Consider the following 114,432-nt stretch of genomic DNA (forward strand, 5'->3'; position numbering starts at 1 on the left):
TAGGATTCATCTGAAACCATAGAGAAATGAGAGAGATACAGCGTTCGAGTGTTTGAGTCCGTAGCACCAAACCAGTTGCTTGATCTCCTTCCATTGGGCTCTTCTACAATGTTGTGCAATGTCCTCACGAATCTATAAGTTCAAGAATCATCAAAGTTCATCAACTCTTGAGGCCAAAACCGACCGAAGGAAGACTCGGACAAGACCCACGAAAGCTTACCTCAACTCGAATTCGGTTCTCCTTCTCAACATTCGAGCACGAGGTCAAGCAAATAAAAACTCCACATTTGGAAGGTCAATCCGAACAATCAAGAGTCGGGCTGGGTTCATTATTTAGTAACGTTTATCTGAAGAACAAAATTTACAATCTGAACAATTGAAGTTCATCTACCAAATTTTCTAGAATACGACCGATAATATATGATATGAGCTATGATTATAATTGGGCCACCAAGGAGAAAGGGATAGCATGATTTGCGTGCATTTTTACGACCACTTTTCGCGAATTAAAATAATAATAATAATAATGATAAAAAAGTCAAATCAACCGGCTATTGATTGAAAGCCACACATTCCCATTTTTTGAACAATCATTTTTCCCCCTTTTGTTTTTATGCGTTATAATCAAACTATATATTATAAATTATTGATCAATCGAGTTATACTTAAATGGACGAACTATACCGCTCAGTGCTTATATTTAAGTCTTCTTTATTTAAAAGAATAAGCATAAAGAGCGGTAAAATCAAGGGTTGAACAAGGCTAAAATACGCAGGACGTCAAGCCACCAATCAAAAGAACGAAGAGAAGTTGGGGTCAAAACCCAAGATCCCTGATCGGTCTAGGCTTGCCCGAGGGTCGACTTCATATGACATCCACGCCCCCAACACCGCTCTGTCTGTATGATCGTGATTCAACCCAAAATTAAGTCCCTTGACCCTTAAATATTTCAATTAATTTGTTTAAAAGAAAATGTGTGGAACCAAATTAATTAATATCGAATTATTTTATTATTCTAAATTATCAATTTACTATTGAAAAAATAATAATAATTAAATAAAAGAATACTAATCATGTTTAGTCTATATAAACCTACTTAGGGATCATAATTAATTAAATGTTATTTCCAACCCCACCAAACATAGGAAAATTTTAATTAATGTTGTTAATTTCTCTTATAAAGTCTTAATCTATACTCACCGATCACGAATATTTACTTTATATTAAAATATTAATAATTAAATGTCGTTAAAAATATTCATAATAATCATATTAATTAAATCAATATTTATTATATAGTTAATTTGATTGACAAAATTTATACGAAAATAACTTTAAAATGATATTTTAGTTTATTAGATTTATTGCCTAATCTATTTAATAAAAAATTGAGTGTAATAAATTTTTTTTTGGTCCGAGCATAAATTGTTAAATTATTAAATAATGTGTAACTTACATTAAAAGGAAATTGAATATATGATTTTTATTTTTTATTTTTACCAATTTTACAATAAAATTGAAAAAAAAAAAAAAAAAAGAGTCGGCCAATTCATTATTTACACGTGGAATTGAAAGGAAATATTAAAAAAAGAAAAAGAAAAAGAAGTGATCACATGCAGCATGAAAGAGAGCACGTGATTGGAAGGGTGTATGACGTCACTTTCAGTTGACGGTCGGGCACGGAAGTGGAAAAAACAGGAAGGTGATAGGGCACTTCTCTGAGCAGATGATCACGGACAGATACTTTTTACTTTGACTATTTTTAAACTCCAGTCAACTAACTTATTCCACGTGGCACCTCCATATTCATTCACCGCATCCCCTCTTTACTCCACTCTTATTATTTATCCTCTTATTATTATTATTATTTACTAAATTAATGAAATTTTAAACGAATCTCATAGATTATATATAAATATTTAAATGTTACTATAAAAAATATTTTTAAAATGTGGTACTACCAGTAAAAATATTTTTAAATTTTTTATTTTATATTATTTTTTGGGATAATTGATGATTAAAATGAAAGAATATAATATTAAAATGAAATAAAATAATGAAGAGTTGATGGAAGTCTCATATAATCATTAGGGATTTGCAATCCTAATGATTAGGGAGGGAAATCCAATCTTTTTTTTTTTACAAAATCCAAATTATTAATAAAATAAGAAAAGAAAATTGAAAAATCAAAATAATATAATTTACATAATGTAATAAATAGGCAAAAAGATTAGAAAAATAAAACAAAAAATTAAAAAAAAAACTAATTATTTAAAAAGGAAATGGGAATTTAAGTTATCGAGGCATTTTTTAAAAACTTTGAAATTAGGAATTTAATTTCGGCGCGTGATAGGTGTCATTTTTAATATCTTTATGGAAATGTGCATAATTCCAAATTATAATAAAATAATAAAATAATAAAATAATAAAATAATAATGCCAAAAAGAATAAATATGTCCATAAAATTCTCTCCAATCTTCTTTGGTCCACTGCGATTATGCCCAGAATCTTTGACTAATCAATAATTTATTTTCATTTTTATTTTTTATTTTTATTTTTTAAGTTATGAGGTGGAAATTTTTATTTACATGTAAAAAGCAAAAATTTAATTTAATTTAAGTATTTTTTAATAAATTATCGAAAATACTTTTTTTTAACTTTTATTAAGAATTTAAATTTATTATAATTTTTTTAAAAAAATTCGTACTATTTTTTAATTTTAATTTTAGAGTTTTATTATTATTATTATTATTATTATTATTTTTATATTTGAGATAAAATATAAATATTTTTATTAATTTAAAATTATAAAGACTTCCTTTTGACCTGTTAACCCACTTTCTCTTTTCTCCCCCTCTTCTTCACCAAAATATTCCTCCAAAACAGTAAAAAGTAAAAGGGTTAAGCTTAAAGAGCAAAAATCAATCGAACCCGGTCGATATCTCCGCTTTAAAATATAAAATTTAAAAGAATCGATCCGTTGAGGATTTGATTAAGATAAAGATCAATTTGGCTACGATAATTCTGATTCAGAAACACGATTTTGATGTCAATGGTTTTAAAAGAAAGTGAAGGAACAAAAAAAGTGACCATCACAAAAAGTCGAACGATCTCTAGAATTGGAATAAGCATTTACGAAAGTTTTAGGGTTGTGAATAAACGAGCGTTCTAAGGATAGTTTAGCTCCGACAACAACGTTGCGACGAGATAACGAGTTTTACAGTAAGGTGAACACAAACCTAGTTTTACAGTAAGACTTCCCCTTTTGCAGCTCTTGATTACCTCAAACTCTACACATCACGACACTCCCACCACTCAACACAGTGCTGGCATGGCCCATACTCCACCTAAAACCATACAAAGCTGCCTTTTTTGGGGTTGAAGTACTTGGGGTCGTCCAAAGTTTCATACCGTTTCATCCCGTTAGGTTCATGTCAGCCTAATTATAACTCAAATGGTTAAGACATATCATCGACTAAGAACATCATATATTCGAATCTTCACCCCAACACTACCAAAGATCTGATCACGCATCATTATAAAATGTTTAGTCTATCAGTATAACAACTTAAGCCCACCGCTAGTAGAATGCGTCTACTAGGGAGGAGAGAGATTTCCACGCCCTTATAAGAAATGTTTTGTTCCCCTCTCCGACCGATGTGGGATCGATCAGATACACGGTAAAAGCAACAAGAAACTAAAGTTCCAATACGAATGACTACAGAGAACAAGACTAAGAGTTTAGAGACAAAACGTATAATTGGACGTACTTTTTTTTTTTTTTTTTTTTTTTGTTGTTTATTCAATCCATCCACTGTTCTCCATGTGGAAAGCCAACCCCTTTCCTTCTTTTTGATAGTGAAACCCTAAACAAAAAGCCCCAACAGCCGTTAGGAATTATACACAGAAGAAGACATACCAGTTTCTGGGTCTGACATGGCGCCTTCCCACAAGAATCTTTTGTCCTTCTGTTCCTTTACACTCATTTCACAGTCGTAAAGTTCAGATAAGTTCTGGCAGAGAATTTCCCAAGTTTCTAACAAAAAGACATGCTCACTGACTGACTGATTATAGCAATTGTGGGGTCAGTGTTCATCAATTGGAAGCTGTCCCACTTGGAATTCAAGCACATTCAACAGGATGATACAAAACTCTACCACGTTATGGACCATGGACCCTTCTTAGTAACTTCAAAGATGAATAATATTTACAACTTCAGTAGAGATCTCATTGTCTAATCATAAAAGGTAAAATCTTTTCATCTTTCTTTACTCCACCATAGAAACAGAGAGATGTTCACCAAAAGTAAATGAAAGCAAAGTGTCTACTTCTTATTGCATAAGATTCCATTCCATATAGCTCATAGTCAGCCATCTGTTAGAGAATGAACAAGCAGTATTCTCACACCAGTTTGCTCTTTATCAGTCCTTTGAAGAAATCTAAGCTGTAGAACAACAGGAAAATGAGATGATCATCAGATTTGAGATCAGATCTTAGCAGTCATTCAAATGCTCAAATTTGTTAAATGCTTGGTGTTGTGAGCTGATGGATGCGATGCAGAAACAGGGCGTGTAGTTCAAAAGGACTTTTAAGGAGTAAATATATCAGAATTTAAAAATTTCATCCAACAAGGCAGTCACTTCCTTTGCAATCATTATGATTGATTCTAAAGCAGCTTGAAGATGTTTAACTTTATTGACCACTGTTGTTTCTTGGTCATGTATGAATTTGGAATCAATTTCACAGTTAATTTAGTAAATAATAATGATTTAGTCTAGTTATGATAGACCTTTTCCTTTTGGAAGCATCTAAGATATACACAGGAAGGGGGAGAAAATTTAGAATGTTGTGACCAGATTTTTGGTGAAAGGTTGGGACAAACTGCATACAATGAACTCTCTCGATCTTGAGAGTTAGTTTCACAAAGCAATCGATATGACATAGATGTTGTACTCTTGATGTTAACGTATCACATTGTATCTCCAACAGCCCAAGCCCACTGCTAGCAGATATTGTTTTATTTGGGTTTTTCCTTTTGAGCTTTCTCTCAAGGTTTTTAAAGCGTGTCTAGCTAGGGAGAGGTTTCCACACCCTTATAAAGAATGTTTTGTTCTCCTCTCCAATTGATATGGGATCTTATAATCCGAATCCCCTTCAGGGCCCAGCGTCCTTGCGGGCACTCGTTCCTCTCTTAAATCGATGTGGGATCTCACAATCCACCCCTTGGGGGCCCAACGTCCTCGCTGGCACACCGTCCGGTGTCTGGTTCTGATACCATTTGTAACAGCCCAAACCTACCACCAGAAGATATTCTCTGCTTTGACCGTTACATATAGTCAATTAAAGCACAACATAGTCCATTAACTAAATCAATATTAGGAATTCATTCAAATACTTAACCTATTTCCATCGGGATGGAGCTCGCACATTTGGTTGTCATCTCCAATAGCTAGCAAATATCCTGTAGGTGTCAACCCCTGTATAAAGAAACAAGCAAACTTGTGATCATGAAAGCAGTTCCTGTTTCTAAAACCATGAAAATCATAGAACATAGTGCATTTAGCACTCTCCAGTACAAAGTTGAACAAGAAATTGATATTGAATATTTGAACAAGACCACCCTTCAGGGATAGGATTATCTAACAGTAATAACTACATGATAATTTTTCTGCAGGAGACAAGGTCATTTCTTTAGAACCGGAAAGATATAAACAACCACAGTGAAGAGCCGAAAAGAGTAGTGGGATTAAGTCTGCAGCATTTGTGTAGAAATTAGATGTGAGATCCCACGTCGGTTGGAGAGGAGAACGAAACATTCCTTATAAGAGTGTGGAAACCTCTCCCTAACAAGACGCGTTTTAAAAACCATGAGACTGATAACAATACCCAACGGGTCAAAGTGGACAATATCTGCTAGCGGTGGGTTTGAGCTAGTGAATATGCTGGCCCCCAAGGGAGGTAGACGGTGAGATCCCACATTGAATGGAGAGGGGAATGAAACATTACTTATAAGGGTGTGGAAACCTCTCCCTAGCAGACGCGTTTTAAACCGTGAGACTGACGACAATATGTAACGGGTCAAAGTGAACAATATCTGCTAGCGGTGGGTTTAGGTTGTTACACTAGAGAAGACAAAGAATTAGCTATCATTCAGATATAACGTACCTGAATAGTGACTACATTTTCCACTACTTGATCTTCTTTCTTTTCCTGTACAATAACTCTTTGCCCACTACATACAAAGATGTAACAAAAAATTGTAAGAACTACTCGGTATAACTCGCACAGCATTAAATGCCATAAATATATATGTACACAACAAAATGTTTGAAACAAGTGACGTATGACTTGCGTAAAGATCAAACAACATAGTCCATTTCCAGGATGTTTTTGGTTCCCATGACAACAAATGTATAGACAATGCAAACTAAGTATAATCGTGAGAATGTTGGAACAGAGCACATGTTGATAATATATATATAAAGAAAAAGATCAATCATCATGAGTTACCTGTGCAACCATGTCTGACAGTAGAGTTCCTCAAGAGCCTGAAACCCTAATGATTCAGAAATGATGAAAACAAAATGGCATTAAACAGATTTAGAGTGAATGAGGTCACCAGGGAAATTTAGAAACTGAAGCAGAACAAACTTGAGACTGATAAGCACGACGTGCTACAAAATTCTAGCTTTTTCACGAGAGAACACGATTAAAAATCTACATCCTAAACGAACAATATCTTATCTCTCGCTCTCTATCCCTCCAGTGGAAATATTACATACAGCTATGATCTTTACAGACTTGAAGGAAATGTAACTAGAAAATATGGGAAGATTTCCTTCACGGATACTCAGTCACCTGACGTCCACCTATCCTTTATGCCATAATTAGAAGCCAAATGCGTAGCATGCACAAAACCGTAAGGCATCGAACAGCATGAAGTGATAGAATGATGTTCACACCGACATGTTCAGCCATGGGGGAAAAAGAAGAGAAAGAGGGCTAATTTCAAATTCTTTTTGCAAATGGTATTAGCTGCTACTATAAAATTTCATGGCTTGCAATCAACTCCAGAGCATTGTTAAGGTTGGATTGAATCCGTGCATGTATGTGACAATGTCTTATCATGTGGAAGACATTAGATTGGCATATGAATACCTTGATTTATGAAGATATCATACAATCCTTCAAATTTGTTAAAGAAGAATGCTAAGATATCCTCTCTTCTGAACTTGTAAGGTGTACTGGATAAATTCGCAAGAGCTTCATTCAAGCATGTGGTTGGTTTATCATTGTCTACATTTAATCCTATACCTGGAAGAACATAAAGCAAATAAAATATATCACAGCGACGCTAGGCCTTTCAAATTGGTGTAAGGTATGGTATGGAGACTAAGTTTCAATTGGGAAAGGGAAAACGGCCTGGATGGAAGAAAACAAACACAATTACCAGCAGTAACGTTGAACTTCTTTGATCTATATGTTGATGTGCACAGAATGCCTCCAACTTTCAGGCCATTCACATAAAGATCATTTGGCCATTTTATTTTCAAATCAATGTAAGGTAAACCCTGCAATATGAGAGGTATTAATCTCAACAAGTGCAACCCCATTTACGAAATAATACTCGTAACATGACTTAAACCCCTATCTATTCCTTAAGTTCCTCCAGATTCTTTCCAACAAACTGTTTCCCCCTTCTAAAGTTCGGGTAATTTAGCATATCAGGGCACTGAGACATCCCTGCGCTATAAAATTAACATCACTAGTTTATCAAAATTTTCAACTAGGAGACTGATTATAATAGAGTAGCCATGGTTTAACAAAGATTTGAATAAGAGTTGCTAATATGAGCCAAAACACAACAAGGGTTACCTTTTTGTCGCAAATATCTTTTACAGCCTCAGTAATAGCTAGAGATACTACATACTGTAGTAGAGGAACTATACGGCCATCTTCCATTTGAATGGTAAAGGAAAACATTAGGCAACCAGGGGGAGATTCCCACAAATTCTTTGATCGACCTTCATTTAAATCCACATAATGATTTACATTAGAAAGATGAATTCTATATCTACCATACAATGTTACCAGTCTTGCTTATTAGCACTACGCACCTCTTCCCTTGAACTGAACATCAGCCACACAGACAGCTCCCAATGGGAGATCGCTGAAGTTCCTGTTGCAAACTAATAGTTAGCTTGCACGTCGATGAACGAAAAAGTAATGTGGCCAAAATAAAAAAGAAGTCTTCATACACTTACTGAGAAATGACATCCTGAGTTGAAGGAATCCGTGAACACCAAATGAGGAATCTACCAAAAGTATTAGTAGAAAGAGAATTCATATATGAACCAATCTGAAAACCATTTTCCTCCAAAGATTTATCCCTTTCTGAGTGCAAAGAAACCGAAATTTCGATATCGTCTGGGAGCTTCAAAGTGTCATTCCTCTTCAGCAATTTGGCAGTTTCATTCTCAGCCTCTGTTTTTCCACTCAAAACCAACGAACAAGTTGAACTAGTCTCCATTGCTAAACCAGATAATAGAGAGAACAATCTCCCTTTTTCACTCACTTTACTGGAAGTCCCTGTTTTCCAGAAGAAAACCAATTTCAATCCTCTAAACCCTCACCCTACATGGCTGTTCAACTTCTTTTCAGAAAAGAATCATAAATCTTTATGAAACAGTTCGACAAACCTCAGCAAAGTAAAATTCGTCTCAAATCAACATAATGAACCAAAAATATCAGGAAAACTACTTCTAAATATATCGAAACAAGCAAGAAACAAACCTGGGGTGGGCGCTGAAGCAGTTGTATTGATCGGAGACCTAAAAGAGGGAGAGTTTATGATGGAATGAAAGCAGCGGGGGCCTCGCCAGCTGAAACAGCGAAGTGGGTTAGTTAAGAACATGACATGAGCATCTTGTTTCTCATTCAAAAAGCATCCGTTGCGAGATTCTGGAGTTGGTGCGGATAAAACAATATATGGGTTTTATCGTCAAGAACGCGTTGATAAATTGGCGTCATACAGATGCATTGAGGTCGTAGATCGTGAAGACCGCTGGTTCTTGGATATTGAATGTAGTGTAAGCTCCGCCGTGGCCGTGACAATTGCGAGCTCTGCAGACGTATATCGTCCACTGACTCCAATCAGTGAAAGCGACTTGTAATTTTAAAATTCTTTCGGATTCGCCATACGAGACAAGCTCATCTCTTATAAAGTTGGATAACTACGCAAGTATGAATGAATGCCTTTTACGACTCCAACTGCTTCCATTTATTTCAAAGTAATCTATGAATATAAGAACAAATAACGAATTCTAAATCAAATTTATATACAAAAAATGCATCAAAATCAAATCTATAAATACAAAAATGACCATCAGACTGAAAACTCAATTTCTCCAAATTCAAATCCCAAATTCATCGGCAAATTACTTGGGTTTCCTAAAGTCATTGAGCAATTGAGTGAAAAAGAAAAATTACATCCAATTCATGGTGTATATACACATGTTTTAAGAGAGATTTCCAAAGTATAAGGACTAGTGTCACAATGAGAAAATGTTTTGAAAACGTGAGCAAAGATATACATTTGAAAACGATTTGAAGAATTGAAGAAAGCAACGCTATATGATTATAAGCAAATAAAGAAATATTACAGCTTAAATAGCATATAACTAAAAAAGTGACAACTAGTCATATCTCTCTATAGTACATTTTGGGGCATTTTACCTCAGATGAAAGTGTGTAAAAGGAGTTTGTAACGGATATACAACCTAGCATATAACTAAAAAAGTGATAACTAGTCATATCCCTCTATAGTACATTTTGGGGCATTTTACCTAAGATGAAAGTATGTAAAAGAAGTTTGTAACGGAAATACAACCTTGGACAACACGTCCAGGATAAGCAAGACAGGGACATTTGCCATGTAGCTATAAACAACATGCCTTGGACAAGCATGATTATATATCAAGCTTATATGCCATGCACGCTGATACCTATGCAAATATGTCAAATTTCGATAGATGTTCAAATGCATAGTTTCTGTGTTGAATCTCAGAAGAAACATTAAATGGCAAGCTCTCGAACAAAACTACAACCAATTTACATCGTCAAAGCCAAGAACACAGTTATAACAATATACATTCTACACTATTGGCAAACAATACAGAGGTGTTAAATTGATCATCCACTCTTCCGACAGGGAATTAGATGTTCTAATGCACCGAACCTGGAGAGACAAAACCAGTATCTACCAAGGAGCAATCTCACATTCTATCAATCATTAGCTACTCAAATCTAAAATGTGCACTCGAAACCATTCCTTGACCAAGGAACAAAATTAGGATTTTCACTCATCTTTGAGTAGCTAGATTTTTGTGTTGCAGAAAAAAGTTCTTTGACGTTTGGGAAAATAGCTCGCTTTGATCGTCTTTAGAAGTTATTAAGAGAGATGTCACCGGCTGCACGGAGTTAATGAGCAGTTGTTGAAGCTGAGAACATAGATACGAGGATTCCTGGTCATTTTCACATGTTTCTGCAATAAGTTGCAGAAGTTTGGAACTCTGGTGTTGAGATAAGGATAGGTGTGGGGCGACTGGGGGTACGAGAAAAGGATGTTGAAGTAACTGAGGAATTCTCCATCTCTCATTGCGGTCCCATGAAAGGCACTTCTTCATTAGATCAACAAGCCAATGGTTACCAATGGGTTCATATTTAATCTCATGATTTGGGTCTGTAATAACTTTGAACTTAGCCCAGAACGTCTTATACTCGGAGAAGGGGGTCCTCCCATAAACCATCTGATAAAGAATGCAGCCAAGGGACCAAATATCAGATGGTCGACCACACTTGATGGTGTTTCCATTTGCATCTTTCTCATTGCACATAAATGCCTCAGGTGACATGTAACTCAGTGTACCCACCTGTGATACGGAAAAGTTCAAAAACCAGAACAAGAATATAATTTTGCATCAACAGTATCTTATTTTACTGATTATTAATATGAATGCAAAACAAAAGCATGGAAGGGCGTCAAATCATATTCACCTGTGAATCCCTTTGGATGTTGGTTGTATCACTCATTATGGCTTTTGCAATACCAAAGTCAATTAGTTTTAAGAAGCCTTTGACAAGAAGAAAATTTGCTGGCTTCAAATCAGAATGAACTATGCGTTCCTCGTGTATTGTGTTTACAGCTTGTAGAATTTGCTGCCATGTATCAAACATTTTCAATGAAACTTATGCAGACTTGTTAATCGGCAAGAAAAAGAACATACGCAGCGGTACATAATTTCTCCAACAGAACAAGGTTCCAAATAGCTGAAGGAAAGGATCCAGTTCTACACGACCAATCAAAACAATGCATATGCAACAAATCTCATAATAAACAAAATTTTAAAGCTATAACAGAAGGTAAGCGCTTCATCACAATGAATCGAAATTAATAAGCTTTAGAACCTCAGATGCTTGATTTGGAATATTGTGGGTGTGTGTGGTAATCCTTTTTTTTACCATAAATATATAACTAATCAAATATGAAATTTCTGTAGTTTCAAGATTGATTTTTCTTTTTCCAATTCCCATAATAATATAGTAATACAATTGTGTCTAAACACGGGGTGTACTGTGGTGTTCTAATGGATGTGATGTATGAGAAAATGAAAATAAATGGCCAAATTAAAACCATTAGCTAGCGATAAGAATTGTTACTATTTGCTCAGGCCATATTTTGGAGATTAAGAACACTGAGGGGGAAAGATAGTAAAATGAACATTAATAAAAGTGCACTTATTATTATTGCTTAATTTGATTCTAAATTGGAAGGAGGGATCACCTGCCAATAGAATCGAAGCCAATTTTCATCTATTATCTGATCCGAGTCAATTTCCTTCCATTTCTGTGAGAGCATGTGAGCCAAATCAATTTCACCATACTCTAGCACCATGTATATATATCCGTCATCTTTGACCCTAGCATCTTTATTATTCGTGGAGCCATTCAACACTTCCTGAAGTAAAGTCCTATCCGTTACCTAAAAAGAGACAGATTCTTAGTTAATCCGACACAAATAAACATCAATGACTGATGGCTATTCCACGGTTTAGACACAAAAATTGATCAAACATAGATTCTACTGTAAAACATTTTAGTTTTAGTTTTCTAGTTTTTTTGAATTAAGTGTTTAATAATGATTTCTTTGTTCCTAATCTAGTTTTCAAAAATCTGTTCTTCTTTTCAAGTTTAACTTAGTTTTCAAAAGCGTTTCTGAAATGTGAAAAACTAAGCAAGTAAAGGTTTTAGTAAACACATCTAGTTTTTAAAATCATAAGGCCAAAAATGAAGATATTATCAAATGGGGCAAAATATGTTTACAATTAAAAGCTACAAGGAAAAAAAAAATCGTTTTACGGTTCTACTCATGGCTTGAAATCCAAGCAGCGGCTGGGAAAGTAAGATGATCAGCATTCACACATTGAAAATGAGAGAGATGTAAAATATGAAAGAAAAAGACGTGCATAAAAGGTATTAAAGTAAAGATACATACCTCATAATCTACAAGTTGTATAATGTTGTTCTTCCCTTTCAACTTATTTAAATACACAATTTCCTGACAGAACCCATAAGCAGTGGCATAATCACGACCTTTAAGTTTAATTTTCTTAAGTGCATATATCGTGCAATCTGATGAGATGACTTTGTGAACCTCACTGCTTCCTCCACTGCCTATCTTGCCAAGTCTTTGATAAAGCTTTCCATTAACCTTAAAAAACAAGTCTGGATCATAATTCCTCTTACGAATTGTTGAACTGCTCTTCCCACTTGCAACTTTTTCATGTTTCTCTGAACCAGAAGGATCCAGATTCACATCAGAAACTGACTTTTTAGGTACTTGGGCTTTTGATTTTGTATCCATGGCATCCCCTATGAAACCTTGGCCTTCATATGGTTTATCATTATGTTGCGAAGCATGTTTTGGAATATCACTTTCTCTAGCTAACTTTCCCCTTTGCTCATGAGAGATGTCATTTTGCCTAATAACTTTTTCAGTATCGACAGCACGGCTAAGAGCATGTATGTCATCATTGCCTTTCCCATTCTTGTCCTCACCACTAATGTCCTTTAGAGAAGACCCTGATGTTGGCATCACATTTCTTTTAGCTTCATGTTGAATATTTGCACTAAAGCCACTCAAAGGTTCGGTAGCAATATTACCAACACCTTCTTGATGTAAATGAGAGCAATAGGTCGTTGAATTGAGCATAGGCACTGAACTCGAGTGAACTGACGTGGTGGTTGCATAAGATGGTCCAAATGAAGGTTGACTAACTGGTTGAGCCAAAAAGTCTCCAAATCGCTTGAGGTTATCTTCCATAGCTGGTGTTCTCTGTGCCAGCATTGAAATCCCACCATTGTTCTTCATGTTCATTTCACACTCTGTGTTTGAAGAACTTCGGTGCTTAGATTCATCATGATTTATTACAGTAGAAGCTTCTCCTTGATTGCCGGCTATCCAATCCATCTCTGTCAATGCAAGTGAACCCATATGAGATGATAAGTTTTCCACTCCACAGGCCATTAGATCATGGGCCCCTACAAGTGAAAATAGAATGATATATGCATTGCAAAACTTGGCACAAAACCAGTAAAATTATACAAGTGCTTGTGGAAAACCATTGAAGTGAGGATAGGATATGTAACAGGAAAATACAAGACACTGGTATTTACCCTGAGATGTCTTGTTGCTGTTAACAGAAAACCGAACCATTTTTTGGCCATCAACATGCTGGGATCCTGCATTTAAAGCGGACGACACATTCCTTGATTGACAACCAGCACCATGCACAAGTTCATCTCTGTGGGCATCAGGTGCGAAACTTCCATCAAAGCTTTTGGTCATCAGGCCTGAAATAGAAGGCGGTGTTACTGATTCATCTGGAGTTTCTCCAATAATAGTCATTGTGCTCTTCGTCTGTTCAATCAAATCCTTCACTGCATGATTTTGACTCAATGAAACTTCATTTTCAGGCTCCTTAACATTCTCTGCAAGCCCAGCCTGCGAACGAGGGTTCCTTGACACCTCTCTTTGGGGAACTAACAAGCGTCTGGGTCTTATACTATTTGTTTGCGTCACACCTGAAATTTCTAATGATTGTCAGACAATTCTTAGGATCCAAGAACAACCATAAAATTAAAACCATTGCCTGAGATCTTAGCAGAATCATATTTCTTCCGGGGTATTTAATACATAACCTTGAGTCTAAAGGAAACAAGGTATTCCTGGTATAAGTCCTTCCGAAGGAAACTCCAGAGACCAAAAACTAGAACGAATTCTTTATCTAATATCTCTGAGAAACCATAGTTTCCTAAGAACTCATAGTCGCGAAAAAATTCCCGATTCTGGAATTTAAAATCCGTGTGATTGAAGCTAAAATGTGAACATAGAAAATTAAACACCACCCTTTTTCAAGTTTCCTACATTAGTTGGTGAACAGCTAATTTCCCTCCTAACTGAGGCGAAGATACATTAGTACAAGAATAAATTCTTCTAATACTAGCTCCAAATTAAAAAAGCGCATAAACACCAGCCCAAATCATCAAATATTCGAACAAATCGAGTAATTATTAAACACAGAAATGTTTACCAAGTGGTCGATGGCGCTTGAACGCAGCTTGAACATGTCGAAGGAAGTCCGGCGGTGAGGAGGAAGAAAATGAGGATGAAGACGACGACGTAGTTTCCGGGATGGTCTGACGGCTCACTTTCTTCGCAAGTTCGGACGGGACCGGAAGGTTAGCCTCCCTGTCCATGGTCGACTCCGAACAGCATTTCGGGATAGAGAATAGAGAAAATAGCAAGGGAAAAGAGGAGGAAGATGAAGGAAATGCTCTAATTCCAGACACTCTGGTTTGGAATCATCTCGATCCAGAGCCTTAGGTGAGTTACAGATGCGAGATCAGTGGAAGCCTCCATTGTTGCCGTACTGTGTGTGTGTGTGTGTGGGTGCGAGGGAAGGAGAATTTTGAAAAGGATCGCCTTGTTTCAACCCGTCCCCTGTCGGAGCGTTTTTGAAATTGCATTGAATTGTAGTGGGCTTTCTTATTGGGCCTATCGTTTTCTGGACTAATATGGTTGAGCCCATCAATGATTTGGAATAGACTTGGGCTTCTCTTAGTTCTAATGGGCTATTTTGAATTCGGCCCATCTCTAGCCTCGGCCTACCATGCCAACGAGCCCAATTTGGTCTCCTCAGCCTCTCGGTTTTAAAACGCATCTCAGTACAGATTTTCACACCCTTATAAGTAAAATGTTTCGATTCACCGCTAGCAGATATTGTCCTTTCTGGGCTTTCCCTTTCGGGCTTCCCTTCAAGGCTTTAAAACGCGTATGCTAGGAGAAGGTTTCCACACCCTTATAAATGGTGGTTTGTTCTCCTTTCCAACCAATGTGGGACATCACAATCCACCCCCTTGGGAGCGTAATGTCCTCACTTCGTTCCACTCTCCAACCAGTGTGGGATCTCACAGTCCACCCCCTTGGGAGTGCACATCCTCGTTGGCACATCATTCGGTGTCTAACTCTAATACTATTTGTAACAGCTCAAGCTTCTTCGTTGCCCTCTCCAACCAGTGTGGGATCTCACAATCCATTTCCCTTGAGGGCTCAGCGTCTTTGTTGGCACACTGTTCGTGTCTGGCTCTGATACCATTTATAACTGTCCAAGTCTCACGATTTTAAAACACGTCTACTAAAGAGAGATTTTCACATTCTTATAAGAAATGTTTCGTTTCGTTCTCCAATCGATGTGAGATCTCACATCATATGAATCAAAATTGTGCGTATGCTTTGCTTGTAAGTTAGGAATGAGTGATTCGTGTAGACGTTTAGGGTTGCAATATGATGATGAAAGTATAGACAAAATTAGTCCCAACTCTTTTTGGCTATGGAAGCTTCACCTTACTTTGTTTGTGGGGCTTTTACCACAAGGATTTTGAATTTATGTAGGGTAACACTTTTTTGAAAGTTTGTAAAGTTTACCTTTTTTTTTTTTTTTTTTAACTCATATCTCATTTTTTTTAAACCAATTTTGAATTTTAATAAATTTTAGCGTCAAATAGTCAATCACTCTGGAACATGATTCACTGTCAAGATGTCTTGGTGAAATGGTAGACACGCGAGACTCAAAATCTTGTGCTAAAAAGCGTGAAGGTTCGAACTTGCTGAAACTATAAGAGACGACTGCTCAATCAAGACTTCGTTTTGGTTCAGGAAAAGAAAACCCCAATGGGCTTTTCCTTCTGGGCTTCCCCTCAAAGCTTTAAAACAGTCTTTTAGAGTTACACAACGGAACCGGTATTCATCCAAATACTGTCTTCTTTGGGCTTTCCCTTCCAAACTTCTCCTCAAGGTTTTTGGGATTTCTCTTACGGGTTTCCCCGTTACGCGTTAGTTATAGAAAGGTTTCCACACCCTTACAAAGGGTGTTTCGTTCTCCTCCCCAACTAATGTGGAATATAACAGAAGCGTTTTCACCTCGATAACTACCTAATGAGAGAGAATTGATGTCAAAGTCGTCATTAAAGCGTAATTTCTCTTCTTCTTTTCGAACAATTTTACATTTATAAAATGACCGTCGGGACACAGTAAAAAAAAAAAAAATAATGTGTACAAGTAGGCCTAGGGTTGTTCCCTTTGATTTGAATCCAAAATTTATATATTATTGTCCGTACGCCAATTTCACAGTAGTTTCCCAAGAAGTACTTCACAGGTTGTGTTCAAAAGCGGTAACTAATTTTTTCTTTTTTTCCCTTTTTCAACTCTAAGATTTGAATTGCATTTACATCCTTCAAACAATAGGTTACCCAATTTCAAAGAAATAACAACCCAACGGTTGCTTATAACTATGTAAAGCTCATACTCAATTATAGTGTATATGTTTAAATGTTCGAGAATCGTCTTCTAATGGCTACAGATTAAGGTTAAATTATAAGCTTAGTTTCTAAATTTTTGATTTTGTATCTAAAACGTCTTAAATAAAGTTTGAAATCTCGATTAACTATGCTAAGAAATTGAATAGCATGAATAGGCGTGGGCTCTTTCTTGTTAACTTATTATGTGTACCGAAGTCTAGACGGAGAATTTTGTGTTTGTTATGTGTCTCTTATTAGATGCCAAATTAAAAATTTTACCCAAGCCCACTAGCAGATATTGTCTGCTTAAGCTTGTTATGTATTATCATCAATCTCACGATTTTAAAATGAGTCTCCTCGTGGTTTTAAAACACATTTACTAGGAAGAGGTTCTCACACCCTTATCAGAAATGTTTCGTTTCCCTCTACAATTGATGTGAGATCTCATAATCCACCTCCCTTGAGGGCCCAACATTCGCTAATACATCGCCCAATGTGAGATCCCACAATACCACATTAGTTGGGAGGAGAACAAAACACCCTTTATAAGGGTGTGGAAACTTTTTCCTAGCAAACGTGTTTTAAAGCCTTGAGGGGAAACCCGAAAGGAAAAGCCTAAAAAGAACAATATCTGCTAGAAGTAGACTTAGGCTATTACACCCAATGTCTGGCTCAAATATTATTTGTAACAATCCAAGCCCATCGCTAACCGATGTAGGAACTCACACCATCAGAAATAATAACTTATTAAACATAAAATTGAACGTTCGGGATTAAACTTGGAGTTCAACGAACAATCTAATTATACAAATAATATGTATATATATGGAAGAAACAAATAAATAAAGTATTTATGACTTTAAGAAACAAAAAGATGTTTGTTTGAGTGAGAAAGGGTAAGCAATGTATTCAAAATTCAAATAAGGATTAGGGTTAATGAAGTTTGAATGAGTGGAAAAGAAGGGAATGATTTTTATTGGAAAAAAAATGTAAAGAAGGAAGAGAAGAGACAGCTTTATTCCATAAGAAATGGTGCAGTGGTGATTTTGAGGCAAAGGGAATCAACACCACCACCATCAGCTTCAGCAGCTTTTAAGCAAAGCACCCTTCATTATGGACTAATTAGTGTGTGTACCTTAATTTTAGTGGCACTTTGGTTAACCCCCAAAAAAACACCCCTCACATGATTATTTGTTTGTCTTTACACTCTCATATATATATATATAAAAGAAACATCATCGATTCAACGTATATGAAAATGGTGATCCAATGTAACAACTTAAGTCTACCGCTAACAGATATTGTGAATCAATGGAACAATCCAAGCCCACTGTTAGCAAAAATTGTACTCTTTAGGCTTCCCTTTTGAAATTTCTCAAGAAAGATGTTTCTACACCCATATAATGATACCATTTGTAACAACATAAGCCCACCGCTATTATCCTCTTTGTGCTTGCTCTTTTGCAATTTCTCTCAACGGAGTAGATATTATTCTTTCTGAGCTTGTCTTTTTGAGACTCCCTTCAAGTTTTTAAAACGAGAGGTTTCCACACACTTATAATGAATGTTTCGTTTACCTCTCCAACCAATGTGTAATCTCACAATCCACCCCTTTTGGGGACCTAGCATCCACACTAGCACACCACTCGGTGTTTGGCTCTAATACCATTTGTAATGGCCCAAGTCCACCGCTAGTAGATATAATAACTTTGAGCTTGCCCTTTCGGGATATCCCTCAAGGGTTGCACGTCTACTAAAAAGAGGTTTACACACCCTTATAAAAAATGTTTCGCCCCTCTCCAACCAATATAGGATCTCACACCCATCACACCCAAAAATCCACCAGAACCCACCATGAATGTAGTCTGTATTTGAATAGGGAAATAAGGAAATTGGCTTTAAGTTGGGTTTAAGCATGTTGGGTATGCAGAGATGAATTGATGTTCCTAATCATGGCAGTGGGGTATTGCAGAAGTTTTGTCAATGAGCAAGGAAGATGATAAATCCCAAAACGAAAGGCAGAAAAAGAATTGGAATTTAGAGAGAAAAGGCATACATATCTTTTAGTAATTTACAGGCAAACTGAATGGAGTTTTCCACTAAAAAACTAAGCATGGGGGCCCTTGGGACAACAAAACCAGTGCCACATATTGAAAAAGATTCCTACAACAACAATAAAATACTGATATTGTCTTCAGAGCAATCAATTTACGAGTCAAAATTGATACCTTTATGGCGAATGAATAAAAATTCACATATCCAAAACTCCCACAACTCCCCATATCCATAGTCCCTAACCTCCTATTATCAAAGCTTCATTTTTCAACTTCTTGTGCTCAAGAAGTTCCATCTTTTGAGATAAAGCAAACCCCATTTCATTTGCCTTGAAATACTTCTCTACTTTTTCACATTTTCAGTGTAAGAAAATGGCATCTGCCATGGCTAAACCCAAAACACAGAGAAAGCTTACCAGACAGAGCCATGAAAACCAGAAACCAAAGGCGCAGAAGGCAGAGAAGCCGCCGTCTTGGGCAGTTGTTAGAGGCATATTCAGCTGTAAGTACCTGCAGCCTCAACAACAACAGCAACAGAATCAATTGCCGCGCAAAGAGAAACAAACGGAGCAAGCAACAGAAGAGAGTAGCAAGAACTGTAAGAAAATGAGGTGTTCGGGTTCACTGTGTAGCAACACTAAGGTAACATACAGGCTTGAAGTAGCAGCATCACCGGATGCTCACAAGAAAAGGGCATTGGCTTCTTCAATGGGTTCTAAAAACAATGAGTCCTTAAGTTCAAGTAGATCCACAAAAGCTCCTCCTTTGAACGAACAAAATGGTGTTCTATCAGCCACAACTTCATCGTTATCTGCATCATCTTCTTCCAATTCCTCCAATGGTGCCTCTTTCAGGGGAATGCCTTTCAGGAGATTCTATGGCTGTTATGAATGTAAAATGGTGATTGACCCTGTTCTTGGGATGACTAGAGATCCTTCTCTTAGAGCAACTATTTTCCCTTGTCCTGAATGTGGGGAGATTTTCATGAAAGCTCAAGCTTTAGAGCTTCACCAGAGTGTTAGACATGCAGGTACTTAAGATTTTGATTCCTCTTTTCTCTGCAACTTTAATGCATTCATTAATTTCAGTTCACAAGGTCTAAGCTTATTTTCTTATTGCACAACTTTTCAGTATCTGAACTTGGTCCTGAAGACACAAGCAAGAACATAGTGGAAATCATATTCCAGTCGAGCTGGCTAAAAAAGCAAGCCCCAATTTGCAAAATTGAAAGGATTCTCAAAGTCCAGAACACTGCAAAGACCATCTCGAAATTCGAGGAATACAGGGACTCCATTAAAGCCAAAGCCATAAAGCTTTCAAAGAAGCATCCACGATGCATAGCAGATGGCAACGAACTCTTAAGGTTCCATTGCACCACCTTGGCCTGCTCATTGGGCCTTAATGGCTCCTCCAACCTCTGCAGTTCAATACCTCAATGCAATGTCTGTAGCATAATCAAGAATGGGTTCAAGGTGGCGGCAGAGGCCACCGGAGGGGACGCTGGAAAGGGGATTCTAACAACAGCAACAAGTGGAAAGGCTCATGACAGTGCCGGAATATCATCGGACGGCAATGACAAAAGGGCAATGCTGGTTTGCCGAGTAATAGCTGGTAGGGTGAAGAAAAGTTCAGAAGGCACTATGGAGGATTATGACTCATTGGCCGGAGCAGCAGGCATGTATTCCAATTTGGATGAGTTATACGTGTTCAGTCCCAAGGCAATATTGCCCTGTTTTGTTGTCATTTATGGAGGGTTTTAACTTCTAGCAGCCATTAGTGGCTTCTGTTGGGCAAGAGTTTGTCTGATTGCCTTTGGAAAGATATTGAATTTAATGGCTTTGTATTGTGTTTCTTGTAAATTGGCATTTGGTGGTGTGTTGGGTGGGAATCGACGGTGTCTTGGAGATGGAGATATCTCCACACAACCCGATGGTGGCATTAATTGCACATTCAAATTGTACGTATAATATGGAGACATTTGCTGTACTTCTATGGTTAGAAGTGAAGAGAGAGGACAAGAGTGAAGATAATTATTCCCTATAAACTTGATGACTTCAGGCAATAATTTTAAACAATTATGCATTTACCTAGAAGTCCACTTTTCCAAGAACGCAGTAAATAAATGTTCAGAGATTTCCTCAAGATCAAATCTAAAAAATGATCTCGTAGGTACACATATTAATGACAAAAATTAGTTGACCTAAGAACTTCTATGTAGCCTCGTCCCTAGGTGCAACCTGCCCATCAATAATGCGCACATACGTCGGCAGTAGTTTAGGGAGGGGATGTGAATGTGAAATCTTTTAAGGAAATTGATCGAAAAATCTCTGTACTTTTTCTTTCTTTTTCAAGTTCACTTTAATCTGTCCTATATTGTCATCGGCCTCACGATTTTAAAACGCGTTTATTAGAGAGAGGTTTTCATATCCTTGTTAAGGAATGCTTTGCTCCCTCTCCAACCGATGTGGGATCTCACAATCCACCCCCTTCGGAGGCCAGTGTCCTTGCTGGCACACCGCCCGATCTCTAACTCTGATACTATTTGTAACAACTCAAGCCCACCACTAACAGATATTGTCTACTTTAGCTTGTTACGCATTACCGTTAGCCTCACGATTTTAAAACGCGTCTATTAGGAAGAGGTTTCCACACTCTTATTAAGGAATGTTTTGTTCTCCTTTCCGACCAATGTGAAATCTCACATTTTTAATCTACCATTGATGGTAATTTCATTCATCCATAACACTCTTTTCTTCTTGATAACAAAAAGAAAAAACCCAACTTTCAAGCTGGAAACCTTCAATTTCACCATGGCTCTTGACGGCCGCCATCTTGAAATGGGTGCATCTATATTACAGTAGTATGGTGGATGTCAAAGCTTTAGTGAACCCAAAATAGGCCATGTGCTTGGTATGGGATTAACCTCACATCCTAGATATGCTAATTAATTTAACCCATACTGCTCGTACCCGCCAAACTTTTGGAAATCTCAAGGTGTTTGATATTGAAGTTTACAAGCCAAGCATTGACTTGGTTTAGAACTTAAGACCCCATTTTTCTTCGGAGAAAGGTTAAAAACTTGAGCTTTGTACAAAACCAAAGCAGGGTAAAAGAGCCCCTAGTAAAGAAGCAGGTCTCATTTGGCGCCAAATTTGGATAGCTTTTTTGGGCCATCCTTATAATTTATTTCCAGTCATTGGTAACATTAAAAAAATAAAGGGTAGCAGAAACCTCACGCCGGGCCTGAAAAAGGTAGAGCTGAAGCGCACGGCGTATAATGGACTGGCGAGTAAGCTAGGTAGTGGGTTATATGATTGCAAGAAGAAAGCAACATAACGTAAGAATGTTTTCTTTTCAGATAGCAATCTACCACCAACAGTTCTGCCAGAAACATGACATCCTACAGGTTGGTCTCACCTTATCATAGCAAAATATTTGAGAAAATGTTCAATAGCATAAAAATTACTTCAAAAAAATGATCTTCATGACTCAGAGAAATGGGTCTAGAGCAAAAAATTCACATGCATCTTAATTATAATTACAAAAAAGGTAGAGAATTAGCAGACTCACGAAGTACTGTGGGTACAGTAAGCCCTTCGGATCTTGCCAGGGCCCAGAAACCATTTTGTTCGTTTTTGGAATAATCCATTCTGTCCCGCTCGACTTAATGGCTTGAATTCACTTGGTGGGTTCATGTCTGAAGGCTGCTTCTGGGCTTTAAACGCGAGAAAGTACTGGCATCATTTACAGAATAGGCTCCAAACCAGCAAAGATGCAAGGAAACCAGTGCTTGACAATTTGTCAATGTTCAATGATTTTAATCTTTTGCATATGCAAAGATGTGGCTGGTAACCAACTAAAATTACGATCGTCTAAAACTGGATTTCAAGGGTAAAGAAAAGAACCATAATAATGTATGAAAGTTACCGTCTTTCCTCTCTGGGACCGATGTCATGATTAGTTGTTTAGCCATCATCACTTTATGTCACTTGAATATTCCTCCTCCACTCTGCCCATCAACAACAGGATTATCAGTTTAGGAGGAAGCTATCGAAGACTTGACAGGAAAGAGTAGTTTACCGACTGTGTTAACTAACAACGTATTACGCCTGCAAGTCTATAAGAAGTTGAAAACAAATATAAAACATGAAAATTTGTCTAGAATGGCCTTTTTTTGGTTAAAAAAAACAGTTAAGTCTGCCTCACAGTTTCTTGAATTAACAGGAATTAACAGTGGATTCATCCTCTATGTTATGCACTAGTTATCTTCCCGCGAAGGCAGGCCAGGTCCTTGAACAGAGATGAAAAGACCATTGATTATACATCAGCTTGATAATTAACGAAGCAGAATGATGCCTGAATATCTTTTCCTCCCTTTATTCTGTGGTATGAATGGATTGAAATGACTAGAAAAGGACCCAGTAACATGTTGAACTATAATAACAAATACAGTCGATGAACATGATCGATATCAACTTTTACAAACATTGGGAACCGTAACAAAATTCGTGGAGAATGACAATTCAAGTTAAAACCCAATAATATAAACTCACATCTTATTAATCGACTTGCCCCAAATTTCAGAATCAAAGTAGATATAGCAGGAAACATCGGGTTGTGTGCAGAGTTAGAAGTGAAAAAACGAAGTGATTGCCGTACCATAGACATAAAGGTCGAGTCTCTTTGAACTTTGGTACCAAGAGCGGCCTCTCCTTTTCATGTGTGTGTTCACTTTACAATTGCATGGGATGACTCTCATTCCAAGAGAGGTTTACAAATAGATATTTTCCTGCCATGCAGTCAGCGAAGGAGTATTTTTTTTTTCAACTCGCAACCTCAATCCAGCTTAATCCAGCTCTTTTGACTCCCACCTTTTTGGCAGCCTCCCTCGCTTTGCTTAGGTTATGCCACATCCCCAGCGACGCATAAGCATTTGAAAGTGACACGTACGTTGAAGGGTCATCTGGTGTGGCTTCAAGAAGGCCACTAGCAACACTGTTAATAAGCTTTGTATCGTTACGAGTTCCACACGCCCCTAGCAAAGTGCGCCATGTGGTCTGATCTGGCTCAAACGGCATATTTGCTATCAATTTTTCAGCTTCTTCAGGTAGCCCAGCTAGAGCTAGAAGATCAACCATGCAGCAATAATGCTCTAAATGAGGTTCTAGTCCATATATAGATTTCATGGAATTAAATATGCTTCGTGCCTCTTCGATCAAACCAGCATATCGACATGCAGAAAGCACCCCTAGAAAGGTAATTTCGTTAGGATTTAGCCCTGACTGAATCAACTCATGAAAAAACCTGACAGCTTCTGCCGCCCTTCCATTTTGTCCACATCCTACAATGATCCCAGTCCAAGTTACTATGTCTTTTTCTTGTATACAATCAAACAATGTTAATGCATCCTCAATTTCACCGCATTTTGAATACATATCAAGAAGGGATGTTATTGTGAACCCTTCCATTTCATACCCACTTTTGACACAGAATGCATGGACCTGCTTTCCACTTCTAAGAGATGCTAAATTGGAGCAGACTTTCAGAGTGGTTGAAATGACAAAATGATCTATTTCATGAGCCAACTCGAGCATATCTTTGAACATTGAGAAAGCTAACCAGTTCAATCCCATTTGAGCACACCCCAGGATCAAACCGGACCAGGCTATGATATCTTTCCTTGGAAGCCTATGGAACAGTGCTAATGCATCGTCGATGCGTCCTAGTTTTGCATAGAGATCCACAAGAATGCTTCCAACAACATAATCCAATTCATAACCACAAGTGACAATCAGACCATGTACTTGAAAACCAACCCTTGGACTTAATAAGTTGATGCAAACCTTTAAAGCACCACCAAAGGTGTAAGAGTCCATCATCGTACCCGAGCAATGGATGTATGAAATCAAATTCAAAGCAGCTTGGTCACAGTTGTTGATAACATATCCTGAGAGCATCGAGTTCCACAAAGCCAGGTTCTCAGAAATGGAAGGGTTGAAGGAAGAGTGTTGGTCAAACAACTTGAGTGCTTCGGTCAGGCCATTGCAATTTGAATACATATCAATCAGAGCAGACAGTGTAAAACAACTAGATCCATACCCCAATTTGGTGACATAGGAATGAATTTGTTTCCCGATGACTAATAACCCATGAAGCGCACTGATCTTTAAAGCACATGGAAATGTGAAATCATCAAGCTTAATGCCCTTTCTGTGCATCAAGGACACAAATTCCAACGCCCGCTGACTCCCATTGTCTGCAAAGCCAGCAATCATGCTGTTCCAAGATACAACATTTGGCTGTGGCATACAATGAAAAAGTTTTTCAGCCTCCACCATCAAACCGGCCTTACTATACCCAGAAATAATGATATTCCAAGTAGTTGTGGTCGCACGTGAAATATTGTGAAAAACCTTAACCGCATCACTCAAGCTTCCACATTTCACATACATATCCATGAGAGAATTCATCAAAATAGTATCACCCTGCAACTTACCCCCATATATTCTTTCTTGAATTAACTTACCCCGATCCAAATCACCCACAAGCCCACATGCCTTCAAAACCGCGGAATACATGTACCCATTGGCCGTCTCAGATTTCGGCATATAATTAAACACTCGGAGTGCCTCATAAGGTCTTCCACTATCAGTAAATGCAGAAACCAGGGTGGTCCAAGTAACAATATTTCTGTCAGACATTTCATCAAACACCTTCTCTGCATCTCGTAAATTCGAAAACTCCGCGTACATTGAAATCAAATTGTTCGCAATAAACACATCGTTCAAACACCCAAATTTCCTCAAATAAGCATGAAGGGAATTGCCTCGCCTGAAAGCTCTAACTTGCGCGCAATGGCGCAATTCCTTCGCTATGCAGTTCGTAAACATGAGGAACAAAAACGTGGGAATTATACTATCCTTCTGCAGGCATGTTCGTACGTCTTGATGAGAAATGTGGGGTTAGCTTCAGCTATGTTACTGTGGGCTAAATTTGGTATCTGCATAGGAGCTCGAACTGTACGATTATCGAAGTTTCTTGTAGTGTACAAGAATACGACGGTGGTGTAGCATGGACAAGCGGCGGAAGGTGGGTTTTGATGGGGCAGAGCATTTCGAGCTCTGTTGCCAATGTTAAGAATGTCTGAAATCGGCAGGAAGAGGAAACAGAGTTTGCTATTGCAAAAGGGCGAGTTTCTTATGGCTTTCTGCACTTGCTTATTCAACTTCGGCTTCAATTCAAGCTCTCCAGTCCAGACATTGATCATTCAAGCCTTATTTCTCTACTAAATTAATAAAAAATTTAGTTTAAGAATATTTTTAAAATAAAATATTAATTTTTTATCTCGGGTCTTAACTAAAAAGTATTATTAAAACTTTGGCGTGTAGGAGTGAGTGTTCTAAGTAAATAACTAAACAAAAAACAAACATGATTAGCTTTCACAATAAGAAAAATAAAATCGATATCCAACTACGGAGTCTCCATACCATTTGCTTTCTCAGATGCAGCGTTAAAGAGGTATTCGTAGGAGCAGTATACTCTCAAGTTGCATATGGGATGTAAGACTTTTGATTAATTAGCAATTCTTCATTCTGATCCTATAACAATTGGATGAAACACTTTTTGTATTTTATTGATTCTAGTGAAATCGAAAGGATAAGCAGACATTGGTTCTCATCTCATCAATTGCAGTAATGTGATAAAAAAAAAAAGTGTGGAGCCAGTTGACTAAGGCGAGTATTGTAGTTTACAGTCTCATAGATCCAGCAGCTCCGACTCTATCACGAGGAATCAGGCGTAGTTCAGAGCCGTGCTTGAGGAAGACGTTGCCTGCAAAAAGCACATCAACCATAAATTTCAGCTTCAAATGGAATATTATGGCCACAATTGTAGGCTGTTTGGCTGTAGGAATATGTAAAAGTTTATAGCAATATCGACGAATGTGTTAAACTTTAGAACACACACAAAATGTATCTCGTGCTAGAGGAAGCACCCGTCGCAGGATGTAATCGGGGAAGAATAAAAGAAAAAAACAATCTGATTTTGCGTTTCAAAGGTAAGGTTCTTAACATTCGCGATGGGCGTTAAAGAAGAAAACATCAATTGTTATGTTTTAGCTTTCAGGCAATGACAGTGCCTTTGGCTCATGAAACAACAATAACAGTATCTGTAACAATCCAATCCTACCGCTAGCAGATATTGTCCTTTTTTACTTTTTCTTTCGGGCTTCATCTCAAAGTTTTTCAATTATAAAGAATGTTTTGTCCTCTCTCCAACCGATGTGGGATCTCACAATATCTACTCCATCCATATATCAACATAACTTATGTTTTTTTCTACGATATGCTTCTATGGTTGTACAACTTAAATAACAAGAAGAATAAACAGAACAGAAGCAAGGACAATGAATTGTAGAGCTTAAGAATAGAACCATGACTTAGCTTACCAGCACTTTGCTGAGGGTTGATTCCAACGCCATCTGTAAGGCATACAATAAATGTTAACACCTAAAATGAGAGGCTAAATGGCTGAAATGAAAACTATAATATCAATGCATCTAAAAGCATATGTGCAATGTGAATCCAAAGACCATTATATGGCTGGTACAAAAGTCTCTACAAGAGAAATGTTGGGATCCATAAAAAGAACTGTGCAAAGAGTATCTAATTGTAACAGCCCAACCCCACTACTAGCAGATATTGTCCGCTTCGGTCCATTACGTATCGCCATCAGTCTCACGGTTTTAAAATGCATCTAGTAGGGAGAGGTTTCACACCCTTATGAGAAATGCTTCGTTCCACTCTCCAACCGACGTGGGATCTCACACTAACACCTATCAATGTCAGCAAGAACAGAAACATGACCACGGTCGACACTCATAGTTTACAAATTCTAAAGCACAAACTCCGACCCTTCTTCCGTAAGATATCAGGTGAAATCATGAGGCAACTGAATAGCTAGTTCAAGCACCCAGCGTTTGCAAATAAGCTCAACTAATTGCAAATTCAAAAGTGTTGGTTTTTCTTTATCTGGGAATAAAAGCCTAAGTACTTTAGCTTCCATATTAGTACTAGTACAATAAAAACTATTATGAACAGGAATCTCTCTGACCTAAAATACAAAAAAGAATCACTAGCACATCTCATGACAGGATAAAAAATATGAAGAACAATGTAGGAAAGTTCAACCAACATCAAAGATAACCAATACATTTCCAAACGTGCAGTAGTTTGTTCGATAACATTCGACTTTTCTCATATTAAAGTACTGTTGACGATCTTTTAACACTCGAATCTTCAGAGCAATAAAATTCAAATAAGCAATAGTTATATGGTTTGGATACAGATTGACACCACTCGATCAATGAAGTAATGTGGAAGGATTCAAGAACAGTTTACGTTTCTGATGGGGAAGACCCCAACTTTTCATCAAAAAGAAAGGACGTAATTACTTTCTTGATAAGATGAATAAGAAATTGCGCTCTAAAACTAATACTAACCTATCTGCCAGGCAAAGCCTAGCACAACAGGTTAAGGCATATACCTCCCAACAGAGGCTGGATCTCTAGGCTCACAATTGAACTCATAAATGATAACAATAATAACAATTACTGATACTCGTTTCTCTCTGAAGCCTTTACGCTTCGTGCTATTGTGGGCGCCAGGAACTCAATGCCGATTCTAATTTCTAGAGCTACCCGAATCGGCGATTTCCGATCCCAAATTGTCAAATACAAAAGACATTTCACGCATGCAGAATCCAATCACAATCGAATCAAAATTCAAGGACCAAATCAACACGGAGACAATCAATTACCATTGGTGATGATGGCGCTGGTTTGCGGGGGCACCTTAAATTCTTCAGCGGCAAATTTAAGGACAGCGGTGAAGGGCGCAGCCTCTGGAACACTAAACCTGAGAGTCAAGGAAATTGAAAGACCGTAAGATTGGATCTTAAGTCTGAACAGGGAGAAAAACCCTAACAACGAAAGATCAAAGGTTTAAGATTACGAACACTTTGAAAGGGAGCTTAGGGTCCGAGGTGAGGGTCACTTTGAAGGAGACCTTTCCGCCACCAGCACCCGCCATTTTCGATCTCTGTGGTCTGACGAAGCTTGAAACTCGTTTTATATATATATATATATATATCACTTTTAATTTTTGTATTAAATTACAAATTTTAAATTCATTTTTTAACTTTAAAAAATATTTAAAATATCTAATAAATGCTTGAATGCTGAATTTTATATTTAATATGTCTGAAAATTTTAAAATATTTCTAATAATCAATATATACAATTTTTCCTATAAATAATTCACTTTTTTTCGTTATAAAATTAAACGTGTATGTAATAGAACCTTAATCTTTCCGTTTTAAATAATAAAAAAAATAAGACAAATCAATTAGACATTCAAATACATGTACGGAACCTTATCTCAATCGTGACTCAAGTCCCGATGCGGTCTCCTAAGAAAATATTAAGATATTGGAAAGAGAAGGTAGCTGTTTGGAACCGCCTTACCCTAAAACGCAAACAAAAGACCGTTGAAGGTACCTGACGCCGATCAAACGAAAATTAGCCAAGAGCGAGACCATTTTTTGATGTTGATCGCTGATCGTACATGTCAAAATCATCGAGTTTAAACATTCCTCACAACAATTCCGAAAAATATCCGTCGTGACTAAGTTTTTTTACGCGCGTGCTTCAAACGACCCAGTGTTTCTAAATTAGGGTTTCGGTTTTAAGCTCATAAGTATAACATTAAAGACGTTTGTTCTTCAAAATTCAAGTCTCGATATGCCTCGTAAAGAAATATTAAGATATTGGAAATAAAATGTCGTTTTTCGGAAACGCACTACCCTAAAACTTAAAATAATATTATTAGTTCACACGTCAACCCAACCCAATTCATTATTTTGCACTCTCACAAAACAATCAAATTAAAATATTAAAAAAAATGTATGTACACAACACGTGAAAATATGGAAGTAGTGATTAAAAAAGAACCCATAAATTGATCACGACTAAAACAACTGCCATTAGAGGCCACCACCCTCCGACGAACGATTTCGAGCCATTTGATCCACTGCATACGAGCTTGTGGTCATGGTAACTGCACACCTTATGGTTCCTGCATGTTAAGAATATTTAATATTAAATTATAGTTTTAACATTTGATCATTACAGTCAAATATTTATATTTTTTATTTTTTATTTATTTTATTTTATTAGGATTAAAATTAATATTATTAAATTAATTTTTCTAAAATTTTACCTGCCGGAGCAAAAGCTGACGACGTAATCGGCGGCGTTGCAGGTGAAAATACTGGTCGGATCATCGTACGCATAACTATACGCCGTCGGACACGCCTCCTTAAATTTCTTCGAGTAAACCGTCGGCCGGCAAGTCGACGGATTCCCATAAGATCCTCTGCAACAGTACTCATCGGTGTTAAACACATCGCAGGCGCTCCGGCAGGCGATGACTTTCCCTTTCGATTTCACCGCCAATGCGGACGGGCAATTGGATCTCAAATCGCTATCGCAGCCGGCCAGGCCGCACTTTCCGGTTCCGTTGATTGGCGTCACCGCCATCGGCAAATTGAAGCCGTCGACGAGGCTGACGTCGTAAAAATCGAGGGCAGCGAGGGTGAATTCGGCGAGGGACGCCGGAGTCTCTCCAGAGCCTTGACATTTGAGGGAAGTTCCACAGGCACCGGTTTGGCATTGCCCGTTTCCGGTCTGGTCGAAGTTGCAACCGGTTCGACCCCATATCCGACCGGACCAGCCTACTGGCGCCTTGAAAACTATGGATTGGCCGCGTTTTAGTGCAAAACCGCCGCCGTTGAAATGCTCTCCTGGGAAGATCGCCGGCCAGATTGTTTCTTTGCAGTTGTTTATTATGGTGAAACTTCGAGAGCTCTCCGATGTTCTTATTTCTGCCGTTTTGCCAATAAAAATAAAATAATAAAATATTTTATATTCATTTATATTAAACAATTTTTTAAATTATAAGTTAAATTTAAATCTGTTTTATTCTTTAGCTACTTTTTTAATAATGTTCCAAGCAATCCACGTGGATTTTCTAATTCTATTATGATTTAGAGGGGATTGAATTTTTCCCTTCATTTCCCTTTTCAACCGAAAATTTAATAGGCAAAATTAAACTCATGCATCTTAAATTGGAGGGAAATTGGGCTTTCAGTTTCTCGTTTCCCTCTTCAACCGATGTGAGATCCAGCGTCCTCACAATCCATGTCCTTAGGGACCCAACGTCCTCGCTGGTACACCGCCCCTGTGCATGACTCTCTCACAATCCGCTCCCCTTAAGAACCCAGCATCCTCACTGGTATACTGTCGGGTGTCTAGTAGGGGTGTACATGGTCCGGGTTGGGTCGGGTTGGAGGATTTTTTTGACCCAACCCAAAAATTCGGGTTGGTTAGATTGGTAACCCAACCCTCTATTTTCTTTCGGGTTGGGTTTTCATATTTTTTTTAGTTTTATTTATCCACCATTTATAATCTTTGGGATACAATATTAGATAAAATATATTAAAAAGTTGACACACAAACACAAATCAATCTGATTAACAAAAAAAAAAAAAAAAACAAATTCAATAAAAAAACAACGAGCAAAATTTGTAACATATTAACATAGTTCAACATTGTCATAAAACTAAAAACAACTAAATATCGAAATTTCTTGATAATTAATTAAAGTAACAAAAATATAAAGATAGATCATGAAATTAAATAAACAATACAAATCATTAGTTCAAATGTACTATATATAACAAAACAAATTATATATATATATATATATATATATATATATATATATATATATTAATTGAAATATGCTTATTTATACGTAGCTCGTCCTAAACTATTAAAAAAATAAAAAAAATATATAAGTTGTGATATAATAATGTTGAAATAGATAGATAATAAATACTACTTTGCCAAACCCATTAATACAGAAAGATTCTTAATATATTTTATATATTTTTATTTGACTATGAACTTGAAACCGAACCGATTCAGTTTGGGTTTAGAAAAATGAACCCAACCCTATCCGAAATGCTAATCCAATCCAACCCAACCCAACCCTTATAGTTTGAGTTGGGTTGGTCCGGGTTGTCGGGTTGAACGTACACCCCTAGTGTCTGGCTCTGATAGAATTTGTAAATGCCCAAATCCACTAGATATTGTCCTTGTTGGACTTTACTTTTCAGGCTTTCTCCCAAGGTTTTTACACCCTTATAATGAACGTTTCGTTCTCCCTCTCCAACCGACATAGAATCTCACAGTTAAAAATTCAAGCTTTCGACATCTTAATTGAAACAACAGTATATAGTCGAGAATGAAAATTAAAAAAAACAAATAAAATAGAAAATTACCTGATGAGAAAATGATTAGAAGGAAGAAAAAGAGAGAGATTTGATGAAGATGTGGAGCCATGTTTTTTGGTACAAGAAAAGTAGAGAGTTGAAAAGCATTTATACAAAGCAAAATGAGGGGAAGAGGAATAGAATTGGTTTGGAGACAAGGATAACTTGGACTTTAAAAAATTTAATAAATAAATAAATTAATTAATTAATATTAATAAATAAATAAAATGCATTTTTGGATATTCCTTCCCTGACCCTTAACATCAAGTTTATTCAAAGGTTCTTTACTGTCTCTAATAGCCCACTCAAGCGAATCCCCAATTTCTCAAACTTCTTCATTTTCCAATAATACCCCTAACTTCTTAATTCAAATATTTATATACCCTTTAAATAAGATTATTAAAAAATAATTATACTTAATTTTAAAAAAAATTAAATGATCCCGATGGAACTATACTCATGTTGACTAATTTTAAAGTTAAAATTATAAATTTGGTTCAGAATTATCCATAAACTAAATGATCCGGATTGAATCGCTAGTCCTTAAAAAGATTGGGGCTACCTCCTATCGAGTTGCACTACCCGCATGGATGAAAATCCACCCCGTCATTCATGTGAGCAACTTGAAGCCCTATCACCCTGATCCAGACGACGATCATCGAAATGCAACCACAAGACCGAACATCGATCTGAAACAAAAAGAAACAAAGGAAGTGGAAGAGATCCTAGCCGACAGGGTTAGGAAGATAGGAAGACCTGTACGGACGATTCGTGAATTCCTTGTCAAATGGAAGAATCTCCCTACAGAGGAAACAAGCTGGGAACGCGCCGAAGATCTGAACTCCGCCGCCACCCACATCGCAAGGTATGAAAGTAGTCGGTTGACAGGGATGTCACGGTCATGCCTGTCCAGGGCATGTTGCCCATGGCCGCATGCCCATGACAAGCCAAACCCTTGTCATGTCTTTTCATTCTAGTGTTTTTCCTTTTGTAATTCTAGAGCGTATGACACCTCAAGAAAATCATGTCTAGGCCTGCCAGAACTAAAATGGCCCAGAATGTACTATACGGGGATATGACTAGTCGTCAACTTCTCCCTACCCAAGGTTATATATGCTAAGCCGTTGTTATCTTTCTCTTGCTTGCTTATATAACGTCTCTTTCTAAAAATCTCTCTTTCCAAAATCTCTCTCTCTCCTCGTTTTCTAAAACCTTCTTTTAAAACCGAGGCTAGAGGCTCGACCGTACGTCGCTTGGCCGTAGGCGACGCAAGAACAAATTGGCTTAACTCACTTGTCGCTGGAAAGTGAGTGCCGCACAATCGCTAGTCCGCTGCCTTCGAAAGTGCGATTGTGTCAAGTGGTATCAGAGCAAAATAACGTCCGTTCATGTTCAAAAACATCAGTTATGCCATATAAATTTCAAGAAAAAATGTGAACAAAATGTTGTAATTCATGCCACATTAAAATATTTTTGGATGGCTGCAAATTTTGTGCCGATGAAATCTAGAGTCATGATATTTCTTTACTGTATTTTAATACTTTTATTTATTTTAAGATTACATCTACCACTTGGCTAATTATGATCATAAAATATGAAGATTACACCTCTTGAAATATCTTATGTAAGGTCAAACGTTTACATTTTGAAGGTATATGAAGTCGTGTATGTTATATTTGTAAAGTAGGATTAAAAGATGCAGTAAAAAGAGCATTTGGCATATGACTAAGTTTCTTTGTAATTTTTATGTTGTTTAAAATCATTCAAGCTTGACATGATCCATCTTGCTTGTGAAGTGATTCCAATCTCAAACAAGTGATTTTGCCCGTTAATCCAAATCTTACTCCCTTAGACGAAATCAAATTGATTTTCGATCTTAATATTTGTGAACTAAAGGTTTGCATATTCAAGCGTTTACGAGGGTTCTTAGATTCAACTAATCAAGGTTTCTTTATCGAAATGTGTCAATCCGATAATAATATGAACGACTCACACGAACAAATTATAAAATATTTAAACACAAATAAAAACCCAAACGTTAAATACTAAATTAAAATGAATTTTTTAATATCGATAGCATGTATGAGTTATAGCTATCATATGACCTTACTTTAGCTTCTTTTTCGTAGCGCACATGCCATTAAAAGTAACTTTGTGTCTCTACCCACCTAAAGTAGCTTCAAAACTTAGGCAACTCAAAATCAAATTGGCTTTCAATAAATAAAATTTTAAAATATACTTTATTTATTTTTTAATTTTTATTCCTATAATACCCTTTTATATTCGAAGCTATTTTAAAATATTATTAAAACTTTTGATAATTTAAAGATATTTTTATTAATTTTTTTTTTTTTTTTTTTTTTTTGTTATAAAAATTTCTTTAAAAAAATGTTCTACATTTGTAGGGTTAGGGATTAGGTTGGCCATTACCATCAACATCATCACCATTAAAGTAGATTTTTAATTTTAATTTTAATTTTTTATTTTTTATTTTGAAGATAATTATGACTAATTCAAGATGTTGATTAATATATTCATACTCCAATATGCCCATCATTCATAACTCACTCTCCAAGAATCCAATGGAAAGCAATCTCTCTTCCATAGCTTTAACCCCACATTTTTTCTTTTATTTATTTTAAATAATATTATCAACATAATTCAACGGATTAAAATATTATATTTTTTATATCAATGTTCTGAATATTGTTTTGAAACTAATCGAGTTTTTTAAGTGGTCTGATCGTTAAACAAAACGTGTTCGAGATTCATCTCGAACACATCGAAGTAAATGTTTGAGTAGTATTGAGACACATAATGATTCAATGCAAGTTCATCCATTCGACTGATTATTGACCATTCATTTTCAAAAGTGAGTAACATTAACCAACTCGTCTCAACAGCCGTTCAACTTGAGTACCAACTTAAGTAAGTATATGAGGCCAAACACTGGCACACCTAATTGGAAATACGCATACACAAATATCAATTAATATATGAAAATCAAAATTTAATAAAAAATTTAACACGTCAGAATAAGAGTTTTTTTTCCTCTACAAACATAGTGTTTATATGACCTGAGAACCCGACCAACCCAAACCATACAGGGTTGTGTTGGGTTAGATTATTTTTCGACTTGAATTGGGTTGAATTTTTGAAACACTGCAAAACTTGGATTGGTTTGCATGTTGACATTTTTTTTTAATTGGGCCAATCATAACCTAATTCACTCCTACCTTAGTTTTAAAATTATTATAAAAATTAAAAATATTTAATATTTTAATGATGCGATTAAAATAAATTTTTTTAATTAATAATAATAATAACTGCACTAACCAATTTAAATAGTGTAAATTAAATTAGATTATAAATTCTATAAAGGCATGGAGTGGGGCCACGTGGAATTGTTATTAATGGCAAATCCAGTTGTCACGTGTGTTACTAATCATATTTACCACTAACCACACCGTTAATGCAATCATTTTCTCCATCTTTTTAAAATTTTATTAAACCTTTAAATTAGGCTTTTTATTTAATTGAAACTACGAGAAAATTATAGAGAATAATATAAAATTATTGGGATCCATTAATTAATTTTTTTTTAATTGGCTTTAAAAATAAATAAATAAATAATAAGCATAGTGGGCCAACCCGCTCGTGCGCTGCATGCTAGGCCTGGCCCATTAACTCTGCTTTTGAAGCCCACATGTGAAGACCCGCTTTTTTTAAAATCTTCCTTTTTATTTACCCCTCCAAATAAATATTAATTAATTATTTATTTATTTAATAATAAAATTAAATAAAATAGCTTAATTTCAACTCAACACCCTCACCAAAATTTCTCCTTTCAAACTTATCACTATTATTTTAAAATACCCAATTTTCCCCATTTTATAATAATAGAGATAATTCGTGATTAATTCAAGATTATATCTGACAGTATGAAAGTTTTGGTCGAGCTGAACTGAAGTACGTTGAACACATATGGACGTGCACTTCACATCTCATTACCCAATGAAAGCTCGGGATGCTTAACTCAACTTTTTTCAAGTCCTATCGAAAGAAAACAGGAAAATTCTAGTGATTTTTCGTTGATTATAACATATTTTACAAGGATGTGGAAACATCTCTAGAGTTGGTTAAGACAGTACATAACGAGGGGCGACCATATCTGTTTTTTTTTTTTTTTTTTTTTTTTTAATTAGAAAAAAACAGCAAAAAAATTTAAATAGTGAAGAACAAAGAACAGAGTGCCCTTGTTGTCTATTTAAAGGCGCTGAATCCATCCATTCCTTCCTCCCATCACACCCAAACGCTTGCGAATGGCGTCTGAGAAAGTCGAAACTGTAATCGCAGGCAACTATGTCGAAATGGAAAGAGAAAAGGGCGATTCTTCTAAGCCCACAAAGAGCAAGTTCTCTACTCTCTTCTGGCATGGCGGCTCTGTTTACGACGCATGGTTTAGCTGTTCTTCTAATCAGGCAAATACCCATCATCACCTCTCTCTGTTCTTGAGTTTTTTAGAGATTTTTTGCTTCTGAATCTGCTGGGTGCTCTGTTTTTTCAGGTTGCTCAAGTTCTTCTCACACTTCCATATTCATTCTCCCAACTAGGGATGCTTTCTGGAATTCTCTTCCAGCTCTTCTATGGCCTAATGGGTAGCTGGACTGCTTATCTCATCAGTGTTCTTTATGTTGAATACAGAACAAGAAAGGAAAGGGAAAAAGTCGATTTCAGAAACCATGTAATTCAAGTAAGTTCTTGATCTTCATACACATTCATAACAACATATACCCATTTCATTTTTCGATTCAAATCGCTTGTTTTCTTTTCCTGTTCTTCAGTGGTTTGAAGTTCTTGATGGGTTGCTTGGAAAACATTGGAGAAATGCTGGCTTGTTTTTCAATTGCACTTTTCTACTCTTTGGATCTGTGATTCAGCTGATTGCTTGTGCGAGGTTGTCTATCATGAACTTGAATGAATTAGCCTGAATTTGCATTATAGCATCAACAATTCTCTGGGTTTGGTTTTTGCAGTAATATCTATTACATAAACGACAATTTGGACAAGAGGACTTGGACTTATGTCTTTGGCGCTTGTTGTGCTACCACTGTTTTCATTCCTTCTTTCCATAACTACAGAATTTGGTCGTTCCTTGGCCTCATGATGACCACTTACACTGCTTGGTATATGACCATTGCTTCCCTTGTCCATGGACAGGTACTGTAATAACATCATTAATATCCTCGATGTTCATTAGTTTAATGTTTTACTAGCTTCTAAAACAATCCAAATACATCTTGATTGTTTGTTAGTAAAGAAGATGTTTTTCATGAATGAATTGGATTGTTTTCATGGTGGATTAGTAAAGGAAGTGTAATAGCCTAAGCCCACCGCTAGTGGATATTGTCTACTTTGGTCTTCCGTGTCATAGTTAATAAGGAATGCTTCGTTTCTCTCTCTAACTGATGTGGGATCTTACAATCCACCCCCTTGGAAGCTAGCGTCCTCGCTGGCACACCGCTTTGTGTTTAGCTATGATACCATTTGTAACGGTCTAAGTCCACTGCTAGCAAATATTGTCTACTTTGGTTCTCGGCGTCACGATTTTAAAACGTGTCTACTAAAGAGAGGTTTCTACACCCTTATAAGGAATGATTTGTTCCCCTCTCCAACTGAGGTGGGATCTCACAATCCACCCTCTTGGGGGCCCAATGTTCTTGTTGGCACACCACTTGGTGTTTGGCTCTAATACAATTTGTAACGGTCTAAGCCCACCGCTAACAGATACTGTCCGTTTTGGCCTTCGGCCTCACGGTTTTAAAACGCGTCTACTAGGAAAAGTTTCTATACTCTTATAAGAAATACTTCATTCCCCTCTCCAATCGATGTGGGATCTCACAATTCACCCCTTTGAGAGCCCTATGTTCTCTCTGGCACACCACTCGGTGTTTGGCTGTGATACCATTGGTAACAGCCTAAACCCACCACTAGCAAATATCGTCCGCTTTGGCCCTTGGCCTCACGTTTTAAAACGCGTCTACTAGGGAGAGATTTCTACACCCTTATAAGGAATACTTCGTTCCCCTCTTCAACCGATTTGAGCTCTCACAATCCACCTCCTTGGGGGCCCAGCGTCCTCGCTAGCACACCACTCGGTGTTTGGCTCTAATACCATTTGTAATAGCCTAAGTCCACTACTAGCAGATATTATCCGCTTTGGTTCTCGGCCTCACAGTTTTAAAACGCGTCTACTAGGAAGAGGTTTCTACACCTTTATAAAGAATGTTTCGTTCCCTTTTCCAACCAACGGAGATATTAAACCAAAGGACATCTAAATTTAACCATCAAACTAGATTTTAGCTGAATTGGGTTTCATTGGAGTCCTGTTTGCTTTTGTCTATGAAGGTTGAGGGAGTGAAGCACTCCGGGCCTACTACGATGGTTCTATACTTCACTGGGGCTACCAACATTCTTTACACCTTTGGAGGACATGCTGTGACAGTGTAAGAATTCAATGATCAATCTAAGCGTTCATACACTCATTTACGCCAATTTTTATGTTCAATTCTGATATGATGTAGGGAGATTATGCATGCCATGTGGAAGCCACAGAAATTCAAGCTTATTTACTTGATAGCAACCCTTTATGTTCTTACTCTGACATTGCCATCAGCTTCAGCTGTTTACTGGGCATTTGGGGATGCCCTCTTGACCCATTCCAATGCTCTTGCTTTGCTCCCTAGAACTGCCTTTAGAGACACTGCTGTCATCCTCATGCTCATCCATCAGGTAACATTCTTATTCAAAAATCAAACCCCATTTGAATTAGGTTCATTAAGATTGGTGATTGATTTGTCATACAGTTCATAACATTTGGATTTGCCTGCACACCTCTCTACTTTGTATGGGAGAAATTCATTGGAGTACATGAAACAAAAAGCTTGATCAAGAGAGCTCTTACGAGACTACCCGTCGTGATACCGATATGGTTTTTGGCTATCATTTTCCCGTTCTTCGGACCGATCAACTCAACGGTGGGATCGCTTCTTGTCAGCTTCACTGTCTACATCATCCCTGCTTTAGCTCACATGGTCACTTTTGCTTCTTCATCATCAAGAGAGGTTCATAACTTTTGTACCTTTTGATTCATAATTCAGTTTTTGTTAACTTTTTAACATGTTTCTTTGCGTTGAACAACACAGAATGCAGTGGAGAGAGCTCCATCATTGTTGGGTGGCTGGGCAGGGCTATACTCTGTGAACATATTTGTGGTTGGATGGGTATTGATTGTGGGATTTGGGTTTGGTGGGTGGGCAAGTATGCTCAACTTTGTTCATCAAGTTAATACCTTTGGGCTATTCACTAAGTGCTATCAGTGCCCTCCTCACAAGCATTGAGAAGAACATGAACATGAACATGAACATGTCTGTGTGTAAATTGATTGGCAGTCCTTATATTTGTATGTCTTTTGCATGTATTGGCGATGTTGGGCACCCCTATGCATACCTCCTGTTGAGTTTGTAACCGGTGAGAGTCCACTAGCTATTAAAGTCTTTGTCTTTATGAATGATATTCTATTCATCGTTTCCCATTATGGGTTAACTTCATTATAAAAGATTATACGGTGTGGAAGTGCGCGTAATGTAGTAAAAGTGAGGTCTCATGTCGGTTGGAGAGGGAATCGGAATATTCTTTATTAGGGTATGGAAACATCTTTCTAATAGATGCGTTTTAACACTGGGAGGTTGATGGTGATATATAACGGGTTAAAGCAGATAATATTTGTTAATGGTGGGGTTGGGCGGTTACAAATGGTATTCGAGCTTGATATTGGAGTGTGCTAGCGAAGAGGTTGGGCTCCCAAGGGAGTGGATTGTGAGATCCTGCATTAGTTGAAGAGGGGGAGTAAACATTTCTTATAAATGTATGTAAACCTCTCGTTAATAGACGCATCTTAAAACTGTGAGGATACATAATGGGCCAAAGTGGACAATATCGGCTAGCGGTGGGATTGAGCTGTTATAAATGGTATTAGAGCCAGACACCGGGTTATGTACCAACGAAGATGCTGGTCCCGAAGGGCGACTTGGGCTGTTACAAATTGTATCAAAGCGAGACATTGAGAGGCGTGCCAGCGAAGACGTTGGACCCCCAAGAGAGGTGGATTGTGAGATCCCATATCGGTTGGAGAGGGGAATGAATTTTTTTTTATAAGGGTATGGAAATCTTTCCTTAACAAACGTGTTTTAAAATCGTGAGGTTGACACCGATACATAATAGGCTAAAGTGGACAATAACGGCTAGCGTTGAGCTTGGGCTGTTACAAATAGTATTAGAGCCAAACACTGGGCAGTATGCCAGCGAAGACGCTGAGCCTCTAAGGGAGTGGATTGTGAGATCTCGCATTGGTTGAAGAGAGAAACAAATCATTTCTTCTAAAGGTATGAAAATCTCTCCTTAACAAACGCGTTTTAAAATCGTGAACTGACGTCAATACATAACGAGCTAAAACGGACAATATCTATTAACAGTAGACTTGAGCTGTTATAAATGATAAAGTTACGAGTGATTTGTGAACTTCATGGGCTCGTGTTTGAGCCATTGGCGAGGTTTGTTCTTGTCCGATTGTTCTTTGCATAAACGACAGCTAAAAGAAGTCATTAGTTCATCTCGAGACTGTGAATGTGAATGGCAGCTTATAGTCATTGTCCCAACTAGCTGTCCTATCACTGCCTAACACTACAAAAATTATTGAATGGCCATACACGTAGAGAGAGAAAAGGAGAGGACCAAGCAAAATTTGTAGGTCCAATCTAAATAACCGAGTATCTTCGACGAGTTATGATATAGACGAGATCAAATGATTGAATTCCCGATCTCTACGAGTTTGAGAAATTATTCAATGATATCGATACAGTAACTGCCTTACACGGTTGAATATCGAGAGAAGAATTGTAAAAGTTACTTACTTTTATATCCGATAATTTTTTTCATCCGACGTATATTAAGAGACAGACACGTTGTGACGGTTTCATCGAATAATTTGTCTTACATTATGAATTCAAATAAGTTCGTAACCTAATCCAACTCATACGACTCTGAACCCGAGCCATCACTTCGAAGGTCGGTCAATGGTCAAAAAGTTTGATTACTAAAGAGGGAATTTTGGTGGGTCCTAATGGAAAAGGTGAAAGGATCACTAGGTTTGGAAGCTCTCAATTCATTTCATTGGCAACTTCTATTCATTTCCCACACTTTTATGTAAATGACAAAATTACCCTCTTGTCTAATTTCTCGTTTATTTATAATTTGTCGCAACTTTTTGATAAGAACGTTATTTTTTTTTTAACGACAATTATTGTTGTGAGATCCCATCTCGGCGGAACGAAACATTTTTTATAAGGGTGTGAAAACCTCTCCCTAACAGACGCGTTTTAAAACCATGCGGTTGACGTACATAACAAGTCAAAGCGGACAATATTTGTTAGCGATGGGCTTGAGTTGTTAAAATTGTCATCTTGTCGCCCTTTCTCTTCGAGTATCAAATGGGCGTTTTAAAATCGTGAAGCCACGAGCTAAAACGGACAATATTTGCTAGTGGTGGGCTTGGACTGTTACAATTGTCATTTTTTCACCCTTTCTCTTCGAGGATCAAACGATAATGTATGAAAAGAAATCATAAAACCGAGTTGATGTGTGAACGACTCTAAGCTGATGAAGATAGATTTGTTATTATTTCTTGTTATAAATATACGATCTTTGTCCTTTGCGACCGACATGCTAAACTTTAGTCATACTCTCGACATTTCTTCTTAAGTAGAGGACAATCTAGTCGTCTAGTCGTCTTTCAAGTAGTTCTCATTCACCCACTCTCTACCCTGTTCAAGACTTGTTCATATTTCCATTTTTATGTCCACATAGATTAAGTACATAAGCAATAATACGAAATTACTTGTGTTTATATGACCCAATAATTCGACTAACTCGGACTACCCAATCTAAACTAGAAAGAACAGGGTTGGGTTAGATTTTTTTTTTCGATATGGGCTCGATTAAATTTTTTGAAAATTGAAAATTTGGATCGGCTCATAGATTAACTTTTTTTTTTTTTTTTTTTTTATCGGGTCAACCCGACCAACCGGAATATAGAGTTATAACGAACCCTATTCTACCATACTATAAATGTTTGATATTTGAGTTTGATGAGATTTTAGTTATTAATATAACACATACTTTTTTAAAAAATAACAATACGACAACCCAACTCGAAAATAAAGGGTTGGGTTGAGTTGTGAACACCATTTGGATTGCTCGGATTACCAACCCAACCAACCCAAAATTTTGGATTGATCCAAAAAAACCTTCCTAACCTAACCCGTGTGCACTTCTGACTAGAACTACATAAATTTGAATGTCTTTGGGATTCTAAACTACGACGTTCATATTTAAGACTCGTTGTTGTCTCGTATAAACTCGATTATGAAATAATGAAATAATAAAAAACCTATTTCATTTGAACAAATGAAATGAAGGTTGGTATTATAATTGGATTATCATAGTCCTTTTGCAATGGGGCAGGGAAAAGCAGCATTGGGCACTGTCTTTACAAAAGCTGCCTCTAAAGCATTGGGCTTTTGAGTTGGCCCCATTCTCTTATGGGCTTATCATAATCCCTCAACAAATGGCCCAGTGTCGGATGCAAGGGGTGCATAACTGTCGTCAGCGTCAGCACATGCCGTAAGTTGTTGGGTTAAGTCCTATAACGAGCTCATGCTGTAAGGTGTTGGGTTAGTCCTACTATGAGCGCAACTCTCGTGTTCAGTTGCCAATCGTTGAAGCTGGAATTATAAGTAGATTGTCATTTGAAGGAAGGTGAGGATGACATCAAGTCATCAAGCTCCTTATGCTTTGGGCGACACACATGCTACAACGGCTGACTTAAAGGGTCGTGATCCAGTTAGGGTGAGCTAACTCTAATAACTTTCTTTCTTAACAAGTGATATTATTACAATATGACCATCTCTTAGTAATCAACTGAGTATGAAAAAAATTTCATATATTATATGAATTTCATGTACTTTTGTACAAACACACTGAAACAGTCTCATTGAATAATTTTTTTTAAAGTAGAATCAAAGATAGCTACACGTGACAATAATATGAACCGTTCCACGTGAAATTACGAACTTTCCAAGACGGGCAACAGTCAGGATTGGGACCGCCTCCATGGTTGGGAGGTGCATGGCCATTTTCCCCGGTAACCATCCCTAGCCAAATGACCTATTCGACCATAATTGTAACACTCTCCTCCGCCAAAACCACCATAACCACCTCGCCCACCGGACCGACCAGAACGGCTGACTCTACCTCCCCGACTGCCACGGCCACCTCTGAACCCGCTAGTTCTACCAATTACAGTAACATCGACGGCCTTGGCGCAGTGATCCTGGCCATAATCGATGGAAAATTCGACCGCCTGACCATCGAAAAGGGTCCGAAATCCGTCGGACAAAATGGAGGTGTGGTGCACAAAAAGGTCCTCGCCGGAATCATGTGGAGCTATGAAGCCAAACCCCACTGCGCACTGAACCACTTCACGGTTCCGGTCGATTTCTTCACCTCCGCCATGGAAAAAGAAACAGAGACAATACCCAGAAGTTTCCAGCGATGTATATCTCTCTGAAACAGAGATTCCAGGAAAAAAGGAGAATTCGGGTGACGTGGAATCCAGTGATTGGATGGTTATGTCAGCTGCTTTATCAGCTCTCTTCGCACTTAACCACTGAACTGCTGACACGTCATCAAATCAGATAAACCAAGTTAACTGTAAACGAACACGTCATCCACAAAATATTAATTATTATTACGGCGACAAAATGAGAGGGATATATTTATTTATTTCACCCTTAAAAATAATTATAAATTATAAAATATAATATGATCTAACCGAACAAACTTAATCCAAAAAATTTATGATTGAATTGAGTTTAGTTCATTATTTAATAAAGATTGCTCGGGTTAAAATTTTACAACATAAATAATTGATTGTCTAAAAAATATCTCGACTCGACTCAACACAACCTATAAACACCTCCCAGTACCATTAAAATATATATTTAATAGGTATTATTATTATTATTATTATTATTATTTTGTCTCATTCAATTTTAAGAATGTCAAATTTGTTTTGAAAATTAAATTTGATGTTTAATAAATTATGGCGAGATTTAATTTAAAAATTAACAAATTTATAAGTTTGTGTTGAGACTAAGCCCATTAAGCATGAACTGGGGTGGGCTTGGGTGGATTGCTGACTAGGGGAATTTAGTCCACCTAGGAAAATGTCAACGTTAATAATTATGGATTAGTCATTAATTAATTAATTGTTAAATATAATTATGATGATATATTGCTTAATCTATATAGAATTCATAATTAATAAAGAAATTAGGAGTGGTTGAGGCAAAATATTAACTTATTATTATTCATTTCAATAGAAAATGGTCATATATTTTATTCTGTTTATAATTGCTATTATTATTATTTAAAAAATAATATGTTTATAAAAAAAATATAATTATATCTATATGCAGTGGAAGAAAAACATTTTATTTTTATTTTATTTAGTTATCTAATTTTGAAAATATTTTAATTAATTAAAATATATAGTAAATTTCAATTTACGAAATAGGTTGGAGAAGGAAACAAAACATTGATTGTGAAGTTACGGAAATCTCTTCCTAATAGATGCGTATTAAAATCGTGAGGTTGACGGTGATACGTAACGAGCTAAAACAGACAATATGTACTTGCAATTGGTATTAGAGCTAGCCACCTAGCTGTGTGCTAGTGAGGAAGCTGGACCCAGGGTGGATAGTGTAACACATCTAAAACTATTGTGACTGGCTCCATTATTAAATATAGAATTATTTTTTAAAAAAAAATTGAGATTTTTTTCATTTTTATTTATTTTATGTCATAAATTCATTATAATCTTTTGGAAACATTTGAATTATTAATGAACTTTTTAAGGTGAATATTTAAAAACAAATTGTTTACAATAATCTAAATTTGAGATAAAAACATAAAATTAAATTTTTTTTTTTAATTATGAAAAATAGATTAAAAAAATGTTTTGATAGGGATAATTTGAGGCTGACGTGGAAAAGAAAGGGAAGAGCATTGGGTAGAGTTGTCATGTTTTGGCCAATAATGTAATTATCAAATAAATATAAAGTTTGGATTCGGACACCTCATGTTCATCCACTTTAACCTTTCCTATTTTCAACCTCCACCATCCCGTTTTAAATCAATTTCAAGCGACCAAAAGAATGTGTCTCAAAAAATTTATCGATCACTAGTTTAACTGGGGAGAACGTCATACCCATATTAAGAGAAGAGTAGGTTGTGACCCTCACGTGCAGTCACCGCATGGTGGTGACATGAAAATGGCACCTAAAGGTCGAGGAAAAACAAGTATCATGATGCAATTGAGTAGGACGGTGCAGCATCCAACACACTATATAAAGTGTGTACTGAACCCAAGACGAGCATAGACAAGAAGAAAACAAAATGCAGACAAGAGAGACAAAGATAGAGCGAAAATTTGGGTTTGAGCGCTCTAAACCCTAAACCTACAGCCTAACGTTTTGGGTCCGTTTGTGGGTTATCCAACCTAACCTTACCCTACTTTTAAGATTATTACAAAAATTAAGAATATTTGATACGTGAGAATGAAGGGTTATGTCCAGTTTTGAACTCTATTCAAGTTACTCGGGTCATTAACTCAACAAACTCGAAAAAATAGGGTTCAAAATCAAATTAGTGTTTGATTTTTATTTATTTATTTTTATAAAAAAAATGATTAAAAATATATTTAAAAATAATTTTGAATATATAAAAAAATGAGTAAAACTATATTTTAATTAGAAGTTAGAATAGAAAGGGGAGAAGCAGAGTCAAAGTGAGGAGACGGAGCCATGCCGCAGCCATCTCTCTCGGCCACATTGTGAAATAGCGCGCAACTGCCCCCTCCCTGCGGCCACCTCCCAACCGCCATAACCTTCACTTCCGCCTCCACCTCCACCTCTCTCCCAAATCCCCATTTTCCTCCTTTCCGCCATCAAAACCCCTTCGCCTCTTCGATTCAGCCCACAAAATCGAGCATCACCGACTGCGATTTATCAGAAAACCAACACTAATCACTACCTCCACGACTTTCTACTCCCGAATCGCATCGCAAATCGCCGTTGACTGTTCCTCACGACGACGCGGTTTTCTTATCACATCGTGCATTCCATAACCCCAGGTTCGTTCACTTTCAGTCTCAGCCGAGCGCGAATCTCAATCTTGTAATGGCGCTCAAAATTTAGAATCCCGACGCGGTAGTTTGACCTTTTGGTTTGTCTCTCTCTTCTTTATGAGTATCATTTATTGTATGTATATTTGATTAGGTCTAGAACTAAATACAGACTTATGCCAATCGTTTCAAGATTCTATCTCACCGGAGGTTCGGTTCGAAACCTCAAATTTAATGAAAGAGAGGTGGAAATGAATTTGTACGATTTGATAGTTCTCTGTTAATGGAAAACATATCTTCTGAATTCCAAAATAAACTAAACTTTTATCTTCATCTTCGCTGGGGATTTCGTAATTGGTTCACTAACCGGTGGGTGAGGGAAAGATTCTCTGCTTCTTCCACCATTATTTTATCACAGACAAGGTTTCGTCCTCTGTCATATTTTAGTCAGCAGTCGGTTGTACTTGTTTGTTTTTTCTTATATTTGTTTTCTTTCAAGGACTGTGTTGGCTGAAATTCGCATAAACCACAACCATTCAATTATACATGGAATTATTAAGCATTTGTATATAGTTTTAATCTATCCTTAATCTCAAATCAGAGTAGTTGACCATAAATTCATTCATGGGCGAGCCAAGTTAAGAAAATACAATTGAACACTGGCAGGTTCACCGCCATTCAATTGCCTACATATCTGATCCCCTGATTTTTTTTTTTTTCGATTTCTTCCAGAAAAGGGTCATGGATCCTGGGGATAGCAACCCAGAAACCAGACAAGGAATTCCACTTAATCGAGCTAGGAGTTTAGGCTCTTCATTTAGGAGAAGCTCTTTTAACTCTTCTTGCGATCAGCCTCCTCCAACTGATCATGATGCTGAACGTGAGAGCGTTTCAGAAGCGGGGGACATTGGGGATCGTGCTCTTTACAGCAATAGATTCAGTGATAGTGAGCGCTTTAGCTTATCTCTCGATCGTGCTTTGGAGAATGGTGCAATTGCCCCAATCCCAGAGAACGCCTTCGTGCAATCCTATGGATTTCGAGGTCGTGAATCTGCAACAGTTAATACTCCTGCTTCTCTTGTGCCACCTCAAGCTGAGGAAATCGTGTCCACTCTTGCAAACTGCCCCATAGATCATTCTGAAGACACAAAGCAAGTGGGTTTTATTTTGACATCCTTTCCACGACGGCTGAGTTGAATGTTTTTTTTTTTCTTCCATTTTTCGGATAATTCATGGGTTTTGTTTGGTTTCATGAACAGGAAAGCAAGAGGAAGTTTTCAAGGCTGTTGGAGTATGTAACATGCCTTGTTCATCTTGCTGTTTTTGGAATTCTTGGGGTAACTCAGAAAATTCTACATTTTCAAGTTATAAGTAGTGATATCTTCTAGTGCACTTTTAGGAAAACACCGCCGACCTCTCATTTACAACTGAGAAATCTGCTCTTTACTGACATAAGTTGACAGTATTTTATGATTTGAGTGACAGAAGCTTTGGTGTAAAAAAGGTGTTCGAAGTTTGAGCTTTTCAAGAGTTGCATGAAGATTATGATTGTTGAAACCTTTTCTGTTTACAGAGCAATTTTGTGTTGTTGTGCAGGTCTTGACAAGATATGGACTACAGAAGTTGTTTGGCCCAGAGAATGCAAACGTGACGAACAATGAGACGATTCTGTATCCAGATCTGCCTTCCAATATGGTCTGCCTCTCAATTCTTCTTCTACTCATCTGTTACTGATCTTCCTTTTCTCTACCCTTTGGAATATCTAATTCATTTGATCTCAAAAGGGTGAAAGTAAAGCTTATAATCCAATGTGCTCCACCTTTTCTTGTAGTAAATAACTTCTGTATGAATTTTATGGGTAGCCTTGCATGAATAGAGAAGTTTTGCAGCTTCTGGTTTTTAGTAGAGGAGGGAGAAGGGCTTTTAAAAAGGTGAAAAGTGCTTTTTCTTTAAAGCACTTTTCAAAATTTGCATACTACTTTTATGCAGAATCTTTAATAAAGTAAGCTAATTTGTTATTATATTAATTTGATAGGTGGGATCATTCTTGATGGGATGGTGGGGTGTTGTTTTCAAAGGAGACATTTCAGGCATTTCAGATTATCTAGCCATTGGATTGACGACCGGTTACTTGGGAAGCCTAACAACATTCAGCGGATGGAATCAGAAAATGCTGGATTTGAGTGTCGACGGCCGCTGGCTCTTTGCCATCCTCGGTTTCCTCATAGGTAAGACAATGACTCAAGACACCAAAACTCCAAAAGCACGTTATATGGGTTAAGAATCAAGAATCACGACTCTCCACAATAATATGATATTGTTCACTTAGAGATAAGCTCTCGTCGTGACTTTGCTTTGGACTCTCTCAAAAGGCCTCACCAATGGAGATTATTCCTTACTTATAAATCCATGATCATTTCTTAAATTAGCGTCTCTCAACTATCCTCACCAATATCAATATCTTACTGATTCTTCTGCAGGCTTGTTTCTGGTGGCCTACTCCATAATCTTCGGAATAGAAACAGCAAAGGGCTTCCGATGGATTATGAAAAGAAAAAACATAACCTGCAGCTGGTGCTTGAAAGTGGACAGCTACGAGCGTGACTTAGCAGCAATGGTGGGGTTTTCACTGATGCTGATTCTATTATGGAGCCTCAGTGGGAGCCTACTAGAGAGAGATTTCAGCAGCGAGGCGGCGGAACTGTGGGTGGGTTGCCTGGTGGGGCCAGTGGGGGTATGGGCGCGGTGGTTCTTAGCCAGGCTAAATGGGCGGGGAGTGGGGCGTAAAGGGCGGTGGAAATGGGTGCCGATTGGGACTCTGATGGCGAATGTTTTAGCGGCGTGTGTGATGGCGGCGCTGGCGACGGTGAAGAAAGCTGTGAAAACGGAGAAGGTGGAGACGGTAGCGAGTGGGGTGCAGTTGGGGCTGTTGGGGTGTTTGAGCACGGTGTCGACGTTCATTGCAGAGTTCAACGCGATGAGGCTGAGCGAGCAGCCTTGGAGAGCCTACGCGTATGCGGCCCTCACGATGGCCATTTCCTTCGCATTAGGCGTATTGATTTACTCTATACCCGTCTGGACCCAGGGATTCAATACTAAAATGTTGTAAATCCCCATTATCATAATTCATATGATATTAGTACTTTATAATTTATAATTTTATTTTTTATGCATAATGGGTGTACCATATATTAAAATTAAAGCTACTTAAAATCATAGGAGTGATGGATATTAATTTTATAAAAATAACAATTGCAGAATAAAAAAAAATTGTATAATCCAATATGACACATAATGTTTGTAAATAATAATTATTAATAATTGGGATGAAAGTTACACAAAAGTTCCACACTGCAATTTAGTTATTTAAAAGTTCGTTAATAATCGAAACCATTTTTCTAATTAATGGCGCCGTACATTAAAATTGCAGGACTCCGCCGCTCGCCGGAGAAGACGAAACAAAACAAACGACGACGAAGGTGGAGGCGGCGGCGGCGGCGCAGTTTGGTTCGGTTCAGTCACTGGGGAATTTTATTAAGCTTGCAATACGCATACTCACCATACTTCTTCGTCTTGAACTTCGGCGGATTGTCTTCATCGACCAGTTTCGGATGAGGCCCAACTTCAAACTCCGCCGGTGGCTCCAAGAACACCGGCCACGATATCCTCGCCTTCTCCTTGTTCACCGTCGTCCTGTGCAGCACGCTCTTGTACTTCCCATTACTCAGAATCTGCGAAATCAAGCTCCATTTTCACAAACCCTAGAACTTCAAAAAATGGGCATCAAATCAAACCTCAAATTTACCTCAATTTGATCGCCGATGTGGATGACGAGGGCGTTGGGGATGTAATTGACATCGTACCAATGGCCATCTTTGAACGCCTGGAGACCTTGAACATCATTGGGCACAAGAATTGTGATGACCGACATGTCGGTGTGAGGAGCAACTCCAAGAGCTAGATCAGGGCGTGGACATGGTGGGTAGTAGTTGATTTTCATTAAATACACTAAATCATCTCCACCGGAACTCTGTTTCAGTTCATGTTCTTCAAGCCCCAGCCCCAGTGACAGGCTTCTAAACAGCTTATCCACAACCCCATGTAAATGCTTTCTGTACTCCTCGTTTGCAGCCCTGAATTCAGATCGAAACGGTTACGAGTTAGAGCCTTCTCCGAGCCCTATGAAGCCCTCGAACAGCCTCCTCTTGATCGAAGCTAAACTCCTTTTCTAAAGTCCTAGGCGTTGTTACAATGAAAATGATGTATTCCTTACTTATAAACTCATGATTATTCTCTATGTTAAGTACACTAGAGCCTCCTCTTCATCGAGGTTCTACTTCTGCTTTAGAATCTTCGAACAAAGTACATCATTTGTTCGATACTTGAGTCACTTTTGATTACACGTTCAAAGTTCATAGCTCTTTGTTCAACATTTGAGAATTCTATTGACATGACTCTAAGTTGTCGTGGCTTTACTTTAGGTTTTCCAAAAAACCTCGTACCAATGGATACGTATTCCTTTATCTATAAATCCATGTGTTAGATGAACACGATTCAACAATGGTATGATATTGTCCACTTTGAGCATAAGCTCTCATGGCTTTACTTTCAGCTTCTCCAAAAGCCTCGCACCAATGGAGAGAGTATTAATTGATTATAAACTCAGGATTATTCCCTAAATTAGCAGATGTGGGACTTTTATCATCGAACACCAGGATCATTCTCAAAATTACTCACCGAACCATCTCAACAGAAACAGAGTAATCAACAGAAACAGAGTAATCAAGAAATTGAATACCTGTAAGAAGGGGGTTTTTGAGGCCAGAATTTGAAGTTAACGGCGGACGGCGGCCAAATGATATGGAACAAATGGTCGACCCAATCCTTCTTTCCACCGACTTCCTTCTGGAGCTTAGTTCCATAGCCTTCGACGGATTTAGAACCAGGGGGCTTAGCGTACACCTCTTTCTCCTCTGTTGGTAGCTCAAAGAATTCCTTCCCAACAGCCTGCAAATGGGCGATTGCTTCATTGGGGATATTGTGGTTGATGATCTGAAACATGCCCCAATGGCGAGAGGCATCATCGATGGCTTGAATAACAGAGTGTTGATCCGGGTTGCTGAAATCGATGACCGGAACGGCGAGGGTTTGGCCCTTGACGGTGGTAATGCCAGGCTGCTCGGTCTCCTGGCGGATGAACTGGGCCGGGAGAGTGCCGGAGGAGAGCACGGCGGAAGCGATGTCCTGGACCTTCTCGAGCTCCATGGGTGCAGGTGGGTTTGGGAGTCCGGTGGTGGGGGCTTTGTAGAAGGGTGCAGAGAGGTAGAAGAAACGTGGGCAGTTGTGGATCGTTCCATGTAACAACCAGCCCCAATAAATGAAGCCTAAATTACTTGTCTTTGTTGTCACATGAATGCCGATGCCCATTAAAACCAAACTCAATTGGTTACGATCGTTTATTTCTTTTCGTTAATTCAATAAAAAGTATCATGCATTCTATTTTTAAAAAATATTCATAAATTTTTTGTATTTTATTTTAAAAATACCATTAACTTTTAAAATTTATAAAATACATCCAACTTTTAAATTTTTAAAAATTAAAAAATTTCTTTCCATTTTTTTATATTTTTATTTTAAATGATATTTATTTAAATGAGAATTTCTACTATAATACACCACCTCCAAAAATATAATAGATAAATAATTGATCTAATAAAAAAATATTCAAACTTAATAAAATATAAAGCCATACGTTATATTTACAAAATAAAAAAAAAAAATAAAAAAAAAAAATAATAATAAAATTACATACCCAAAAGAATTATAGGTTCTTTCAAATGACTTAATTGAAAGATTTTCAAGACATTTATATACGCTAAACTATCTCTTAATGTTAACTATCTTTTAATGTTGATCCTCGTTTTAAAAAAATATTTTTATTATTTAAAAAATTAACGACTTATTAATTGTATTAATGATGTAGTAGGTAGGGAAGGTTGTATATGAAATGAGGGCCTATTTTACCAAATCATTTATTGTGCCAAAAAAAAAAAAAAAAAAAAAAAAAAAAAAAAAAAAAAAAAAGAAAAACTACCATGTTAATGGTCTATAAATGTTTTACCAACCATTTAGCTAACGAACCATTTTATTGAGACCATTAGTTAGAAATATAACATGGTTATTGTATACTAATAATTTACGGTTAAAAAGTTTATAATTTTATTAAAATTATTTACTTGATAATAATTATTAAAAAGGATGGTTTAATAAACTCTAATTTTTAATATTTATTTAGTTAAATTATTTTTAAATTTTCACTTAATAAAAATAAATTAAATTAATTATCTAAAATTAAATAATAAATCCCATATAATCCCAATTAATTATCTAAATAGTTATTAATACTTGAATCAAATATTCGTATTTATATAAAATTTGATAACAATATCTCTCAAAAACTACGACGTTCATCTAATAATTTTTTTTCTTTCTTTTGAAAATAATATCAAAATATAAGGTAGCCAACAAATAACTTTGGTGAGGAAAAAATTAGTACAAGAAATCATTGCAAGATAATATATTAAAAATGCTTTGGCATCTTAAACTTTTATCCAAACACTACACATTTTGATTGGCAAAATTAACTTTTGAGTACTAATTTATGAAACCACATTTTTTTTTTTAATCTAATGAACTAATTTATATTCGCAGATAGCATTCCATCAACATTTACAACACGGCCCACGATTTTAAATTGAAGAGTATTTTGTAGACACCCTTGTGTAAATGCACCATGGAAGCAGCCAAAAGTTTAGCCGCAGCACGAGCCACAGGCAGGTAGTGAACCTGGTTGTCATAGTTCAGATCACAGAACAGTAAGTAAATTGAATGAAAGAATAGAGGAAAAAAGTTCGAAAACAAGCATTGAACTTACTATGATCGATTCCTCGAACGTTGTCTAGACCACGAGGTGGCCCACGTGGACGACCACCGTAAGGCCCTGACCCGGGACCTCCTGGGCCACCACCGTCCCATTTCTTGCCAGAACCAGATCCTTTTCTATAAGCCTCAGATTTTTCCATCTAGAAAGAAGCATGAAAGTTAATCTTTAATCCTATGATTGTGGTTCTGAATACCTAACATTATTCACAAGACAACAAAGAACACCTTACCGAGAATAAGGTGGTAAAAAACACACCGATAATGTTTACAATGGCCCAAAAGAAATCAGTTATGGTTTTGAGACGCCAAAATGATCTCTGGGATTTCACAACGCCTACAAGATATCGTGCAAGTGCATAGCTGGTTATTTCATGCTAGGAATCAAGAACACAAGCATTCAATTTCATAGTTCAAAGAAACTATCAGATGAATGGTAACATGTCAAATCCACCTGAGAATAGCACCCAGTTTATCCACCGGATATACGAATTGGAAAAAATGGGTCATTGTGCAATGTGAAAGCAATTTTAGCATCTCTTCAATCTCTTGAACATAAAATCAATCCAAATAGATAACTAAAAAAAAAAAAAAAAAACAGTATCATACGGACAACTGTACATAGAGAAGAGGTGAACGAGATCATTAATGAAGTCATGCAAAGCAGGTGAAACTGAAAAAGGAAAGGAACACATTAGCTCCCCAATAATCTTGCCGTTCTAAGTACTCTGACAAAGATGTAGAACTGATGTACCAGGAGACAGGTAGCAGAGTGCAATAGGGATTCACACAGAGCTGTTTAATACTGGCAAATTTAGTATCAATTTATGCTTCGGAAACATGAACATCCCCCATGACTTAATATGAGAGAGTTCACCAGAAAGAAGCAACTAAAAGGAATTCCAAAAACAAGTTCTACCTAAATATTTGGTACATGCAATATTCACTTATCCAGAAATGGTTCTAGAGAATCCTGCTAAATGGAACAACCAAACGGAATTTCAAGCACGCATTGATACAATCAAAAGATTCCTGATAGTGTTCTCAGGTTGCACACACTTTTAAAGGTTCATTAAAAAAAATCAATATGACTTCAAGCCTTGTCCAGCACTCGAAGAGAGTGCAGAAAAACTTCCAAACCATGGAAATATATATATGTTAGCACAATGATTCAGATCAACAGCAATATAGAACAACAAAATTATAAGCTCGTGAAGATTTAAAAATCATAATATCTTCTCTCTCTACTGCTTGAAATTGTGATGATTTAATTTAATAAGAAGACACGAAGAACCTCCATAAGGTTTATAACATGGACTTCAACATTAAGCATTAACACAACGGAGCCTGACTAACATAAAGCAACTAAATCAAGTTTAAAAGAAAATATATCGATTCCTTCACCATATTTTCAAACCACTGATACTTACGTCTACCATTATGAACTACCATCTTATAATACATTTTTAAATTTTATATTAAGCAGGTGCGATTTACAAGGAAAAGCAAAAAACATCCCCTTAAAGCGAATGGTATAAGTTCTGCCTGAAGAAGTCAATAAGCATAGCCATTTTCCAGGCCTTTTTCATCATCGGTTCTATCCACTAAAACCGTAGAGACAGACAATAAACACGGAGTAAAACTAGAGTTGAAAAATTAGGGAAACGGTGTGAATTCATCCAAACACTCAAAGAAATAAACAAATGCCTTCATGTCAGCTTATAAAAAAGGTACCACCAAAGTTGAAGTTGAAGTTTAGGATATAAACTCATACAAAAATTGTCAAGCTATGTGTCTCATCTAAGTTATCAAACGACTATAAATTTTCCCAATTTATCTACCACATTTCTCTATTTTTCCTATCATTCCACTAGATCGTAGAACCTCAGTCTCTTTCTAACTCGAATTCGAGAGTTTTCCCTCTCTTCATGATTAAATCAATGCCCTAGGATTATTTCCATTCCTGTGGTTATATCTTTGTGTACGATTTTTCCATTTGATAACATCAAATTCATTAAGTTTCCGATCAAGAGATATGCAATCAGATCAAAATTCTCACAGAATACCACGCCTTCCTGAAAAACCAACTAGATCTAACCTACTAAGCACAAAATCGAAATCAGAATCACCACAAAATGAATATTACCACGGAATAGGAACAGGATTAAAAAATAAATACACCGACAATCCAAACACACAAAAACTCTAAAATATTTCCAAATCCGAAAGTCATCAACCAAACTCTCAGAAGCGGAATCGAAAAATAAAAGATTAGAAATCGAGAGAGAACCTCGTTCAACGTACGCCATGGGAGACTTTCCAGAGCCTTCTCGGAGTCGAAGAGAAATAGAGGGATATTCTAAAAGGTGTGTTTTGGATCGACCGCAATATTCCGCCCCTTTTATACGACGATTTGCGCGGATTTTGATTGGCTAAAGCTACGTCATAATTAAGATTTTATTTTCTAAAATTTAATAAACTGGATGAGGTGTTAATTAAGTTTGTTATTCAACCTTGACACCGTCAACGTCGCCCATAAAAAAAATATAATTTTTAATAATAATTTAGTCCTTAAAATAATAAAATTGATTTTAAATACTTTTAAAAAAATGAAACCAATAAGAATTTTAATTAAGTAATTTTCATAAATAAAAAAAGCATAAATGGAATTTATTTCCACCAAAATAGTAAATTGGATGATGAGGATGACCGGAAGTAGACGGTGGAAGACGTCACTCGGAGAAGGACACGTGTCAGTGAACTTACTAATCTTACCGGTCAGGTGACTAAACAGCATTAGAAAGAAAGAAAAGGAGATGAAGAGAAACGGAGAGAAGTGGAAAAAGGGCGCGAAGTGGGCGCCATTGTCTTCGCCGACCGTTCATCGCGTCCCTTTCTTCTTCCACAGTCTTACCAACACTAGCGATTTCTTTCTCAGCTCTCTTTCATGGCTGCTGTTTGATTCATTTATCATTTTCTTCTGTTGTGTTCTTGATATCCTTTTCCGAAGTCGGAAGATTGTCTTGTTATATCTTTCAAATTCGTTTGGATTTGAGGTTTTTTTTGTGGATTGTTGCCATTTCTTGTTCCGTTTGATTCTTCTTGCGTTTTCATAATTATGAGGGGATCTGTTGAGCAATCCACTTCCGAGAGGAACGAGGATGGCGGAAAGGAGTGGAAGAAGAAGGATCGTTCTAATTGGCGGTCTGAGCAGAAGGCCTCTATTTGGAGGGCAGGTGTTCTTCTCTTTTTAACTTGTTTTGCTTGATTTTAGTCTTAATTCGTGGGATTTTGCCGAATATGGATGTACTTTAATATATGGAAATTGTGATGGAAATTGTGAGATCTCAAGTCGATTGACTTGAAGAGAAGAGCGAAACATTCTTTATAAGTGTGTGTGGAAACTTCTCCCTTGATGCATTTTAAAAACATTGAGTGGAAGCATGAAAGGGAAAGATTCTCCAAAGAGGATAATATTTACTAGCGGTGGGCTTGGACTATCACACATGGTATCAGAGCCAGACATTGGGTGATGTGCAAGCGAGGAGGCTGAACCCCGAAGGGCTGGACACAAGGCAGTGTGTCAACAAGAATGCTAGGCCCTGGAGGGGGTGGATTGTGAGATTCCACATTGATTGGGGAGGAGAACAAAACATTCATTATAAGGGCGTGAAAACTTCCCCTAACAAGATATGTTTTAAAAAGCTTGAAGGAAAGCTCTCTCCCTAGCATACTTATTTTAAAAATTTTGAGGGACAGTTCGAAAAGAAAAGTCTAAAAGGACAATATTCGCAAGCAATGGGCTTGAACTTGCTATTTGTTGTTAAGTATTGCATTGAGACAAATTTCTCAGGGTGCGTTGATATGTGCTTATTCTAAATCAATAGTTTCAGATGTGTGTTTTGTTGCTCGGGAAGGTGCTTTTATGGTTGACTTTTGTTTCCCCTAAACCATCTTTCCACTCTTAACATGCCTTAACTTACAAGATATGTTGCCTCTTTTGGCAGTGTCTTGCAGTTCAGTCAATGAAATACCGAGGGAAGCATCAGAGTGCATGGAAAATTGTAGAATTGATGCTAACTTAACAGAACCCTCATTTTATTCTTCTTTGACTCAAGATGAATGTCAATCAAATCAGCCAACCGAGCCTGGTTTCACCGGAAGAAATAAGCTTTCCTTTAGTTCTTTGTCCCCTCTGCATATTGGCCAACAATCAGAATGGTCACAAAATTTGAGAAACCAGCATCATTCCATGGATACTGGTCGATGGGCTATAACATCATGTCCGGAACAGATTGCCAGTGGAAGTATGCCTTGGATATCTATGAACCAGCATTCGCCTCCTGCTGATGTAAACAGTCAAAGGAAATATTTTACGTCTCACTGTCCCCTGGATGATGTTACTAGAGGCTTACAGGTCTGTTTGACATGCTAAATTTTCTTGATGCTAGTTGGTAGGGTGAGTTCTTTGTTCAAATGATATCAAATTTTGTGATAGGATGCTGCAATTTAGCTGTTGTTTCCACTTTTGCAGAAAGGCGACATATTTAAAGCTTTGTTTCGTATGAATGCTCACTATAGAGTTGAGGTTTGTGTCAAATCTCTCTGAATATTAGCTACTGAGTATGTTTGTTCGCATATTTCTTTCGAGTTTTGTTTGAACACGATGTATCCATTTTGTAGGCCTACTGCAAAATTGATGGAATACCAGTTGATGTCTTAATCTATGGAAGTGCGTCTCAGAACAGAGCTGTAAATACTCTCTCTTTCATGCACACATACAAACACAAAATGGATGAGTTATCCAAGAAACTCGAAATTGGTTGTAGGGTTTCTAGAAAGCTTGAAACATTTTGGTTCATTTTTAGTAAAATGAGTTGTGTGCTAGCAAGGATGCCGGCCTCCAAGGAGGGTGGATTGTGAGATCTCACATCGGTTGGAGAGGGGAACGAAACATTCCTTATAAAGGTGTAGAAACCTCTCCCTGGTAGATGCATTTTAAAACCTTGAGGGAAACCTTTGAAGGGAAAGCCCAAAGAGGACAATATCGGCTAGTGGTGGGCTTGAGCCGTTACAAATGGTATCAGTGCTAGACACCGGTGTGCCAATGAGGACGCTAGGCCTCCAAGGAGGGTGGATTGTGAGATTTCTCATCGGTTGGAGAAGGGAACGAAGCATTTGGAAACCTCTCCCTAGTAGACGTGTTTTAAAACCTTAAGGGAAAGCCCAAAGAGACAATATTTGCTAGCGGTGGGCTTGAGCTGTTATAAATGGTATCAAAGCTAGACATCGAGCCGTGTACCAGCGAAGATGCTGGGCCTCCAAGAAGGGTGGATTGTGAGATCCCACATCAGTTGGAGAAGGGAACGAAGTATTTCTTATAAGGGTGTGGAAACCTCTTTCTAATGGATGCGTTTTAAAACCTTGAAGAAAAGCCCCAAAAAGGAGCTAGAAATGGACTTGGGATGTACACAGTGAACTAAAAAATGCTTGCATCTTGTGTTTGACTGCTGTAGAATTACGATGAGAGCAAATCTAAATGTACATATGGGGAATTTTTTTATTGATTTGGAATCATTGTCCTGATCTAGGTGGAAGGAGACATAGTTGCAATGAAGATGAATCCTTTTTCGTTATGGAGTAGGATGAAAGGCACTAGTGAGGCCCATGACAATATGCATTCACTGGAAGATGCCAATGTTATGTCCGACAGTTTTTGGAGTTCCCCTTCAGTTGATCCCATTGGCAGGATCTGTGCAGTGATTGATTTATTTCCTACAAAAAGACCAACTGGTAAGGTTGTAGCCATCCTAAAGAAGTCTCGGCAGCGAGGAACTATTGTTGGCCTTCTTAATGTCAAGAAATTCCTCTCCTTTCATGATTGTGGATATGTCCAATTGATGCCTAACGATGCGAGATTCCCGACAATGATGGTTTTTGCAGTCGATTTACCCGACTGCATCAAGAAGAGATTGGACAATGGTGATGCCACAGTTGAAAGTGAGCTGGTGGCTGCACGGATTGATGAATGGCTTGAAGACAGTTCAGCTCCAAAAGCACTTGTCATGCATGTTCTAGGACGGGGAAGTAGAATAGAGTCTCATATTGATGCTATTTTATTTCAAAATGCAATTCTTACATGTGAATTCTCTCGTGATTCATTGTCTTGTCTCCCTCATACCCCTTGGAAGATCCCACAAGAGGAACTTCAATGCAGAAGAGATCTAAGAAACTTATGCATATTTACTATTGATCCTCCATCTGCCTTGGATCTTGATGATGCTTTCTCGGTTCAAAAGTTAGCCAATGGTATCTTTAGAGTAGGCATCCATGTTGCTGATGTATCACATTTTGTATTGCCAGACACTGCCTTAGATAAAGAGGCTCGAATCCGATCGACAAGTGTTCATCTTCTACGACGCAAGATACCAATGTTGCCACCATTACTCTCTGAGAATATCGGTTCACTTAACCCCGGAGTGGATCGACTTGCGTTTTCATTGTTTTTGGACATCAACCATTGTGGAGATGTCGAAGATTGTTGGATTGGCCGTACTGTGATATGCTCTTGCTGCAAACTCTCATATGGACATGCTCAGGACATTATTGACAGTTCAAAGGTTTTAGGACATTGTGTTCCCCAGTTGCATGGCCAGTCTACATGGCTTGATATCATTTCATCTGTTAGAACTCTAAATGAAATTTCTAAAACTCTAAAGGAGAAGAGATTTAGAGATGGGGCTTTGAGGATTGAGAATCCCAAAATAGTGTTTTTATATGATGAATTTGGAATTCCATATGATAGTACGTTTCATGAGCGAAAGGATTCGAATTTTCTTGTCGAGGAGTTCGTGCTTTTGGCAAACAGGACCGTGGCCGAAGTGATATCCAGAACTTTTCCTGATAGAGCATTATTGAGAAGGCATCCTAAACCTATATTCAAGAAACTTACAGAATTTGAATCATTTTGTTCTAAGCAGGGCTTTGAACTGGACACATCCTCTTCATTTCTGTTCCAACAGTCATTAGAGCAGATACGGATGAAATTTCATGATGATCCTTTGCTGTTTGATGCTGTGATATCCTATGCTACAAGGTCTACGCAGTTAGCGAGTTATTTCTGCAATGGAGAGCTAAAAGATGGTGAAAATGGGAGCTATTATTCACTGGCTGTCCCTTGGTACACACATTTCACGTCACCGTTGCGACGGTATGCTGATATCGTCGTCCATCGCACACTTGCAGCAGCTGTTGAGGCTGAGGAGTTGTATTTGAAGCACCAAAGTGATGAACGGATGAGATGTTTTACTGGCATGTATTTTGACAAAGATGCTGCTGACTCCTTAGAAGGTAGAGAAGCGTTATCATCTGCAGCATTGAGGCATGGAGTTCCATGCTCTAAATTACTTTCAGATGTTGCTGTGCAATGCAATAACAGAAAATTGGCTAGTAAGCATGCTGCGGATGCTTGTGATAAGCTCTACATGTGGGCTCTTTTGAAAGAAAAACAGGTACTCTTTTGTGATCTTTTCTGATATAATTTGAACACTATCTTGTTTTTGTTTGTTTTACAAGTATTAAGGTTCAATGGATGGTAGATTCATCTGTGGCTTCTTTATATTTTCAGATTTTGTTCTCAGATGCAAAGGTATTGGGCCTTGGTTCAAAATTTATGACTCTGTATATACAGAAGCTGGCGGTGAGTGTTCTTTGAACCTGTAGTATTTAATTTATTTCATTCCGAGGTGTGGCTGCTTATTCAATGGTTATACATAGTATCATATAGTATCATATAGTAAACGACTATTTAAAGTAAAAAGCTGATAGAACTATATATGATAGATAGTTATATATAAAGTTATATATAATAAACTGAGCTATATATATATATATATATATATATCGGTGGTTTGAAAATGTACTCACGTACCAAGCTGGTAGAGTTATATATGATAGACAATTATATAGTAGATGGTTATATCGTAAAGTTATATACAATAAACTGAACTCCATATATATATATCACTGTCGTGCTTTAAAAATGTACTTTCTATCTGTATTCTTTCTTACTCTGCTTACCAAGCTGATAGATAGTTATATATAATAATAGATGGTTATATCTAGTAAAATTATATATAATAAACTGAACCATATATATATATATATATATATATATATATATATATATATATATATATATATCCCTATGATGCTTTGAAAATGTACTTTCTATCTGTGTTCTCTTTTTACTCTACATACTAAGCAGAGCTATATATGGTTGACAGACAGTTATATATAATAGATAGTTATATCTAGTAAAGTTATATATAGTAAACTGAACCATATATATGCCTCTGAAGTGCACTGAAAATGTACTTTCGGTCTCATTCTCTCTTATTTTTGTACATACATGAAGTCACCAATATAAACTTTTAAACTTCATCAATATAAACTTTTAACCAATATTCCTCCCGGCATTTTCTCTCTCTTGTTCTTTGTATTCATCTAGATGAGTGTTCGCATTATTGTGCGATCCTAACCGTCTGAATTGGTATTCATTATTTTTCTCATGCCATACATTATCAGATTGAGCGGAGAATATACTACGAGGAAGTCAAAGATTTGGCAAATGAATGGCTCGATGCTACATCTACGTTGGTGCTTAGTTTTCCTGACACTAGGCGCTCTCATGGGAGTAGAGATTCAATTAAGTGGAAGGCATTGGATGATATTGCATTGGTTATTTCCCCTTGCGACCTGACTGTTCAACAGAGTACGCTTGAAGGAGAAGCAAGCACAGAGGGTGCTGCTGCTTCAGATAGTGGAATCATCGAGCCTGCAGTTTTCCCCCTCACAGTGCAGCTCCTTTCAACGCTACCAGTAGCACTTCATGCCGTTGGTGGGGACGATGGAGCCATTGAGATAGGCGTTAGGCTGTACATGAGCTCATATTTAAGGTAATAACACATGGTGGTGTGGTTGATGTGGCAAACCATTTGATGCCATTCCAGTGCGCCTAACTCTGTTTGTAGATAAGGAAAATGAGTGCAAAGGTGCATAAAAATTGAAGGTGGTTTGTGGATAAGGCCATTGGTTTTTTTGTTGGCCAGTTCCCATTCACTGAAACTTAGTGTTTTAAGACGAAACCGATAAGAATGAGAAATAAAAGTGGATCAAAAGTGCATCATTAATATGTCACAACGTTTAAATAGGATACAAGCTACCAACTAATATCTAAAAATATAAACTAACTAAATCTTGAGAATAAGATAAAATATATTACTAATCAAATTCTAAGATAAAATATTAATTGATTACGAATATCTAAGATATATTCCATAACTAATTATTATAATATATTTTTCACGTATAAATTATATAGATTGATTTTGACAATTTAACGACGATTTCATCATAGTAATTATTTCGGAAAGAAGTTTTTATTAGATCATTAAATTAAAGAAAAAAAAGGTTAATTCCTAAAATGGAATTAACAGTAAAAACTTTTTAAAATTATTTTCTTTACTTTTCAACGTTTTAAAAAAATTAAAAAATATTTTTAGAATTTTTAAAAAGTTATTAAATATTTTTTTTAAAGTTCAAAAAATATTTTTGAAATATGTGTAATGATTTCGTTTTAAAATTAACATTAATGTATTTTTTAACCTTTAATTTAAAAGTATTTATACACAAAGAGTATTTTTAAAATGAATATAAAATCGTGAGAGTATTTTTTGATTTTTTTTAAGAAAGTTTAAAAGTATTATTGAAAATTTTAAAAATAATTTTTAGTATTTTTATTAATTTAGTAAAAAATATTTCTAATTTATAGAAAGAAAGAAAAAGAAAAAAGAAATAAAAATCCCTAAAAACGGGCCCAGGCTCGATCGGTGCAGTGGCCGAGCTCCAACCGAAGAGGGTTCAGTCGGAGGATTACGGTGTTTCTCCGCGATCAGATTTGCACAAACAGATAGAGAGATGCGAGGAACTGGTGGACCTCTTCTCTGCATAGGCGATCTTCTGTGCGATGTCGGAGAAGAAGAAGCCGGAGAAGGAAAGGGATCTAATGAAACCCCTAAATCAGTAATATCATCAACTTCTTCCTCTGCTTCTGTTTCCACTCTTCCGCTCGTATCAGAAACCCCCGATCTCCCCAAACTCTTTCAGGTTCCCTGCTTATCTTTCGATTTTTGATTTTTCGCTTTCTTTTCTGGTTGTCCTGTAAGTCATTGAGTACTCTGATAATTGATGCTTCGATTACGGTTTCGTACGCTTTGAATGCAGATTGTAGTATCGCGAATGTGATTTTTTAGGATTGCGAATATTTTGTAATGAGCTTGATGTTTATTTCATATTCTAATCTTCTTTGCTTCAGGAAAATTACGACCAATTGAACAAATCATTCGATGATAATGACCACTCTTGGACAGCTTTGACGTTGAAGGTAGGGCGTTTCTTGTGTTTGACATTCAATTTGAATGATTCAGTGATATGAACTTTACTTTCTAACAATTTACAACCTCATTTCCTTTGATTTTGAAAGACCGCTTCGTGTTTGTGCAAAGAAATTACTATCCAGCAAATTGGCTTCTATTTCCTTGTGACTTCATTTTTGGGGCATTTTCAGATGTGCAGTGCTCTTGATACTGCTAGTAAATTGGTTGAATCAACCAACTCAAATTCGAGATTCTTGTTGGAGAAGATTGTGGAGCTTGAACAGGTTTTGGAAAAGGGGGATTCTACAAGAGAGGCGGCCATGGCCATCCAAACCAGTTTTAGCTCTCAAGTTGCTCAGGACTCCATTTCTTCTCAGAATCAAGGTTAGCATAAGCTTATACATTAAAGGGGTTTCTCATCTTTGTTGATGCATTATGGAAATCTTCTCTTGAGAAATACTCGTTTGAGCAGTTGCCATATTCATTGCTTTGATTCATGCAGTTTGATTTCTTATGCAGTTGGTGTAGTCGAGATAAATTTGAGTTTTAATTATTTGTAATCATATTATGATTGGATTAGATTTAGTAGTTCAAGTAAATAGAATAAGGATGGAATTTATGGTTGAGAGACATATGGGGTTCAAAGCTTAGTCAGTTGGACATATAAGATATAGGTTACAGATGTTATTATGCTCATTCCAATGATAGAGTTTAGATTAAATTACAAGTTTAGTTCTTGAGCTTTTGTTTACTTTAATCAAAGGTGTTTCATAGGTTCACAAACACTCAATTTTGTCTAATAGGTCTATATTCTATAAAAATTTGATATCGAGATTGGGAATGATATGGGGATGAAAATGGCTCGTGATCTATATGTAGAAGAGTTTATTCTCAATCTCGATATCAAATCATTAACGGACGATATCGATATCTAGAACCATGATTTAATATTGAGAATAAAGAATCACTGATTCAAGATGAAGAATCAAGACTTAATGATTTGATATCAAGATGGACACTGATTATTTGATAGTGAGATAGATACTACGAAATTGAATGAGAATGCATGAATGTGTCATTTGCCTTGTAACTATATGTTTATTTATAGATTTTTTTATTATTATCATGGAGAACTGAAATGACATAGGCTTTCAAGATCATCGAAACATGTTATGTGAGATCCCACATCGGTTGGGAAGGAGAACGAAACATTCTTTATAAGGGTGTGGAAACCTCTCTCTAGCAGATGCATTTTAAAAACCTTTAGGAGAAGCCCGAAAGAGAAAACCCAAAGAGGATAATATATGCTAGCGGCGGGCTTGAACTGTTACAAATGGTATCGGAGCCAGACATGGGATGATGTGCCAGTGAGGAGGCTGAGCCTCGAAGGAGGTGGACACGAGGTGGTGTGCTAGCAAGGACGTTGGGTCCCAAAGGGAGGTGGATTGGGGGGTCCCACATCGATTGGAGAAGGGAATGAGTATCAGCGTGGACGCTGGACCCTGAAGGGGGGTGGATTGTGAGATCCCACATTGGTTGGGGAGGAGAATGAAGCATTTTTTATAATGGTGTGAAAACCTCTCCCTAGCAGACACGTTTTAAAAACCTTGAAGGGAAGCCCGAAAGAGAAAGTCCAAAGACAACAGTATCTGTTAGCGGTGGGCTTGAATGGTTACATATTACTTCTACCCAAATCACCAGCTTGCCACATATTAAACGGGTAAACTAGTTAACAAAGATGAAGCTCTTCACACTCAGCTCCATATGTTTTGACAGAAAACTATATTTGAAAAATTCGTTAACTTGAACTTGGTATCAACCGTTCATCGATACATGAAATCCTCTCGTGGGAGGTTGTCAACGAGATAAGAGATGTGATGACCTTCGAACCGAGGGGTACCAAAGTGGTGTTCTCACAGACTTTCGTTGACAAGGTATAGGGACATGAAGGACTCAAGAGTACTTCAACAAATTGGATTAGGGGTACAATCATTTGGGAGAGGGTTTTGAAGAGCAGAGAAGCCTTCACCAAATGATGAGCCTCCAACAATCAATGTCCTGGACCTTGAACAACCTTCTGTTGCTTCTCATGCACCCTCAAGTTCACAAGCCTCCCTACAGATCTCCACGGGTGGGGTCGGGGCTTCCTCGTCTCCCCTCTTATTTCAATCCCCATCTTAACTACTACTATTACAACTAGATTGTGGGATAATGGAATGTAAATTATCAGATCTCATATCGGCTGAAGAGGGGAACGAAGCATTCCTTGCAAGAGTTTAGAAACCTCTCCCTAACAGACATGTTGACGCGGACGACGATACATAACAGGCCAAAGTGGACAATACTGCTAGCGGTGAGCTTGAGCTGTTACAGTTGAAGAGGAGAACAAAACATTTCTTGTGAGCGTGTGAAAACCTCTTTTAGTAGACGCATTTTAAAACCTTGAGGGAAAGCTCGAAGAAAAAAACTCAAAAAGGACAATATCTATTAGTGTTGAACTTGGACTTTTATATTAATGAACAAAGATTTGGAATATCATGTATGCAAGCTGAATCATACAAACATCTCTAACGCTATCTCGGTATGTTGATCAATAATGAATTTTTGTCGTTTCTTGCAATGAAGGGCATAGTTGTGAACATGCCCAAATTTCCAAATTTGTAAAAGTATCTACACATAATGGATTACAATAATTCCATCATCTTTATATGTATTAAAGAATAGTGAAAAAAAAAATGTCATGATTGTCCTTTTCGACCATGGGAAAGAAAAAGAAACATAAGCTTGAACTTGAAGCAACAAGGGTGGATGAAAACTTAGGAAGTATAAGTAATTATAAGGTTTGAATAATGTGACAAGACACTCATTTTCTTTGGTTTGGTTTTTTTGGAAACTATAAGGTAATAAATGGTCGCATTAAAATTCCCACATGCCTTTAAATTAAAAAATAAATAAAAGTGACTATTTTTTTCCAACTTAGATTCTGTTCCTTGCTCAAAATTTTAAAAAATAAACGTCAAAATTGTATAATTAATTAATTATTTCTCGAGTCAATGTATTTCTATTTTAACTTTTAAAATAGACCCATATACAAGCCATTAACATATTTAATAATTAATTTATTAGATATAAAATTGAATTTGTCGAATAGAATATTAAACTTGTTTAATCGGTTCAAGAACTTGTTACACAAAATCGAACAAATATGTTTTTATCTTAAAATTAGATGTATTAGATCGAATAAATTTCAACGACGTAAAAAAAACATGGTTAAATTAATACTTATGTTCAATAATACCCTTAATATTCTAAAAAAATCTACAATTATTCTTTTACCCTATTTTAAAAAAAAAAAAAAAATCTATAATATATCCTAAACTTAAAAAAAATATATACTTAATATTTAAAAAAATATGCTTATTTGACCTATAAAGGTTGTATTTTTAGGGTTTGATGGGTAAATTTGAAAAACAGAGCCATAGCTGTCTATCTACCTTCAACTAATCCTTAATTAAATTTTGTAATTTAAATATTTTAGAGTCCCAAAGATTAGGTAACCTAATTCATTTTTAATATTCTAAGCCCCAAATAATTTGCACTTTCTTTGACTTTTCACTACCCCAATTTCTTTTTTTTTTAAATTAAAAAAAAAAATACTTTTTAAAAGTTGGAAATTTTAAATTTAATTTGTTGTACAATACCCCTTTTTCTTTGTATTTATATATTTATACTTTATAATAAAGCTAAGAAGTTTTACTCTCTTACTTTGCTTTGTAACCTCTTTATTACATGTGCATAGTAGAATATCATTTTTTGACTTTATCCTAAAGTATGAACTTTTTATTTTACGAATGCAGAGTTATACTAAAATAAAATAAACGTCACCGCTATTAAGAACGAAAAATGGGATAGCTTCTTATGAACTGAACTGGGACGCAATCTAGATGACGTGCTTGCCACCTTTTTAACGTTCTATTGAGTATCACGTTAACTTCTTGCATACATTAACTTTTACCAACTTTTTCACGAGTGAGAGATACTCGTTCTTATGAAGCTCATTGTAAGGCTAACCACAAACATAAAGAAACGTACAACAATGAAGTGAGCCATTAAAACTTATCTATATTAATTAAAAAAACATTGGTCAAAAAGTTGATAATAAAGAGAAGGAAGCTACTTTTAGGAACGGGTTTAAGCTGCAATGATCACTTAACGAGTTATTTTGATAGTCAAATGTAGTCGGGTTTGTCTCAGTCTCATAGTTATCTGTGAGAATAGTACAGATACACACAAATTAAAAAAAAAAGACAGTTGGAAACATAGGAATTTCCAAAAAAACGACGATAAACTATGTACTATCGTCAATCCTAAATCGTTATGCCTTATTCATTGCATCTTGATAAACAACATTTTAGCTTTACTATAATGAAGGGATGAGGACGAAAAGCTCCAATCCACAAAGAGAGAGAGATTAAAGGAGATGAGAGATCTCATCTCGACAGTCATGTTACTCATGTCGGAAGTGACATGGCAATGGAAAATGGGAATAGATGTGATTGGTTGCTTCTTCTAGCCAATCAAATGTTGCCAAGTCATCCCCTCCTCCTCCACGTGGCTTGGATCTTATCAGTTATGATGATGCAGACAAATCAAACCAGAGAAGAGTTCATGAAAGATTAAGCTTCCATTGATATACAAGGGAAGGTCGGTGGTTGAGTTTATGTACATGTTAGCTTGTGACACCATGAAAACGCTCAAAACAAGGGTAAAAACAGAGCTCCCCGCAGCCTCTAATGAGCTCTTTGCTCACCTGGGGGGGGCTAGCTAAGCACACTCAAGATTACTCATAATTTACACTTCTCTAAACGCCTATATCACAAAACTTCCCTTTCATTCTGTTCTGAACAGCCTTCACTGCAGCTACTCGAGCAGCATTGGCCGCCCTGTTTGCAGCCACGACCGCTTTGTTTACTTCCCCGTCCACCGGACTGATCTTTATTGCATTCGCTGCTGTCTTTCGAGCTGCCTATTCGGGTCGATTGTAAATGACATCAGCATAAGGTAAATGAGCACAAAACAAGAGGAATGTGGTTGGTTGGTTGGTTTACCTGGACTGCTGCAAGGACTAAGTCAGTAAGAGGGGGCAGAGGGTGCTTGAGATTGCCTGCATCCCATTCGCCGCATCGACTACTCTCGATGTTTCGGAAAGTGTACATACCGAAGCCTTGCTTACGTCCTTCGTGCCATGACCCTTCGTAACAATGGCCATTGGCAAAATGATACACTCCAAATCCATGGATTTTGTCCCCAAAATACTCACCTGCATATCTATCTCCATTCCTGCATTACACACCAATCGTCCAAACCAAATTGAGAGGGTTCCCTGAAAATAACCCATAGGTCCCTCATTCAATGGGCTAACAACTCATAAACACAATCAATCTAAAGAGTAATCTAAAGAGTAACAGCTTCAGTCTCACACGGTTAAAACGGATACGTTAGGGAGAGGTTTCCACATCCTTACAAGGAATGCTTAGTTCTCCTCTCCAACCGATGGAGATCTCACAATTCACCCCCTATGGGGTCCAACGTCCTCGTTGGCACACCGCTCGCTCTCTAGCTCTGATACCATTTGTAGTAACTCAAGCCCACCACTAGCAGACATTGTCCGTTTTGGTCTGTTACGCATCGTCTATTAGGGACCTCTCCAACTGACGGGGATCTCACAATCCACCCCCTATGGGGGTCCAACATCCTCGTTGGCACACCGCTCGCTGTCTAGCTTTGATACCATTTGTAACAGCTCAAGCCCACCACTAGCAGACATTGTCCGTTTTGGCCTATTAGGGAGAAGTTTCACACCCTTATAGGGAATGCTTCGTTCTTCTCTCCCACCAATGTGGGATCTCACGTAAAGTGGGCAGTGGCCCAATTTTGAGAAACTGCATTAGCTACAACCAATTCAGAGATATCTATCACTAAAGTATTGAATTCAACAGCCACCACCAGATCCAATCCAGAATGAATGAACACAAGCATTTAAGATCATGAACTAAATAATTGATACCCAACAAAAGTTCCTAAGACAAATCAACGTCAAGCACAAACAATGGCAGATCAAACAAACAGTGTAAAGCTCAAAAGATTCACCTAAAATGGTAGCAGCCAAGGCCATGCTTAACGCCATACTTGAACTCGCCCACATAACAGCTCCCATCAGAGCAGGTCTGCATACCAATGCCATGGCTCTGTCCATTAAACCATTCCCCTGCATAAGAATCCCCTGTATAAAACCTATAAACCCCAAATCCATGCCGCAACCCCTGCCTGTACTGCCCTCTGTACCGGCTCCCTCTCGCCCAGCTCTCAATGCCATACCCATCGTATCGACCATCGATCCAATCTCCCTCGTACCTTCCATTAGCGAAGTAATTATAAACCCCACTTCCATTGCACTTCCCTTTATGAAACTCGCCCTCATAGAAGTCGCCATTACTGTAAAACTCCACCCCTTCTCTTATAATCTGCCGCTTCTTCTTGGCGCTCAAATCCGAGTTCGGACTTCCAATAAACCACTTCACAGGCTTCACATTGGCGCTCGAAAACCCAAATCGCCGCGCATTGCCGTCCCACGATTGTTTCAAAATCGAACCCATTTGATGGATTAAGCCCTTGTTCTTGTTAGCAAAGAAGAGCGCAATCGCTACGAAAATCAACGCTAGGAGAAGATTCTCCGAAGTCGCAATCTCTTCCTTCCGTTTGTAAAAGAAGAAACAGAATGAAGAAATGGAGAACAGAGTGAAACAAGCAAGAAATGCCAAACCCAAAACAGGGTTAACAAAATAAGCCCTCGCCGATGACCGGCTCCGTCGAAGTAACTTATTCTTTCGATTCCGTTCGACGTTTTCCGATTCGATTACATCCTCCTCGGTAACCGATGACAAACTCTGAATCGATCGGACGGTGGGGGATGAACGGAGAAGCGAAGATTGAGTTCTCGTAAGTTTCGCCGGATTTTTCTGGCCGTCCATTGACAATACTTCCCGCCGGAAAACCCAGTTCCCAGTATCAAACAGATCCTTCCCTTTTTAAGCTCTGTATCTCGAGATTCTTCTAATAACCAAAGCGATTTCAGAAGTCGCCGTCAGCAACATCTCCGGCGACGGCTAACGATCAGAGAAATGGCGCAAATTAGCGAAAGAACTGAAAGAAACTGAACAAAATTCAGAGAAGGGTTATTAGAGTAACAACCCCTTTGCTTGAAAGATCAAAAGAACAGCGAATTAAGAAGAGAGAGAGAGAAGAAGAACGTGCTTTAGAGAGGGAGAGAGGGGGAGAGGATTAAGGGGGCGGGTTTAGAAGGATTTTTATTGTTGGAATGAAAGGAGGGAGCCAGATTCAAGTAGAGCCGTCTGATGGGAATCTAACGGACTGGGATTTGGAAACAATACTAGCCGTTGGATGGAGCCCGATGTTGCCGGGAAGATATGGTCGTCGGATCAAGATTCGGTCTTCCTTTTCACTTTAGTGTGACAGGTGTGGCACGTGCCACCTGTCTTTTTAACAAAACTTTAAAATTCAATTCTTAAACGGAAATTATCCCATGTACTCTGTGCCGCATTTGACCATTCATCGTAAGTCTTTTTCCAACGCTATTCACCGTTGATTTCTATATCTGACATGTGGGACCACTTTTCAACGGCTCTGATTCTGTGGAATGTGGGCCCTGCCAGAGGCAAAATTAAGGTTTTTACTATATGCGCTGTATTCATGTTTTACAGCACTAAAAATTCTAGCATTGATATTTTTCTATTTTCTACCGTTTTTTTTTTACTTTTATTACCCTAAATAAACTACAAAATTAATTCTCTAAGTTCCCTATTTAAATATATTTTTTTTATTTTAAAAGTTCTAAACATATTCCAGATAAAAAATTAAAATTTTAATAAATTTCAACCCATTAGATATGGATTTGAAATTCCAGTAATAATTCGTACGGTAAAAAAAAAAAATTCCTTGTCTAACCTCGTGTCAAAAGATCATTTACGATAGGACCAAGATCGAGTACCCTTTTGAATGGAATAGGATTACAATATATGATTAGATATATTATGGAGATGGGACCTACAGTTGATTTCCATATCAATCCTAATTAGATTAGGCTTATATTTTAAAATAAAGAAATTAATAAATATTATATATTTTTTCTAAAATATTGAATAATATTTTCTTACTTTTTAAATTAAATTAAATGGTTAAATTAAAAAATTGATATGAGAAATTTTAAAATTAGTTTTTTTTTTTTAATTAGAATTTTGTCTTTATTGTTTCGTGTATTTTCCAATAATTATTTTCGAGGATTTATGAAATTATAAAAATAAAATTTAAAATTTTGAGAGTCTAAATTCTATATTTCTTTACATAAAACCAAATTTATAATTAACTAAATTATTATATGCATTTCATGGGGAGTTAGCCCATAGGCCCATACTGCAATCACATGGGCCCAAAAATTATCAAGCCCAAACTCGTAGGCCCATTAAGAAATAAGATTAGTACGTGGCATGTCTCAAAGTGGGCCAGGCCCATTGAGTATCGATATGAGATTTATACAAAAATAACCCACATATATACACTCTATATTGCAATAATATCCACTCAAAAATATTTTATTAAGTTATTATAATTTGGAAAGTATTCAACTCTATTTATAATTGAAAAATTAATAAAAGAAATTAACGCTAATTTTTTTATTTATTAAAATAGTAATTAATAAAAAGGTTAAAAAAATTACTTTAATTTTTTTTTTTCATTTTAGTCCCTCTATTTTAAAAATATCAATTTTAGTCGCTAAATTATTTATTAAGAAAAGGATAAGAATGGATTGAATAATTAAGCTAAAATTACGAGAAAACATAGTTTATGTTGATATATTAATATTATTATCGAGAATCAATTAGAGGTTAATTAAATGAATTATACCTTAAGCTTGTCGTAATAAGGCCAAAGCCATATAATTAATGTCACACTTGGTTGCCTCAAGAAACATATAAAATTAATCATAGATTAGGAAATTAATTAAAATAGAATTAATTAATTAATTAATTAATTAATTAATTATATATTTAATATATGCTTTTGAAAGGGCACATGTGATGATGTGTAATATTGGAACATTGGAAATTGTGATTTTATTTTTCCATTTTCAGCCTCATTTCATAAATGGTATCCTATGCTTAACTATGGTTAATAGTTTGATTAACATGAAATATATCGAGCATTAATAAAAATTTACGGTAAGAATTCAAAGGTGTCGAGTAAAGTAAAAAAGACGCATTACCAACAGTTTGCCGAGACTCGAGAGAACCTTTGCCGACCCACAAAATAACAGCCTTTGTCGACGTTGCACAAAATGACTGTCTCTCTCTTGCTTATGCGCAACACAACATTAGGGTCGTTCCCTTCGTTCTATGCTGACTCCGACTTTAAGTTATTCTACCCTTTAGTTATAAATCTAGTGATACGTGGAATATATCGTGTACGCTAGAGAGTGAGAGTGATAGGACCAACCTATATGCTACTAGTACAATTCGATCTAGGATTTCAAAGCGTCCGATGAACTGAGGACTTAGCTTGCTATTACGTCTGAATCTTGGAGCCACTCTTAAGAATATCATGTCTCCTACTTCGAATTCCGAACTTCTACGTCTTACATCAGCTAGCTCTGTTGTACGATCTCATTAATAATTTAGACCAACTCGAATATATTTATATTTATATAATTCATATAAAGATTCTAATGGATTTATTTCGGGTTTTGGAAATGAAAAGTTATGGGAGAAGATTTCGTTCATGAACTATGAAAGAAAGTCGAGCGTAAGGCATAATAGACCAAATGCATTGTAAAAGGCAACCCAACAAATAAACACATAATGGGACTCCATGCCGTTGCCCAACACAAACACTACAACTTCTAAACAAACACATCATGTGCAAATCTTACAAATATTTTGTCCCATTTTCGTGTCCGATTTGACATTTTCGGGCTCTGTTTCGACCTACCCGCTTCTCTATTTGACTTGTTTAAGTTTCTAAACCTCCAATTTCAAACAAACGAAAAAGTACGTATCAGTTGTATTAATAACAGTTTATTACTCGGTTTCCAAGTGTTTGATAGTCGCTTAATATGGCAATATTTCTTGGCATCAATTTCCATAAAAATCTGACAAAATGAGTGGTTTTTGAGTTCCAAAACCTGTCCACCGTCCAAAACACACGCATTGGGAACATAGTTTTAATACAATTATAGAACAAACATTAGAACATGATCATGTGAAACAAGACATAAATTTAATATACTCATTTGTTTTGTTTTTCTTGATAATATTACATGTATTACTCGAAAAATGTCATGTTTGAAGAACAGAACAACAACAACATAGGAAAATAAAAAATCGACCCAGAAAAATAATCTGTGGGCTTAATCTATGTATGTAAATACATTAAAACCTTTTCTTTTGTCAGTAATTTTACGAAATTAAAAGAAAAATTTCAGGAGAAGCTCCATAAACTAACATCACTTTCTTCATAAAAATCATCCATAATTGGCGGATCAAATATAGTTCCATCCATCATTTGCCCAACGTACTTAGGGGACAATATATCATCAAAGTTGAACCACGACGGCTCCGTCGTCATAAACGAATCATAATTCGACATCGTCGATTCGACAGAGGAAGAAGAAGAAGATGAGGAAGGCGGCGACGACAATGACGACGGTGGGACATCAGTATATCTCGTAGTATCATCGATTTCAAAGGCGGTATTCGCAGCAGCTTCCGCAGCAAACCTTTGAATGAACTTAGGAGACATAACATTATGATCAGAGGAGAGATTATGAAAATGTGCAAACGAAGAAGACGAGATCGGAAAATTGAGATTGGCAGAGGAGCCTTTGAGACAGAAGAGGGCAGCGTCGTAAGCTCGAGCAGCTGCCTCCGCAGTCGAATACGAACCTAACCAAATTCTCGTCTTTTGATTCGGAGCTCGGATTTCAGAAACCCATGAGCCCCAGCTTCTCATTCTAACACCCTTGTACTTCTTCTTGGTTGATGCAGCCATGGATTGATGGTGTTCATCAGCTGATTCCTTCTTCACCATGTTGATTAAGGGCAATGGAGGAAGAGGAAAGGAAGAGGAGTGGTGTATTTATAGGGAAGGAGATTAATCATTTGGGGTTATAATAATGATTAAGCCTTTGATTAATCACTAAGATTCATGGCTTAATTTTTGTTTAGTGTCTAAATGGTTTGATTATTATTACGAATTTCGAGATGGGTGACAGATATTTTTCAGATTTAAAAAAGTATTATATATACACACAGATTTGAACATTGATTGTTCGTCAATAGTGAAATGACGTTTTAGTCCTTAAGATAAAAGTTTGATTTGCATTTGCCACGTATTTCTTGGAGGGCAATTAAGTAATTTTATAGCGCTGGTAGATATTGTTACGTATTGTCGTTAGTTTCATGATTTTAAAATGTGTCTGATAGGGAGTAATTTCCACCGTTTATAAGGAATCTTCGTTCTCTTATCTGGGTTGTGTCTTAGTCCTAGTGTGGCTAATCATCCTCTCGGACTAGTTACTGATCATGACCTTGGTAAGCTATTGTCTCACTAATTAGCTAATCAAACGCGAGCCCCTCCTTGGGCGGATTCCTCCTTTTGCTCCTTAGTGTACGGGTATTAGTAGCCATTTCCAGCGGTTGTTCCTCTCCCAAGGGTAGGTTCTTACGCGTTCCAACCGATGTAAGATCTCACAATCAACCCTAAACTTTAAATTTTTGGATTGTGAGATCTCATATCGGTTGGAGAGGGGAACGAAACATTTTTTTACAAGGGTGTGAAAACCTCTCCCTACTAACGATACATAACGCTCCAAAACAGACAACATCTACCAGCTGTAGGCTTGTGTTTTTTTTTTTTTTTTAAGGTTAATAAATTAATGTAAGAAAAGGAGAGACAAGAAATGGGATGCTGTGGGTGGAGAGGCAGGTTCCAGGATGTTGCAGAGGTTTGAAGCTTTTTGGGTGTGTGCTACAAACAGACAGACAATGCTAAAAAACAAAACAAGAGGAACTGAAGTTGGGAGTCTGCTCAAAATCAAATAACAACAAACTAAAACAAACCAGCTATTGCTTCACTGGCTTGCCTTGCCTTGCATAGCAAGCTCTTTTTCTCAACCGCGTTTTTTCATGTTCGGTGAAAACCCGAACCACCTCGAAACTTCTTCGAGTTTCTCTAATTTGTGTTTGGATCGAAAAATCAAATTACTTTACTATTAGTCATTTAGATTTGTACGTTTATGAGCGGTAAAAGCCCGTATGAAATTGTAACAGTCTAAGCCCATTGTTAGTGACTCATTACATTTCGCTGCGTCTATTAGGAGGAGGTTTCCATACTCTTATGAGAAATGATTCGTTTCCCTCCCGGGCTAATGGAGGATCTCACAATCAACCCCCCTTGGGGTCCCAACGTTTTAGTTAGCACACCGCTCGATGTCTGACTCTGATACCATCTATAACAACTCAAGCCCACTACCAGTAGATATTGTCTGCTTTGGTCCGTTACGTATTACCACCAGTCTCGTAGTTTTAAAACGCGTTTACTAAGGATGAGTTTTCACACTCTTACAAGGATATTGCATGAATTAAGTTCCAAATCTTACTTAAATATTTGAACATAAACAATTAAGTGTTTTACGTGCACATATTTTACTTCCATTAAAAACAAAAATCTGAATAAATCACTCATCAACCCAATCTAATCCAAAAATTTTATGGTTGAGTTGGAACTGGGTTAAGTCTAAAAAATGTCTAAACTTAATCCAATCGAACCGACCAACACCCTTTATGGTGAATTATTTTTTACGAGTAAAGTTTATACCACTAATGAGACTCGAACAAACTTATATGACTCGAGATAAAGAGTTAAACACGTCTAACTCATACTAGATTATACGAGTCTAACTCCCGAGCAAAATACCCTTTTTCATATGACAATTTTACCCTCGAAACATAAAAGCTTATGAAATTAAAGTAACATATTTGTAACATGGGAAAAGAAAAAAATGACATGTGAAACATGAAATGGACTTTGACAATACTATAATACAAATCAAATCTCCTAGAAGCTTCATGTATGTATATATATATATATATATATATATATATATATATATATATTGAAGATAGACTACAGCTCTATCATATTTGACCAAATGCCATTTAGTCTTTGATTATTTGTTTAATGAAGTTAATTATATGATTAAGACTTCTAATTAGAGCAGCTGTAATTAATATTAAGTTCAATAATTTGGAACTCACCATAGTATTGCCTTTCACATTGGGAAGAGAAAGTCGAGTGTTTTTATTAATGGTGAAATGTTTTATTTGATTATTTGAAAAATAAAATCATGAATGTGACGATCATGTTTATTCGAGGCGTGTTGTCTATAGTCATATGTCGAACATCCCGATCATGTTTGTCCATAACTTATTGTTCATAGCTGCATACTCGTTCCAAACCTTTTTCATATTAGATACGGTCTTTACTATTTTTGTCGTGTCAATACAAGGGTATACGATTAATCATCAAAATCACGTCTATAAGGGATGTGATTAGTAGTTAATTCTTCCTATCTCGGTTATATACTATCAAGAACCCTCTTCTACACTTTCGTCTTGGGTAGAGATGTTAACTGTATAGGACCGAGATTCCTCTCAAAAAAATTTGTAGAGAATATTGGAAGATGGGAATGTAATCACGGTTTCCGTTTAGGTAACGAGAAAAAAATCTTTTACTACCCGTATTAAAGTAGAAAATTCCTATCGTGTTTCGAGCAGGTTATAGCACAAATACGAAAAGAGGGTATCTTTCTGAACCATTTTAATTTTGAGAATTTGCAAATAATAAATTTAATTACTTTTATATATTTATATTTATATTTAATATTTATTTATTTATGTTTATTAAATGAGAGGCCCAATCAGGTGCCTGACACTATGATTATGCACCTTAATTAATTACACTAATTATGATGTTTTTTGTTAATAAATTAAACTCACATGCTTTTATTTTATTTTATTTATTTATTTATTTTTGTAAATGGAAAAATGTCAGAAAAGTGTTCATGCTTGCTTTTGTGAAATTGTAAGGCAATTTCATTCACAAAAGTTGATGGATTCAATCCCATCAACAACTTTACATTTTCTATCTCACATTTAATTCAAAAATAAATTAATTTTTTACATTTTTTTTTCTCCTAAAATTCAATAATTAATAACTCGTCGTATCGGAATAATAATGGTACTTTTGACAAATGAAAAAAATCGTCGGGTAGTAATAATGAAAATTTGAAATATAGAAAATCAAATTAAAAGGGCTGGTAGTTCTTGTATTGGAATTCAATAAATAAATGTATTACGTTTAGGCCAACGATGACATTGATTCCCAATAGGGTGGATTGTGAGATCTCACATTGGTCGGAAAGGGAGTGGAAACCTCTTCACTGTGAGAATGAAAGTGATACGTAACGGGTTAAAGTGGACAATATGTATGAACAGTGGGTTTGGGTTGTTATAGATGAAATGAATTGGAGAGTCGAATTAGATATTAATTTCAAATTTATTTTAGTTGTCTAACGGGACCCTAAGCTTTCAATTTTGGATGGAGACCCACCAAAATCAATCATAATTGGAAGGCGATTTAAGGAAGATACAATGGTTCTTCCCATAGTTCCAAATCTCCATCTCTATCCCTTTTATCCTCATGGTTTGAGCTGGCAATGGAGCAGCTTCCGTACGCTGCATATAAACAAGAACACAGAGATCCATGAATTTTTGTTGGTGTGGTGTGGAAGAAGATGAAGTGAAAGAGGCACATGGCGTATAAGACCAATGTTTTGTTTGTTTTCTGAGAAAATAATGTTAAATAGAGAAAAGGGTTTGGATTTGGATTTGGATTTGGATTTGGATTTGGATTAGGCTTATAGGAGGATGGGCGAACCTGCAGCGATGGTTCTCAATGGTGGAGAGATGTTGGAAGATGAAGAGGCAACATCCCAAGTGCTTTTGTTGCCCATTTTCAACTACAGAATCGAATCGAATCATAACCCAAATCGTCTCTTGTCGACCCTTTTCTCAACATTTTGTATGAACTGGTTTTATTCGGTTTTAGCTATCGAGTGTGTGGGAAAGTGTTCGAAAAACTATGCATGGGTGTGATGACTCTTGATACGTAAGTGTGGTAAGCTAAGTTTAGAAAACGGGCTTTGAGTTGCTCGGAGTGTGCATAGTCTATGAGAGTTGACCTACGGTTTTTCTTTTTTTCTTCATAAAATGTAAATTTGAGCTTTGCTAATGGTTATTAGATCGTGGGCATGCAAAGTACATGCCCGGATCGACTCTATTATTAGTCTTAGCTAGCCCATGGACCATTCAAGAAGACACTCTATCTATATCAGTTGGAGAGGGGAAAAAAACATTCCCTTATAAGGATGTGGAAATCTCTCCCCCAGTGGACGCATTTTAAAACCTTGAGGGAAAGTCAGGACTAAAAAACTCAAAGAAGACAATACCTCCGAGCTGTTACAATTTCTTCTTCTTCTTCCTTTTCAAAGTCTCAAATTTTAAGGTTCTATCTTCGTTTGTTTTGTTGTTCATTTCTAGTGGGTCAAAGATTGCGCAACATTTACTTGAAAGAACGGATAACGGGATCAAGAATGATTCGAGAACAAGGGTTTAAACAAGCAAAACAGCTCAACATCAACTCAAACAGCCAACAGTTCTTCGAGACAGTTCATCATTTGTGGATTCCTAGGTTGCTCCAAAAAATGGATAAAAAATCATCATCAACCTCCTATAACTACAATTCTCCATTTTCACGGAGCTTCTCACAAGCTCTGCTGCAAAACCCTTCTGCTTCATCCTCCTCAGAGCCAACCGTTGAAGCCCACCGGAGCTCTGAGGTTTATTATGAATGGCCAGAATCCTCTGGAAGTGTTTCAGAAGAGCTTGGGAGTTCTGATCTGCAGCCACTGAATGGTGAGTTTCAGGTGGACCAGCAATTACAAGACCCATTTTCTTTGTTCGGTGGCTGCCGAGTTACAGAGTTTAGTGGCCAAATGGCAGGATCTGATTGAGTGTGGGAGGATCATGTGGCAGAGCGTAAAAAAGAACTATCTATATTTTTCGAATAAAAAGAAATTGTCTACTTAAGACTACCCCTTGACCTACATGTTCTAGCATGAGTTAAAAGTCAATGACCCACGAACCCCACGACGTATAGAAATGCACCTTTCAGAGACCCAGAACAATTTGAACCTCCAAAATCTCTTTCCACCACTCTCTAATGGTTTTTTTTTTCCTCCCAATCGTTGATGGTCAACTTTTCTACCCACAATTTATCCCTTAGAGGCACTAACAAATCTACATTTTATAAGAAATTGTGTGGGAATGTTGGAATGCTATAAACTAAGTTGAGGCACTACGACGAATATGCAAGTACGTAGAATTTATTAGCTACTAGCATTGCAATACTATATACGTCTCATTGTTGACATTTTAAGTTTTCTCATTTGAGTGCATCTACAAACATGGAGACCCTCTAAATAGAATCTCAACGTTAGAACTATAAGACCCAATCTAAGCACGGTAATTCGATTCTTCGTTTATGCTCGAGCTAGCCCCTCAAATTGTCCTAGCATGTCGAGTAAGGTGTACGACACATGACTTCTATTTCGAGCAATATACATTTCATTGTTGATAGCTATATAACTTCTTAGAATTCGAGGACACATTTTTACGACCTATAGAATAGATCTCGTTATTTGATACCCATGATACTCATTTAATTTAGGAAGGATGCGCTTAGAGGAGACAGTCTCAATATACTACAAAAGATCATTTTTTTGTTCATTATTTACCCTATTCGAATCTCATGAAAAGGTAATAAAACGGAAGAGAATTTTTACAAATGAATTGTGACGTTGTGTGGAAAAGAGAACTTCAGTACTTACAATAGCAGTGTTCATCCATGGGAGCACTTACAGGGATGCATCCGCTACAAAGGAACTCAAGGCACTGATTATGGACTCATAAATCTTTATGCCCCTTGAGAAGACGGTGTCCTTCAAGAACTGCAACAAGGAACGAGGAAAGGAGATGACCGATTAGTACGAACATAACGCAAATCGAGCAAGAACACGGATAAAAAAGAGAGATACAATGAAGAGTAGTATAACCTCGTTGTGTTCATGCAATAAGATAGGAGTGTTACTCATTGGGGAGAAACCAAGAACAGGAATGCCTAACTGTCTCATGAAGCGTGCATCAGTCGTCGAAGCCAAGATTTCGGGCCTAGAAAGCTTACCTCCAGCGTCTGAGATGGCTGTCTTGAAAACAGACCACCACGGATTCGAATCGTTAGTCATCGTCATTAATGGACGTCCCAAATAGTCTCTTATGGGTCCTTTCTCAATAATCTGCAGGTATCAGATCCATTATGTTTCAGCTACCAGACATTGCTAAGATAACTTACAAATAGATAGTGTGTAATTCGTAAGAGACTGCTATATGATGCAAATACTTGAATATCTAATTGCTAAAGGCTAGACATGCATAAAACAAGCATTCAATCTCGGGTACGTAGATCAGAAGTGTAACGGCCCAAGCCCTTGTCTTCTTTGAGCTTTCCCTTTCGGGCTTCCCCTCAAGGTTTTAAAACGCGTCTGTTAGGGAGAGGTTTCCACACCCTTATAAAGAATGCTTCGTTCCCCTCTCCAACCGATGTGGGATCTTACAGTCCACCCCATTCGAAGCCCAGCGTCCTTGCTGGCACACCGTCTCGTGTCCACCCTCTTCGAAACTCAGCCTCTGCATTGGCACATCGTCTGGTGTCTGGCTCTAATATCATTTGTAACGGCTCAAACCCATTACTAGCAAATATTGTCCTCTTTGAACTTTCCCTTTCGAGTTTCTCCTCAAGGTTTTTAAAACGTGTCTACTAGGGAGAGGTTTCTACACCCTTATAAAGAATGTTTTGTTCCGCTCTCCAACCGAGATCCAAATATTGGATCTCGCAAGAAATGAGAAAATCTAATCAATTCCTCCATGACAAGGGAAAATTCGCATGCCATTGCCCGGTGCATTTTGTTGTGGATGGAGTAGACGAGTTTCATAATATAACATATAGAACAAACAAAGACATCCTCCATCAGAATTCAAATTCTTTCCACATCAAAATTGGTTTAAGATCATAATCTTACATATTTACTCTGTTTTCAGCAAGATAAAATGACAAGTCATATAAGGACTTCTCCAAGCTTTTTTCTCTGGATTGCAGAACCATAAGCCATGAACAAGAACAGAATACTAATGATGGGAGCTAATAAAACAGGGGACCTCAAAAGAAAAAGATGAATACCAGAATCAAAACAAAATTGGGTAGGAACCAGATGGTGTTGGGAATCAAATCAGGCAGCTAGCCACTTACCTGAGACGTCAAGTTCCGTCGAGCTGGAGCCCATTCCTCCACAATTCTTCTTCTAATGGCATCTGGGTCGGCGGTGGGCGGTATTCTGAGATCGAAACCGGCTTCCGCCTCCGAAGGTTGCATGTTCATCACAAATCCCTGAGACAAATCACAATATTAATGGCGAAAACAGAACATAGGCAGAGGGGCTTGAACCCTGCAACTCATTTCACAAGGACTACGCACAGTGGGGGAGGGAATTCCGGCGTTGACGAAAACAGGATTGACAGAGATGACTTCTGAATTAGCAGCTTCACCGGCCTTCACCATATCGAATTGGCTCTCTCTAAACTTACTGATAATCTCAACGCTCTTCATCAAATTCTCCATAGCACTGTTATCGTACATTCTAGAACCATGTCCAGGGGTTCCTTCAGCCCTAATTATCAGCCCCCACGGCGATCTATCGGCGTAAAAAACCCTAAACTCATCTCCCGGCGACGCCTGTCCTTCGTCCATCATGAATCCAACATTCAACTCCTTAAACTCCTTCGACAAGACGAACTTCGCAGCTCCATCAAAACCCCCAATCTCCTCATCCGGCACATACGATATGTGAATCGTACGGTCAGGGACGAAATTCCGACTACGGAGGTTCCGAATAGCTTCGAGATACTGGATAGCTATACATTTATCATCTTGAGAACCACGAGCGAAGATCTTTCCATCGGAGGTCCGGACGGCGGAGAACGGCGGATAGAGCCACTTAGAGGGCTCAGCGGGGACAGAATCCATGTGAGAATTGAGTAAAATCGAGGGCAAGGAAGGATTCAATCCATTCCAGGTCACGAGGAGAAGAGGTTTACCTGGAACAAACTCAAGAATCTTCGTATGGAGACCAATTTCCAGTGCTTGAGATTCGAGAAAGGAGACTGCGGAGGCGTAATCCGGATCCGGATGAGCGGTTTTGATTCTGAGGTAGTGTTGAAAGCGAGAGATTGAAGAATTTTGATCGGATTCATCATCAACGTACTGCGAATCACTGAAAGAGGGAGGAAATGAGAAGAGAAAAAGAAAAACTGCAAGAGAAAAGAGCCGACAGTGGAGACGGAAGTTCGCCATGGGCGCCTCCGTTGGTGCCGCCGTCAAGCAGTTGAGCAAGTCGGAACTTCTGAAGTTGAGTAAGCCGGAGAGCTGCCAAATGGTGAAGACAACCGCCGATTAATGGATTGTCAAAACATAGCTTTTTGCCTCTTCAACTCGCCGGCGACAGAAGACCGGTGCTGCTCCGGTACATAATTATTTACACTATATTAAAATAAAACTTGGTTGGTATACTTGTGATAGGCAAATTTTCACTCAGCAACGTGGGCTTCAATTTGAATGGGCCCAACCATTAGGATTTGGGCTTAACTTTTCACATTTGGGCTTTGTTTAAGCTAGGCCCAAATATTGCATGGCCCAATCCGGCCTACTTAAATTTAATTATTATAATCAAATGATCGTAAGTGATCTTATAATTTAAGATTTTTCAATTTTTAATCTGTTTAAATTGAATAATTTGTAATTTTGTCGTTAATTTACAAATGGTGACGTGATAATTTATGACTATCCATAAATTTGATTTTAATAGAGTGAGGACGGTGTCGATAGATTCTAGTGGAAATTGAATTCATGCGTGATAGGAAGGATTGATGAACATATTCATAAGGATTAGAACCCTCTACATCCACGTGAATGTAACCATACCTTGATGGTCAGTAACGACCATGTAGTATATTGGAGAGGAGAAATGGACATAAAGGACATCGGGTGATGTGCTAGGAGTGAATTGTGAGATCCCACATCGATTGGAGAGGGGAACGAAGCATTCTTTATAAGGGTGTGGAAACCTCTCCCTAGTAGACGCGTTTTAAAAACCTTGAGGGGAAGTCTGACACGAAAAGCCCATAGAGGACAACATCTGCTTGTAGAGGGTTTGGGCTGGTACAAATGGTATCAGATTTAGACAATGGGCGATGTGCCAACGAGGATGCTAAGCCCTGACCCGAAGGGGGTGGACACAAGGCAGTGTGCCAGCAAGGACATTGTGTCCCGAAAGGGGGTGGATTGGGAGTCCCACATCAATTAGAGAAAGGAACGAGTGTCAGCGAGAACACTGAGCCATGAAGGGAGTGGATTATAGATCCCACATCGATTGGGGAAGAGAACAAAACATTCTTTATAAGGGTGTGGAAACCTCTCCCTAGAAGACGCGTTTTATAAACCTTGAGAGGAAACTCGAAAAGAAAAGCTCAAATAGTACAATATCTACTAACAGTGAGCTTCAGTTCTTACACATAAGAACACACGTATTCTCAAAATAGATAATATTATCGGTAAAGTCTCTTTTATATATATATATATATATATATATATATACAAGTTGAGGTATTGTGTAATGTATGAACTATTGAGCTTTCTTTTTGTTATTTGTTGTCTCCAAAATGCATGCTGAATGTGAAGCCAACTAAATATTATTTTAATGATTTTTTAAGCATATTCTAAGTATGATTACTCATAATTTAATTCAATCACATCAACGTTAAAGTTTATTAAAAGTGATGAGATAAATAGAATTTAAACACTTTTAATAATAAATTTTAATTTTAAAATAATTTAATATGTTTTTCAACTTTTAATTTTTTTTCATTTATAATATATTTTGTAAAGTTTGGAGATATATAGAATATAAAATTAATTTATAATTTAAATGGGAGCACTTTAATTATTCGATATAAACTTATCATGCTATCAATCATTTTTCCGTAGTATGACTTGATAATCTGATCAACCTGAACTATTCAATCCATACCGTAAAGGTTGATATTTTTTTGGTCGGGTGAACCCAACCAACTCAAAAAGCCCAATAAAGTCTCGTCAGGGATTATTAGGTTTAAGCATTTTAGAGTCGATTCCTGGTGTAATTGAGCTGAAATTCTAAGCACATATTTTTTTTACACGAGGGTCTTTGATATGAACAATGGAGATTTCTTTTGAAGTTATCTACCATCGGTTTGCGCCATATAGTTGAATTTCACTTTACGGAGATTAGCCTTGTAACAACCCACTATCAGATATTGTCTGTTTTGGCCCGTTACATATTGTTGTCAACCTCACGATTTTAGAACACGTCTACTATGAGAAGGGTCTAGTCCTACTCCGTCAAGTGTCTTGCACCGTCCCATGACTGGCTTTGATATAATAGCCCAAGTCCACCGTTAATAGATATTTGTCCGCTTTAGCCCATTACGTAATATCGTCAGCCTCATGATTTTAAAACGCGTCTAATATGGGAAGAGTTTAGCCCTAGTTCAACCAGTGCTTCACACCATCTAGTGACTAGCTCTGGTACCATTTGTAACAACTCAAGCTCAGTACTAGTAGATATTGTCCACTTTAGCCCATAACATATCGTCGTCAGCCTCACGATTTTAAAACTCATCTACTAGGGAGAGGTATCTCACGTGTCTTATTCTTCTCTTTCAATATCGTCGTATGTTACTCATTGTAAACCTCGTAGCGTTTTACTCGCTTCAAAGAGAATTTTTCACATTAAAATTACCGATATCCTACGCTCGTAATATCCGATTAAGCTCGTAGAAGAGGATAACTAGTGATTTAAAAAATTAGGGTTTATCTAGATGAGATGAAAGTCTAATGGAATTCCACTAGCAAAAACAAAGAAAGGGAAGAGCACTTATATCATCTTTTATTTTGGCCATTACCTTTATTATAATCATTTGGCTACTTGGTACTCATAAATCAAATCACCATATAATATATATCTCTACTTTCTTCACACCATTATTGCCTTCAAAGTGCCAAACCCTATATCCATTGTTACCCACTCAAATATATTTTCTTTTCTTCATTTTCGATATTATAAATAACGCCCGAATTTAAAACTACTTTAAATCTAAAGTTTGAGTCGTGGACGTATATCGACTCGTTCATATTCTTATCTAATAGACCTAAGATAAGTATAAAATTTTCATTTTTTAATCTAAGATTCTTTCTCTTGTATTCTGATTAACTTTGTTCCCTCGAACCCTCGTGTCAACATGTTTGACAATAATTTTTTTAGTTTTTTATGTTTTTACCGTCAATTTTAGTAGTTTTTAGGGTTAGTTTGAAGTTTATCTACTCGTGCACTAACGAGTAATCCACTCGTTGGTAAATGACTCAATAATGAGGTCACTTACTGAGTATTTTTTGAAATACTCAAGCGGTGTGCCACATCATTTTTCAAGTAAAGGTAAGGGCATTTGTACGGAGGGTGGCAACATCGCGAGCAGAGACTGTGACACGTGCATAAGGTAGACTCATTTAAATTCATAGTTTTAAGTTAGAATAGGTTGTTTTGCATTTCATTGTTTTAAATTAGTCCTAGTATTTCGTATTTAAACACATAAGACCATGACTATATTCTCCAGAGAAGTTGTTTTAAACGTTTTTCGAAGTTTACGTTATAAATAATGCTCATGTAAGAGTTATATTTCCGCATTATAGTTGAACATGAGACATTAGTAGCAACTCTGAGTATGTGGAAATTTAGAGTCGTTACACTCCCATAACTACCTTAGGGTACAACTAACAAATATTTTCCACTTTAGCTCGTTCCATCAATCTCATGATTTTAAGACGTGTTCGATAGGAAGAGGGAAACGAACCATTTTTTATGGCTCAGATGCATTTTAAAATTGTGAAGCTGACTATGATTACGAACCGTGATTTTTTTTTTTTTTTAATAGTAAAATTAACTACAAACTACCAATCAAATCATGAGAGAAAAAGGGTCATAAAAGGGCACAAATCTTAAGAAAAAGACACTAAAAAAAAGAGAAGAAAATATGCATGACAATGAAAATGGATAGAAAAGTTAGATATGATAATGGTTACCACCTTACATTTTAAACTTTTTAAAAACAAATTTTAGTGTTTTTGTTTTTTCATATCTTTTTTTTTTAAATAAGCAAATAAATTATTGGTCGATCTCGATTTTTTAAAATTTATAAACGTAGACACAAAAATTAAAAGTTTAGAGTTCTATTAGACATAAAATTTAAATTTATATATAACAGAACAATAAATATCAAGAATTTATTAAATACAATCTTAAAAATTCGAAAAAAAAAAATTTGTTATTAATATTCGTGGTCGGAATAAATTATAAAAAAATAGATATAAAATAGAAATTTATAGAATTTTACAAAAATATATTAAATATATTTATGCTTTTAAAACTTTACTTAAATCAAACACGACCAAGGTTATTCAACAAATTGTTTGGTCAAAGATTCCTTGTTGAAATGGGTTCATATCACTCTCTTTAACTAAATGGATAGAATAAACCCAAATATATATTAAAATAAAATAAAAAAATAATGTTCGGGTTGGGTTGAGTTGGGTCGGGTTGTGATATTTTTTAGATCCAGCTCAATTGTTGAAACGGTAATTTTTTTCCACTTAAGATCTTTGTTAAATAATGAACTCGACGCAAACCAATTTTAATATATTTGAGCTCGGTTAATTCAAATTTTTATTTTTAAATATTGGTTTTAATCTTAAGGAACTCGTGAACCGTTGTACAGCTTAGTTGGGTTGATTGAATTTTACGGGTTATTTATTTTTTTACATGTGGAAATAAGTATATTCTTATACGCCGATTTCTTAACATAAACGAGACGTTTTACTCGATTTCGTAAAAAAAGTTGAAATCTTTTCACCCGACGTAGTTCTTCCTATATAAAGGTATGCCACTCCCATGAAGTTTGTCATAAGCTCTTCATTTGATCATCACTTGTCACCAAGCGAAAGCTTATGATAGGTATGAATGCTAACATTATGAGTAAGTTGAAGCCTTACATTCTAGTGGTGTGCTTACAATTTGGAATGGCTGGCATATATGTGATATCCATGGCTACTCTTAACCGCGGTATGAGTCGCTATGTTTTGATCGTCTACCGAAACGCTGTCGCCGCTCTCTTCCTCGCTCCCTTTGCACTGATCTTCGAAAGGTTTGATCTTGAGCTTTATAAATTCTTCGAGGTTTTGGACATGTTTGATCAACAACGATGATACTTTCCTTTCAGGAAAACAAGGCCAAAGATGACACTCCCGGTTGCTATGCAAATCATGGTCTTGGGATTTCTCGAGTACGAAATTTAGTTTTGTGATTTGTAAATATTGACGTATTAAAAATTTAAGAACAAAATTGATGTGGGTTTATTGTGATTTTTAGACCGGTTCTCGATCAGGGGTTCGGTTATTTGGGGATGTCGTATACGTCAGCGTCGTTTACGTCGGCTATCATGAACGCTGTGCCGTCTATTACCTTCATCATTGCAGTGGTTTTTCGGTAATTATTTCTATTTTTTGGGGTGAAATTGTAATTAATGAAGAGTTATGGACTTGAGATTGTGTTGTTTTTTTTAATTGGTTTAGAATGGAGCGAGTCAATTTGAAACGAGTGCGAGGGGTTGCTAAGGTCATTGGAACTTTGGTGACCTTCGCCGGAGCTTTGGTTATGACGCTTTACAAAGGCCCAATAGTGGATTTCTTTTGGACTCGGAAAACCAACCACCTTGTTCATAGCGCCTCCGCCGCTTCCGCCGCCGCCAATCAGCACTGGGTGGCAGGAACTCTGTTCATCCTCCTGGCTTGCGTGGCTTGGTCTTGTTTCTATGTATTACAAGTAATTCGTTCTATCCTTATCGAACCTTTTAACATTTACCTTATTTTAATTCCATCGATTGAGGAAGAGAACATAACATTTTTTTATAAGGTATGGAAACCTCTCTCTAGCAAACACGTTTTAAAAACCTTGAGCGGAAACTCGAAAGAAAAACTCAAAGATGGTGGGTTTGAATAATTACAAATGATATCAGAGAGAGAGAGAGACACCAACCAATGTGACAACGAGGAGGCTGAGCCCTAAAGGGGTGGTCACAAGGTCTTGTGTCAATAAGGACGCTGGGTCTCGGAGGAAATGTGGATTTGGAGGGTCCCACATCAATCGGAGAAGGGAACGAGTGCCAGCGAGGACGCTGGACCCCAAAAGGAGGGTGGATTGTGAGATCCCACATTGGTCGGGGATGAGAATGAAACATTTTTTTTAAGGGTGTGAAAACTTCTCCCTAACAGTCATACCCTAATCCTCGAGTGTCGAATAAAAAAGTTGTAAGTCTCGAATAGTCATAATAGAGATCTGTGGTAAAACTCTATCGAAGACAACAATGGTACTTTATACAAAAAGTCTACGTGTAAGGTTTTTCAATTCAAAGAACTTAATTTTTAAGCTAAATATATGACTTTGGAACAATATTTAGTAGAGTTGAGTTAATCCCTAATTACAATATTATATATCTTTTCAATTACTTTTAAAAATATTAAAAATTAGCTTTACAAATACTTTCTTATAAAAAATTAAAAAAAAAAATGCTACCCACAAGCAAAAGTTGACCACTTTGCTTCTTTGTGCAGTCTGTGACAGTGAAGAGATACCCAGCGGAGCTATCACTTTCGACATTGATATGCATGGCTGGTGTGGTTCAAACCACAGTGATAGCAGTGGCCTTTGAGCATCGTGCTAGCTCATGGGCGGTGGGCTGGGACTCCAGGCTTCTGGCTCCTCTCTATACGGTCTGTTTTTCAACCTAATCCCTTGATATCCATGTTGAATGGGGTTGATATTAATAATTGGGGGTTGATATCAATTTGTCTAGGGAATAGTTGGCTCAGGAATTACATATTACTTCCAAGCTCTTGTAATGAAGACTAGAGGCCCTGTGTTTGTGACGGCTTTCAACCCTTTGTGTATGGTTGTTGTCACTATCATCTCCTCCATTATTCTCGCCGAGAAGATCCATCTTGGAAGGTATCTTCTTTTTTTTACGTTAGAATAATGAAAATAGTAGTAGATTACTCAAGCCCATCGCTAGCAGATATTATCGACTTTCCCTTTATAGATTCCCCTCAAGGGTTTAAAATGTGTCTACTAGGGACAGGTTTATACACCGTTGTTAGGAATGTTTAGTTCCCCAAACCGACGTGGAATCTCACACTTCACTCCCTTGGAGGCCCAGCTGACAATATCTGCTGGTGGTGGACTTGAGTTGTTATAAATGGTATCAGAGTTAGACACCGAGCGGTGTGCTAGCCAGGACGCTGGACCCTCAAGCGGGTGGATTGTGAGATCTCACATCGGTTGGAGAGAGAAACGAAGCATTCCTTATAAGGGTTTGTGGAAACCTCTCCTTAGTAGACACGTTTTAAAACTGTGGGGCTTACCGCGATACGTAACGAGATTGTGAGATCTCACATTGGTTGGAAAGAGAAACGAAACATTCCTTATAAGGGTGTGGAAACCTCTCCTTAATAGACGTGTTTTAATACTGTGAGGCTAACAGCAATACGTAACGAAACTGCGGGGTCTCACATCGGTTGGAGAGAGAAACGAAGCATTTCTTATAAGGGTGTGGAAACCTCTCTTTAATAGACGCATTTTTAAACTGTGAGGCTGACAAGCAATACATAACCAATACATAACCGGACTGTGAGATCTCACATAAGTAGGAGAGAGGAACGAAACATTTCTTATAAGGGTGTGGAAACCTCTCCTTAATAGACACGTTTTAAAATCGTGAGACTAACAGTTATACATAACTAGCCAAAACAGACCATATCTACTAGCGGTGGGCTTGAGATGCTACACGAAATGAGTATTAAATTCAATCTATATATAAACATTAAATGACAGTCAAATCTTGAGAAAATTATATCACAAACATATAGAACAGGAATACTTACAACTTGGAAGAAGAATATAATTCATTGAATCTCTTCTTTTTTGCAAACACCAGCGTTATTGGAGCCATTATCATAGCAATTGGGCTTTATTCAGTTGTTTGGGGCAAAAGCAAGGATTATTCCACCGCCGCTGGCCACCTTGAAAAGTCTAACGCCGCCGTGCCGGAGCTCCCAATTACGGCCTCTAAACTCCCCGCCGAACAAGATGCTAATGAACTTCATTAACATGTACTGCCGTTGCTCAAATCATTCCCTTCAAATTGTCTTTGTTTTCAAACCCTTTTTTTCAAGTTTGAAATTTTGATCTCTTAATCGAAGATAAGGGTTTAATTAGTTGAGTTGCGTTCGAGTTTGTTGGATGCATTTAAAGAATATTATAATATCATGAATGACATAATATGAATGACATAATATTGTATCGTCGTCTTGTTCTTGTCGAATATAAAAGTAATAATAATAAAAATAATGTGGCATAATGGATTCTTTTTCGAGAATATTTAAAGATTGTAAAATCGAATGATTAGCATGTGTCGTTATGATGATAGTAATGTATTACTAAAATTGAACATTGTATTTGTGTATTTAATGTCACGATCGTGCATTTTCAACCATGTGGCTTCGTCGAACTCTAGGTGGGGTTATCCTTCGTCGATCGAACACAACTCGTGTGGAATCTAAGTTTGTTCGGCCACACACGACGCTTGTGCATGCATGTTCAATCGTCTACGACTCTAGCTGACTTGCCTTTACAGTAGGCCAAGTTATTTGATTTGACCTTTCCTCTACTCTAGACAAAGGTATCTCCTATGCAACGTCGCATCTCATCTTATTATCTTGGTTCCCAATAGTATGATTCTCGATGTCATGATGTCATCCCAAGTCCTAAGTCAGCTCAAACATGCAAGAACTAACCCATGTGTCTTTATATCTATTGATTTAGGCTCTATTTAGACATGGACCCTCCTGTATCCATGCTAAGTCATTTACGGACTCCGTACTAGATAGCAGGTGCATATATCAACCTCCAACATATGGGCGAGGGTGCAATGTCGACACACCTGTTCAATCTAACACTATCCTTGAAAACCCCATTTGAAGGAAGTCGCCTAAAACACTCGTCTCGCAACGCTCACTCACGTTATAACACATGTATGTGCCACAAGTTAGCTCGCTTAGGTCACAGGACTAGAGGTGGCAGAGAGTTGATATCATGTCTTCCCTATAGTACATTTTGAGACATCTTTGGTCCTTATGGAATGATGCTGGACTTGTGGAGCATCGGTCCGATGTACTCTCTCATTCAAAGCACAAAAATTATATGCTTTCAATGAATTAAAAAGCTCAACACAAATGGGCAAAGAATCAAGACATAATTAAGAACAAGTTCCCCAAAAATGAAACAAATTCAATGAAAGAGAACAGAATATTAGTACTAGGTTACATCAATTCCCAACAAGTGTATTATTTCCATTGTTCTATAAGTACTCCCCCATGTTCTATATCCGACAAGAACAAGAACAAGATGGAAATTTGTGGAAGAATTTGGAGAATGATGAAAATAAGGAAGGCTTATTTTGCTGTCGTGTTCCTGCAGGCTTCAATTGCAGTTATGTACACCATTGTCGCTATTTCTCTTAAGCATGGCCTTAACCATTTTGTGTTTTCTGTCTATCGCCATGCTGTCGCCACCGTCATTCTCGCCCCTTTCGCTCTCATTCTCGAAAGGTCGATTTCTAGCTCTTTCTCTATAGAGAAGGTCATTACGATAACGTGACTGACTGTTTTACACTGTTAGATATACCTCGAGTTTGTAGGTTATAATAAATGTGTCGACCCTTATTGAATAATTTTTCGATTTTCGAGCATGAAAGCCGTTCTCTATTTTAACTATTGTTTTTCGTATGATAGGAAAACGAGACCTCGAATGACACTGCCCGTCTTCTGGCGAATTTTGTTGCTCGGTTTTCTAGAGTAATTCTCTCGTTTCTCTTTTGGTTTCTTTGTCTTCTCTTTCCCGTGGTAAAAGTTTAGAATATGGTTTTCGTGCAATTTGAACATAATTCGACTCGTTTTAGTTAACTGAGTGTACATTTTACAATGATAAAGATGATTGTAAAATTTTGTAGGTTCTCGAGGGGATAAGAACCTATTTAAGAATGATTTGAAAGGTTTTAATGCAACAGTCAATTTAAGCCTAATTCAACGGGTTAAAACATATATTATCAACAAATTCAGGCCAGTTCTCGACCAGAATTTATATTATTTGGGAATGAAGTACACATCGTCAACATTTGCATCGGCTGCCATCAACATCCTTCCGGCCATAACCTTCATCCTGGCCGTCATTTTCAGGTATACCCAATTGTACCTAAAGCTCTAATACAATTCAATTACGTAAATCTTTGAGCCTCTTTATTTAATTTCTATTTGTGGGTGTGTGAGTGATCTTGCTTCCGCTAACGCTATAACAATTAGTATCATAGTATTTCGGCTGTGACATTCCGCTACAACAATTGACATCAAAGCTTGACACAACATGACAAGTGGTATCAGAACAAGACATTAGATATAACCGTTTTTTTAAACAGGCTGGAGATTGTCAACCTAAAGAAAAAACATGGCTTAGCGAAGATAGCCGGAACTGTAATAGCGATCACCGGAGCCATGGTTATGAGCCTGTACAAAGGGCCGGCTTTCAACTTCCTTCCGAGCACTGGCCGTAGCGAAATGAGCCACACCGAACCGGCGACAGATCGGCACTGGGTCTCCGGCAGCATCTTCGTCTTTATCAGTTGCTTCTGCGCGTCCGCCTTTTATATCTTACAGGTAAACAAAAGGGCTGACATGAATTCTCTGTTTCTTTAAGCTGTGGGTTCAAAATTTGGGTAATTAATTGTTTGTTGGTGTGGGCAGTCCATGACATTGACAATGTACCCTGCCGGGATTTCGCTGGCAGCTTTGATATGCCTGACCGGAACGGTGGAAGGCGGCGCCGTCACCCTCGCCGCCGAACGTAACATGATGGTCTGGATTGTCGGCTGGGATTCCAGACTTCTCGCCATCCTTTACTCCGTAATTTACCTCATCTCTAATTTCTTTTTTTAAGTTAAATTAATAAAAATATCTCTAATAGCTTTGCTTTTGACCTCCCTAGTAAAACTCACACTAATGAAGATAATATTCTTTGATTATAAACTCATGATCCTTTTCTAAATTAGTCGATGTGGGACTTTATTTCAATATTAACTATAAATTTAAAATGCAAAATCAATAAATTAAAAAATAAATTAAAATCATTATTTATTAAATTTCACACAAAAATAAGAGGTAAATTGAAAGAAAAAAAAAGTTACTGATGAAAGAGAGGTAACAGGGAATAGTATGCTCTGGAATTGCATATTACGTTCAAGGAGTAGTGATGAAGGAACGCGGCCCGGTTTTTGTGACGTCATTCAGCCCTCTCTGTACGGTCATCACGGCGGCGCTCAGCTCCATTTTCTTGGCCGACAAAGTTCATCTCGGAAGGTACAACACTTTTTCATGTTTGTTTCGTTTGTGTTCTTCTTTATAACGATGCGTTTATGGTTGCAGTTTGATTGGGGCGGCGATCGTGATGTTTGGATTGTATACTTTGATTTGGGGCACGAGTATAGATTTTGAAACCTCAAAACAATCTAATCACGTCACCCAATTGCCGATTACCGGTGACGTTGCCGGGAAGACGATGGACGGCCCCACCAAGCCTCCAGTTGTGTAGATATTGAGGATCAGGAACGGGGAACAAAATGACAATCTTGTCCTAACATAAATAAGAGACAAGAGTTATATGGGTTGATAGTACGAAAAGATATATAACATGTTCCTAATTAACTATTTACATATATTGATCAATGACATACTACTACATATCAGATACGTCGCTAATATGTTTGTAATAGTCTAAACTCATCACTAGTAGAAATTGTCAGTTTTGACCCGTTACATATCATTGTTTGCCTCGAGGTTTCTACATCATTGTAAGAAAGGTTTCGTTCTCTTCTCCAACCAATGTGAGATCTCACAATCCACTTCCTTTGAGGATTCAGTGTACTCTCGCACACCGCTCGGTGTTTGACTCTAATACCATTTGTAATAGCCTAAATCCACCTCTAGCAGATATTGTCCGCTTTGACCTATTACGTATCGTCATCAACTAAACGTGAGATCTCATATAAGAAATTTATCCGAGCAACGTAGATTTCTTTATCTGTCTTTTCATTTTTTTTTATTCCTACTTTGACCCTAATTTTTCGATAATTGAAAGCGTTTTCAATTACAACCATATAACATAGGTAGATTCTTATTCTCGTTCTTGTAATCCATTATCCTGTCTTTTTTTTTTAAATTTCTCAATTAAATGAGATTTCTTTAAAAAAAATTACAAATAAATGATAGAAAATACCCATTTAAATAGGAAAATTCATAAACTTTATAATAAAAAAATATAATAATTCATTTTAGTTCAAACATCAATAAATATTTATCCAAATAAACTAAAATGTAAATGTGAATTTAGTTCATGGGCACTATGGTAAATTCACTACAGCAAAAATTTGGATCGTACAAAAACACCCAAGTAGGAATCAAATACGAATTCCCCACGTTGATCCTTATGATTGGAACCTATCATCATCTCCCATTTATTAATCGGAAAAAAAAAAAAAAATCTCCCCTCCACAACCGAGCGGAAATAACAGAGACGCCGTGCTCCGCCCTTACTCCGCCACTTCCGATCAAAAATGGTGATGTGGGTATTCGGGTACGGGTCTCTCATTTGGAAAACTGGCTTCCCCTACGACGAAAAGTTACCCGGCTGTATCAAAGGCTACCGCCGTGTCTTCTATCAAGGTCCCCATTCGGCCGATTTCTCTCTGTTTTTTGGATTTCTTCTATATATATCTTTCTGTCTGATTTGTGCGTGTTTTTTTGTTACTAGGGAGTACTGATCATAGAGGCACGCCTGAATATCCTGGAAGAACTGTGACATTGGAGCCTGCAGAAGGGGAAGTTTGTGTATGTTCTTGAAAACCCCACTTTAATTTCTCTGCACAAAAACCACTTTAGTTGTGGATTGTGATTCTTGGTGTTCTGGGATTGATGAAAAGGTTTAGAGGTTATTGGTTTCAAACATTACAAGAAACCTTTTGGCTTTGTCTATGATGTTCTTAATTGTGTCTTGTACTGTTTGTCATCGGCTTAATGTTGTGGTTTTGGAAGAGGGAATTGTTTCTTGAGCTTAATGTTAAGCTTTTTTGGCTTCAAAAGTTCATATCATTCTGGAATTTTAGCTGTTACTGATTGGATTTTTTTCCCCCTTCTCCTTGATTAAGTATATTGCCAAAGATGAATGTTGGGTTTAGTTTTGTAATTATGACTTGGCCTCTGTATTGTTTATGTATGGTGGAGTCTCCATTGTTTTGGTAAGGTTGGAGTAAGTTGATATCATAGCTCTATAATTAGTGGAGTACTTAAGAGAAACATTGGCGTTGCTGATCTTTTGGGTGCAAAGTTGGTACCTGGATGACACTGCTTTGGATTCTTGTTTATTCGGAGGAATATTAGCTTTAGGGGTTTATGAAAGGCATTGTAAATATTTAGGTGAAAGTTGAATAATGTTTGGATACCCTTAGGTCGTAACAATGAGATCCCACGTCGGTTGGAGAGGGGAACGAAACATTACTTATAATGGTGTGGAAACATCTCCTTAATCGACGTGTTTTAAAACCTTGAGAGGAAACTCGAAAGGGAAAGCCCAAAGAGAACAATATTTGCTAGTGGTGGGTTTGAACTTTTACAAATGGTATCAAAGCCAGGCATCAGGAGGTGTGCTAGTGAGGACGTTGGGTCCCAAAGAGGGTGGATTGTGAGATCCCACATCGATTGGAGAGGGGAACAAGACATTCTTATAAAGGTGTGGAAACCTCTTCCTAACAAGCGCGTTTTAAAACCTTGAGAGGAAGCCCAAAAGGGAAAGCTCGAAGAGGACAATATGTGCTAGCGGTGGACTTGAGCTGTTACAAATGGTATCAGAGCCAGACACCGGGTGGTATGCCAACGAGGACGCTGGGTCCCCAAGGGGGGTGGATTATGAGATCCCACATTGGTTGGAGAGGAGAACGAAACATTCCTTATAAGAGTGTGGAAACCTCTCCCTAACAGACGCTGTTTTAAAACCTTGAGGGGAAGTCCGAAAGGGAAAGCCTGAAGAGAACAACATATGCTAGCAGTGGGCTTGAGCTGTTACAAATGGTATCAGAGCCAGGCATCAAGTGGTGTGCCAGCAAGGATGCTAGGCTCCCAAAAGGGGTGGATTGTGAGATCCCTCATCGGTTGGAGAGGGAAATGAAACATTCTTTATAAAGGTGTGAAAACCTCTTCCTAATAGACGCGTTTCCCGAAAGGGAAAGTCCAATGAGGACAATATCATCTAGCGGTGGACTTGGGCTCTTACCAAACCTCCCGAGAATCAGTGTGGTGGGTCATGAGCATATTTTAAGACGTCGAATTCCACTATACTCAAGGGGGTATGTTCATGTTATAAAATTATACTTTGGATTAACAAAGCTATTAAAGTGAGGCTAATTCATTCAACTTTTGTGGCCAAAGTGGGGCGTTGCATACAAGATCACCAGAAAAGAGGATAAAGAGACTGCACTAAATGTAAGTTCTTCAACTCTTTTCTATCTACACGTTTTGTTGGCTAAAATTTTCTCCTTTTCACTGATTCTATCCCATTTTTATGTTATTAGTAGCTTTCATCTTTGATTGATCTGCATTGGGTAGCTCGATCGTTCATCGACCGACATTGTTCATCGATGTAACGACTTTCTTGACGATTTTTCTTCTGTTTTTGTCATGTGTTCCATAGCATTTAGAAGTGAGAGAGAAACAATATGACAAAAAAGAATATGTGGACTTTTTCAATGTAAGTTTCAGTTCATCCAAGGCTGAAATATCTTAAGCGTTCTTGATATACTTGCTGCTGTTACCTTATTGAAAGCTGCTCAACTTTTTAGGACCCCATGGCTATCACCCCTGTTGTTTCTGGAGTAATGGTGTAAGTAGCAGTATTCAACAATATATATATGTACACTTACTTTCTAGAGAATGATATTAGCAGTGAGTTCTATGCCACAGATATATTGCATCTCCAGACAAGAAGCTAAACAAGAATTACCTTGGCCCTGCGTCACTCGAGGAGATTGCTAAGTATGTGTTCGATTTCGATATGATGTTTACACTTCTTACGCTTATTGAGACTTGAAATGATTAGTAGAATTGTTAAGTGTATCACATAAAAACGTGTGAGATCCCACGTTGGTTGGAGAGGGGAACGAAACATTGCTTATAAAGGTGTGGAAATCTCTCCCTAGCATACGTGTTTTAAAACTGTGAGGCTGAGGGTGATACGTAACGGTGCCAAAGCGGATAATATTTGCTAGTGGTGGGCTTGGGCTGTTACAAATGGTATTAGAGGCAGTCACTGGGCGGTGTGTCAGTGAGGATGTTGGGCCTCGAAGGGGGGTGGATTGTGAGATCCCACGTTGGTTGGAGAGGGGAATGAAGTATTCCTTACAAGGGTGTGAAAACCTCTCCCTAGTAGATGCATTTTAAAATTGTGAGGTTGGTGATGATACGTAACTGGCCAAAGCGGACAATATCTGCTAGCGGTAGGCTTGGGCTATTACAAATGGTATTAGAGCCAGTCACCAAGCAGTGTGCCAGCGAGGACGTTGGATCTCCAAGGTCAGTGGATTGTGAGATCTCACATCAATTGGAGAGGGAAACGAAGCATTCCTTATAAGAGTGTGGAAGCTTCTCCCTAGCAGACGCGTTTTAAAACCGTGTGGCTAACTGTGATACGTAACGGGTCAAAGAGGACAATATCTGCTAGCGGTGGACTTGGGTTGTTACAAATGGTATCAAAGTCAGTCATTAGGAAGTGTGCCAGTGAGGACGCTAGGACCCCAAGAGGGGGGTGGATTGTGAAATCCCACATCGGTTAGAGAGGGGAACAAAGTATTCCTTATAAGGGTGTGGAAACCTTTCCCTAGCAAACGTGTTTTAAAACTATGAGGCTGACGGCATAACGGGCCAAAGTGGACATTATCTGCTAGCGGTGGGCATGGGCTGTTACAAAACTGCAAAACCAACCAACGTAAAGCAAACAGAAAACGCCCGAACTGAACCGATTAAACTGTCGGTTCATTGGTGGTGGTTAGTGATCATTTAAGTTCAATTTGACAGCATCAGAACTGCATGAATGTGCAGGCAGATAGTTGATGCGCAAGGGCCCTCAGGACCCAACAAGGACTACCTTTTTCAACTTGAAAAGGCTCTTCTTCAGTTTGGTAAGTTCCTGCTACTCTATAACATGTTGAATTTAGATCCAACTTGGCTTTTTCTCTTGTTTTGTGCTTAAATGTTCTTGCTGTTCAACCATTCTTTGCTCAGGATGGGAAGATAAACATGTCATGGATCTTGCAAATGAAGTCAGAACCCTTCTTTCTGACGGGGAGCACACTGATACTTAGCTTCCGACGTCGACGAAAAGCTTTTCGAGGCTTTCTAGAAGATTTGTAAGTCAAAGTCAAAAGTCAAAATCTAGTATTTCGTCTCGTATTTTATCATTATTTAGATTTATATCGAACACTACCATTAAAAATTTTGACAGCTAAGAGAAAAAAAAAGTAGGAAACGAGAAATTGAAACGTTTTTACTCTCTCTTCTAGTTGTCGGAAACTTTTTTCTTAACTTATAGAATGTTTACATGTTAATCTTTATTGTTTAATTGATTGAACCATTGGTCTGATTTATCAACTCGTTTAACATGTTTCTCTTATTGTTTGTCTTGTTTATTGTCGGCCGTAAGTATTTATTGGAATTACACGTCGTGTGATTCGGTAATTAGCCACTAAGGCCATTCAAAATGCGTGACGTAAATGACTTTATGGTAATTATACATTGCGTGATCAGACAATTAGCTACCAAGATCATTGAAAGTGGGTGATCCTCAATGACTTCATGGTAATTACACATTTTATGATCGGACAATTAACCACCAAGATTATCTAAAGTGGGTAATCATAAACGACTTTATGGTAAATTCACGTTGTGTCATTAGGTAATTAGCTACAAGGGTCACTAGAAGAAGATTACGACTCCTACTGTGATTTATGGGTTTAGGTCAGATTAATAAGTTGAATTCATGACGTGTATATATAATTTTTCTTTGGGAAGGGGAGGACGCTAGCCCCCCGAAGGGATGAAAGGGGAGGACGCTAGCCCCCCGAAGGGATGAAAGGGGAGGACACCAGCCCCTAGAAGGGATGAATTATGATAAGTGTGTGAAAACTTCTCCTCAGTAAACGCATTGGCGATACCTAACAGACTAAAACGGATAAGTGAACAATATATACTAGTAGTGGGCTTGAACATAGAATCAAAGAATATATACTAGTAGTGGGCTTGAACATAGAATCAAAGACTTGATGAACCGTATAGTCTCGAAATGTGCACATAATTGAATGAGGAAAAAAAAAATTACCAGCATGAACAAAAATCCACCTAGAAATGGATTTATTTCAAATTTGCCAAAATTAGAAAATAGATTACAATAATTTAGGTTAAAGAAAGCAATTTCTTTTGTAATTAAAAGTCAAACCTGTAATTTTTAGTTAATTATTGATTCGAGTATTATTAATGATATTCATAGGGATAGGCTATCGATCTGATTTTTCTCTAATTTGCACCAACACTTCAATTTTTTATTTTCTTCCTCTCGCTTGTTCTTGAATTTTGATTGGTAAGTGGAAATAATTTGATTATGATTTTAGTTGTAGGTTCATTTAATTCCTTTGATCAATGCAAGCCCTATTGCAAGCCGCTTTATTTGATTGCAATCATTCATAACAATCAAAATATATCAATTTGTGTATATATATGATGATCCTTACAAAAATCCGGTTTCAGGTTTTACGATAATTATCCTTCGAAGTTCCGTGGAAGAAAATCTCTTCGAAGTTCATTTGATTGCAACCGAAGGTTTCTCCAGATGAAGGGCGGCCATGGCGCTCTGGAGGTGGCCAAGACGGTCATGGAGGTCGCAGACGTGGCCTGGACTGCGATTGAGCGTTGTCATCACCATAAACCTAGCAACGATGCCGCCGAGCGCAATCTTACAGAGGAAGAACAGCTTGAGGCTCTGCGATCGGAGAATCGGAGATTGAGGAATTTGCTCGAGCAAAATCTCGACCTCCTTCAGCAGCTATCTGAATCGCACTGCTTGTTGAAGGATTGTCCCCCTGATGTAATTCATCCGTTTGCCCTCTTTTTTCAAGCTTTTGATTCATTTTTTAGTTTATCTTGGATTGAAATTTCGCGCTGTTCCTAATTTTAGGGCTGGAACGATTTATTTGCCTTCTCTTTTCGGAATCATCAATTATTCTTTGCCGATTATGTGATTTTACCTTTGATTTTTAGAATCGAGCGTTAATTTCAATTACGAATCGTTCAGTTTCCTGCCCTAATTTAGTTTATGCCGATAGGGTAAATGGTTTTGCATTATTTTTCCTGTTTAAGTTGGTACATGAACGCAATACATGACGATCATAGTATGGCACTTGTTTCCTTTCAATTATTGTATTGTTTATCATTACTCCTGCGATGAACTCAAGTCGTATTTGGACCTTGTAAATCTCAGTTGTACGCTCGTCTCGTTGCGACGGTGGATTCTGAAAAGTTCTTGAATGAAATTAAATCCCTCAACGAAGCATCAAAAGATGGAATTACCTATGAGTTTCCTTTCAGGGAAGCTACAGGTTTTTCTTTCTTCCTTTCTTGAACCAAACATAATCCATTTTTCATATTGATTGCTTGATGCTTTTTTCTCTCCCTTGGTTGATTCTTTGGTTAGGAGCTGATTCGCACACAGCTGAGATTCTTGTGAATGTTAGCCGTGATGCACCCAGTTGGTGGATATGGGTTACTGAAGATATGGTTCCTAGTAAAGTTGAAGAATGGAGTGGGATTGATGATGAAAGCTATGTGATTGTATCTGAAGAACATGTGGTGGATGCAGTTGCCCACTTCATGGCTAGATGTATTATGTCCAACCCGAATACCCGGGTATGCCTATCACTTTGAATGCAAATTTCTGTCTAGATTTCTGTAATGAATCTTAAATATTCTAGTTTTCCAAAATGCAGAATGTATCACCTGAAGAGCTGCAGAAAAGTACGTCTTTCGTTTTGTTAATTTGACCTATGGACCGTGGGGATTACGCTCGAGCAATGGAACTTGTTGAGTTAACATGTTGTGCTATTGTGTTTATCTGTTTGCAGCAATAGCAAAAGCGCTGAAGGGTATGGGCAGCAAAATGGAGAAGATGTTTGAAATTTGGCATGCTGGGCTGCTGTTTTATTCCTTGGCCACTTGGGGACTTGCATTGGCGGGGTCAGTTTTCCTTGATTTATATGTCTTTATTGAAAATGATCGCCATTTCGTTTTTCCGGATACTTCATGTAGAATATGAAAAAGCACTTGATAGGAGAGCTTATGATTGTTGAATTATAAGAATAAATATCGTTGAGGATTGTTGGGAGGGAATCCCACATCGGTTAATTAAGGGAATGATCATGAGTTTATAATTAAGGAATACATCGCCATTGGTATGAGGCCTTTTGGGGAAACCAAAAGTAAAGCCATACGAGCTTAGGCTAAAAGTAGACAATATCATATCATCGTGGAGATATGTGATTCCTAACATGGTATCAGAATCATGCCCTTAATTTAGCCATGTCAAAAAAATCCTTAAATGTTGAACAAAGAAGTTGCGAGTCTCGAAGGTGTAGTCAAAAGTGACTCAAGTGTCGAACAAAGGTTGTACTTTGTTTGAGGACACCAGAGAAAGAAGTCGAGTCTCAATTAAGGGGAGGTTGTTCGAAGGCTCCATAGGCCTTAGGGAAGACTCTATGGTGTACTTTGTTTGTTTGAAGGGAGGATTTTGGGAGGGAATCCCGCATCGACTAATTAAGGGAGTGATCATGGGTTTATAAGTAGGGAATACATCTCCATTGGTATGACGCCTTTTGGAGAAACCAAAAACAAAGCCATGAAAGCTTATGCTCAAAGTAAATAATATCATACCATTGTGGAGGTCTGCGATTCCTATCACATGCTTGGATCTAAAATCCAATGTACGAAGCTTGCCATCAAACTAGAAGCCCTCATCCTGGAGTTCTTGAATGCTTATGCATATGCTCAAACCTTAAGTTGTTTTACCATTTCATACCTAGGCTGAGCTCACCTTTTTTATCTCTCGAAATATGTGGGGAGGAAATGAAACATTTCATTCATTGATTCTTGAATGGGCTAATCTGGTGACCCTAGGAATAGTCACTCTCAAATTCATTAGTTTTAGTATCCCACTTCAATTTCATCCCAAGGGCAGAAAGAACTTTATCTAACCAATGGGCTTTCACACATCTCTGTCGATCTATCATCTTATCTTTCAAATAGGTTTTAATCAGATCTTACCAAGGTTGTTCATCTAAGTATAAATAGTAACTTTTGTCTTAAGTTTCGGATTAATTGTTTGATGACTTTGTCTGTTCGTCACGGGTTTTGCATATTGCAGCTTGTACCAGGGTCGTGCTATATTGAAACTGGCTGCCACTGGTGTTCACCATACAAGCAAAGCAGTGATGAAGGTGCTCTGAAGAAGCTATGTTCAACAAATGTAAGATATTGTTTGGGGTTCATTTTCCTGTTCATTATTCGTTCTTTCAAGTGATGTAAATAACTGTTAACATTTCTTATGGCATTGTTTGTTTTTTCTTTTGATTATTCGTTCATTATGGTTGTGTTAATTACGGTTAGAATTGTAAATCTTGTACATAAACTTCATTTCCAGTTCTACTTTGTGTTATGACAAGCTTTTCAAACTTGGAATTTAAATCAGTGAATTTATTGTTGTGGATCTTGTTCTAGATTTGAAGATCAATCAGCATTTGCTCGAAATGAGCTTCGTTCGAGTCCACTGGATATGAAAATTAATTAGGGAAATTTTGAAACTAATTATAAATATTTCTAAACTAAGTTTTACTAAATGTCTATGGCTGTGTTTATTTAGTAAGTTATGGTCTTCCAACCCTGAAAGAGGCCTATTCCGCTAGTTCGGATTGGGAAAGAGTAGTCACCGACTACCCTCAAAAGGGCGATTGCCATGAATAGCAAGACAAAGATGAGGTGTTTGACCAATCACCAAAATCATGTCTACATCTGTAAGGTCTAAAACACCCCAAAATGTACTTTAGGAAATGTAACTAGTTGTCAATTCTTCCTAAGTTGTATGTTATCAAAACTATCGTTGCCTACTTATTTTTAGTTTATAACATTGTTTTCTTTACAATTGTTTTCAACATATTTCCTTTCCAAAATATCTCTCAAATATAATCCCAGCTCAAGTAAACATCGATATTGTCTGCAACGTCTAAATTTCACATGGCTAACTTATTCGCTGGGTAAACAAGTGGCCCACCATCGCTATATATATATATATATATTGTGATATCTTTCTCTCTAGCTTAGAGCATCTGAATCAATAAAATCTTAACATCTCCTCTCAAGAATATAGTGTCCAATAGGCAACAGAATCTTCATCTCAACAATAACTAAGAAATAGCAAGCTTGAAATGGATGAAACAAGTAGCAATCTTACGTGAACGGTAACACAGATAGTACAATTACATGAAATCAAAGAAAAAGACTCAAAAAAAACTTTACAATGAAAATGATGTTAAGAAATAGGCAACCATAAATAACATCAAGGCAGCAAGGATACTACCTAACGGATTTGCCAACGATGAGGAAGAACTGGAAGATGGCGAGCTAAACCCGGTACCAACGGGGCCACTGGCTGGCGGGAGTCCGGGGAGAGATCCAATTGATGAAGGGATCAATCCTGATCTGGGTGCAGGTGATCCAGTGCCATCAGATTGAGGAGCAGGTGCAGGTGCAAAATTTGAATCTCTGATTACTGTAGTAGGTGGGGCTTTAAGCGGGGGAAATTGCTGTGGCCCTGTAATATAGAATCACCATGAAGAACAACATGATATGGTTGGCATATATCTTAGAGTTGAAGAACTCAAAATTTTTATCGTGGATTCATCATTCCACGTATATGGTCCACTAAACACTCTCCAACACGCTCGAAAACGACTATCTATCAGTAAAACCACTTCTTTAGTAGTTAGAATGTAATGGCCCAAGCCCACCACTAGCAAATATTGTCTGCTTTGACCCGTTACGTATCGTCATCAGCCTCACACATGGAGAGGTTTCTACACCCTTGTAAGGAATGCTTCGTTCCCCTCTCCAACCGATGTGGGATCTCACAATCCACCCCTCTTGGGGGACAGCGTCCTTGCTGGCACACCGCCTGATAACTGGTTTTGATATCATTTGTAACAGCTTAACCCCACCACTAGCAAATGTTGTCCACTTTGGCTCATTATGTATCGTCGTCAATCTCACGGTTTTAAAACGCATCTGCTAGGGAGACATTTCCACACCCTTATAAGAAATGTTTCGTTCCCCTCTCCCACCGATATAGGATCTCACATACATAAACCCACCAAGCCAAACAACCTAAAAGGTAAGCTTTTCTGAGAATCAAGGTTACCTGGGCATCGAGGCTGAAGATTCGAAGACAACCTGTGAAATACAAATAAAGATTCATCAAAAAGACTGTTTGGATGAAACGACAACATAATCGAAAAGCTCGAAACCAAGCGAGGAGAAACAAGACATACGTCGTCAATATGGTGCCATTTACAAAACCACCATAACTACAAGATGTAACATTGCAACCTGCACTACTCTGCTGAGCAGTATAGTTCCCAAGCATTAGATTGCTGTTTCTGCATTGCATACTTGAACAAGAAACGGCAAAGGGCGCAGGCATGCAGTACAGACTGTTTCAAAACAAACAATCAAGCAAATCAAAACCATCAATCTTCATACCACCACAACAATTCAAGTAAAAAAGCTACTCAATTATTACTTGCGATTCCCCGGCCCGCAGCTACATTGCACGCAATGACTTGCGGTAATCGCGTAGCTTCCGTTTGGCACGATCAAGCCGAAGTCGGAGGAGTATCTTGGAAACTTAGATGCACAGGCTGTAGAAATGAAAATGAACATACGCTCTCAAGTTCAGGAACAATTAGGCCATCTTTGGGGTTAATTATGTAGGCATTACAAAGGATTATGAGGAAATTTTGACTGTTTTTTTGTGTTTGATCCAAACTAAACCTTAGTCATGAGTATGTTATACTATAACAGCCTAAGCCCACCGCTAACAGATATTGTCCTCTTTGGAGGTTTTAAAACGTGTGTGCTGGGAGAGGTTTCCACACCCATATAAAGAATGTTTTGTTTCCAACTCCAACCGATGTGGGATCTCACAATCCACTCCCCTTCGAAATCCAGCGTCGTCACTGGCACACCGCTTGGTGTCCACCCTCTTTGGGTTTCAGCCTCTTCGTAGGCATACCGTGCGGTTTTCGGCTCTAATACCATTTGTAACGGCCTTAGCCAACCACTCATAGATATTGTCCAAACTAGGATTTTCCTTTTGGGCTTCCCATCTGCTAGGGAGAGGTTTTCGTACCCTTATAAAGAATGTTTTGTTCTCCTCCCCAATCGATATGAGATCTCACAATTGGGGGTCCCACATCGATTAGAGAAGGAAACGAGTACAAGCGAGGACACTGGGCTACGACAGGAGATGGATTGTGAAATCCCACATCGATTAGAGAAGGAAACGAGTACAAGCGAGGACACTGGGCTATGACAGGAGATGGATTGTGAAATCCCACATCGATTCTAGATAAGAATCATTTCTTATAATGGTATAGACACGTTTTAAAACCTTGAGAGAAAGCCCAAAAGAGATGCCTAAAGACAACAATATCGGCTCGTGGTGGGCTTGAGCTGTTACACTGCCTTACGACTAAACATGGCACAGTATTCAATATATTTCCTTCAACACCCAAATAATGCAGCAAACCAAACAAGACATCATTAGCTTCTAACAATTCACAGCCTCAAAAATCAAGCACTCAACAAAACATTAAACATCCCAAAATTTCTCCAAAACATACCTGACAAGGGGACGGCCAAGATGTCACCAGCCTTAATACTCGGGTTTCCCATAGCATTAACATTCATCAAATCAGTAATAGTGGTGGAATATCTAACCGCAATCCCTGTCAAAGTATCTTCAACTTGAACAACGTAAGACAAGTAAATAGCAGGCAAAGAATTGTCTGTCCCATTAAAACAAGTACAAGGAAGTGGCACAACAAGTGTCTGTCCAACATCAAGAACAGAGGGATCTGATATCGAATTCGCCTCACGAATCTGATCCGACGAGACCAAACCAGCATAGATAGTATCAGCAATCGACAAAAGAGTATCAGATGGGCGAGTCTTGTACCGTGTCGAAACCGATTTACGAATCCCATCAACGCAAGAACAAGAAATGGGGATTTTAATGAAGAGTTTCGAAGGCAGAATGTGATTTTCAACATCTGGGTATGAAACATCTATGGCATTGGCGGTGAGAATCGAAATGGGGTCGACTTGAAACAGCGAAGCAACCTCAGAAACCTTAAGATCGGTGTAGAGAGTGTAGCCGAGAAGGGCATTGCAAGAATCAGCGTTCGAACATGGCTCGATGGTTGATTTAGCTGTAACGAAAGCTATATTGGCCAAAAATGAGGCTAAAACAACAAATAAGAACGAATTTAAAGCTCTGTGAGCGCTGTTTAGCACTCGAGCTGCCATTTTGCAAGCTTTGTTCTAAGAAAAGCAGAGAGAAATTGGGTTTTTCTCTACAAGAAATGGAGCTTGAAATGAACTCAAACAGAGAAGAAAATGATATTCGAGGCAAATGGGATTCAAAACACTCAAAGGGTTCAAAGGGTTTTCGAAATTACGACTAAATTTAAAAGAAAATGATACTTTTCTTACATGAATTCAAAGGGTTTTAGGGTTTTTGAGAGAGAAATAAAAAGGTGGAGGAAAGAATCGTGTTTGGAGTACAGAGGCAGACAAAGACACTGCTCAGCATCTCGATCTTCGAGTTCTTTCTTTGGACTACTTTGCCCGCCGGAGAGCTCAAAATTCCCGCTTTTTTGCAGCTGACAAACGACGACGTTTCAATATATTCAGAATCCCGGGAAGCCTTTTCCGTTGAGGGTATTTTGGGAATTTCAGCTTTTTAGTTCTTCCGGTGAGGCTTTCTCAAAAGAATTTTTTTTATTTGTCTTTTGGCTGATAGAGTTCGTGTGATGATAGGCTCACGCTCTTTGAAGTGCGCGTATTAGAAACGCGCTCGTATATTGGTGGAGAATTATTTTTTCAGAAATTAGATTAAAAAAATGATTATTTGAAGAATTAAGGATACAGGTGGCGGTGTCGGAGCAGCTTTGACAGCGGTGATTTGCTGATTCAGCAAAAAGAAGCAAGAAAAGAATTTAGTAAATTACCTAACAATTTTCTTTTTTATTTTTAATTTAAGAAATAAGTGTCGGTAATTTTTACTCGTTTAATTTATTCACTAATTTAACAAAAATAAATAAATATAATCTAAAATTAACTAATTTTGATAAAATAACATTTCGGTACAAAATTAAATTAAATTATTTAAATTTCGTATCAATTTTTTAAAAATCGTATAAATTTTACAATTCATATGTTGTTTTAAGGTTAGAGGTTCAAACTCTCGTACCATATTTATGTACTAAAAAAATAGTTTATAATTTATAATATGAGTGTTTATTTATTTATTTATTTAATCAATCTATCCAAACAACGTGGAGCCACAATGGGCCAGAATTAGGCAATGGGCTAGGTCCATGGACTCGCACTAAGTGGGCCCAATCATCTTTGGGCCGAGAAGAAACGGAAGGCCTGTATTTGAGCCCAAATACGTATTTGGATATCAATCTGATTGGGCCGATGGCCCAAACGAGAGGATCTCCATTTTAAAAATTGGAAAAAAAAAAAAAGAATATTTAATGAGTGGGGAGGGGGCAGCGTCTGGCACGAGCGCAGATGAAAAAGATAGAATGCTAATTTGTCCCTACTCTCAAATAAATTAAATTAAATTAAATTAAATTAAATAAATAAAAAGAAATGGGTTAGGGTTAGTGGACCAATTCAATTCCCTATGCCCACACATATGGCTCAGTTAACGTGACCGTATTGGCTTACAATTATTGCCCCTCCCGTTTCCCAACCCCTCGCCCCCCTCCTCCTCCTTTAAACGCTCATCGCCCGCTCTTTATTCCATGGCACGGGTGGGAACGAAGAAGTTGGTGCGTGTCGAATGTCTCGATTATGCTTGTTTAGGACGTGTGATCCATTGATATATACATGTTCCAAATTCTTTTGACTTGCTTTCATATTTGATAAACTTTTACTATTCTTGTTGTGTTAATACGGGGTGTACGACCGCTCGTCAAAATTATGTCTACACCCGTAAGGTTAAAATGCCCCCAAGTGTACTGTAGGAGAATGTGGGTAGTCGTCAATTCTTACTCCCTTGTTTATACCTTCTCTATTTTCTTTTCTTTTCTTTGGTTTTACTATATACTCATCAAACGTGGTCCATACATCTAACCACCATATTTGACTTTCGTGAACCCTAGCCACTTAAGAGTTGTCTATGGGACGAGTGGGAACGAAGACCTTTCTCTATCTCTGTCTATACTTCCTATTTTTATTTTCTATCGGTATAAAGTTGTTCATTTATTTTTTGTCGGAAGTAGGAAATCAAGTAATGGGGTGAAGCAGGGTGGGGATTGAGGCAGGATGTTACGGTCATACTTGTCTAAACATGTTGTCTACGGTTGTGTGTCAGATGTCCCAATCATGCTTGTCCAAAACGTGGTATGCCTATTCCAAATCTTTTTTACTTACTTTTATACTAGATAAATCTTTACTATTTTGTTGTGTTAATACAAAGGTGTTGACTGCTCACCAAAGTTATGTCTACACGGGTTAAAATACCCCAAAATGTACTATAGGGAGGGGAGATGTGGCTAGTCGTCAATTCTCTCAATCCATGTTATATGCTATCAAAGTTATGATTGTTATTTATTCACTTTTAGCTTATAACATTGTTTTCTTTAAAAAAAAATTCATTTGCTCACGTTTTTCAAAACATTTCTCTAAACGTGACTAGAGGCTCGACCATATGTCAATATTGTCCACAAAGTCCGAATCTCACGCAACTAACTTGTTCGCTTGGTTAAAAACAAGTGATACACAATCATTCTTCTACTGTCACAAAAGCGCAAATGTGACTCATGACTAATATCGAAAATAGTGACGAAAAAATTAATCACCGTCCCCAGTTTTGTATTTCTAACAAGAAGAAATTCATCCCCGTTTTCTCTCTAATTCTCAATTTGAGTGGGTATTCTATGTCTCGACCCGAAAAAGTCTTCACAATCAGGACAATATTGAAAAGTAGTTGTATGGACAAAATTGAATAATGGTTGATGAGGAAATAACATAAACAGAAAAACACTCTTAAATTCTAATATTTTCCATCAACATTAATTAACCAAATTAATGTGAAGTACTATGCTTATTCACTAATTAGGTAGGAGCAGAAATAATGGAATCCATTGTTTCAAACAGCATTAAATTAGCACCAAAATATATATATATATATATATATATATATATATATATATATATATAATAAATTATATTTTTTAAAAATCTAAATATGTGGCATTTGTTAAAATAAATGGTGTAATATTATTAAAATATGAAACTTTCAAAAATTAGAAAAATAACATTTTATCCAATACTATCAATCTTATGACCATTTTGTCCTTCAAAATGATTTCGTGGGCCCACAGAACCACGTGTCAAATTTCTAATAATAATAATAATAATAATAATAATAATGTAAGAATCTGATTTTTTTAATAAATGTTAATCTGAAAAATTAAGATAATTTTGTATTAAATAATAACAATCATCAGATCCCATTTACAAAATAATTAACAAAATAATTAGTAATAAAGTATTAGAATCAACTTGAATATTTATCATTATTATGCCCATACTTTTAAGGAAAATAAAATAAATATTTTGTGATAGCTTCTTGTTTCTTTCTTTCCCTTCTTTTTTATTTATTGGGTAATAATTTCTTGATTTTGACATGCCCATCAATTCAACTAATTTATTTATATTGGTTTGAGATTAAAAAAGAAAAAAAGAAAATAAAATTATGAGTTAAATTGGTTTAGTTTGGGTTGGTTAGGTCTCTAGAGTCCTCCGTCCTCGACAATCCTCCCCTTAAACAAATACACCATAGAGGCTCCCTTGAACCCTATGGAGCCCTCAAACAATCTCACCTTAATCGAGACTCGACTCATTTTTCTGAAGCAATTGAACAAAATACACCCTATGTTCGACACTTGAGTCATTTTTTACTACACCTTCGAGGATTGCAACTACTTTGTTCGACAGTGAAGATTCTTTTTACTAAATTAAGGGCATGACTCTGTTACCACATTAGGAATCACAACTCTCCACAATTGTATAATATTGTACATTTTGAACATAATTTCTCATTACTTTGTTTTTTATTTTTCCCAAAAGGCCTCGTATTAATATTAATAGAAAAAAAAATATATATATATATATATCAACTATAATTTTAATTAATTTCATATATTTTTCAATAATTTATTCTCCCATAGAAAACAAATTTTTAAATCTTTTTTAAAAATAAATACTTGCAAATCTTTAATATCCTCCAACTAATAATACAATCTAAATTATTGATGGCATAGTCAAGAAAACAAATAGTATAATATGAACGTTTAATTTTCGAAAATTCAAAATTTAAAAACCCATAATAAATCCAATTAATTAAAGTTTTGTCAGAAATAATATTTATATTTATCTGACCGTACTTACCCACTTTAGGTTGCAGATTCTGGAGAAAAGATCCAAAACAGAAGTAAAATATTTTCCTTTAAGGCAGAGAAAAGAGTAAGTAGAGAGGGAATCATTTACCTTTCATCATCATACTCAGACAGCAGTGATTGTGTTTCACTTCCATGGTGGTGTGTGTGAGCGCGCGCGCGCCGTTGAGTAAACCCACGCCTGCCCAATGCCCATCTCTTCTCTACCCGTGACGCTTTAAAATCTGTTTATAAAAAGAGATATCGAAATTATTATGCCTTTGCTTTGGCGTTGGCCTCAGTCCTAACCAGATCTAGACCACTGAGTTGCATAAAGTAGAAGCTGTTTCTGTTTCTGGTGCTGCTGTTGTTTGCAGACGTTGTGTTCGACAAAATGCCAAGGGGGGAATCGTTTCTGAGGCAGATAAGTAGAGGGGAGGGCTCGAGATCAACATCGAAGAGGTGGGGTGGGGAGTTTAGGAGAAGCTCTGCTTCTGAAGAGCGTGTCAGTGAGGGAAGCCATTGGAATGAGAAGATGGAAGGGGGTGTTAATATGTATGGGATGGACCATGGCGGAGTGTCGAGAAGGAAGAGGGTGATGGTGGTGGTGGATCATACTTCACAATCCAATCATGCAACTATGTGGGCGCTTACTCATGTGGCTAACAAGGGCGATGTTCTTACTCTCCTGCATGTTATCACCAATTCCTCCACCGATTCTTCTTCTTCTTCTTCTTCCCCTTTCTGTGCTACCTCTCTTGGCTCCCTTTGCAAGGCTTCCAGACCAGAGGTTAGAAGGGAATTCAAAACATCCCCCATTTTTTCTTAGCTTATTTACTGTTGATAACTTAGGAAATAATCATGAGTAAGGACAGACTTTTTGGGATCACGAGAGCTTATACTCAAAGTGAACAATATCATTGTACCAATGTGTAGATTTGTGGTTTCTAACATTTACTTCATCTTTGCTGCTCAGATCTCACTTCCATCTTTTACCAAGTGGGTTATATGAAATTTTTTCAGGTAGAGGTGGAGGTGCTGGTGATCGAGGGGCCGAAGCTGGGCACAGTGATGAACCAAGTGAAGAAGCTGGAAGTGTCGGTGCTGGTTGTAGGACAGAGAAGGCCTTCGTTTCTCAGCTGGTGAGTCGAATCCAACAAACAAATTCCTGTTTGATTCATTGTTTTTGTAACTTGAAATGTGGTTTGCTGAATTGATTGTAGCTTTTGTGGGAGTGGTGGGGCGGGAGATCTGGTGGAACAGTGCATAAACAATGCAGAGTGCTTGACGATTGGGGTGAGGAAGCAGAGCAGAGACATGGGAGGGTATGTAATCAACACCAGATGGCAGAGGAATTTCTGGCTTCTGGCTTAGTTATTGCTTGAAGGTAGAGAGTTCTTATGAATGAATGACCCATGGAAGTAAGTTGTAGTGTAATCTAAACAATAATAACCCTTCAGTCTACTGAGATCTGTAAAACAACTAACAAGCTAAGCTTATCGTCGTCCTGTCCTATGAGTTAACAACTTGTAATTGCTAACAATCTATGAGAATTCAGAACAAGTCTTTAAATTGTGTTGACCATCTCTTTGGTTATGTGTGCCTGTCTTTGATTGGATCCTTAGAAATTGATGTGCTGGAAGGTAATAGATCTGTTTTCTGGACAGAAAACATTGGTTTTTGGGCAGAGCAAATTGATTAAAAAAATGATAATAATTTATGTTTCTAAAATGTTCATAGATGGGAAGGCAATCATTCAAATTTTCCATTAATGGTAGGTGTCTTGATTGTTCCTCTTTTTTGTTCTTAACTCAAGCCCACTTAAACTAAATTTGATCTTAAATTATACCTTTAGTACTAGAATCTAGTAGAGTTGTTTTTGAAGATCTGTAACCGCTCAAGCTCACTGCTAACAGATATTGTCTTCTTTGGACTTTCCATTTCAAGTTTTCTCTTAAAGTTTTAAAAC

At 37.3% G+C, this 114,432-nt stretch overlaps 21 protein-coding genes, 1 non-coding gene and 1 pseudogene across 31 annotated transcripts; 11 read left to right on the forward strand and 12 right to left on the reverse strand.

Annotated features, from left to right (window-relative positions):
- Nucleotides 1-4,053: 4,053 nt before the first annotated feature.
- LOC111780897 (biotin--protein ligase 2) lies at nucleotides 4,054-9,271 on the reverse strand. The gene is made up of 10 exons (XM_023661249.2): nucleotides 8,795-9,271; nucleotides 8,266-8,590; nucleotides 8,119-8,180; nucleotides 7,877-8,025; nucleotides 7,452-7,572; nucleotides 7,160-7,315; nucleotides 6,512-6,557; nucleotides 6,167-6,233; nucleotides 5,402-5,478; nucleotides 4,054-4,445 (listed from the first exon to the last, which is right to left on the reverse strand). The coding sequence occupies exons 1-10, from the start codon at nucleotides 8,913-8,915 to the stop codon at nucleotides 4,403-4,405; spliced, it is 1,167 nt and encodes a 388-aa protein (XP_023517017.2). The 5' UTR covers nucleotides 8,916-9,271; the 3' UTR covers nucleotides 4,054-4,402.
- An 800-nt stretch (nucleotides 9,272-10,071) lies between these two features.
- Nucleotides 10,072-15,060, reverse strand: PPK1 (putative protein kinase 1). Of its 2 annotated transcripts, none has more exons than XM_023664665.2 (6): nucleotides 14,653-15,060; nucleotides 13,736-14,143; nucleotides 12,555-13,531; nucleotides 11,844-12,041; nucleotides 11,057-11,218; nucleotides 10,072-10,932 (listed from the first exon to the last, which is right to left on the reverse strand). In XM_023664665.2, the coding sequence occupies exons 1-6, from the start codon at nucleotides 14,816-14,818 to the stop codon at nucleotides 10,363-10,365; spliced, it is 2,481 nt and encodes an 826-aa protein (XP_023520433.2). In that variant the 5' UTR covers nucleotides 14,819-15,060; the 3' UTR covers nucleotides 10,072-10,362. The 2 variants fall into 2 exon arrangements, with proteins under 2 accessions (XP_023520433.2, XP_023520413.2); XM_023664645.2 differs by having other exon boundaries at nucleotides 12,555-13,600.
- Nucleotides 15,061-19,140: 4,080 nt separating this feature from the next.
- LOC111789980 (uncharacterized) lies at nucleotides 19,141-20,831 on the forward strand. Its single transcript, XM_023670765.2, has 2 exons — nucleotides 19,141-20,002; nucleotides 20,104-20,831. The coding sequence occupies exons 1-2, from the start codon at nucleotides 19,345-19,347 to the stop codon at nucleotides 20,730-20,732; spliced, it is 1,287 nt and encodes a 428-aa protein (XP_023526533.1). The 5' UTR covers nucleotides 19,141-19,344; the 3' UTR covers nucleotides 20,733-20,831.
- A 797-nt stretch (nucleotides 20,832-21,628) lies between these two features.
- LOC111790800 (Pentatricopeptide repeat (PPR-like) superfamily protein) lies at nucleotides 21,629-26,438 on the reverse strand. 4 transcript variants are annotated; one of them, XM_087127335.1, is made up of 3 exons: nucleotides 23,632-26,438; nucleotides 22,543-22,981; nucleotides 21,629-22,389 (listed from the first exon to the last, which is right to left on the reverse strand). In XM_087127335.1, the coding sequence occupies exon 1, from the start codon at nucleotides 25,860-25,862 to the stop codon at nucleotides 23,796-23,798; it is 2,067 nt and encodes a 688-aa protein (XP_086983461.1). In that variant the 5' UTR covers nucleotides 25,863-26,438; the 3' UTR covers nucleotides 21,629-22,389; nucleotides 22,543-22,981; nucleotides 23,632-23,795. The 4 variants fall into 4 exon arrangements, with proteins under 4 accessions (XP_086983461.1, XP_023527648.2, XP_023527640.2 ...); XM_023671880.2 differs by lacking the exon at nucleotides 21,629-22,389 and having other exon boundaries at nucleotides 22,399-22,687; nucleotides 22,900-22,981; XM_023671872.2 differs by lacking the exon at nucleotides 21,629-22,389 and having other exon boundaries at nucleotides 22,399-22,817; nucleotides 22,900-22,981.
- A 141-nt stretch (nucleotides 26,439-26,579) lies between these two features.
- LOC111806585 (ubiquitin-fold modifier 1) lies at nucleotides 26,580-29,094 on the reverse strand. The gene is made up of 4 exons (XM_023691964.2): nucleotides 28,987-29,094; nucleotides 28,789-28,886; nucleotides 27,419-27,451; nucleotides 26,580-26,802 (listed from the first exon to the last, which is right to left on the reverse strand). Exons 1-4 carry the CDS (start codon nucleotides 29,058-29,060, stop codon nucleotides 26,720-26,722), a joined length of 288 nt encoding a protein of 95 aa, XP_023547732.2. The 5' UTR covers nucleotides 29,061-29,094; the 3' UTR covers nucleotides 26,580-26,719.
- Nucleotides 29,095-29,848: 754 nt separating this feature from the next.
- LOC111807310 (pathogenesis-related thaumatin-like protein 3.5) lies at nucleotides 29,849-32,500 on the reverse strand. Its single transcript, XM_023692980.2, has 3 exons — nucleotides 32,374-32,500; nucleotides 30,249-30,912; nucleotides 29,849-30,104 (listed from the first exon to the last, which is right to left on the reverse strand). Exons 1-3 carry the CDS (start codon nucleotides 32,432-32,434, stop codon nucleotides 29,969-29,971), a joined length of 861 nt encoding a protein of 286 aa, XP_023548748.2. The 5' UTR covers nucleotides 32,435-32,500; the 3' UTR covers nucleotides 29,849-29,968.
- A 4,139-nt stretch (nucleotides 32,501-36,639) lies between these two features.
- Nucleotides 36,640-39,961, forward strand: LOC111780204 (auxin transporter-like protein 3). The gene is made up of 8 exons (XM_023660541.2): nucleotides 36,640-36,845; nucleotides 36,932-37,117; nucleotides 37,209-37,321; nucleotides 37,401-37,584; nucleotides 38,773-38,870; nucleotides 38,949-39,156; nucleotides 39,231-39,488; nucleotides 39,570-39,961. The coding sequence occupies exons 1-8, from the start codon at nucleotides 36,687-36,689 to the stop codon at nucleotides 39,762-39,764; spliced, it is 1,401 nt and encodes a 466-aa protein (XP_023516309.1). The 5' UTR covers nucleotides 36,640-36,686; the 3' UTR covers nucleotides 39,765-39,961.
- A 6,331-nt stretch (nucleotides 39,962-46,292) lies between these two features.
- On the forward strand, nucleotides 46,293-49,823 carry LOC111780231 (camphor resistance CrcB family protein). 2 transcript variants are annotated; one of them, XM_023660576.2, is made up of 6 exons: nucleotides 46,293-46,675; nucleotides 47,399-47,821; nucleotides 47,926-48,003; nucleotides 48,263-48,361; nucleotides 48,702-48,894; nucleotides 49,147-49,823. In XM_023660576.2, exons 2-6 carry the CDS (start codon nucleotides 47,408-47,410, stop codon nucleotides 49,773-49,775), a joined length of 1,413 nt encoding a protein of 470 aa, XP_023516344.1. In that variant the 5' UTR covers nucleotides 46,293-46,675; nucleotides 47,399-47,407; the 3' UTR covers nucleotides 49,776-49,823. The 2 variants fall into 2 exon arrangements, with proteins under 2 accessions (XP_023516344.1, XP_086979898.1); XM_087123772.1 differs by having other exon boundaries at nucleotides 47,404-47,821.
- Nucleotides 49,824-49,963: 140 nt separating this feature from the next.
- Nucleotides 49,964-52,018, reverse strand: LOC111780272 (flavonol synthase/flavanone 3-hydroxylase). Its single transcript, XM_023660628.2, has 3 exons — nucleotides 51,465-52,018; nucleotides 50,472-50,799; nucleotides 49,964-50,397 (listed from the first exon to the last, which is right to left on the reverse strand). Exons 1-3 carry the CDS (start codon nucleotides 51,929-51,931, stop codon nucleotides 50,185-50,187), a joined length of 1,008 nt encoding a protein of 335 aa, XP_023516396.2. The 5' UTR covers nucleotides 51,932-52,018; the 3' UTR covers nucleotides 49,964-50,184.
- Nucleotides 52,019-53,228: 1,210 nt separating this feature from the next.
- On the reverse strand, nucleotides 53,229-56,026 carry LOC111780289 (uncharacterized). Its single transcript, XM_023660652.2, has 4 exons — nucleotides 55,896-56,026; nucleotides 53,839-53,942; nucleotides 53,601-53,748; nucleotides 53,229-53,512 (listed from the first exon to the last, which is right to left on the reverse strand). The coding sequence occupies exons 1-4, from the start codon at nucleotides 55,912-55,914 to the stop codon at nucleotides 53,478-53,480; spliced, it is 306 nt and encodes a 101-aa protein (XP_023516420.1). The 5' UTR covers nucleotides 55,915-56,026; the 3' UTR covers nucleotides 53,229-53,477.
- On the reverse strand, nucleotides 54,352-54,496 carry LOC111783105 (small nucleolar RNA snoR137). The gene has a single exon (XR_002813284.1). It is a non-coding gene; the product is annotated as a small nucleolar RNA snoR137 (small nucleolar RNA).
- A 394-nt stretch (nucleotides 56,027-56,420) lies between the features above and the next one.
- Nucleotides 56,421-62,789, forward strand: LOC111780222 (DIS3-like exonuclease 2). 2 transcript variants are annotated; one of them, XM_023660564.2, is made up of 7 exons: nucleotides 56,421-56,841; nucleotides 57,613-58,022; nucleotides 58,140-58,193; nucleotides 58,289-58,357; nucleotides 59,197-61,116; nucleotides 61,233-61,304; nucleotides 62,192-62,789. In XM_023660564.2, the coding sequence occupies exons 1-7, from the start codon at nucleotides 56,724-56,726 to the stop codon at nucleotides 62,564-62,566; spliced, it is 3,018 nt and encodes a 1,005-aa protein (XP_023516332.2). In that variant the 5' UTR covers nucleotides 56,421-56,723; the 3' UTR covers nucleotides 62,567-62,789. The 2 variants fall into 2 exon arrangements, with proteins under 2 accessions (XP_023516332.2, XP_086977186.1); XM_087121060.1 differs by lacking the exon at nucleotides 56,421-56,841 and having other exon boundaries at nucleotides 57,901-58,064.
- A 672-nt stretch (nucleotides 62,790-63,461) lies between these two features.
- On the forward strand, nucleotides 63,462-64,768 carry LOC111780279 (histone-lysine N-methyltransferase). Its single transcript, XM_023660640.2, has 3 exons — nucleotides 63,462-63,772; nucleotides 63,981-64,049; nucleotides 64,233-64,768. The coding sequence occupies exons 1-3, from the start codon at nucleotides 63,584-63,586 to the stop codon at nucleotides 64,428-64,430; spliced, it is 456 nt and encodes a 151-aa protein (XP_023516408.2). The 5' UTR covers nucleotides 63,462-63,583; the 3' UTR covers nucleotides 64,431-64,768.
- A 3,938-nt stretch (nucleotides 64,769-68,706) lies between these two features.
- LOC111780257 (uncharacterized) lies at nucleotides 68,707-71,389 on the reverse strand. 2 transcript variants are annotated; one of them, XM_023660617.2, is made up of 4 exons: nucleotides 70,192-71,389; nucleotides 69,362-69,381; nucleotides 69,150-69,292; nucleotides 68,707-69,067 (listed from the first exon to the last, which is right to left on the reverse strand). In XM_023660617.2, the coding sequence occupies exons 1-4, from the start codon at nucleotides 71,070-71,072 to the stop codon at nucleotides 68,903-68,905; spliced, it is 1,209 nt and encodes a 402-aa protein (XP_023516385.2). In that variant the 5' UTR covers nucleotides 71,073-71,389; the 3' UTR covers nucleotides 68,707-68,902. The 2 variants fall into 2 exon arrangements, with proteins under 2 accessions (XP_023516385.2, XP_023516377.2); XM_023660609.2 differs by having other exon boundaries at nucleotides 69,150-69,381; nucleotides 70,192-71,386.
- A 2,994-nt stretch (nucleotides 71,390-74,383) lies between these two features.
- LOC111780296 (Integrase-type DNA-binding superfamily protein) lies at nucleotides 74,384-75,240 on the reverse strand. The gene has a single exon (XM_023660664.2). It carries the CDS (start codon nucleotides 75,199-75,201, stop codon nucleotides 74,593-74,595), a length of 609 nt encoding a protein of 202 aa, XP_023516432.2. The 5' UTR covers nucleotides 75,202-75,240; the 3' UTR covers nucleotides 74,384-74,592.
- Nucleotides 75,241-79,100: 3,860 nt separating this feature from the next.
- LOC147794910 (uncharacterized) lies at nucleotides 79,101-80,469 on the forward strand (annotated as a pseudogene).
- On the reverse strand, nucleotides 80,064-83,893 carry LOC111811272 (Peptidase M20/M25/M40 family protein). Of its 2 annotated transcripts, XM_023698053.2 has the most exons (5): nucleotides 82,822-83,893; nucleotides 82,597-82,734; nucleotides 81,347-81,586; nucleotides 81,122-81,241; nucleotides 80,064-80,199 (listed from the first exon to the last, which is right to left on the reverse strand). In XM_023698053.2, the coding sequence occupies exons 1-4, from the start codon at nucleotides 83,695-83,697 to the stop codon at nucleotides 81,149-81,151; spliced, it is 1,347 nt and encodes a 448-aa protein (XP_023553821.2). In that variant the 5' UTR covers nucleotides 83,698-83,893; the 3' UTR covers nucleotides 80,064-80,199; nucleotides 81,122-81,148. The 2 variants fall into 2 exon arrangements, with proteins under 2 accessions (XP_023553821.2, XP_023553812.2); XM_023698044.2 differs by lacking the exon at nucleotides 80,064-80,199 and having other exon boundaries at nucleotides 80,994-81,241.
- A 4,492-nt stretch (nucleotides 83,894-88,385) lies between these two features.
- On the forward strand, nucleotides 88,386-91,756 carry LOC111807489 (WAT1-related protein At4g08290). Its single transcript, XM_023693235.2, has 7 exons — nucleotides 88,386-88,634; nucleotides 88,710-88,772; nucleotides 88,859-88,975; nucleotides 89,062-89,311; nucleotides 90,100-90,258; nucleotides 90,342-90,493; nucleotides 91,479-91,756. The coding sequence occupies exons 1-7, from the start codon at nucleotides 88,438-88,440 to the stop codon at nucleotides 91,648-91,650; spliced, it is 1,110 nt and encodes a 369-aa protein (XP_023549003.1). The 5' UTR covers nucleotides 88,386-88,437; the 3' UTR covers nucleotides 91,651-91,756.
- Nucleotides 91,757-92,948: 1,192 nt separating this feature from the next.
- LOC111802203 (WAT1-related protein At1g21890-like) lies at nucleotides 92,949-95,408 on the forward strand. The gene is made up of 7 exons (XM_023686513.2): nucleotides 92,949-93,150; nucleotides 93,334-93,396; nucleotides 93,661-93,777; nucleotides 94,014-94,251; nucleotides 94,339-94,497; nucleotides 94,799-94,950; nucleotides 95,017-95,408. Exons 1-7 carry the CDS (start codon nucleotides 92,975-92,977, stop codon nucleotides 95,180-95,182), a joined length of 1,071 nt encoding a protein of 356 aa, XP_023542281.2. The 5' UTR covers nucleotides 92,949-92,974; the 3' UTR covers nucleotides 95,183-95,408.
- Nucleotides 95,409-96,069: 661 nt separating this feature from the next.
- LOC111790483 (ChaC-like family protein) lies at nucleotides 96,070-101,577 on the forward strand. 2 transcript variants are annotated; one of them, XM_087125247.1, is made up of 9 exons: nucleotides 96,070-96,312; nucleotides 96,401-96,477; nucleotides 98,071-98,124; nucleotides 98,333-98,389; nucleotides 98,481-98,521; nucleotides 98,602-98,673; nucleotides 99,736-99,815; nucleotides 99,919-100,043; nucleotides 101,437-101,577. In XM_087125247.1, exons 1-8 carry the CDS (start codon nucleotides 96,204-96,206, stop codon nucleotides 99,996-99,998), a joined length of 570 nt encoding a protein of 189 aa, XP_086981373.1. In that variant the 5' UTR covers nucleotides 96,070-96,203; the 3' UTR covers nucleotides 99,999-100,043; nucleotides 101,437-101,577. The 2 variants fall into 2 exon arrangements, with proteins under 2 accessions (XP_086981373.1, XP_023527172.1); XM_023671404.2 differs by lacking the exon at nucleotides 101,437-101,577 and having other exon boundaries at nucleotides 99,919-100,306.
- Nucleotides 101,519-104,421, forward strand: LOC111780427 (elongation factor). Its single transcript, XM_023660832.2, has 6 exons — nucleotides 101,519-101,773; nucleotides 102,167-102,284; nucleotides 102,380-102,591; nucleotides 102,672-102,699; nucleotides 102,807-102,918; nucleotides 104,102-104,421. Exons 1-6 carry the CDS (start codon nucleotides 101,519-101,521, stop codon nucleotides 104,181-104,183), a joined length of 807 nt encoding a protein of 268 aa, XP_023516600.1. The 3' UTR covers nucleotides 104,184-104,421.
- Nucleotides 104,422-105,064: 643 nt separating this feature from the next.
- On the reverse strand, nucleotides 105,065-108,622 carry LOC111790731 (lysM domain-containing GPI-anchored protein 1). Its single transcript, XM_023671796.2, has 5 exons — nucleotides 107,631-108,622; nucleotides 106,529-106,646; nucleotides 106,278-106,439; nucleotides 106,148-106,179; nucleotides 105,065-105,544 (listed from the first exon to the last, which is right to left on the reverse strand). The coding sequence occupies exons 1-5, from the start codon at nucleotides 108,313-108,315 to the stop codon at nucleotides 105,246-105,248; spliced, it is 1,296 nt and encodes a 431-aa protein (XP_023527564.2). The 5' UTR covers nucleotides 108,316-108,622; the 3' UTR covers nucleotides 105,065-105,245.
- A 3,867-nt stretch (nucleotides 108,623-112,489) lies between these two features.
- LOC111805254 (uncharacterized) lies at nucleotides 112,490-114,047 on the forward strand. Its single transcript, XM_023690238.2, has 3 exons — nucleotides 112,490-113,253; nucleotides 113,487-113,605; nucleotides 113,687-114,047. The coding sequence occupies exons 1-3, from the start codon at nucleotides 112,858-112,860 to the stop codon at nucleotides 113,835-113,837; spliced, it is 666 nt and encodes a 221-aa protein (XP_023546006.1). The 5' UTR covers nucleotides 112,490-112,857; the 3' UTR covers nucleotides 113,838-114,047.
- The last annotated feature ends 385 nt before the right edge of the window (nucleotides 114,048-114,432 follow it).

Source organism: Cucurbita pepo, chromosome 1 (assembly GCF_057944985.1).
Source record: "Cucurbita pepo subsp. pepo isolate OVF chromosome 1, ASM5794498v1, whole genome shotgun sequence".
NCBI classification, from domain to species: Eukaryota; Viridiplantae; Streptophyta; class Magnoliopsida; order Cucurbitales; family Cucurbitaceae; genus Cucurbita; species Cucurbita pepo.

Excerpts from the sequence above, each read along its gene's own strand:
- LOC111805254 (XM_023690238.2), top strand. The coding sequence starts at position 112,858 with ATGCCAAGGGGGGAATCGTTTCTGAGGCAGATAAGTAGAGGGGAGGGC. Across the intron at positions 113,254-113,486 it reads GCAAGGCTTCCAGACCAGAG|GTAGAGGTGGAGGTGCTGGT; the intron begins GTTAGAAGGGAA and ends AAATTTTTTCAG. Across the intron at positions 113,606-113,686 it reads AGGCCTTCGTTTCTCAGCTG|CTTTTGTGGGAGTGGTGGGG; the intron begins GTGAGTCGAATC and ends AATTGATTGTAG.
- LOC111780296 (XM_023660664.2), bottom strand. The coding sequence starts at position 75,201 with ATGGTGAAGAAGGAATCAGCTGATGAACACCATCAATCCATGGCTGCA.
- LOC111780272 (XM_023660628.2), bottom strand. The coding sequence starts at position 51,931 with ATGGAGCTCGAGAAGGTCCAGGACATCGCTTCCGCCGTGCTCTCCTCC. Across the intron at positions 50,800-51,464 it reads CAAAAACCCCCTTCTTACAG|GGCTGCAAACGAGGAGTACA; the intron begins GTATTCAATTTC and ends ATCTGAATTCAG. Across the intron at positions 50,398-50,471 it reads ACATCGGCGATCAAATTGAG|ATTCTGAGTAATGGGAAGTA; the intron begins GTAAATTTGAGG and ends TTGATTTCGCAG.
- LOC111780427 (XM_023660832.2), top strand. The coding sequence starts at position 101,519 with ATGAAGGGCGGCCATGGCGCTCTGGAGGTGGCCAAGACGGTCATGGAG. Across the intron at positions 102,285-102,379 it reads TCCTTTCAGGGAAGCTACAG|GAGCTGATTCGCACACAGCT; the intron begins GTTTTTCTTTCT and ends TTCTTTGGTTAG. Across the intron at positions 102,700-102,806 it reads ACCTGAAGAGCTGCAGAAAA|CAATAGCAAAAGCGCTGAAG; the intron begins GTACGTCTTTCG and ends ATCTGTTTGCAG.
- LOC111790731 (XM_023671796.2), bottom strand. The coding sequence starts at position 108,315 with ATGGCAGCTCGAGTGCTAAACAGCGCTCACAGAGCTTTAAATTCGTTC. Across the intron at positions 106,647-107,630 it reads CTTGGCCGTCCCCTTGTCAG|CCTGTGCATCTAAGTTTCCA; the intron begins GTATGTTTTGGA and ends TCATTTCTACAG. Across the intron at positions 105,545-106,147 it reads TCTTCAGCCTCGATGCCCAG|GGCCACAGCAATTTCCCCCG; the intron begins GTAACCTTGATT and ends TCTATATTACAG.
- LOC111790800 (XM_087127335.1), bottom strand. The coding sequence starts at position 25,862 with ATGTTTACGAACTGCATAGCGAAGGAATTGCGCCATTGCGCGCAAGTT.
- LOC111780231 (XM_023660576.2), top strand. The coding sequence starts at position 47,408 with ATGGATCCTGGGGATAGCAACCCAGAAACCAGACAAGGAATTCCACTT. Across the intron at positions 47,822-47,925 it reads ATTCTGAAGACACAAAGCAA|GAAAGCAAGAGGAAGTTTTC; the intron begins GTGGGTTTTATT and ends TTTCATGAACAG. Across the intron at positions 48,895-49,146 it reads CATCCTCGGTTTCCTCATAG|GCTTGTTTCTGGTGGCCTAC; the intron begins GTAAGACAATGA and ends ATTCTTCTGCAG.
- LOC111780289 (XM_023660652.2), bottom strand. Across the intron at positions 53,749-53,838 it reads TTTTTACCACCTTATTCTCG|ATGGAAAAATCTGAGGCTTA; the intron begins GTAAGGTGTTCT and ends GCTTCTTTCTAG. Across the intron at positions 53,513-53,600 it reads CGTTCGAGGAATCGATCATA|GTTCACTACCTGCCTGTGGC; the intron begins GTAAGTTCAATG and ends TATGACAACCAG.
- LOC111802203 (XM_023686513.2), top strand. The coding sequence starts at position 92,975 with ATGATGAAAATAAGGAAGGCTTATTTTGCTGTCGTGTTCCTGCAGGCT. Across the intron at positions 93,778-94,013 it reads ATCCTGGCCGTCATTTTCAG|GCTGGAGATTGTCAACCTAA; the intron begins GTATACCCAATT and ends TTTTTTAAACAG. Across the intron at positions 94,252-94,338 it reads CCGCCTTTTATATCTTACAG|TCCATGACATTGACAATGTA; the intron begins GTAAACAAAAGG and ends TGGTGTGGGCAG.
- LOC111780222 (XM_023660564.2), top strand. The coding sequence starts at position 56,724 with ATGAGGGGATCTGTTGAGCAATCCACTTCCGAGAGGAACGAGGATGGC. Across the intron at positions 58,194-58,288 it reads ATGCTCACTATAGAGTTGAG|GCCTACTGCAAAATTGATGG; the intron begins GTTTGTGTCAAA and ends TCCATTTTGTAG. Across the intron at positions 61,117-61,232 it reads CTCTTTTGAAAGAAAAACAG|ATTTTGTTCTCAGATGCAAA; the intron begins GTACTCTTTTGT and ends TTATATTTTCAG.
- LOC111806585 (XM_023691964.2), bottom strand. The coding sequence starts at position 29,060 with ATGGCGGGTGCTGGTGGCGGAAAGGTCTCCTTCAAAGTGACCCTCACC. Across the intron at positions 28,887-28,986 it reads CCTAAGCTCCCTTTCAAAGT|GTTTAGTGTTCCAGAGGCTG; the intron begins GTTCGTAATCTT and ends CTTGACTCTCAG. Across the intron at positions 26,803-27,418 it reads CAACCCTCAGCAAAGTGCTG|GCAACGTCTTCCTCAAGCAC; the intron begins GTAAGCTAAGTC and ends TGCTTTTTGCAG.
- LOC111789980 (XM_023670765.2), top strand. The coding sequence starts at position 19,345 with ATGGCATCTGCCATGGCTAAACCCAAAACACAGAGAAAGCTTACCAGA. Across the intron at positions 20,003-20,103 it reads CCAGAGTGTTAGACATGCAG|TATCTGAACTTGGTCCTGAA; the intron begins GTACTTAAGATT and ends ACAACTTTTCAG.
- LOC111807489 (XM_023693235.2), top strand. The coding sequence starts at position 88,438 with ATGATAGGTATGAATGCTAACATTATGAGTAAGTTGAAGCCTTACATT. Across the intron at positions 88,635-88,709 it reads TTTGCACTGATCTTCGAAAG|GAAAACAAGGCCAAAGATGA; the intron begins GTTTGATCTTGA and ends CTTTCCTTTCAG. Across the intron at positions 88,976-89,061 it reads ATCATTGCAGTGGTTTTTCG|AATGGAGCGAGTCAATTTGA; the intron begins GTAATTATTTCT and ends TAATTGGTTTAG.
- PPK1 (XM_023664645.2), bottom strand. The coding sequence starts at position 14,818 with ATGGACAGGGAGGCTAACCTTCCGGTCCCGTCCGAACTTGCGAAGAAA. Across the intron at positions 12,042-12,554 it reads TACAACTTGTAGATTATGAG|GTAACGGATAGGACTTTACT; the intron begins GTATGTATCTTT and ends GTCTCTTTTTAG. Across the intron at positions 10,933-11,056 it reads ACATCCAAAGGGATTCACAG|GTGGGTACACTGAGTTACAT; the intron begins GTGAATATGATT and ends TCCGTATCACAG.
- LOC111780279 (XM_023660640.2), top strand. The coding sequence starts at position 63,584 with ATGCGAGGAACTGGTGGACCTCTTCTCTGCATAGGCGATCTTCTGTGC. Across the intron at positions 63,773-63,980 it reads ATCTCCCCAAACTCTTTCAG|GAAAATTACGACCAATTGAA; the intron begins GTTCCCTGCTTA and ends TCTTTGCTTCAG. Across the intron at positions 64,050-64,232 it reads GGACAGCTTTGACGTTGAAG|ATGTGCAGTGCTCTTGATAC; the intron begins GTAGGGCGTTTC and ends GGGCATTTTCAG.
- LOC111811272 (XM_023698053.2), bottom strand. The coding sequence starts at position 83,697 with ATGGCGAACTTCCGTCTCCACTGTCGGCTCTTTTCTCTTGCAGTTTTT. Across the intron at positions 82,735-82,821 it reads CCGGAATTCCCTCCCCCACT|GGATTTGTGATGAACATGCA; the intron begins GTGCGTAGTCCT and ends GATTTGTCTCAG. Across the intron at positions 81,242-81,346 it reads TATTGCATGAACACAACGAG|TTCTTGAAGGACACCGTCTT; the intron begins GTTATACTACTC and ends TCCTTGTTGCAG.
- LOC111807310 (XM_023692980.2), bottom strand. The coding sequence starts at position 32,434 with ATGGCTCCACATCTTCATCAAATCTCTCTCTTTTTCTTCCTTCTAATC. Across the intron at positions 30,913-32,373 it reads TCTAATCATTTTCTCATCAG|AAATAAGAACATCGGAGAGC; the intron begins GTAATTTTCTAT and ends GCAAAACGGCAG. Across the intron at positions 30,105-30,248 it reads GTCAGCTTTTGCTCCGGCAG|GAACCATAAGGTGTGCAGTT; the intron begins GTAAAATTTTAG and ends CTTAACATGCAG.
- LOC111780204 (XM_023660541.2), top strand. The coding sequence starts at position 36,687 with ATGGCGTCTGAGAAAGTCGAAACTGTAATCGCAGGCAACTATGTCGAA. Across the intron at positions 36,846-36,931 it reads TTAGCTGTTCTTCTAATCAG|GTTGCTCAAGTTCTTCTCAC; the intron begins GCAAATACCCAT and ends CTGTTTTTTCAG. Across the intron at positions 39,489-39,569 it reads CTTCTTCATCATCAAGAGAG|AATGCAGTGGAGAGAGCTCC; the intron begins GTTCATAACTTT and ends TGAACAACACAG.
- LOC111790483 (XM_087125247.1), top strand. The coding sequence starts at position 96,204 with ATGGTGATGTGGGTATTCGGGTACGGGTCTCTCATTTGGAAAACTGGC. Across the intron at positions 96,313-96,400 it reads CCGCCGTGTCTTCTATCAAG|GGAGTACTGATCATAGAGGC; the intron begins GTCCCCATTCGG and ends TTTTGTTACTAG. Across the intron at positions 98,125-98,332 it reads ATAAAGAGACTGCACTAAAT|CATTTAGAAGTGAGAGAGAA; the intron begins GTAAGTTCTTCA and ends TGTGTTCCATAG.
- LOC111780897 (XM_023661249.2), bottom strand. The coding sequence starts at position 8,915 with ATGTTCTTAACTAACCCACTTCGCTGTTTCAGCTGGCGAGGCCCCCGC. Across the intron at positions 8,026-8,118 it reads TGTTCAGTTCAAGGGAAGAG|GTCGATCAAAGAATTTGTGG; the intron begins GTGCGTAGTGCT and ends ATTTAAATGAAG. Across the intron at positions 6,234-6,511 it reads TGTCAGACATGGTTGCACAG|TGGGCAAAGAGTTATTGTAC; the intron begins GTAACTCATGAT and ends CTTTGTATGTAG.
- LOC111780257 (XM_023660609.2), bottom strand. The coding sequence starts at position 71,072 with ATGGACGGCCAGAAAAATCCGGCGAAACTTACGAGAACTCAATCTTCG. Across the intron at positions 69,382-70,191 it reads CTTGGCTGCTACCATTTTAG|GAATGGAGATAGATATGCAG; the intron begins GTGAATCTTTTG and ends TGTGTAATGCAG. Across the intron at positions 69,068-69,149 it reads TAGTCCTTGCAGCAGTCCAG|GCAGCTCGAAAGACAGCAGC; the intron begins GTAAACCAACCA and ends CGACCCGAATAG.